Source organism: Pinus tabuliformis, chromosome 7, assembly GCF_031772625.1.
Source record: "Pinus tabuliformis cultivar Carrire ecotype Pingquan chromosome 7, CPIR1, whole genome shotgun sequence".
Taxonomy (NCBI): Eukaryota; Viridiplantae; Streptophyta; class Pinopsida; order Pinales; family Pinaceae; genus Pinus; species Pinus tabuliformis.
This window is the reverse complement of record NC_142293.1, coordinates 1689115206-1689259384: the sequence shown is the minus strand read 5'-3', so window position 1 is coordinate 1689259384 and position 144179 is coordinate 1689115206. Positions and strand designations below refer to the sequence as shown.

The 144179-nt window shown below is 40.1% G+C and overlaps 1 protein-coding gene across 1 annotated transcript; it reads left to right on the top strand.

The window, feature by feature from the left end:
* The first annotated feature begins 75649 nt into the window (after positions 1–75649).
* On the top strand, positions 75650–122107 carry LOC149255003 (putative LRR receptor-like serine/threonine-protein kinase At5g48740). Its single transcript, XM_089454913.1, has 8 exons — positions 75650–75763; positions 95369–95915; positions 120289–120428; positions 120534–120660; positions 120751–120819; positions 120952–121141; positions 121378–121510; positions 121617–122107. Exons 1-8 carry the CDS (start codon positions 75650–75652, stop codon positions 121953–121955), a joined length of 1659 nt encoding a protein of 552 aa, XP_089311039.1. The 3' UTR covers positions 121956–122107.
* Positions 122108–144179: the final 22072 nt, after the last annotated feature.

Below are 144179 nucleotides of genomic sequence, written 5' to 3'. Positions count from 1 at the left end.
CTAGAAAAGGAATGGGAAAATTTTAATGAGTTAATCAACATTGAGGAACAAAGCGCAGAGCCACTAACAAAACTAGGAGAGACAGCCACAGAAATGGTGGTAGAAGGGGCTACCAATACTCAAGAGATAGAGCATATTCCTATTGCTCCATCATCCGAAATTTTACTGAAAATAGAGGAGATTCCTCCTCTGGATGTATTTTATAGCCTGCAACATAAGGCTATCATCATGAGACAAAGGAAGAAAATAGAAATAGATGCCATACTCTCTCCAGAAGGTGAATCTCTCGATGTTCTTTGGAAAGACCCAACTATAGACCCATCAAAAAACCTAATTAGGCTCTCTCAAATCGCAGGGGCATATGCTTCTGCAATAATTGATAAAGCAACTAAAGTTCAATTGCTATTAAAAGAAAAGGAGGATAAGATTCTGTTTTTGTAACAACACCTACAACAGGCTAGCATCAGTTAAGAAGCAGAGATACAATTGGTAAAACTCTAGTAGGAATTATAGCAAATGCAATTGGATTATCAAAGCAGTCTGGCCAATAAAGAAGAACAGTTACAGACCATGATAGGACTGCATAAGGATGATCCTAAGATTGAAGAATTTATCACAAAAGCACTCGCTCTTAATGCCCAACTCTTGCAATAGGAAGAAACACTCTGCCAAAATATCTCGCAATGGAATTCCCATTACGAGAAGAGTGATAACATTACAAATTAAGTCGTGGATTTATGACTTGATTATGATTCAATTTTTAAGAAGGTTTTTGACTTTTTGAGCTGGCAGAGATCAAAGGAAGGAAAAAGAGTGGAATTTCCCAGAATCGATGAATCTCATAAAGAAATGTTATTTGCAAAATGGGATTCCCAACTTAAAGAAGCAGAGCAGGTGATGGAGGAATCAACGATAACAGCAAACAATGTCATCGAGTGCATCAATGAAAATCTGCACAAGGCAAATTTGATATCAAAGACCGCTCTAGGATTCCTCCCAAAGGCACAATAGCTTCAAACAAAGTGGAAACAAATAGTAGAGGAAAAGGCTGAGTCAATTAAACAGGTAAATAGGTTAAACTGGGACACATACTAGCAGTACCTGGTAAAGCCACATAGCCAATGGATGACCCTGAAATGCCTCATAACCTCTGCCGAGAAGATAGTGCCAACTCTTGCCAACACCATTTTCGTAGGACAGTTAAAATTTGAAGTCGGCCAACCAACACTTTTGAAACCGATGCTGGATATTTGCAATTTAAAGGAGCAGATGTAGGATTTATCATAGATACAGTTTAGTTTTATTTTTAGTTCATTTTTGCTTAAAATGAGGTAGGTCATTTAAACCTCCTCATCTATTTTTGTAATATTTATTTTTAGATTTCATAGAGTAGTATTTAACCCCTCTCATTGCATTTAGAGAGGGGTCCAGAATTTTATCAAAAACAATTCTTCAGAACGTGCAGTTTGCCCCCCACTGAGGAGGTTTTGATAAAATGAATGGAACGAGATTTATTTTTATATGAGTTTGATGTCTGCTACTGAAATGCACTTTTGTACTCTTAGTGGATGTTGAGTTATTTGAAGATAAATCTATATCGTTGAAGCTCATGAGTAGAACCTATTACCAATGGTATTTTTATCTCCTAATACTTTTTACTTATGTGCCAAGTGATAAATTATTTTCAGTTATTGATATATGAAAGTCTGAATGTTCAGTTGTCATTATTGCACTTTTGTATGGTGATAACTATTCTTTTTATGTTGAGTATATGAATAACTCTTATGCGATATGTTTCTCATAATTGTTTCGGCTAACTTTTTATACGAAACAATCATTTTTAATGGATTCCTTTCTCGTAGTGATTGAATGATTTTTATTATCAATTGCTGTTGGAAATTATTTTAGATCGCATAAGTAAAACGTTACTCCTGGGATAGTTTAAAGTTAGATGTTTTCTTTCATTAGAATAAATTGGACATGCTAGTTAAAATATAGATTAGATTTAGAATAAGCATTCACCCCATAAACCTTAAAAAGAAAAAACACCATCCCGTTAGTGCACCATCATAAACAGATTGGGAAACTGGTCCCATCATCCCGAGTTGGAGCCACTATTCCAAACGGAAAAGGAGATGATTTCAAGGTCTGGACCGAGAGGTTATCCCTCTTGTTGTAGACCCGCTTTTCGGGCCTTCAACAAGTCCAAATATGGTTGTAAGACTCTTAGTAGGCTAATCATAGTGCTCATGGTAGCACGCTACTACGCAAGCCATCTTGCACAATATCTGGTTGATACAGCCAGACACACCAATAGTATGTCCCTGTAGTCTCATAGAAAGTTGGTCGACCCTAGTCTCTTATATTCCGTGAGTCAACCCCTCCATGTGATGCTCAACCTTTGCAAGGGTCTCGACCACATTGAGATCATGTAGTACCTCTCGTCCTACTGCAACAACATGTACTACTGCTAGTGCCTGTTGTGGGTGTCCTTCACATTGAAGATAAGAAGAACCCACAAGTCGACTGAGTCTAGTATCTGCATGTATAAACCAATAGTTTAGCCCCAGATACATAAAAAATTACAAAAAATTGTAAATATTAATATCCAAAATGATCAAAATGTTTCATGGTTTACTTATGGCACCCCATCACTCGCCATCAGGAAGCACGTTCTTCGAGTCTCTACAAAAATCCACCCTTGCATATGGATAGTGCTCTATCATAATGAGCTCCATGCGCATCCATTTGAAGAATACTGGCGTGAAACTCATCGATGATGGACCTGCATGTATGGACATGAGATCCACCCACCTCCTCATCTGTGGGACTCTTGGATATGAGGGCTTGCATGAGATATATTGTGGCCTAAGCAATGGTATCCACTTTAAGGAAAAATAAATCAAGAACGAACCATAGCCAAAGTTCTTCAACCATCCATTCCTTTCCTTGGTCATCTGCTCCTTCATGTTTGCTAGTAATACCTCGCCCTAGTTGAATACTGTCAGTGCCATACACTCTAGAGCATACTACATATCAGACTTATTAGCCAACGTAGAGTGGAACTATCGGCTAATCTGGCAATGATAAACATGATCATCCTTAGAGGCAAACATACCACATCCTTGATCTCGATCTTCCCATCGTTGGTCCGTTGAGATCTCAGTCTACAATGTGCACTGATGTAATTCTTGATTGTCTTTGCACCCATTCTCGCACTAGATAAAGATATGGGGGCACCTCCCCTCAATAGACCTATCAAGAAGTATATATCTTCCACCTATATCTAAAGCATATGTGCACCAAGTTTGAATGCCTATGCCTGAACATCCCAGCTCCAATAAGATATGCCCACAAGTCCATCTGTTTCTTGATCCCAGGAAGGCAAAAAAAATTCAAGAGCGACTTGCTGCCATTAATAGGTGGGGTACCCTGTTTTCCCAATTTCCCTAACCATTTTTGTCCTGTACTTCATTATTTTTTAAAGTCTTGAGGGGAATAACATATGGTCGATTTGTAAGTTCATCCTTCAGATGGATCCCTTTATGTATTTTTAACAAACCATGAGAAGGAGTGGTTCGGTTTCTGTCATGTTCGATGAGTCCATCTTTGTTTTATGTTTTGACGAGTCCAGAGAAGTGGTAACTCAATTCCTTTTTCATGTTTAGAGAGTTTCAAAAATAGGTGAAAAGAAAACTCTAAAGGTTCCTTTTCATAAATAATCTCGAGTCTGAAAAGGCAGAAAAAATTGTTATACGGAATTTACGACTGCGGACAGAAGTATCTTCTCTATACCTAGTGGACTGGTCTAGAACAACAAAAGGAAAACAATATAAAGTTTCCCTTAGAGAAATTGAAGAATGGAAAGAGGCTTACTTGGAATCCATTGCAAGCTTTTCTCTCCTCTCGGCTTGTAAACTCCAATCATAGCTCTGATTACTGTGATTAGAACATGCACATACACTTAATAGAAGCCAAATATCTAGGACATCTATGTAGCATTATCCAGTTACTCTATTCAATGGATCAACAAGGCATTGAGATATATGAATGTAAACATAACATAACACATATAGGAAAACAATGTACACTTTGTATTAATATGAATAGGAGAGAGTTTACAACCAAGAATAATAGTTGATATTGTAGAGATCTCCCCAAGTTGACTTGTCCTTCCTTGTCACAAAGCACACCTCAATGTCATCCTAATGCATGAAGATGATGACTCTCTTAGATTCAAGGCAACAACATGAGGGTATGATCATTCTTCAAAATCCCACCATGATGTTGTATATGGCAATAAATTTATAGGAGAGGGATGGTAGTTTAGGAATTCTTATCCATTTACCAATCTAGGCTTGAGATCCACTTAAGATGGGAGGATGAGCTGAAGGGATAAGAGGTGAAATATCCAAGGTAGGATCATATAGGATTCAAGCTTCTTATTCAAGGTAAATGGTTAAAAAAACCCCTCAAATCTTTTGGAAGAGGAAGCTTCGATATTCTTTTTAATTTTCTTGAATTTCTAGAATTAGTGCAACCCCAACAAGGAGCAAGTTGTTGCTGATCAATGCTAGTGTAGAAAGGAGCAACCTACTGCTGAATGTAGGTCTCTAAAGGGGCAGGGTTCACTAGGAATTAAAAGCTCTAATTTTTGGTAGTTAGACCTAGAAACTCAGTTATATGGAAAGGTCATTCTTAGGGCTTTATGTAGGGATAGTGATAACATGTTGACGAATGATAATTGATCCAGTTTGCAGGCCTATTGACCAGATGCAACAAAATGGCCTATAATAGATTGCCCCCTAAAGTGAAAAGTTAGAGACAGTGGCTGGTGACTGAAGTGCTTTACCCTGTGACAATTTCGGATCAAGAAAACTTGGTCAAAATCATTTTCTGTTAAATACATTTTCATCATAATATCTTTGCTGATGGAGGCATACCCATTCTCATCACATAAACTAACGTTACATGTACAATAATCAAGAAGACACATCCACTGATGAAAATGTGTGGATCCATGATTGGATGAATATATGTATGATCATAGCCGTGATGATTTGTAATATTTCATTAATCCTGAAAGCATAACATGGATGGATGGAACTAGATCCTGGGTCCTCTATATCGTTCACTCGATCATCCAACATACGAGTCTAACCATGTGAATAAAGGATTTGGAGTCAAACATGGCAGACACCATCTGATTAACGACCAATGAAGGAAGTCATTAACAAATGCAAGAGAAACCATCGATAATGTTAATGGATCTCAATGTACAACAATACAATCTATATGGTGTGAATGAATGAGTTGAAGTTGAACATCATAGAAAAATTTTCGGTGGAAGGCCAATGATGAAAACCTATCGCCAAGAGTGAGGAAACTTTCCATTGATGTATGCAAGCCCCAAGGTATTGAAATGAGAGTTTTTAAGTCAACTTCCTGGATAATGAGCTAATGTTGACAAGAAGTGACCCGACATAGGAGGGCCTTGATGTATCCCCCATCAACAACACAAAACATGTATCACAATTTGAGACATAATGATGCTAATGTGGACTTGGTTTAGGAATGACAAACATGGAATGAAGGCTTAAGAGTATCATAGAAAATATCAACTAAATGACTTATCTTGAATATATCAACGACATTGAATGAATTTGGTAGCATTAACCCAAAATTGAATACAAAGGCTTTTGATATGATATGATGAACCAAAAAGACAAGTATATTTCCCAAATCAATAGTCGTAGAGATGAAGTGGAAGAGTGTCATGTTCAAGAGCGATTTTCTGCCATTAATAGGTGGAGTACCCTATTTTCCCAATTTCCCCAACCATTTCTAGTCAATACCTCTTTATTTTTGACAAGCTTGAGGAGGATAACATATTCTTAATCTGTAAGTTCATCCTTAAGATTAATCCCTCTAAGTATTTTTAATGAATCCTAATACAGAGTGTTTCAATTCCCGTCATGCTTGACAAGTCCATCATTGTTTGATGTTTTTACGAGTCCAACAAAGGTGTAACTCGACTCTTTTTTCATGTTTAGAGAGTTTGAAAAAGAGGCGAAAAAGAAAACTCTAAAGGTTCCTTTTCGTAAATAGTCTCATGATTCCGAAAAAGTAGAAAACAATACTTAGGAGAACCTCTTAGCCATGTTCGACTAAGTTATTCCTTTTTCATAGATAGTCTATCATAGCCTGGAAAAGGGTTAAACTTATACTGTGTAGACATCTTTTCATTTACTTTAATAAGTTTGAAAAGGCAAGTGCTTGATGATATTTTCATATTTTGGGAGTATAAAAAGAGCTGAAAGAGGACTTCTCCTAGAGGAATGAGTGGTATAAAGGGTAACAATTGGTTTTGGTCATGATGGAACTACTCAAAACATGTAGAGGTCGAGAGGCTGACTTATAATACCACTCATCATAGTGGTTCCTCAAGAAGGGGTAAAACAACCAAGTGAAATCATATGATCAGCCAAGCAGATGATGACGATGGAAAGAGGAAACCAAGGCGAAATAGGTTGATAAAAAATTTCAATCACGCGGGATAAAATGAAAATGGTTTCATTTTTACACAAGCTTGAAACACAGGAAATTATGCTTGAAATTGGTTTCATTTTTTAACAAGCTTGAAACATGAGAAAAAATATGCTTGAGAGTGGTTTCATTTTTACACAAGCTTGAAACAAAGGAAAACTATGCTTGAAATAAGTTTGCATGCCCTGAGCATAATGACTCAATTCTAGGCACATGCCCCCCAAGCTTCATTTCATTCACCTAAGTAGACTACTGGTTACTAACAGGTGGATGGAATGAAAGTTCATTTATGATATCAAGTTAAAGACATGACTTGGAAGGGGGTTTGTTTCATTTTTTAATGAGCTTGACACAGGAAAAGAACTATGCTCAAGGTACCTTGTTTCATTTCTTAATGAGCTTGACACAAGAAAAAGAAACTCTACTCCGGGTATCTTGATCATGACCTCCAAGAGACCATGGATTCCAATAGATTCACATCAGATGGAAGAAAAATGCTCTAGAAGGTTTCAAAGGATCCAATGGAAAGATCAGATTCTAATGCCCCCCGTAAATGATGCACTACATCACCGACTAGATCATTAGTTGACGCGGGCATGGAACAAGTGGCCACATAATTAATCTATGGCGGGGAATATACCACTTGTATATAAGGAACATTTAGAAAAGTTGGTTGATTTGGATTAAAATTAGGACCAATTAATGAAAGTTGTTCAATGGTCATGATTCTTCCTTCATGCGGGAAACATATCACATGAAAGAGTGAAGAGACAAGAGCTTTTGATGAATCTTTTCCTTAATAATATAGTCTTAATATAGGTAATTTATTTGTTTAATTAAATTATTTATTAAATATAATTAATATTATATTAATAATATAGTCTTGATATTAATATATTAATAATATTAGTAGTCAAATTATTATTTAGTAATTTAATATTATTATTATTTCTAATATTATTATTATTTATGGAAATAAGTTAAATTAGGTAAAAATATATAGATAAATAAAATACTTTTAATGGTTAGTTTTAAAAACTTTAATTTAATTTATTTATTTATTACTAATTATTTATATATATATATATATATATATATATATATATATATATTAAAGTTATAATATTAGGTTATTAAAATAAAAGTTAGGATTAAAAAATAATAAATAAAATACTTTTAGTGGTTAGTTTAAAAAGATAATTTACTTATTTATTTAAATTGTTTAATAATTATTGTTAATATTATATATATATATATATATATATATATATATTAAATAAAATTATAATAATAGGTTGTTAGGGACGAGAATAAAAGTAATTTATTTATTTATTTATTAATAATCTCACACATATATATTTTAATTAAAATCATAAAGTTAGGGTTAAAAATATATAAATGAATAAAATTATTTAAATGGTTAGTTAGAAAAGGTAATTTATTTAATTTAATTTAATTATTTATTATTATATATTAATAATATAGTCTTAATATAGCTAATAATATAGTCATAAGCAAGATGATGATGTTGTCGTCCTGCGAGAATGTCTGATCTCCGTGCTGCAAAATCAGGCCCGTGGGTCTCCTCTTCAACTGATACGTGATGGTTCGAAGGTCGATGAAGGAGGAAGGGCGGTCTCTCCGTCGCTGGATCGCCTCAGGTTTCCAAGTGGAGTAGACCGGCTGGTCTATCTAATGCCCACGGTCCAGGTTCGCCGTTCTGCAATAATTATTTTAACAATAATGGGGACAGTGTTGGTAATAGGATTGTCTCTTGTAGTTTGAATAGAGTTATTAATAACGTTAATAACGTTATTATCAACAATAAAAATAAAAATTTATATTATTCTAATAATTTTAATAAGAATAATAATAATAATTATTATTATTATTATAATAACATTAAAGCTCATAACACTATTATTAATAATAAAAATCTATTTAATTCTAATAATTTTCTTAATAATGAGAATAATATTAATACCAAGAACATTATTATTAATAATAATAATATTTATAATTCTGATAATAATGAGGGTAATAATATTATTACAGAGAATAATTTTTTTAATAATAATAATGATTATTATAATAATAAACATAACATTTCATGTAGTATTAATAATAATATTTTATATCACAATGAAACAGAATCTCCGAGCAATAACATTGATGATAACCAGGGCAATAAGGTTTTGAATGTGGACCAGGTTATTTCCCGCAATTCTAAGGTAGTTAATCTTTCTAGCTTTTCTTTTTCCCCTTCGGTTTTCAGTGTTTTAGGCAAAGGTCTAAACTTTGCCCTTGCCCCTAGAAAAATCCCAGTGGAAGACATTATTTGCGACGTGGAATACGGGATTAGGGATCTTCCGGATAATATCAAGGACACTATACGCCAAGATTGTGCTGTCGTCCTTAGAAAGGCTAAGCCCCCTCGGAGGAACCTCAACAATGAGGAATTCGCTGCCCTAAAATCCTTAAATCAGAACAATGATATTGTCGTTCTAAAGGTGGACAAAGGAGGAGCTACAGTCATCCTTAACAAGGATGATTACCGGAGGAAGATGCTAGATCATCTCCACAATAGTGGCAGTTATAAAAAACTGCCTAAGAACCCTCTGAAGAAGATCTCGAGGACAGTGGCTCTAGCCATCAAATCTAATAATTCAGTGAATTCCCTGTGCCACAAGCTCATTGAAAGCAGTCCCATTGCTCCTAGGATCTATGGGTTACCGAAGATTCACAAGGAAGGGGCCCCTATGAGGCCTATTGTCAACACCATTGGCGGCCCTACCTATCTTCTGGCTAAGTTCCTTGCCCTTAAACTCAAGCCCCTGGTTGGCCGCACTGAGTCCTTCATGAAAGACTCTGCATCCTTCATTAAGGAGCTTAAGGAAATTAAGCTTAGCCCCGAGGACATTCTCGTCAGCTTTGATGTGGTCTCCCTTTATACCTGCATCCCTACAAAGGAGGCCTTGGAAGTGATCTATCGCCTAACAGATCCCGATACCGCACATCTCGTGGAGATCTGTCTCACTTCCACGTTCTTCTGTTTCGAGGGTGAGTTCTTTGAACAGACTTGTGGTGTTGCCATGGGTTCCCCTCTTTCCCCTATTTTTGCGAATCTTTTTATGGAAGATTTTGAAGCCAAAGCTTTATCCTCAGCTCGTCTTCTTCCAAAGCTTTGGAAGAGGTATGTGGATGACACTAATGTCATCTGGCCCCATGGCCCTGAGGAGCTTGATCATTTCTTTAATCACCTCAACAGCCGGTCCTCTGCCATTAAGTTCACCATGGAAAAAGAGGTCAATGGTTGCCTCCCTTTCCTGGATATTCTTATATCTCGGAGTAAGGATGGATATCTCTCCCACTCTGTGTTCCGAAAGAAGACGCATACTGAGCAGTATCTTCATGCCGATTCCCATCATTTCCCTGCTCAGAAGTTGGGTGTTCTTAACACCCTCGCTACTCGTGCCCTTAGGATCTCTGATTGTGAGAGCTTTGATAAGGAGAGATCCCATCTCCTTAATGTCTTTGTGGAGAATGGATATAGTAGGCGCCTAGGTCAGAAGGCTTTCCGTAAAGCCTCTAAAAATGCGTTAATTAAGAAAGAGCCAAAAGAGCGTCGTCTAGGTGTCCATCTTCCCTATGTCCAAGGAACCACGGACAAGATTGCTCGGATCCTTAAAAGGTATGATATTCCCTCAACCTTTAGGCCCCTCAGCACCATTCGCAATTCCCTCCGATCGGTGAAGGATCTCGTTAACCCTAAGGACATGAAGGGTGTCTACTTGATCCCTTGTTCATGTGGGACCCCCTATATTGGGGAAACAGGGCGCTCCATCCATCAAAGGATCTGCGAACATGCGGCTGACCTAAGACATGGGAGATCCAAGTCTTCAGCATTGGCAGAGCATGTGGAAAAGACCAAGCATCAGGTGTGTATTGAGGAGGCCAAGGTTGTTGCCAAAGTTGCTCAGTTCCATCATCGTAAATTTAGGGAAGCTATTGAGATTGAAAAGAGGCCGAGCAATCTCAATAGAGATGATGGCTGGAAAATCAGTAGGTGTTGGATTCCAGCACTCTCTTCTTAGTCGGTTTTTCTGCCTCCTCCTTGTTTTTGAACTCTTATTATATATATATATATAGATATACATATATATATATATATAATTTTTATTTTATTATTTATTTATTTATTTATGTATTTTTTTTTTAAAGACTAATTTCTATTAATATATATAATATATTACTAATATTATTAATATATTAATATGAAGACTATATTATTAATATATAATAATAAATAATTTAATTAATTAAATAAATTACCTTTCTAACTAACCATTTAAATTATTTTATTCATTTATATATTTTAACCCTAACTTTATGATTTTAATTAATATATATATATATATATATATATATATATATATATATATATATATATATATATATATATATATATATATATATGATGATGATGATGATGATGATGATGATGATGGTTAACGTCCGCTAAGACACAATAATATTAACAATTTAACAATAATTATTAAACAATTTAAATAAATAAGTAAATTATCTTTTTAAACTAACCACTAAAAGTATTTTATTTATTATTTTTTAATCCTAACTTTTATCTTAATAACCTAATATTATAACTTTAATATATATATATATATATATATATATATATTATATATATATATATATATATATATATATATATATATACATATACACATACACACACACACACACATATATATATATATATTAATAATTAGTAATAAATAATTTAAATAAATAAATTAAATTAAAGTTTTTAAAACTAACCATTAAAAGTATTTTATTTATCTATATATTTTTACCTACTTTAACTTATTTCCATAAATAATAATAATAATAATATTAGAAATAATAATAATATTAAATTAATAAATAATAATTTGACTACTAATATTATTAATATATTAATATCAAGACTATATTATTAATATAATATTAATTATATTTAATAAATAATTTAATTAAACAAATAAATTACCTATATTAAGACTATATTAATTTTTTTTTTCTCGGTAAAAGACTATCTATTATATTATATGGTATTTACATGTGAACTTTACGTACTGAGAGACAGAACCAGGGCCAACTATGGCGCCTGGGAGAGCATGTTTTGACATGAAATACTCCCTCGCAGGGGCGTCTACAGGACTCGCCAAACATACTGACACAAAAGACCAAAAGAACATGACTGTAAGCTAACATAGAGCAGCAAAGAGTTAGACAGTGACAACATGTCCGTCACAGGGGCTTCCCTCCATCAAACTTGCAGCGAAACTTGTCCCAACGAGAGAAAGACAATTACATGACAAAACAACGAGAGAAAGACAGTGACATGACAAAATGAAGAACTGCAGATGGACATAAACAGTAGTAGACAAAGTAATAAACAGAATGCAAATACCCGCTGAAACTATTGGATAAAACCGATGCCGAGAGAGAAGGGAGTATTCCGGAGGACGCGTCTGGGAATTAGTCCTCGGGCTCTGCCTCGTAGATGTAGCTCCAGCCTTGGCCTTCCGGCATCCCTGCCCACAGATCCATTGGATGCTTAGCAACGTTCGGGGGGGCCTGTTCTGGAGGGATGGGAGGGGATTGCTGGATTTCTTTTCCTGAGGTGCTGGCTTCGATAGGTGACTGCAGCACTGGACCGTCCTCCCCTTTGCCTGCTTGAGGTAGCTCAGCCTTCTCTGGCTGCTTCCCTCCGTCACTTCCTTCAGGAGCCTTGGTGAAGAGCACCAAGATATGGGCATTGATGCCTGCATTCTCCCTCGAACCTCCCAAGGTGAAGACGACAGAGCCAAAGGCTGGAAGCCCTGACTCTCCCTCACTCGAGCTGCCAACCTCCAAGAATTGCCCGACCTGGATTGGTGTTGCTTTCACCCTCCGTTGGCAGTAGCAACAGCAACAATGATGATGCTCCTCTTCTGCTGGGCATCTTGAGGACGTTCCTCTCCCTGGACCTCTCCTGCTCGTCTGCCGCTCTCGTAGCTTGGCCATGGAGCCCCCACCGCGTTCTTCTTGTTCCCAGACCGCTGTCGAAGAAATGAGGACCCCGTAGAGCCCGGTGAGGGTGTGCTGTAACTGAATTGTGACAGAAGAACAATCACCAAGTGGATTTTGCCACAGACCTCGCTCAGGAGACCACAGACCACGAATGTTGCAAGACTCTGCCACAGACCAGGCCCAAAAAAACCATCTTGCTTCGAATTTATCCTGGTTGTGCACAGCGTGCCTTTCCCCCTCGAGACATTCCCCTGAGTAGCAGCTACAGAGTGTTGAGACTGCCCTGCAAGATGGTTGATCGTCCACCCAATCCAATTCCTTCTGAATCTGCAACATTCCCTGCTCACCATTCTCATGAAATTGTAATGCGTTGGCTTCCCTTTGAGGAGGCGCTGCAAAACCTCGAAGCGAGCCCGCCTTAACTGCTCTCTGTCCCTCCATCGATTCACCCTGTTCGGCATTGAATGCCCAGAGCTTGGGCATCCTAACCTTATTTCCTGACGGCGTATATCCATCAAACTTCAATGCTGGCACGGGGCGGCACATGCTGGGCATGTGGCTCGTCCCTCTGTGACATGCCCTCACCCACATCCGGGGTATTAAGACTATATTATTAATATATAATAATAAATAAATTAATTTAATTAAATAAATTATCTTTTCTAACTAACCATTTAAATTATTTTATTTATTTATATTTTTAACCCTAACTTTATGATTTTAATTAATATATATATATATATATATTTTAACCCTAACTTTTATATATATATATATATATATATATATATATATATATATATATATAAAGCTGACCTTCCTAGCCTTTTACAATGCCACAATTATAGTGAGCTCGGGAGGCTTCTCTCCAAGCTTTTTGAGCATAGGAATAAAATCTTAAATCAAAATAAATAATTTTTTAGGTCCGACAGATCATTATTTGGTCTCAGCAGACGTTAACCACCATCATCATCATCATCATCATATATATATATGTGTGTGTGTGTGTGTGATTATTAACAAATAAATAAATAAATTACTTTTTAAGCTAACCATTGAAATCATTCTCGTCCTTAACAACCTTTTTTTAATCCTAACTTTTATCTTAATAATCTAATATTATAACTTATATATATATATATATATATATATATATATATATATATATATATATATATATATATATATATATATATATATATATATATATATATTTATATTTATATTTATATTAATAATTATTAATAAATTAATTAATTAATTTTTAAAACTAACCATTAAAAATATTTTATGTATTAATATTAAAAATTATAATAATATTAAATTAATGAATAATAATTTGACCTAGGTCCTAAGGTCAAAATTAGCCGTTGGTCGATTTAGCTGTTGGAGTCTCTGCTCAAACTATTTAACATACTAAGCTAGATCTATTTCTTCAACTTGTCCTAACGATGAACCACACTTGTTGGTTCGAAACGTGTCGACAAATGTCTATCTACATGTGATTTACGCCGAAGTTATTCTTTCAACTATTATGGATCACAGAAGCCTCAATTCAACTAACAATGTGTATGTCTGACAAGATGCTTACTCTCTTAGAATGATGCTACTTCCAACCGTTGAGATGGAAAACTGACATATGCACGGTGATGAACCTAAAGTACAGCTTCCACATGATTGTCTCGAGAGACGATACTTTATCAAGTATCGTATCACTTTCCCCAACTCTGCTCTCACAGATGCTGTAACTTGCTCTTCTCCCTGCATGGCTGCTTGTAACTCCTTAGCCATGCGCTCATTCTTAGATATCAAGAATCTAACACTTGAGCTAGTGGCTTTGGCATATGCCTTGGTAGCATCGGGAAATGTGGCTGGATGCTTGTGCACATCGGACATGATCACTCCTTCAAATTGTGCAAGAGATACATGGACATCCGAGTTGGAACTCTACGTGATTGCACAACTTTGTGTTGTGAATCATCGAAAGATATGTTGTGCACATCTGCTTATGAATTCTCCTCAAGGATTTTAGTGTCTCCTTGATCACTTGGGACTTGCTATACTCCCAGATTTGGTGAAGCCAGTGGGGTGACCTCTTAGTTTTAAGGAATGAGGTCAATATCCTGATCTAACTCTGGCTGAACCACATCTATGTCCATTTACTCTAGCATCTGTTCAATCTCCTGAGCAAAGTCCTGCTCCTACGACTACTCACCCTGTCTGCTATGTGCCAACTTCTCGGGTGAATTAATAACTTGTATGGTCACAGTTTCATCAAAGTGGACATGTTGCACCTCCTATTTTTCTTGTTCCTGCTGCACTTGCTTCTCTCCTCTACGCAACTCTTGTTCTTCCCTTAACTGTTGCTTCAACTCTTGTAAATCCTTTTCTGCTTCCTCCAAGTTCTTCTTCTCCCTCTGTCTTTGTGCAATCCTCCTGTTGCAATGTCACCTCTTTTCCTCAATATCCAAATATACTCTTAACACAAGTGGATCTGCTTTGAACTTGTAGCTTTGCTCCACCTCTGCACTATCCTCCCTATTGCCTTTGTCAAGCGTAGGTCTGTTGTGCTCTTCTGCTACTAATGATGCTGCTCTCTGAGATGTTACTTCCTTTTACACTACTAAAGACTCTAAAACTATCATGACTAGTTCACTGAGCCTTGAGAAGTTATATCAGTATTTCCAAGGGTCTTCCTCAGGATAATGACATGCCCCGTGGATCCAAGGATGATACACTTTCGCACAGTGGTCCTTCATTAAGCAATGCGAGTCATATGGATTGAAACTTCTAATGCCAAAGGTGAGCCTCTTGAATTCCTCTATCTCGAATTCAACATGCTCGAGATTATGAATCTCATACAACCCAATCCGTAAAGGAAGAGCGAGCTAAGGTGCCTTCTTCTTCCTATGCAGTCTCGCTGACAACCCTGTCAAGATGTGATATGCGACTTCTTGCATGACCAGCTTATCCATGGAAAACTTTGGTAAAACATGTGGAGCCTCGTTCACATTGTACATCTGGATGAAGGTGCCAAGGGGTGAGGCATACCAATATGCTATGTCAACCAATGCCTCCATTGCTACCTTCAACATGCAAGGTGGATCCTGCTCAAAGATCATCCTATACAATGGGGTGACGAAGTGGTCTCATAGCTGTATTATAAATCCACGGAAGCTACATTTGGAGAACAACTTGCAATAGGTGTGCACACAGGTTTATGAAGTTGTCCATGCTCAACCTAAGCCTAAGAACTGCTGACAGGCATAGATTGCTTCAAGTATGTAAGGAGACATGAAACATTTTTCTTGCTAACCCTTGCGTAGATGTCAGGCTTCTATTAATTGTCCCTTCAATTGGAGAGCTAACATGTCAGACCAGTTGAAAACTCTTCCTTCATTTGCTAGCTGATCCAACACAATCACCCAACTCTACGGGAATGTTTATGTACCTCTCTTGGCCGTATAAGCGACATGCGAAGATGACCAAGAGATGATAAGCCTTATGCAGTATCCTTGTCTTGTACACTTGGTTGGGTGTTGTCCTGAACTTAGATGGCTCTTTCACCTAGCTATTCAAGATGTCTCTTGAGTTTGCACCGCTACTAGCCCTGGTGAAGGGTGCATTCATTGTGACCATTGACTGTGGTAAGTGATACATCACCTAAAAGTCCTATGCCCTGAAGGTAGAAATTTGTGTTCCACTAACACTGCTCAAAACCATTGTCTCTAGATCAGTATGCGAGACAATCCAGTGGATCATGTCCATACATGGAAACGTGGGATACCTGCATGCAATCTGGTACAAGCCAGACTTGTGTATGTTGACATAGAATCTGTGGTCCTCTAGCTTCTCCTCAAAGGTGTCTAAAAAGAATTCTTTGATGTCCATCCATTTCATCTTGGTTTCCTTGTCTATGAACAACTTAGTGTCTTCATATATGGACAAGCTCATAGACACTTGCACGACCGCATCTCCAGTTGCACTCTCAATGGTGTCCTTTGACCCTGATCTCTTGAAAGCCATTGCACCTGTACTGTAGAGATACTGTTGAACACTTATGATACCTGGAGACATAGCAACACTCATAGCAAGAAAATCGTCAATTGAAAACCAAAAGAAACTTGAGGACTAACATGAAAGACACCCAGTTGACTAACTCGAATATTTGCGCAATTTTCACCAAGAGCGTGGGACATTGACTGCCAGAACTACACAGAACAAAGTCTGGACTGTCAATGGGCTAACTAATTGCTGAAACTGCGCAGAGCATAGTCCAGCTTGCCCTGCTGAGGACTGAAATTGTAGAATGTGTAGTTTCATTCAACATGGTTGTAACTTGGTAACATTGCATTGTGCAATTCCGAGGACCAACGGTGCACTGCCCCTCAGAATTGCGTAGAGAAAGCTTGGGAGGCTAGTCTAAGGCAAGCTCCGCATAATTCCTGGGAGGAAGGTGGAGCCTTCACTCTTAGAAATCCGTAGTGGAAGCTGGGCAAGGCAAGGTTCAAGCCAAGGCATTCCAAACCCATCGACGGGCAACTGAAAACATGTAAAGATTGAATGTATGTGCGAAGTTGGGTGCAAACATGAGTGAATGAAAATACATGAAATCAGTAAGTGTAGGATTTAGTAAACGGGAAAGCATGTAAGTGTGTGAAGCAAGTCACCGCAACGACGACCATTAGTGCATAAACAATGTCATGCATGTGACAACAGTGGGATGCAATGGAAAAATCAAAACAATGCTTCTACAAGCTAACTTGCATTAAAACGAGAGAAAGCATTCAACAAAACCAAGCAAACTTACCCTAAAAAGTTGAATTGAGTGTGTTGAATGCTCCTAGATGTGATGGGGGATGCCAGAGCTCCAAGATCAAAGTGGAGAATGGGTTCTGAAGCATCGAATAAATAGTTTTGATAGGATCAAGGTTTATGACACACATTTAGAAATCTAGGAAAAAGTGACACTTGGTGTGAGGATTCTAAAACGAATTTTGCATGTAACCCCCGGGTGCTAAAAATAAATCCCTAGAATATAGGGATGATTTTTTCTTTTTTCTTGATGATTTTTCGAGAAAAAAGACCCCATGCATGCAAACCAAGATTGCTCAGTCCCGGAGGGAACTGGTCAACTTGGGAGCACATGCAACGGACTGCAAGCCCTGGAGTGAATTCTGCACAATTTCTGGGCTGAGTGGCTCTAGATGACCCTCAGGCTTTGTGCAATTTCAAGACTGAAGCCAAGGCTATCAGCCAGATCTGCACAAATTTTCAGAGCAAGCCCAGTGATCAGCTACTCTACGCAATTTTTAGAGGGAAGGTTGTCTGCTTGCTCTATGCATTTATGGAGAGCAGTAGTCTACCTTGATGTTATGTGCAATTCTAGAGAGCAAGGCTGGTTTCCCTCCAGTTTTGCGCAATTCTGCAAGTGACGAAAACAACTGAATAATGACCAAGTCACAGGATGTCAGCTTCCAAGCGGAAGGCAAACAAGCTAGCAAACACAAGCTTATAAGCCATAAAATCTCAACTGAAGCATAAGTACATGTCGGTGCAAGACATGCTGCTAAGGATGGTTGTGTTATACAGAATTTATACCTACAGATAAGTAAATCTTCCCTAAGTGGGTAGTTACACTTAGAACAATAGAAGTAAAGATGTTTAACCTTTTCCTACAATAGACAAATAAGATAAAGGAACCTATTTGTGATCGTTTGCTTTCTTTGATCTCCTTTGAATTGCTCCCGTCACTTCCGCTCAAACTGAATTCACTCAATTGGTACCTATCAACATAAACAAAAGACGCCAACAATCAAATCATATGATCTATCTATTGTAAACGAATGGAATCAACAACATTTGAACATACATTCATCATAGGTATAGACAAAAGTATTGGAAAAGGAACAAACAACTTTATTGATTGATAGAAGGATAAGTTACATCCAATGTGGTTCGATCTTGTGTCACTGATCTAGCTTAGTCCAAACCCTCATCACACCAATAACACATCAATCCAGTAGTATAACATTACTTGACAATGATTTCAAGTCTCAAACCAACAGAATTTCTCTATAATATCCAAGTTCTAGACTCAGATCACTACGATGAGTGGTCAATTTATAGGGAAATGCAAGTGGTTTTGTCATAAATAGGGAATTGGATGGTTTTCCATAATTGGATAGTTAATTTCCATGGAGAAAGGGATGAGAGGATAGAGTGTTAAATGATCCATAGCCTATCCAAAATCGAGCTCATGGAATGAGATAAGAGTTGGGCATCCTTCTAGAATGCTCTAGAATCCAGGAATATTCCCAGAATCCTATGTCAATCTCGCTCATCCTGGCTCAGCGTAAGCTAAAGTGGGCGTAAGTGCTATGCAACACAGGTCTGAATGGGCCTACCAGCTATGCAGATTAGTTTCCCCTGACCAAGTCTGCGTTGATCTCCCAAAGAGGCATTTCAGTAGGGTTTCAAACTAGGAAACTTTCATGTATGAAAACATTCAATATGATGACTTGTCTAGGGTATGTAGCAAATAAAATTAGGGTTTGACGAGCCCTATTTGTACTGATATAATTGTCAGGAGAGATGTACCCAAATAGACCTGTAACAACTGCCCCCTAAAGCATGAAGTCGAAAATGATAATGTTGAGTGATATGCTTTATGATGTGATGAGGAGGATCTGAAGCGGATGGTGACCTGCATCAATTACAATACATAATATCATGATATCTTTGAATTTTTCATGAATTGTTGAGGGAAGGCATACCCATACTTAGCATATAAACTTTTCATTACATGTACATAAATTAGATAGTCATCTAGAGATATAGACCCATGATAGGATGACCATCTGTGTAAAGCCATTGTACAGATGATTTACTACTCTCCTGAAATCGCAGCCTAAATGGATGAAACTAGATCTGGGGTCTTCTATCTTGTCCAATCCTTCACTCAAGTACAATTCTAACCATGTGAAAATGTGATCTGAAGTCGAACATGGGAAGACATTGTCTGATTACCAGCGAATGATGTAAGCTGTTAACAGACGTGAGATAAAACGCCAATAATGATAATGATTCTCAAGGTACTATAGTAAATTCTACATGGTGTGAATAGATGTTTTGATGTCAAACACAATACAAAGTCTTTCAATCAAAGGCCTATGATGTCAACCCATCGCCGGAAGCGGGAAACTTGCCATTGATGTATGCAAGCCTCAAGGTACTTGAAGGGTGTTTCTAAGTCAAATTCCTAGATAATGTACTGATGTCGACAAGAAGCGACTTGTCGCAGGAGGGCCTTGATGTATCCCCCATCAACGACATGAGAAAAGTGTAATGATTTTGAAGATAGAATGTGACTGATGACACAATGTTCAGGAATGGCGGTCATGAAAATGAAGGTTTATGAGTATTGCAAAGGATGAAGTTTACTGAGTGACTTCTCTTGAACATGTCGGCGAAATTGAATGAATTGGCAGCATTGACCCAAAACCAAAGTGATGGATGGTGTGATATACCATAGGTATGATAACCATCAAGCAGATAACCCTACCCAAATAGCCACAGAGATGAAGTGAAAGTGTCATGTTCAAGAACGACTTGCTACCATAAAGTGATTTATCCCTTTTCCCATTTTCTCGAGTCATTGCTGACCAGTACCTCTTTATTTTTTTAAACAAGCTTGAGGAGGATAACATATGATTGTAGTATAATTCCACCCTTCGGGTGAATCCATCACTATTGTTGGGTAGCGAAGGTCCCGCGTAACAGTTCTGGGTCTGATAGCCTAGAAATTAGGATAAAAATATTGTAAACCTCTGAAATATGTGGAGCGCGAAATGTAAAAGACTGAGTCAAAGGGTTGTCCCCCCGAAAAATAATATAAATTAATAGGAAGTAAGTCGGTCTATGGACCATAGATAGGTATAAATAGAGCGCAGCTCTATGAGGGAAAGGCAGTTATTTTTGGGGTATGATTTTGGAGATTTGTTATGTAATGGGTTTCTGAGAAGAGCATTTTGAAAACGTCTGTAAGTCCAAGTCGGGGGTTTGGGTACAGGATAGAGGTTCTGCAGCTATGTGCGCAGAGGCTTGGAAGAGTCCACAGCTATGTGCACGGACCCCTGCAGCTGAGTGCGCAGGGTGGATCTGGATGTACTAGTGTTGAGTGGAAATAAAGATAAGTTCATTCTGAAAATTATTTGTGATCTCTGACTTATCGTGAATCTGGCATTTTGTATGGTTAATAAGGTTGTTTTTGTCTATGCGCATTGATTATTGAATACTTGTGAATCGGGTTTAATCTTAATACACGAACTAAATGAAAGTGATAAATGTTTTCTTAAAGACCACTTTAAAGGAAGATCTAAGTTGCAATACTTCATCCACTAGATTAGATCTGTAGACTGCGCGAGGAATTCAGGATCCACGCGAATATGGCACACCGCAAAGCTGTAAAACAAAGCGTGAACCCTCCAAACTGCATCCAGACATCCCAAGGGTGTGGAAGCCTAGTTCCAGCACCCTCCCCTGCTACCTCGGGTGAGACCTTAGTCTGCGCTCTACGGGTTGTTACCGAAAGGGATGGTAGCTGCGGGATTTGCTCGGCTACATAATTCTTCCAAACCTGGGTCAGGCCCATATAAGCCAAAAAATGGTTCTCTTGCTGGGACCAGGATCTAACTAAGGGGTGTCTGGTGTGAAATGTATAGAGAAGAATGTCAAAGGATCGAAGGGATCAGGAACGGTAGTAGATCAAGGGTAACTATGGTGAGCATGATTCAGTTGCCGATATTCAAAGGAGCAAGAGGAAAAGACCCCGAACAATTCTGGTTTGTGCTAACATCAGTATGGAACGCGCAACAAATTGTGGATGATAATATTAGAAAAGCTACCTTAGTCAGCATGCTGCAGGACCAAGCACTGACATGGTACATAAAATATTCAAGCAAGCACCCAACGACGGGGACCGCGGAAATTCAGACTGAATTGAAGAAGGAGTTTAGCCGGCCAAGGTTAGAAACAAATTCGATTATAGGGTTCAAAAAAATCGTGATGATGCCTGGAGAAACCTCATGGGACTTGGACCAAAGACTGAAAAGTACTATTCGCGAGGCTAACATGACCTTGACGGACGCACAACACTACGCTTGGTTTATGGCATCCTTAACACCACATCTAAGGGCAGCTCTATCACAACAGAAGATCTCAACCCAGGCTAAAGCACTAGAGACAACAATGAGGTTACACAAAACTCCATTGTAAGACCCGGGGTTGGGAGTTCAGCAAATCCAAGCGTAGATCCAAGATTTGTGTGTTGAATGAAGAAGATAAAACAAGAACAGATACTGCGAGCCGAAGTTCAGGAGGAAGTATGGTGTATAAAGTGTAGAAGCCAGGGATACGATAAAGATTAATGCCTGGTCGTAGTAAATTTGGTGGCAGCGGGGGACCAACGCTATTGTGACCAGAGGCACAAACAGGACCGAGCACCGCAGCCTCGCTCTGGTGTGCAATTTGTCAAGTGGCAGGAAAGCACAACACTGATAACTATCACCTGTTACCTAAATACAACCAGACCCCCCCAGCAGTTATTTTGCAACTTTTGCATGTGAGTGGGCCACGAGGAAAGAGACTGTCGTAGCTACCAATTGTTAATGGACCAGTCCCCTGCTTACAGAATGCAGTCTGAGGTGCGAGGCCAGGATCCATCCATGGTGATCATGCGTGGTGAGTTCCAAGGCCGTGGATGAGGATGGGGTGGAATGGGGCCAGGAAGGGGTCACGGGCAACTAATATTCTACAACTGCGGAGGACCCAGACATTACGCGTGGGATTGTACCAACCCAACAAGAATTTCATGCAGTTATTGTGAGCAGTTTGATCATGAGCTAATAGATTGTCCTACACTGATAGTGCAAATTCGTGAAAGAAGAGCAGCACAACCAACAACGACCCAGAATGTGCAGATGATGAGGTCCGAACCCCGCGAGGAAGATCCTAAGGTCAATATGGTGCTGAGGAGTGGCACGGCCACAGGAGCGGATGGACAAAACTCAAGGGGCAATAAGGAGACATATCGGGAAGCTCGGGAGAGCTTCGCGGAGGTCTCTACCCTAGGTAATAGGGATCAGCCTGGGTCAGACAAGGATCCCTCGATGATTACTACCTTTTTAGAGACATGTATAAAATTGCTTCACGACAACAGGGTGGTTAAAGGTTTATAGGAGGTGATAAAGAGATGCGCAGGATGGAGTGAACTGCGCGTCATTCGAAAGTTGGGAAGACATGCATCACAAACCGGAAGGGAAATGTTGTTAACAACGCAGATCAACGATTATGAGATGGAGCAGGTCATTCTGGATCTAGGCTCAGATGCCAACATATTGCCAAAAAAGACGTGGGAATGCATGGGTAAGCCTACACTACAATGGTCCCCTATCCAACTACAGATGGCAAATCAACAGAAGGTGCTGCCCATGGGAAGGTTGCAAGGAGTTACGATAGACCTTGATGGCATAAGTACCTGCACAGACTTTGAAGTTATTGAGCTCATGGATGACAGTACGCCCTATCCTACATTGTTAGGAATGGATTGGGCCATTGACATGAATGGAGTTATTAATCTAAAAAAATGGACAATGATATTTGAAACGAAGGCACTCCACGTCATCATTCCGCTAGATCCAGCTGAAGGACCATGCTACATTGAACCAATGCAGGACAAAGAACGTGATGACGACATAAATTGTAGCTATAGAATGTTTTCCCAAGAGTGAGGATGGGTCAAGACATCGGGGGATGGAAGAATATCATGGGGTGATGAAGAATTCTACACTTTTGATTCAGATGAGGAAGACGAGTGGTGGCGCAATAGGTTGAATAGAGTAACCACGCTACACTACAACATGGTGACAAAATCATTGTACTGCGTAAGGGCCCAAGAGCGTGAATTACCAAAGTATGATGGGTTCACGATGGTAGATGAATTCCTGACCAAGTTCGAAATCGCAGTACCAGAGCACCAATAGTTTGATGCGATGAGATGGGCGCTGCACGAGACGCCTACATGATGGTGGGGCACACATGAAGGGATTTCGCAGATTGGCGCGCCTGCAGGCGCATGATGAAGATCAGATTTGGGAAACTAGAACTCCGTGTAGTGGAGAAATATGATGGACGTGATGATCCGCACATGCACCTTACCAGGTGGATCAAAGCACACAAAGAGGAACCTCAACCAGAATGGGTGCACTTGTTTTATCACACCCTAGACGTAATTCCCAGAAATTGGTACACAGAAGCGGAGCTCCGACACGACACAGGCAAGTGGGATATCTTTCTCGCAGGGTTTTTGTCAACATTCCTATTTGAAGATCAATGGATGGATCCCGTGGACGAAGCATCACAGCTGGTAAAAACCGCCATATTCAAGACACCGTTAGAGCCAGAGGAAACGGTGCATCTCGACTAGTAGATGATGATGGGATGATCCGTGAAACGTCAATACTCCAGAATCAGAGGGGAGCCCGGAGGTGCACGACCCCAAAATCAAAGACCCCAATATCATGGCAACATTAAAAATGAAACAAGTGAATATTGGAACCGAAGAAGAGCCGTAGTATCCAACGCTTGGGGACTATTCGGACGACGCCATGGTGGAGAAGGTCGTCGAGTTGTTATGAGAATATCAAGATTTGTTCCCAACCAAGATTATGGATTTAAAAGGGATTATAGGAGACTTAGGAATGATGAAGATAACATTGAAGCTAGACACGAAACCGGTGAAGCGGCGGCCCTACCGATTGAATCCAAAATATAAAGCAAAGGTCTGCGAAGAACTGGACAAGATGTTGGCAACAAGAATCATTGAACCAGTTGAGGAGTCCGATTGGGTGAGTCCAATGGTTGTTCAAGAGAAGAAACAGAAGGGTGAGATTTTCATCTGCATGGATCTGTTGAGGGCCCTGAAATCGGGTCAACAACAAGGGGGATACCCACCCGGTCGGGAACCTGGTTGGCGGCTCCGTGCCCGTTTGGTGTAGCGGGTCCGACTGGGGATAACGGGACCAGCTTCCCGATGCAAGGGGTGTGTGTGTGTGTAAGTTTTGATTTATGCTGTTTCTAGAGAGCTTTTGAGAACTAATTTTAATCTAACTCATCATTTGGCTATAAGTTGCTAAAATCAGAATAAAAATAACATATACAACCTACGCTAACCCGGGAGATATCCTTTCCATCATGCGATCTAAAAAGATTTCATATAATAACTGGTAATGAAGATTATTCAGCTACTATAGGAATATAAACCATTTAAGATAAACCATTCTACATAAGAAGTTAAACAGGACAGTTGTGGACTGCATATCACATGATAAATCATTCATATGTCAAACATAAACAGATGATTCCACCGTACAAAAGTGCCAAATGGTAACCATAAATCTATACATTAACATACAAATAACATCAGCTGTATATCACTTTAAGCAAATCAGCAAAAATTCGTCAAGAGATAAAAGTACCATTTATGACTAATTTTCTACTCACAAACTTCAAGCAATAATGATCTACTTCTACTTACTTTGAACGCCTACTAAGAGTACAGAAATGCAACATCAGTAGCAGACATTAAAATGCAAGCATAAATAAATCCGATCCTTCCATTCATCAAACCCTCCTCTGAGGTGCAGAAGTGCATGTTCTGAGGACAAGTTTTTGACAAATTTCTAGACCCTTCTCCAATGCAATGAGAAGGGTTGAAATACTACTACCTAATCTTAATAATAGTATGTTTACAAAATTGAGGATACAGTTCTCAAATGACCGCCCTTTTTCTAATTTAGTTAAAAAGGAAAAAACAACATTCTAAATGAAACTACTTCTAAATTTGGTCTCTGAAGTTGCAGCTGTCAAGCATAGGCTTGAGAAGAGTAGGCTAGCTGATTTATGTGCTTAGATGGGCTGCGAAAACGACATCCATAAGAGTTGGCGCTACCTTCTCAGCTGCGTTCATGATGCATCTTACTGTCATGCATTGGCTGTGCGGCTTAACTAAGTAAGTCCAGTAACTTTCCCAATTTAGTCTAGCCAATGCCTGGATTGTTTTCCCGTTTGCCTGCGTTCTCTGTCTCCATTCTGCCTCCAGTTGCAACGTGCTCGGTAGGTACCCCGGGGTGGTTTCGGAAATCAAATTAGCCCTATGTAAATTTTCATTTACACAGTCAATAAGGATGCTCGCTTGTGTCGCCGCTGTCTCTGCTGCTTGCTCCGCCTGTGTGATTTGTTCGTCCCATTTGTTAAAGAGCAGCTCCTTATGATTTTCATTAATCTTGGGTGCTCCTGCTCTTTTCCCTTCCTCGTCATTTTGCCAAGTTAGATATTCTGTTACTCTTTTGTTGGCCTGGTCATAGTCGTTCCACAATTCCACCACCTGGCTGGTGATCTTGTCGCTTAGTTCACAAAAATGCCTCCACTGTGATAGTTGTTCGTTCAAGCCGATGGACTCTGAAATGAACTCTGACAGCTTAGGTTCATCTTTATGCATTTCTTGCACCGTCTGCAGCTGCTTTTCTTTTTCTTCAAGACTTCTTTGATAGCTTACCTGCATCTGGCGAAGGTCTTCTTGTAGCTTTTCGAGCTGTCTGGAGGCTTCAGTGTTCGCATTGGCTTGCTGCAACTGTTGTTGTAGCAGTTGTATTTGATTTTCATGTTCTTTCAGAAGTTGCTAGACTTCAAAGGCCTTGTCGATAGTTGCAAAAGCATATGCTCCTACAATCTGAGACAGTTTCGTGAGATTCTCGGTTGGATTACTATTTGGGTCTTTCCATAAGACATCTAGATGTTCAGCATCTTGAGATAGTGCATTCTCAAGTTTTCTCTTCTTTCTTTGTCTTCTTACAACTGCTTTGTGCTGGGGTCTGTAGAATACGTCCAGTGGAGGAATTTCTTCTACATTGAGTAGAAGTTCTGGGGATGGAGCGATAGGGAGATGCTCCGTTTCTGCGGCACTACTGACTATGGTTGAGACGACCTCTTGCACCACCTATGTATTGCTCACAGGTGTCTTTGGGGTTCGACCTTCAAGATTAATTAATTCATTGAAGGTGTCCCATTCTTTATCCAACTCTACTGTGACAAGAGGTGTTTCGACGACAGGAGGGGGAACCTCTCTTGGTGGCGAGGCGATAACTTGCTACTGAGCCATCATACTTGACTGAGCTGTGTCTTTGATTGTTTCTTCGTTCTGTTCTTTGTTATGCACAAACTCTTCAGGATGTTCAGATATTTCTTTTGCGGCGCTGGACTTAGATTTGGAAGCGCTGGAGTTTCCGCTGAGGCTGATGCTCGGAGTTAGTTCTCTAGTAGCTACTCGCAGTCCTTCCAGTGGAATACTAGTCAGTCTTCTCTCTCTGTACAACGTGAATTTCTGAAGGTCGTCTGGAGACAATCTTGACTGAGCTTTTTGCAAAACTTCCTTGAGCGAGTTCTTGTTTAGGAAGAGATCATCAAACAGATCTTTCTTCCCAGAGAATACCCTTCTCTTGACGTTGGTTGTAAATTCCTGGGCCACTTTATTTGGGTCGAATGGTCTTGATGAGACTTAAATAATTGAAGACACGTCACATTCCCCACCTCATCAAAAGCGTGTCCCACATCGAACAAAGAGAAGGCCCCACAAGTGACGGGAAATGGAGGCAAAATGGCCTTCTTTTTGTCCTTTAGTTCCTTAGTTAAGCCACCTTCAGAACAAGTTTGATAAGCGATTTCCCGGGCCAACAATTTATCAGGAACATACAAGGGTAGGACATGCGGAGGTACAGTGCTTCCAAAAACTCGAATATAGGTAAACCATTCTTCCCCAAACCATCTTACGATGGGGAGGATGTCAATTTGGGCCTCGGGAGAGCACCTTGGGGGGTCCTTATCATATATCATTCTATGTATGGGCAATATGAGCCCATGGCAAATCTGGTAAAAATGAGGGGCAAACTGGGAATCCCATAAGACTTTATGATAGACATGAATGGGCAATGGGTCTTGGGTAGTCCATTTCCAACCCATAGTAGGGAATTTCGATACAAGACAGACAAAGTCCATTATATAGGCAGATAGATAAAAAGGAGGATAGGCCCTTTGGGAGAAGGATCTCTTAGAACGGTAGTGGAGAACCGCCGTGTATAGAGTGTCAGAAAGGATTTTGGCCCAATCCACTATCTCAGAACTAGTCACGGCATCAATTAACGGTAGCCATTCAGATGAGAACTTATTGATATCGGGCTTACCAAAAAGCCTACAGAGCATGGCTGCAGCAAAACAATATGGAGAGGTAAGGGAACCAGTGCTATACATACTGTTCTTATCTCTTTTCAACGGCTCATCTCTTCTTGACCATTCCTTAGTGGTGTCTGATAGGTCCGGATTCTCCACTGTGAACTTCCTAACAAACTTTGCATTATAGGTGGCTTGTGGTTCAGGAAGATGATACATGAGCTTCAGGTCTGAGGCAGCAAACGATCCCACGAGCCCATGTCCCTGGACTTTGAACTGTCTATGATGCAACTCCGCGTCATCTAAAATCCACTTGATCATGTCTGTATACGGTAGAATCTTCAGCCTTGCCACTATTCTATGGAGGAAAGAACATGCTAGGTCTTCCAGCGATGCCTCTGAAGGACGTGATGCACCCGCGACAGCGGCAGTTACCTTGACTATTCTAGGGTTCTCTTCTTCTAACAGCCTATACATGCCTTCCCATGTTGAGATACCTGCATCTTTATTGCATGCAGTATCTGTGTACAGGGGTGCCATCTCCTTGGTCTTCTCTCTTGTTTCTGAGCTTTGAGCTTTGTTCTTCTTCCCCATTCCGCTTAGCGTTTCTATCTGATTTTGCCTTCACACTTTGCTCCTGCAGGTTATGAGTAAAATGGAAAGATTGATCAGAAAGGTGATGGGAGAGTTTTAAATGCAATAGATAAATCAGATACGCCACCTTATGTGAAGCAAATCCGCATTAAGGCACGCGTCTTTATTTCACTTAATAACTGACAACCGATTTATTACTATCATTAAAAGCGCATAATTCCAAGTCAGGTTATAGTAAGTGGCTTTTCTTTGGGTGGCGCGCCCGAGGGATTCGTACTAAGGTGCTTTTATGAATTGCCAACGTACCCTTGCATGTCGCGCGATTGCAAACAACAGCGATCGCAACATCGCAGATCGCCATATCGCAGATCGCAATAATTCAATGTTTGCTAATCTTTGCCTGTCTCATCTCTGTGATATGCGATCGCGCGATCGCAATATCGCAGAACGACGGGTTTGTAAGCTTTTCTTTATGGGTACTAGCATGTTGCGATGCGATGTTGTTATTAACACTGAGGCGGTGCGGATATTGGTCTTTAGAAGGGAAATGAAGGTGTTTCTCATTCTTTTGTGATGCAACCTTAAAGATTTGCTTTCATGAACACAGGTTTAGGCTTAAGTCATTCAAGAAACCTTTTCTAAGTGTATGTTTGTACTTTAGAATGAAATCTTTGCTTTTCCAAAAATTAACTAAGGGTCCCCATTCATTCTAGCATCGTGGCTGATACTAGATTGAACGAAAGGGGGGGTTGTTGCTGGCCACAACAATTGGTGATTCACTTGGGAGAACCAGTTATCTCTGTTATTTTTCTATTGACGTCTTCAGACTCCTAAAAAAGATTTTCTCGGGAATTTTGAACTTTATTATAAAAAGATAAAAACAAATGATACTTCAAAGCGTCAATGATGTTTTGTTTCAGCCCCATTTTATTTCAATTATTTGCATTCCCAGATTGTTTTCGAATTCAGGTCAGTCATTACTTGGTCTTGTAAAAACATAAAAATAAAGTGTTCTCTATGTATCAACCCTTTTTTAAGAATGCTCCTTTGTCGCAAGTAGAGTCACTGCTTCCAGCAGGCGTCCATAGCCTCGACAGGGTTACCTATTATCCAGGAATGATCCTTTATCTTGCTTAAGGTTATTTACAACTTCTTTTAGAAAAAATCCCTTTCTTGATGCTTTTTCCTTTTTTTTATTCTCTAAAGAACAATGTCTTGGTTTGGTGGCCAAATTATGACACAGTCATTCACTTGATTTACACTTTTCCTGAACAAGCTGGCTCGTGATGAGACCCCTTGTCTTTTGATTGCAACAATCCTGAGTCATTGCCCTGTTTTGGTAGACAGTTTTGGCAAAGTCAGCAAGTTATAATATCTGTGATCATGATAAGTCGGCTCGTGATGAGACCTCTTATTCCTTGAGATATAGCATCCTTTTAGGTCGTTCTTCTGAATGTCGCGTTTTCCTTCAGCAGGGAGGAAATCAAATTCTCTTTCCTTAAGAAAGTTTTGGACGACAATGATAGGGCTGCTTTTGGTAGTGGCTGTTTTCACAGAGAATCTTTATTTTAATATTGATACCTTTCATTGTGCTGACCTAAAACGAATTCTTTACTGAGATAGCTTTTTTAATTTTTTGGAGCTGAAACTATCATCATTTCTGGGTTAAAGTTCTATTGATAATAAAGATCAAATTCTCAAAAGACTTGCTGTTCATAGGAGCCGAAGTTCAAAATCTTCAACAGAGACGAGGCGTCTTTAGTAAATGTCAAATACTGTTTAGTCAGAACAAACTTTATTTGAGAGAGGAAAACATTCTCTAGGGTCATGTAGAGAATATAACTAAATTTGCCTATCAATTATTGAAAGCAAAACTAATAACCTAGCTAAATTACTCCTACTCCTATTCTAATTATATACAAGAAATAACTAAGTAAAATGATATTTCCAATGGAACCAACGATTCATTATTATCCCTAGTCATATGAATTTCCCAAGCATTGGTAAAAAGAATCGAATTTCTCTTGGATTGAATTTGTTGGCTAAGGAATAAGAACTTACAAACTCAATTGGAATTCTGTCTGATTTTATTTTCTCATGAGAGGTCTTTTCCAACTGAATACCTATTGGATCATAAAAATCGGGATGGATTTCTTTAGTGATTTGGTGATCTTTCAATAGGAGGGATAACAAGTCAAATTGTGAAATGGGTTTTTCAGTTTCGATGGCTTGTAACCCGTTGCTTGTTGACGTTGAGTTTTTAGCGATTTCGTTTGAAATAAAAGTCCTTATATGTAAATCGCTGAAATCTAATCTATCAAAAATTTGAAAATTTAAAAAGGAATTCGATTTTGTACAGAATGAACGCAAGTGAGAAAGAAATGATTCGGTATTTATACAAATAGTGGTATCGCACAACTGGGAGTTATTTGTGACTCTTTTCTTTTCACAAGAACTGGCCAAGTTTTGTGAATCAGGAACTAAGTTATGATTGCGAATAGGGATGGAGCTTTCCTCTTGATATGAATCATAGATCGGAGTATCGTCTTGGACAGTAAAATTATTCAGATGAGCTTTTGCTTTGAGGTGAGGGTCAGTTGGTATAATTTTGGATCTAAGATGTTTTTTATTATCTGACCCTAGTTGAGTTACTTGTGATAACTCAACATCATTACAATCGGCAAAGCAACTATCGCGATAGACTTTACAGTGTCCCCTAGGTTCCTCTTTTTCGTTATATGTTTTCAGACAATGGAGGTGGGGCAGCTCTTGTTTAATATGGATCAAAGGTTGTGTTAAAGTGGTCTCTTTATTTTGAAAACCCAACGACGGTTCGTTTGAATAACCCTCTGTGTCCATTGAAATATGCTTAACATTATGAGGGGGAAATTCATCGTCACTAAAAACATTGGGGTAAAGAGAAAAATGTAAATCTGGAACAATGCATTTAACAACATCAAATAAATCTCGTTCATCAGATTCACCATAAGCATCGGGTTTTAGATCATACCTTTTTGTGCTGATACTTTTTGAAAGAGAAGAAGTAGGTGGATCTAACCTTGGCATCAGCATTTGTTGATCTGAAATGATATTGTCTGACTCGATGTCGAAGTCATCTTCTGGTGCTAAGGTATTTTCCCTTTCAGTACTTTCGCCTTTGTTTTCTGGTGTTATAGCATGCAATACTCCTAGGCTGAATTCTGTTTGGTCAGGTACATGAGGTAGGGAATACTCATCATAATCTGAAGATTCTTCATCTGTGAGCTCATTCTCGAGGTCATATTGTAGACACTTAAGATGAAATCGCATATTGAAATCCCTTACGGGTTCGTCTTCTTTCCGCAGATAGTCGATTTCATCATATACCTGGTCGTATTCATAACAATCAAATTCTAAGATGAAAGTCCTAACGAATTGGTCCCAGCTGTGAACTGATGCAACTGGGAGGCTTCTGCACCATTTTCTAGCTTCCGCTGTGAATGTAAGAGTAAAAATCCTGCACAAAACGCCTTCGTCAATTTTTTGAATGTCAGAACTCAAAACTCTTTGAATGAATTGCAGGGCATGATGAAATGCAGAAGAATTATTCTTACCATTGAATTTTACCAGAGACAATAGCCTTACCACATCTGGTGGAGTGTTGGAAGAGGCAGGAACATGGATGCAACTCCAAATAGGAATTCTGTGAGTAGCCATCCTGTTTCAAGATTTATAATTCGAAAAACATTCCAACAGGTACTATGCTCAGGCCCTCCTTCTAGCGCCAAATATGTTGAGGGCCCTGAAATCGGGTCAACAACAAGGGGGATACCCACCCAGTCGGGAACCTGGTTGGCGGCTCCATGCCCGTTTGGTGTAGCGGGTCCGACTGGGGATAACGGGACCAGCTTCCCGATGCAAGGGGTGTGTGTGTGTGTGTAAGTTTTGATTTATGCTATTTCTAGAAAGCTTTTGAGAACTAATTTTAATCTAACTCATCATTTGGCTATAAGCTGCTAAAATCAGAATAAAAATAACATATACAACCTACGCTAACCCGGGATATATCCTTTCCATCATGCGATCTAAAAAGATTTCATATAATAACTGGTAATGAATATTATTCAGCTACTATAGGAATATAAACCATTTAAGATAAACCATTCTGCATAAGAAGTTAAACAGGACAGTTGTGGACTGCATATCACATGATAAATCATTCATATGTCAAACATAAACAGATGATTCCACCGTACAAAAGTGCCAAATGGTAACCATAAATCTATACATTAACATACAAATAACATCAGCTGTATATCACTTTAAGCAAATCAGTAGAAATTCGTCAAGAGATAAAAGTACCATTTATGACTAATTTCTACTCACAAACTTCAAGCAATAATGATCTACTTCTACTTACTTTGAACGCCTACTAAGAGTACAGAAATGCAACATCAGTAGCAGACATTGAAATGCAAGCATAAATAAATCCGATCCTTCCATTCATCAAACCCTCCTCTGAGGTGCAGAAGTGCATGTTCTGAGGACAAGTTTTTGACAAATTTCTCGACCCTTCTCCAATGCAATGAGAAGGGTTGAAATACTACTACCTAATCTTAATAATAGTATGTTTACAAAATTGAGGATATGGTTCTCAAATGACCGCCCTTTTTCTAATTTAGTTAAAAAGGAAAAAGCAACATTCTAAATGAAACTACTTCTGAATTTGGTCTCTGAAGTTGCAGCTGTCAAGCATAGGCTTGAGAAGAGTAGGCTGGCTGATTTCTGTGCTTAGCTGGGCTGCGAAAACGGCATCCATAAGAGTTGGCGCTACCTTCTCAGCTGCGTTCATGATGCATCTTACTGTCATGCATTGGCTATGCGACTTAACTAAGTAAGTCCAGTAACTTTCCCAATTTAGTCTAGCCAATGCCTGGATTGTTTTCCCGTTTGCCTGCGTTCTCTGTCTCCATTCTGCCTCCAGTTGCAACGTGCTTGGTAGGTACCTCGGGGTGGTTTCTGAAATCAAATTAGCCCTATGTAAATTTTCATTTACACAGTCAATAAGGATGCTCGCTTGTGTCGCCGCTGTCTCTGCTGCTTGCTCCGCCTGTGTGATTTGTTCATCCCATTTGTTAAAGAGCAGCTCCTTATGATTTTCATTAATCTTGGGTGCTCCTACTCTTTTCCCTTCCTCGTCATTTTGCCAAGTTAGATATTCTATTACTCTTTTGTTGGCCTGGTCATAGTCGTTCCACAATTCCACCACCTGGCTGGTGATCTTGTCGCTTAGTTCACAAAAATGCCTCCACTGTGATATTCTACGTACCATATCTTCCTGTTGTTGTGATAGTTGGTCGTTCAAGCCGATGGACTCTGAAATGAACTCTGACAGCTTAGGTTCATCTTTATGCATTTCTTGCACCGTCTGCAGCTGATTTTCTTTTTCTTCAAGACTTCTTTGATAGCTTACCCGCATCTGGCGAAGGTCTTCTTGTAGCTTTTCGAGCTGTCTAGAGGCTTCAGTGTTCGCATTGGCTTGCTGCAACTATTGTTGTAGCAGTTTTATTTGATTTTCATGTTCTTTCAGAAGTTGCTGGACTTCAAAGGCCTTGTCGATAGTTGCAGAAGCATATGCTCCTGCAATCTGAGATAGTTTCATGACATTCTCGGTTGCATTACTATTTGGGTCTTTCCACAAGACATCTAGATGTTCAGCATCTTGAGATAGTGCATTCTCAAGTTTTCTCTTCTTTCTTTGTCTTCCTACAATTGCTTTGTGCTGGGGGCTATAGAATACGTCCAGTGGAGGAATTTCTTCTACATTGAGTAGAAGTTCTGGGGATGGAGCGATAGGGAGATGCTTCATTTCTGTGGCACTACTGACTATGGTTGAGACGACCTCTTGCACCACCTGTGTATTGCTCACAGGTGTCTTTGGGGTTCGACCTTCAAGATTAATTAATTCATTGAAGGTGTCCCATTCTTTATCCAACTCTACTGTGACAAGAGGTGTTTCGACGATAGGAGGGGGAACCTCTCTTGGTGCCGAGGCGATAACTTGCTGCTGAGCCATCGTACTTGACTGAGCTGTGTCTTTGATTGTTTCTTCGTTCTGTTCTTTGTTATGCACAGACTCTTCAGGCTGTTCAGATATTTCTTTTGCGGCGCTGGACTTAGATTTGGAAGCGCTGGAGTTTCCGCTGAGGCTGATGCTCGGAGTTGGTTCTCTAGTAGCTACTTGCAGTCCTTCCAGTGGAATACTAGCCAGTCTTCTCTCTCTGTACAACGTGAATTTCCGAAGGTTGTCTAGAGACAATCTTGACTGAGCTTTTTGCAAAACTTCCTTGAGCGAGTTCTTGTTCAGGAAGAGATCATCAAACAAATATTACTTCCTAGAGAATACCCTTATCTTGACGTTGGTTGTAAATTCCTGGGCCACTTTATTTGGGTCGAATGGTCTTGATGAGAACTTAAATAATTGAAGACACGTCACATTCCCCACCTCATCAAAAGCGTGTCCCACATCGAACAAAGAGAAGGCCCCACAAGTGACGGGAAATGGAGGCCAAATGGCCTTCTTTTTGTCCTTTAGTTCCTTAGCTAAGCCGCCTTCAGAACAAGTTTGATAAGCGATTTCCCGGGCCAACAATTTATCAGGAACATACAAGGGTAGGACATGCGAAGGTACAGTGCTTCCAAAAACTCAAATATAGGTAAACCATTCTTCCCCAAACCATCTTGCGATGGGGAGGATGTCAATTTGGGCCTCGGGAGAGCACCTTGGGGGGTCCTTATCATATATCATTCTATGTATGGGCAATATGAGCCCATGGAAAATCTGGTAAAAATGAGGGGCAAACTGGGAATCCCATAAGACTTTATGATAGACATGAATGGGCAATGGGTCTTGGGTAGTCCATTTCCAACCCATAGTAGGGAATTTCGATACAAGACAGACAGAGTCCATTATATAGGCAGACAGATAAAAAGGAGGATAGGCCCTTTGGGAGAAGGATCTCTTAGAACGGTAGTGGAGAACCGCCGTGTATAGAGTGTCAGAAAGGATTTTGGCCCAATCCACTATCTCAGAACTAGTCGCGGCATCAATTAACGGTAGCCATTCAGACGAGAACTTATTGATATCGGGCTTACCAAAAAGCCTACAGAGCATGGCTGCAGCAAAACAATATGGAGAGGTAAGGGAACCAGTGCTATACATACCGTTCTTATCTTTTTTCAACGGCTCATCTCTTCTTGACCATTCCTTAGTGGTGTCTGATAGGTCCGGATTCTCCACTGCGAACTTCCTAACAAACTCTGCATTATAGGTGGCTTGTGGTTCAGGAAGATGATACATGAGCTTCAGGTCTGAGGCAGCAAACGATCCCACGAGCCCATGTCCCTGGACTTTGAACTGTCTATGACGCAACTCCGCGTCATCTAAAATCCACTTGATCATGTCTGTATACGGTAGAATCTTCGGTCTTGCCGCTATTCTATGGAGGAAAGAACACGCTAGGTCTTCCAGGGATGCCTCTGAAGGACGTGATGCACCCGCGACAACGGCAGTTACCTTGACTATTCTAGGGTTCTCTTCTTCTAACAGCCTATACATGCCTTCCCATGTTGAGATACCTGCATCTTTATTGCATGCAGTATCTGTGTACAGGGGCGCCATCTCCTTGGTCTTCTCTCTTGTTTCTGAGCTTTGAGCTTTGTTCTTCTTCCCCATTTCGCTTAGCGTTTCTATCTGATTTTGCCTTCACACTTTGCTCCTGCAGGTTATGAGTAAAATGGAAAGATTGATCAGAAAGGTGATGGGAGAGTTTTAAATGCAAGAGATAAATCAGATACGCCACCTTACGTGAAGCAAATCCGCATTAAGGCACGCGTCTTTATTCCACTTAATAACTGACAACCGATTTATTACTATCATTAAAAGTGCATAATTCCAAGTCAGGTTATAGTAAGTGGCTTTTCTTTGGGTGGCGCGCCCAAGGGATTCGTACTAAGGTGCTTTTATGAATTGCCAACGTACCCTTGCATGTCACGCGATTGCAAACAATAGCGATCGCAACATCGCAGATCGCCATATCGCAGATCACAATAATTCAATGTTTGCTAATATTTGCCTGTCTCATCTCTGTGATATGCGATCGCGCGATCGCAATATCGCAGATCGGTGGGTTTGTAAGCTTTTCTTTATGGGTACTAGCATGTTGCGATGCGATGTTGTTATTAACACTAAGGCGGTGCGCATATTGGTCTTTAGAAGGGAAATGAAGGTGTTTCTCATTCTTTTGTGATGCAACCTTAAAGATTTGCTTTCATGAACATAGGTTTAGGCTTAAGTCATTCAAGAAACCTTTTCTAAGTGTATGTTTGTACTTTAGAATGAAATCTTTGCTTTTCCAAAAATTAACTAAGGGTCCCCATTCATTCTAGCATCGTCGCTGATACTAGATTGAACGAAAGGGGGGGGTTGTTGCTGGCCACAACAGGATCTCAAGAAGTTCAATGATGCCCGCATCAATGATCCCTTTCCAACACCGTTTATAGATGAAGTGTTGGAAAATGTGGGGGGACAGGAAGCCTACTCCTTCATGGATGGGTTCTCAGGATATCACCAGATCAAGATCACGCCAGAGGACAGGAGTAAGACAACATTCACTACTAAATGGGGTTGCTTTCAGTACACAGTGATGCCCTTCAGACTGAAGAATGCGCTGGCAATATTTTCACGAATAGTAGTCGTGACATTCAAAGAATTTATCCACAAGTTCTTAGAAGTTTATCTGGATGACTGGACTATGTTTGGATTGGTCAAGAAGCACGTAACAAGCTTACGGTTGATGTTGGATACTTGCCACTGACATCAGTTTGCGTTAAACTTGAAGAAGTGTACTTTCCTTGTCCCATTCGGGAACTTGTTGGGCCATGTGGTCTGTAAGCAAGGCCTAATGATGGACCTGGAAAAGATCGCCGTCATACTCAATCTCCAAGTGCCGCGAAGTGTCAAGAAATTACACGCCACATTAGGACACACGGGCTACTATCGAAAGTTCATCAAAAGCTACACCCAAATCACGGCTCCGATGGAACTTTTGCTGAAGAAGGACACTACGTATTGTTGGAATGAGGAATGTAACAAAAGTCTAGAGACACTTAAGGAAAAGATGGCCTCGGCCCTATACTGGTCTTTCCGAAATGGGACGTCAAATTTCATGTGCATGTCAACGCGTCATATATCGCATTGGGGGCGGTACTTACTCAACCAGGAGCGGAGGGAATAGACCACCCGATTGCGTTCACAAGTCGTCGGTTGTCAAAATCTGAGAAAAATTATTCCACTACTGAGCGCGAGGGGTTACGATGGTATACGTGCTTCAGAAATTCCGCCACTATCTGCTTGGAGGTCACTTTAAAATGTATACCAATCAATCAGCGTTAAAATACCTAGTGAATAAGCCTGTGTTGCGGGGGCGTGTTTGTAGATGGTTGTTGTTGTTCTAGGAGTACGACTTTGAGGTCATTGTCAAACTTGGACATCTAAATGCAGGTCCAATTCACCTGTCCCGAATTGAGACTGGCGAAGAACCCACCAATCTCGAGCAAGGACTTCTGGATGATCAGCTATATGCAGTGCATGTCGCGGATGGTCACTTTGAAGGTATAATACATTTCTTAACTATAGGAATTGTACCACCGGGATATTCCATTCAATTGAAGAAGGAATTGGTAATACGCGTGACAGACTTCACCGTGATTGTAGGCCAACTCTACAAAATGGTCAACGACGAGATATTGTGTCGATATGTCCCAGAGTTCGAACGAGGACAGGTCTTGGCCGAAGCACATGGGGGGCTTGCTGGCGGACAATTATGCGGGTCCCGCCACAGCTCAGAAGATCCTTCGCGTAGGATTATGGTGGCCTACTCTGCATCAGGATTCGAAAGCACATTGTCGAGCTTGCGACGTATGTCAACAGATGGGGAAACCATCACGGAGAGATGAAATGCTGCTCCAGCCACAGATGATGCTACAACCCTTAGAGAAATGGGCAATCGATTTTGTAGGACCTATCGAGCCACGAGGGAAAACGAGTGCGCGCTATATCATCACCGTGACAGAATATTTGACCTGATTGGCTGAGGCACAACCAGTTAAGGATTGCACGGCTGCAACAACTGCGAAGTTTTTGTTCGAGAATGTACTAACAAGGTTTGGATGTCCCAAAATTCTAATGAGCGATCAGGGAACACATTTTTTGAATGAAACAATCAGCGCGCTCACTGAAGAATTCTAGATATACCACCAACAAAGTATGCCATACCACCCACAAGCGAATGGGACCGTTGAAGCATTCAACAAAATCTTGGAGACTGCATTGACCAAGGTCTGTAATGCGCGATGAAATGACTGGGACTTGCACATCCCTGTTGTGCTATGGGCATATTGCACCACATGCAAGAAGTTGATGGGCCAGACACCTTTTCGGTTAGTTTATGGCCAGGAGGCCATTATGCCTATGGAATATATTATGCCTAGTCTGCGGATAGCTGCAATCACCGGTATGGTGGACCACAGGGCATTGGAGGAGAGGCTTGTGTAGCTCAAAGAACTGGAAGAGGAATGGTTTTTGGCTGGATTCCATCAGCAAGTACAGAAACAACGCGAAAAAGCGTGGCATGATCATCATATCAAGGTGCGCACTTTCAAGGAGAATGATCTAGTATTGCTATACGACAGTAAATTTGAGAAATTCCCTGGGAAACTCTAAATGCATTAGTTGGGACCCTATGTCGTCAAAGAAGTTATCAATGGGGGCGCGGTTCAACTTGCCAAACTCAATGGGGACCCCTTCCCAGGCTGAGTGAATGGCAGTTGCCTGAAGCTCTATACGAGGGGGTTGACCACCTAACTAATTGTTTGAGGGACAGTCTCACCGCTCCGGTGAGTTGAAAGAGAGCACCAGGCAAGCTACACTTCTGCAAAGCATATGCTAAGTATTGATATGGAGCTAGTTAGTATCTCTGCACAAGGAATAAGCCCGAGGGTGGTGGTATGGCCAATGGAGCAGCAGGACCATCTAAGGAGCATGGTGTTGACAGCCGTGGGCGTTCCGCAACCTATTGCCTCAGTAGTAAGGGATGTACTGGAAAAGGGGAGACACGAAGTAGAATTGGTCCAGATGTCGTCGTCCCGACCGTGGGCAGGCCGGCAAACCATGACGATGTAGCACAAGAATGGAGAAACGAAGACTATGGGAGAAACCAAAGTTACTAAGGCATCTCTAAAAGACCTTAAGGAGTGGGATCTCACGGACAGCAGCAACAGTCTTGCAAAATTGAAACAAAAGCTACAATAGACAGGGCAAAGAGCGGATATGAAGGTTGGAAGTGGTTGCAGTGGTAGAAGGAGGTTCTGTACGCGGCTCCCCCGCTCAAGATAAAATCCGATGAGGGGGTGTTCCGTGTTAATTGAGCAGAGCAGAATGAGCAGCATCGGTTGCAAGAAGTGGTAGAAACACTGAAGTAGGAGTCGGACGAAGCGTGGTACGAGACAACGAAGAAGCAGTTGGACGATGAGCGTCACTCAGAGGGAGGTGAACCATGAAGCCATCGTAGCACGTCTCGCCGCACCAACGAGTGACTTAGGACAAGTCACGATGATTGTGTTGGCGGACTGTTGGGTAGCGGAGGTCCCGCGTAATAGTTCTGGGTCTGATATCCTAGAAATTAGGATAAAAATATTGTAAACCTCTGAAATATGCGAAGCACGAAATGTAAAAGACTGAGTCAAAGGGTTGCCCCCCAAAAAAATAATATAAATTAATAGGAAGTAAGTCAGTCCGTGGACCATAGATAGGTATAAATAGAGCGTGACTCTATGAGGGAAAGGCAGTTCTTTTCGGGGTATGATTTTGGTGATCTGTTATGTAATGGGTTTTTGAGAAGAGCATTCTGAAAGCGTCTGTAAGTCTAAGTTAGGGGTTTGGGTAGAGGATAGAGGCTCTACAGTTGTGTGTGAAAAGGCTTGGAAGAGTCCGCAGCTGTGTGTGCAGACCCCTGCAGCCGAGTGCACAGGGCAGATTTGGATGTACTGGTGTTGAGTGGAAATAAAGATAAGTTCATTCTGAAAATTATTTGTGATCTCTGACTTATCGCGAATATGGCATTTTGTATGGTTAATAAGGTTGTTTTTGTCTATGCGCATTGGTTATTGAATACTTGTGAATCGAGTTTAATATTAATACATGAACTGAATGAAAGTGATAAATGTTTTCTTAAAGACCACTTTAAAAGTAGATCTGAGTTGCAATACTTCATCCACTAGATTAGATCTGTAGATTGTGCGGGGTATTCAGGATCCGTGCGAATATAGCGCAGTGTGAAGCTATAAAACAGAGCGCGAACCCTCCAAACCACATCAAGACATCCCAAGGGTGTGGAAACCTGGTTCCAGAACCCTCCCCTGCTACCTTGGGTGAGACCTTAGTCCATGCTCCATGGGCTGTTGCCGAAAGGGCCGGTAGCAGCGGGATTTGCTTGGCTAAATAATTCTTCCGAACTTGGGTCAGGCCCATATAAGCCAACAGCTATGTGATTTTTTAATGAGTCTAGCGAACGTGAAACTCAGTCTTGTTATGATGGACAAGTTTGTCCATATTTGATGTTTAACGAGTTTAACGACAATGAGAACTCGGTCCTTTTCATGTTTAGAGAGTTTGAAAAGGGACAAAAAGAAAACTCAACAAGTTCTTTTTCGCAAATTTGTCTCTCAAGTCTGAAAAAACATAAAATAATACAAGAGAGAACCTATTGACCATGTTTGATCAATGTATTCCTTTTTCGTAAGTAATCTATCTCAGTCCAGAAAAGGGTTAAACTTATACTGAGTAGATGTCATTTCCAATCCGTTTACAAGCTAAAAAGGACAAGCGCTTGGCAATATTTTCATATTTCAAGACTTTGAAAAGAGCTTAAAGAGGACTCCAGGGGGGTTCCTTTTTCGATGTTTAACAGAGCTCAAAAAAGAGATAAAAGTATGCTCTGTGGTCAAAAGTACATTTTACGATCATGCAAGTCAAATTCACTATGTTAGCTATAAACTTGCTCAAAGAACCACCAAACAGATTAAACATACCTGTTTCATTGGTAGAAATAGGTAAAAACTATAGTTTATTCATTTAATGAATATGAAATAACAATAAAACAAGAATTTACCAAGTCATTTTACCATTTGACATTTACCATTCAGTTTTGTGCTTAGAACCGATTTTTACCTCAAACTTTAGCAGTTGATCGCGGGAGCTTCTGTGGATCATTCTTTGTGTCACCAGGACCAGGTAGGAGATCTACCTCTTCTCTTTCATTTAAGGTCATTCTTTTTCAATTTCAGGAAAATGTCTTAGGGTTTTGGGGTCCCTAGGGTAAATATACCATGCCCTGGGATCAACACACTCCAATGCATCAAAAACTGCCCTGCAGTGCAGTTAAGCAGAAGGGGAACTGCTTTGCAGCACACTGCCTCAAGACCAGGGGTACGCTGGGTGAAGTTTAGAAATTTGTTTCATCATTTCTACTCAAAATCTCTTTAGTTTTTTGCATGAAATGGATCCTAACTAAGCCTATGGCGTGATTTTAGAATTTGATTGGATCAGAATGGCTATCACTTGGCATGAAATAGAACATGAAGAACATGATGTTGTTTCCCTAAATCATCTTCGTACTATTGAGGCCCTCATAGATTGTGGGTTCCTCAAATATTTCAGGTTATCCGGGATGAGGCAACATTTAGAACTATTGTAGTTCTTGATTCATTCATGGGATCCAACAGACAAAGTGCTCCCTATATTAATCAATGATATTTACTTTCTCACAGGATTGTCGATATGTGGTGCCCCTATTTCTCTTTCAGGTTCTTCCTATGGGGGTGAATCAGTGAGGGACTGCATTTGACAATTCTGTTGGCCAGGTACACAGCCTAGCAAAGATGGAAAGATAAACATCAAGGATGTTCGTGATATGCCCTTGGGAACAATCGTCTTTAGTATCGTAAAGTTGTCGGGTAGCGGGAAAATTCATGTTGCGAATAGATCATACATGCAGTATGCACTCGAGTGTCTCGAACCAACTATGTTCAACTGGTGTGAGGCAGTATTCTCTTTGATGAAAGACAAGCTGACTAAAGTATAGAGCAGTAAGATGAAAAATTTCAGCTATGGATCGATCTTAATCGCTTTTACTTTGGAGGGAATTCCATTGATGCAACCTCAGCATGTGACACTAATTTTAGCTGGTCCTAGAGATCCACGAATTCAGAGATGGGTAGAGTTGATGGCTAGACATTGTGGTCAGTCATCATTCTCATTTTCTACCACATTCTTCAGTTGGCTCCGTCGACAACATATTGTCATAGAGGAGGATCCATATCCAGGGATGGATTTTCGCGGAGATCCAGATTTGAGATTACCAGTGGGTGCTCAATGGGGTGCTATAGGTAAATTGTTTTGACCATGTATTTTTTATTTTTTTGAGTTTTTACATGTTTTTGTGTTTTTTGATATTTCCAAGACTAAACTAAAAATGTTCTCATGTATACAGATATTGGCATTGTTCAACCAATGGGTCATCAATAGGAGGCGGGTGAACCAGTGAGGAGAAATGTCGGAAGAGCAGTTCTCCAAGATTTGGATCTAACTGAGACACTGGCGAAGTTGCAGGATCATATAGAGGAGTTAACTCTCGTCATACCCGATGTTCGAATCGACGAGTTACCGATGAGACTACAACGCCATACTATTGGTGTACCTAGCCATTGGATGAGGCTATTGCGCATGATAGCTAAGGAAATGACCTGTTATCATGAGCATCTTTAGATCTACTGATCATTTACTATATGCATTTTGAGGTTTTGAGGTCAGATGACCAACATGTCATGGACACAAATTTTTGTAAAAAATTTGAACATCTATCTATTTTACTTTTAGTGTTTTTGTATGGTTATGTGTAATCCTATTCAACTGTTGATGTGAATTGAAAATTTACTCTTTACATATGTCGTAAATGTCTGTTTAACACATAATTTGCTAAATAATCAGTCAATGTGTTAAAGTTTCTAGAAATGTGTTGATATTGAATGTAATCAAAATGTCTTTCCAAGAGACGATGTATAAGGAAAATACGATAAATAGTTGGATTTTGGACGTATAAAAATTCGTAAGTTGTAGTACGACAAGTTGTGAGTCTAGCCTAATGATGATTCGGCAAATGCCAAGCGAAATGGCATCAGAGAGGAGTTTGATCAATGCACTATACTCAACGATATTTTTCGTAGAAAAACTGATACAAATCCATTGAAAACTCACTATCTCACCACTTGGAGCGAATATGGCCAATGTTGCAGAAGATAGGTTCTGCGTAACACAACTAGCACCATCGACATAACCAAAAAATGGTTCCAAAGATTCTGACATCTGCAACAAATGCAAAGCAGATTACTAACCACATAAAAACTCTAAAAGTCACACTGTGACACACACATGCAATAAAAGCATATATACAGTGTTTTTACTACGCATAATCAAGCATAGTAACATTTAAGATACAACCCGTTTCAGGGCTGCGACAATGGAATTCCATCATAATCAACCAAATCATGACCGCCTTTTTCCAAAACATGATTGACAATGTAGGGGCCCATCCATAGTGGTTCAAATTTTCCTACACCTAATTTATTGGCTTCCTGATCATAAAGAAAGATTAGGTCTCCTTCTGAGAATATGCGAGGCTTGACATTGCAATCATATTGCACCTTAATTCATTTCTTATATGCTTCGTTGGCCAATGTGACTTCACGATGTGTTTCATCTAGATGGATGAGTTCTAAGAAATGTTCTTCCTCATCAGAAGTGTTAGGTAACAATTCAATTACAAGTTTTAGTGATGAAATTTCACATTGTATTGGCAAGATAGCCTCCAGACCATACACCAATTGGAAAGGTGTGAATCCAGTTGTGTTTCTTATCGAGGTTCGGTAAGCCCACAAAGCTGAGTACAGGATCAAATGCAAGTTTTGTTTGTGAACTCCTATCATTCATTGAAGCATTCACTTAAGGATTTTGTTGATGGCTTCAACTTGTCCATTAGCCTGTGGATAATAAGGAGTAGAACTATCATGTGAAAGTCCTAACTTGGCAGTTAATTCAGTCATCATGTGATTGCGAAAATGTGAACCATGAAAAAATTTGTAGTTGTCTCACCACTATTGTTTAATGTAGGCATCACCTCAGCCCATTTCATAAAATAGTCAACGGTGACAATAATATACCCATGACCCCTGGCCAAGTAAGGGTTACATGTCATGAAATCAATGCCTCATTTTGCAAATGGTCCAACAACGACAACAAAATGTAGTGGTGCAAGTGGTAATCGAGTTTTGTTGGGTGTGGAGCATGATTATTTAGAGGTCTTTGTTTCAGCCGGATGTATACCCCAGGAAGTTTGTACACCCCTCCACGCGGGGGGGTGCGGGGTGACTTGTCCCCCCCATGGGGGTTCACGGGAGCCGATCCCCCCCCAACTAGGGGGTCTAGGGGCCAGTGGTCCCCCGGTGGGGGTTTCGGGGACAACGCCCCCGAAGCTAAAAACAAATGTAAAATTGCCTTGTAAAAGTATAGTAATTTCTAGTCAATCTGGGCCGTTCATTAGGCGGATGATCTGACAGTAGAACTTATGTTTAGTTTAGGGTTTTTTGCCCTAGAAGGAAACCCTTCTCTTTGTATGAGGGCATTTTATTGAGGCTGTGTAATAGATGTGTATTCTTCGAGCGAGAAACAGAGAGGTGAGACTGTGAGAGAATACAAAGGATATTACAGTGGATCTGTTGTAGTTTGTGTCTCTTCATTTTGCTAGATAATAGAAAGGAAGGACTGGTTGTTCGTGGTGGACGTAGCCCAAACTGGGTGAACCACGTATATCTGTGTCTCTCTAGTTTTATGCATTTTCTGTGTTTATATTTATGCAATATTCTATGTGTTCCAATGTTTTGTAATATATAATTTTCTAACAACTGGTATCAAAGCCGAAGGTCTATTTGGCTGACAAACTCACAAGAGAGAAGGGTTCCTAGTTTGAGTGGGAGCAAAGGCGGAAGATGGTAAGTTTAGGGTCGAGAAATTTAATGGCCAAAACTTCTCGCTGTGGAAGATGCAGATGGAAGATTATTTTTATCAGAAAGATCTGTACCTACCATTGGGTAGAAAAACAAAGATGCCGAGGGGTATGACAGATGAAGAATGGAACCTTCTCGATAGAAAGGCACTCGGAATAGTACGTTTGTGCCTCGCAGCATTGGTCGCCTTCAAAATTTCGAAGGATACAATGATAGAGGGTTTGATTAAGGCATTGGCGAAACTATATGAAAAACCCTCGGCCTCAAACAAGGTATTTCTTATGAAACGGTTATTTAATATGAAGATGTCGGAAGGTGGATCTGTTGCAGACCATTTAAATGAATTTAATACTGTTACAAGTCAGTTAAGTTCTGTAGGGGTAAACTTTGATGATGAAGTTAGATATCTATTATTCTTGTGCTCATTTCCAGAAAGTTTGAATGTTTTAGTAATGGCCATTAGTAACTCTGTTTCTGGATCTAGTACTTTAAAGTTTGATGATGTTGTTGGTGCTATCCTTAGTGAGGAAATGCGACGGAAAAGCTCCAGTGAGACATTAGGTAATGCTTTGAGTGCAGAGTCTAGAGGAAGAAAAATGGAAAGAGGAAAGAGCTCAGGATATCGCAGTAAATCAAGGAAAGGCATATCCAAGTCCAGATCTCGGATAGTGTGTTGGAAATGCGGAAAGAAAGGACACCTAAAGAAATACTGTAGGTCTCAGAAGGGAAAAGAAGGAGATGCACAGCAAGAAAACAATCATGAAGCAAATATGACAGGTGAGGTGTTACAAGATGCTTTGATTCTTTATTTCAAAAATATTACTGATTCCTGGGTGGTAGATTTAGGGGCCTCATTCCGTGCCACACCTGATAAGAAACATTTTCATGACTATGTTTAAGGAGATTTTGGACAAGTCCGTTTGGGTGATGATAAACCCTGTAAAATTGTTGGAATGGGTAAGGTTCTTGTAAAACAACAGAATGGAAACCAATGGCTAATAAAGGAGGTAAGGCATGTTCCAGATCTGAAGAAACATTTGATTTCAACAGGGCAGTTAGGTGGTGAAGGTTGTGTGACAACTTTCACAGATAAAGCTTGGAAGGTCACCAAAGGAGCCTTGGTAATAGAAAAAGGTGAAAAGGTTGGCACATTGTATTTATGCAATGGTATTTCTAACTCTGTTAATGCTTTAACTTCCAAAGGAGCAGATGCAGCATTATGGCATCATAGGCTTGGACACATGAGTGAGAAGGGGATGAAGATTCTTCACTCAAGGAATTTGTTTCCGAGTTGAAGAATGCTGATTTGGACTTCTATGAGAATTGCACTTATGGAAAACAAAAGAGAGTCAGATTTCTTAGAGTTGGGAAAGAAAAGAAGAGCGTTAGAGCTTGTGCATACAGATGTATGGGGACCTGATCAGGTATCATCTCTTGGTGGCTCTCGTTATTAAGTTACTTTTATTGATGATGCAACTATAAAAACTTGGATTTATTGTATTACGAATAAATTTGATGTATTTGATACTTTCAAGAAATGGAAAGCTTTGGTCGAGATTGAGACAGGAAGGAAATTGAAGTGTCTCAGATCAGACAATGGAGGTGAATATTGCAGCAAAGAGTTTGATAGGTATTGTTCAGAGCATGGAATTCACAGAGAGAAGACAGTTCCAAGAACACCACAAGAAAATGGTGTGTCAGAAAGGATGAACATAACAATCATGGAGCATGCAAGGTGCATGAGATTGCATGCAGGATTGCCTTTACAATTTTGGGCAAATGTTGTAGATACTGTTGTTTATCTAATAAACAAAGGGCCTTCAAGTTCCTTGGATGGTGGTGTTCTAGAGGAAACACGGACAGTTAAAAAGGTAAACTATTCTTTTTTAACGCCTTTTGGTTGTGAGGCCTTTGTCCATATTAATAAAGAAAATAGAACAAAGCTTGAGGCAAAATCAAAGAAATGTACCTTTATTGGATATTGTGTTATTAATTTTGGTTATTGCTTATATGATTATGAAAATCACAAAATCATTAGGAGTAGAGATGTAATATTTAATGAAAAGGTCTTGTATAAGAATCAATTGCAGGAAAAGAAATAGGAAAAAGAAACAAGGAATACATAGTTCTTGATGAGATCACTGAAAAAATAAAGGTGCCTGAAAATAATAATAATCAACAACTACAACAACAACCACCACCACAACAACAACAGGGACCCAAAACACCTGAAAGTGGTGTTACAAGATCTACCAGGATAAGTATACCCCCTGAACGATACTCTCCTTCATTATATTATTTATTATTGACTGATTCTGGTGAACCTGAATGTTATGAAGAAGTAATGCAGGTTGAAAGCAGAAAGAAGTGGGAGCTAGCCATGGAAGAAGAGATGGACTCCTAAATGCATAACTAGACTTGTGACTTAGTTAGGTTGCCTGCAGGAAAAAATACATTGAAGAGTAAATGGGTTTATAGGTTGAAGGAAAAAGATGGAGGAAAACAAAGGTATAAAGCTAGACTTGTGGTGAAGGGGTTTGCACAGAAGAAAGGTATTGATTTTGATGAAATATTTTCTCTTGTTGTTAAAATGACTTCAATTAGAACTATTTTAAGTCTAGTAGCAGTCGAAGATTTGCATCTTGAGCAGTTAGAGAAAGGTATTGATTTTGATGAAATATTTTCTCTTGTTGTTAAAATGACTTCAATTAGAACTATTTTAAGTCTAGTAGCAGTCGAAGATTTGCATCTTGAGCAATTAGATGTAAAGACAACCTTTCTCCATGGGGATTTGGAAGAAGAGATATATATGTAGTAGCCATAAGGATATGAGGTGAAAGGGAAGGAGAAACTAGTGTGCAGGTTGAAGAAGAGCTTGTATGGCTTAAAACAGGCTCCAAGGCAGTGGTATCTAAAATTTGACAAGTTTATGTCAGAACAAGGTTATACTAGATGTCACTCTGATCATTGTGTTTATCTGAAAAAGCAAAATGATGGCAGCTATATTATATTGTTATTGTATGTGGATGAAATGCTTGTTGCAGGGTCTAACATGCAGGAAATAAATGTGCTCAAAAGAAAATTGGCAAATTCATTTGCAATGAAGGATTTGGGAGCTACAAAACAAATCCTTGGTATGAGAATAACTAGAGACAGGAAAAATCACAAAATAACATTGTCTCAGAATGAGTACATACAAAAGGTGTTGAAAAGATTTAATATGCACAATGCAAAACCAGTTAGTACACCTTTTTCTGGCCATTTCAAACTTAGTAAGGAAATGTGCCCAAAGACCCAAGAAGACATGGATTATATGTCTAAAGTTCCATATGCATCAGCAGTTGGAAGCTTAATGTATGCAATGGTCTGCACAAGGCCTGATATTGCACATGCAGTGGGAATTGTAAGCAGGTACATGAAAAATCCAGGAAAGGAACATAGGATCGCAGTGAAATGGATTCTCAGATATTTGAAAGGTACCACAAATCAAGCATTATGCTTTGGTGGTTCAAACATTTCTCTACAGGGATATGTTGATGCAGATATGGCAGGTGACAGAGATAATAGGAGGAGCACTACATGATATGTATTTACTGTAGGTGGAATAGCTGTCAATTAGGTTTCAAAAATCCAAAGTGTTGTTGCACTTTCAACAACAGAAGCAGAGTATGTTGCTGCTACAGAGGCTAGTAAAGAAATGTTTTGGTTACAAAGTTTTATGGGTGAATTGGGTAAGAAGCATGATATGGGCACGTTATATAGTGATAGCCAAAGTGCCATTCATCTTGCAAATAACTCAGCATTTCATTCCAGGACTAAACACATATAGCTCAAGTACCATTTCATACGATTAGTGTTGGAAGATGGAGAGTTGAAGCTGGAAAAGATACACACTAGACAGAATTTTGCAGATATGCTAACAAAAGTTGTAACCAGGAAGAAACTAAGAATATGCTCAATTTCAATTGGTCTTCAAGGATGAATATGAAGATGAGAAATAGCCAAGTCCAAAGAGGAGTCATTGTCCAGCAAATGAAGCAGCGGTGGAGTTGCTACAATCATTCTCCAAGTGGGAGATTGTTGGGTGTGGAGCATGATTATTTAGAGGTCTTTGTTTCAGTCGGATGCATACCCCAGGAAGATTGTACTCCCCTCCATGGAGGGGGGTGTGGGGGGGACTTGTCCCCCCCATGGGGGTTTGGGGGGGCCGACCCCCCCTTGATGGGGGGTCCGGGGACTAGCGGTCCCCCGGCGGGGGTTTCGGGGGTAGCGCCCCCGAAGCTAAAAACAGATGTAAAATTGCCTTGTAAAAGTATAGTAATTTCTAGTCAATCTGGGCTGTTCATTAGGCGGATGATCTGACGGTAGAACTTATGTTTAGTTTAGGGTTTTTTTCCCTGGAAGGAAACCCTTCCATTTGTATGAGGGCATTGTATTGAGGCAGGGTAATAGATGTGTATTCTTCGAGCGAGAAAGAGAGAGGTGAGACTGTGAGAGAAAATAGAGGATATTACAACTTATCTACTGTAGGTTGTGTCTCTTCATTTTGCTGGATAATATAAAGGAAGGACTGGTTGTTCATGGTGGACGTAGCCAAAACTAGGTGAACCACATATATCTGTGTCTCTCTAGTTTTATGCATTTTCTGTGTTTATATTTATGCAATATTCTATGTGTTCCATTGCTCTGTAATATATAATTTTCTAACAAGTTTTACGGTAAAAAATCTGGCATGAATGACAACTTATGACAGAAGTAATGCAATCATTAAATATGGTAGGAAAGAAGTAACCAACACGGAGAATCTTCTGTGTGGTAGCATAACCAGATAAATTTCCACCACAAGCACTAGAATGGAAATCATTTAGAACTTTCTCAGCTTCCTCATGTGTGAGGCACCTCTGTAAAATCGTATTGATACCGCGATAGTAAATGGTGTCTCTAATGATCAGGTAACCTTTGGCTTGATATCGAATATGTCATTGTTGTGAACGAGAGGTATCGGGCCATAAAGTTTGGGTTTGGATATAGATGATTATATATCCATACCACGGGTCAGATGACGAGATCAGAAATAGAGACTCATTCAAAATTGATGGTTCCGTTGTTGAGTCGATGGCGGTAGAGGGAAGGTCGCAAAGAAGCTCGACAAAAACTAGAGATTTCTTTGAATTGGATTTGATGAATTCCAAATCAAATTTCTGCAAAATGATGATCCATTTTGAATATTCCCCCCCAGCAATTGACGTGACAAGATGTATGTCATAGGGTTGCAATCTGAAATGATAGTGGTCTTTTAGAGCAAGATATAATGGCGAAATCTCTGTACAACTTGAACGGTAGACAAAGCTAGCTTCTCAACGTAAGAATACTTAACTTTCATATCATTGAGATTACGACTCAAATAATAGATCAGATGTTCAATCCCATCTTCTTCTTGGACTAAAACCATAGCAATGGTTGTATCTACAACGGTGAGATACAAGAAATAGTCATTTTGATAATTAGGGGAATACATTAGTGATGCTCCGATCAGGGTATCTTTGAGAGCATCAAATGAAGCTTGCGCAACCTGGTCCCAATGGAAGGGAATTCCATTTTTCAAAAGACATGTGAATCCTTTAGTCATTTCGGCATAGTTGGGAATGAATCTCCTTAGAAAGTTAGCCTTCCCTTGGAGTCTCTGTAACTCAAGTAAGTTGGAAGGTGGAGGTAGATCAAGAATTGCCTTAACCTTAAAGGGGTTGAGTCAAATTCCTTCTTTAGACACTAAGAGACCAAGAAAATGACCAGAACCAACACAAAACACGTATTTATGTGGATTGAGTCAAATTTTGTAGTGTCAGCACCATAAAAAGATGGCTCTCAAATGTTGTGGTTGATCAGTTCGTTTTTGTGAATGAGAAGGTAAATCATCTAGATAGGGTTCAACAATGTGTTTGATGTCGTGGAAGTCATAACTCATTTCCATCTAAAAAGTTGCCCCAACATTCTTCAAACCAAAAGGGAGTTTCCTATATGCAAATGTGCCCCAGGGAAAAATAAAGGCAGTTTTATATTGTTCTTATAGGTGGATATTGATTTGATTATAGCCAGAAAATCCATCCATAAATGAAAATATTTCACATCCAGCACATTCATCAATTATTTGGTCGATAAAGGATGTGGGATAGTTGCCTTTTGGAAAAGCATGATTAACATCCCTATAATCAACACACACTCGTATTGTTCCTTATTTCTTCATGACAGGAACAATATTGGAAACCCAATCGGTAAGAGGAATGGGGTATATGAAACTAGCACGCAAAATTTTTTCAATTTCTGCTTTTATGGCAGCAACCTGTTGGCATTTTGGCACAGGTGTGGCGCTACGGTACAGGTGTTGTCCTTGATGGCAACTCTCTTTGATGACAGATCTCAGTCCAGACTACAAGAATGAAGAGAAATTTCATATACGCAGGTTCATTAAGCCCAAGTTGCGTATACACGCATGTACGCTGTATACTAAGTCGCGGATACGCAGGTTTGATATATACGAAGTCGCGTATACACGCAGTTTCATGAACAGAAAAGAGCGTACATGTCGAGAAGCTTCCCTTTGGTCCGTGGTAGTTAGTCCTCGGTACTTGAGCCTATGTCTTTGGACCAAGGTATCTCGACAGACGTGTTGATCCCTAGTTTTGAAGTTGATGGTATTAGATTTCTATAGTTTTGGCCTGTGGTATTGAGCAAGGCCTAAGGCTATATAAGGAGAAGAAGATCATTAGGCAATGGTATGAAAAAGACTTGAATATCTGTGAAAGAAAGAGATCTGGTATGCAGGTTCTGGGTTGCTTGATCCAAGCTAAGGAGAGATCACACCGGTTGATGGAAGACTAGATCTAAGGACGGATCGGGATCAAATGGTTTGAAATGCACTATTGTGATATGGTTGATTATGCGTATTTCTAGATCTGCATACTGATGCAATGTTATGTTCTGGGTATGACTAATGTCTGGTACAACTGCAAGTTATGAGAAATTATTTTTAGATCTGTACGCAGGTTGTCTTCGGTAAAAGCGTGTGTATACGCGGGTTGCTTTCATTGAAGTATCGTATACCTTTTGAAGCTTGACTTTTGGAGTTGCAGTTGGGTCTGACTGTTATTGCAGAGTTCTATAGTCTGCTCTGTGTTCTGGTGACTGGGTTTGACAGGGTTTCAGTGGTTCAGTGATTCAAAGTTTAATGCTGCTAGTATTGGTTGTTTTGTGCTTCAATGATCTGTTATGAAAAGTGAATGAACTGTGGTCTTCAGATTGTAATGTTGTGCTTCAGGAATATCCAGTCTGAAAATGTATGAAAAGTGGTACCTGAAAGAAAGAAGATTGTAGGCCAGCACCTACGTACTAGTATCTTAGCTAGTACAAGAGCAAAGGGGGTTGGAGCTCCCTTCCAGGAGAGTCTGGAGAACGAGAGAAGGTTGAAGCCTTTTGCAGGTTGTAGCCTGTGTACTGGTATAAGGCTGCACCAGTACAAAAGATTGTAAACTGGTGTTTCTTATTAAAGAAAGATAGAGACGACTTGCAGCAGGTGGTTTTCACCCACATTGGGTTTCCACCTTATATCATGGTGTTCATGTGTGTGGTTTTTGTGTGATGATCTGTTCTGTTATACTGCACCTGTTTTACTGTTAATAATGTCCTGATGCATTTACTGAAGATAAGCTAACTGAATCATAAGTTTTCTGGTTATACGCTGGTTGCTTTAGACACAGTAGCGTGTACACGCTGTTACACTTAACTGAAGTAGCGTATATGTTTCTGAGCATGAAATTGAAATTTTTTTTCTGATAATACTGATTCACCCCCCCTCTCAGTATTATTTCCAACAATTGGTATCAGAGCAGGTCCTTCAGAGAAGCTTGATCGCTTGAAGGTAGATCGTTCATCATGAGCAACTACGAGAGAGAAGCATCAATCAGACCACCGGTTTTTGATGGGACAAACTTCAATTATTGGAAGGTAAGAGTTACTGCCTATCTTCAATCTCTTGGTACAAAAGTTTGGGACATCGTAGAGACAGGCTACACTTTTCCTTCAGCTACTCCCACAGATGCAGACGAGAAAAAGAAATATGAAACGAATGCGAAAGCAGTCAGTACTCTATTGGGATGTATATCCCAATCGGAATTCATGAAGGTAATGCACTATAAATCTGCAAAAGAAATATGGGACAAAATTGTCACGAGCTATGAAGGAGACAAACAGGTAAAGCGTGCTAAACTTCAAACTCTCAGGATTAAGTATGAGACTCTCAGAATGTATAATGATGAAAGTGTGGCTAACTATTTCCTTAGAGTTGATGAGATTGTTAATTGCATGAAAAACTTGGGTGAAGAAATAAAAGAGGCTATTGTGGTTGAAAAGGTTCTAAGATCATTGTCCCCCAAATTTGAATCTAAAGTGTCTGCAATAGAAGAAAAGGAAAATCTACAAATTCTTACTATGTCTCAGCTTCACGGAATTCTAACTGCTTATGAAATGAGAAAGGGAGGTTCATCAGACAGAAGAGAAGCTGCTTTCAAGGCTTCAGGCAAAGAAGATTATTATGAAGCAAGTCACGTGCCAGAAGATGAAGAAGAAGAATCAAATTTTGTCAGAAATCTTCAAAGGGGTTCTGGAAGGTTCAGAGGTAAGTTACCTTTTAAATGCTTTGCTTGTGGAAGAGTAGGTCATTATGCTGCCATATGTCCTCACAAAGATAAGAATGACAAGGGAAAGGAACCTGTTAAATGGAACAAGAAACATAATGAAAAGAAGAAAAGCTATTACACTCATGAAGATAGTGATGGTCTTTCAAATAGTGATGAAGATGAATAAGGTAATAGATATAAACTTTTAATGGCTTTTGAAGATGATGACTACATGGATGCTATAGATGTAGAAGGATTTTGTGAAGAAATGAAAGATCTCAAAGTTTGCTTAGAAGAGAAAAGTGCCATTATTGATTCTCTACAATGTCAACTAGCTGAAAAAGAAAAACATCTTGAAAAATTGGAATGTGAGATTGTTTGTCTTAGAAAGGAGATTGAGAAAACTAAAGCGATTAATCTTAAATTTGTTAAAGGATCTGAAACCTTGGATGAGATTATCAATGTGCAGCGATCTCCTCTGATCAAGACAGGTCTGGGATATAATGGATAAACATCTCAAGCCTCTACCTCTAAAAGTTATCTTGATGCAGCAAGAAGAAGCGAGCAAAGGCTAAATAAAAGTCATCAGGTGAATCAGGGACAGTTTACCTCAAGAACAAATAAAGACTATCAAGAAATTCAGGGACAAGCTGCCTTAAGGACAAACAGAAGCTACAATCAGCCACAGGTAAAATATTCCCAATTTGCTCCAAGAATGAATGTGAATAGAAGCTACAATCGGTTGAATGATAGATCTGATTATTGCAGAATTTTCTTTAATGGCCAATGCTTTTCTTGCCATAACTTCGGTCACAAAGCAGCTCAATGTGTTGCCTACAAGACAATCATGACTAGGGAAGCTCAAAAGCAAAGGAGTATGACTGGAACCATGAAAAGGACTTATAACAACTTTTCGGTTCTTGAAAATGAAGTTGAATGCTCTATTTGTAATAAATTTGGTCATGAAGACTCTGAATGCAGGAGCAGGTTCCGGAAGACAACTCAAAAGGAACAAACCTCAAATGTCAGAACATGGAGAATAAAGGAACCGCAACCAGAAAGATGCGGGATAGCCTTTTATGCAGAAGGTCAAGAAAGTCTATGGTACATTGACAGTGGATGTTCGAAGCATATGACAGGGGACAAAGAAAAGCTTGAGTCATATACCGCATTAGAAAAGGCGAAGAAAGTTTCTTTTGGAAACGATATCTCTGCAGCCATAAAAGGAAAAGGCGTTGCTCCATTGAAAGAGAAGGTCAAAGCTGGAAATGTTTTGTATGTTGATGGATTGAAGCATAATCTTTTGAGTGTCAGTCAAATGTGCGATCAAGGAACAGAAGTAATATTTAGATCAAATGGATGTTGTGTTCGTGATCTTGATACAGGTAAAACAGTGATCAAAGGAAGAAGGACTCCAAATAATCTATACATATTTGAAGAAAGACCACAACAATGCTATTTGAGCAAGGATGATGAACACTGGCTATGGCATCGGAGGTTAGGGCATCTAAGCTTTCCACAAATAAGGAAAGCATGCAAATATCAGGCAATTTGTGATCTTCCAGATATCAAAATTCCAGACAACACCATATGCAAATCATGTCAGTTTGGAAAGCAGACCAGAACTAATTTTCCTGAGAAGGAAGGATCAGCTAGCATGCCTCTTGATCTAGTTCATACAGATACATGTGGTCCATTCAGAAAAAGAACACCTCGAGGAGAAGAATATTTGATATTATTCATTGACGATTTCTCTAGGTTTGTCTGGTTAGTACTTATGAAGCACAAAGATGAAGCATTTGAAAAATTCAAATCCTTCAAAGCCTTGGCTGAAAATGAATCAGGACACAAAATTAAGTGCCTTAGATCTGACAGAGGTGGGGAGTTTACCTCAAATGAATTTTTCAATTTTTGTGAAGAACATGGGATAAGAAGAGAATTCTCTATAGCTAGAACTCCTCAGCAAAATGGAGTTGTGGAAAGAATGAATAGAACAGTCCAACAAATGGCTCGTGCTATGCTTGATGAATCTGGTACTCCTACTACCTTCTGGGGTGAAGCTGCACATGCTGCAGTCATTATTCTCAACAAAACAAATGTCCGAGTAAACAACACTCAAAACCCTCATGAGCTCTGGTGTGGTAAGACTCCTTCGTGAAGCACTTCAAAATCTTTGGGAGCAAATGTTATATTAAGAATACTGATGAGAAACTTGGCAAACTTGAACCAAGTGCAGATGAAGGCATTCTTCTTGGTTATTCTCCACATAGCAAAGCATACAAGTGCTACAATAAAGGACTTGGCAGAATTGTTGACAACATTGATATAGTGGTTGATGAGAAGGGATACATTCCTAGGCAAGTTCATCATGAAGACATTGAAGAAGATGAAGGCTACCCTCAAAGGCGGAATGATGAAGAAGAAGAACCTCAAGAAGAACCAGAGGAGCAGAGAAGAATAGAAGAGAAGACTCCATCCAAATATGTTCAAAAGAATCATCCAGAATCTCAGATTATGGGGCAGAAAGAAGCAGGAGTACAAACAAGAAGAAAAATTGCAGAAGCTTCAAGCTATTTGGCATTACTCTCTTCCACTGAACCACAAAATGTGAAAGAGGCATGCAAAGATGAATGTTGGGTCAAAGCAATGGATGTGTCACACGTAATCAGTCAATAGTGCGGACACAACCGACCTTCCTAGAAGTCTAAGACATTCTAATGACAAACAAAACAAACGAGAGCAATCCTTCTCTAAATATGTATTGCAATATGAGAAATCAAGTGTGTGGCTCTTACCTCTAACCAAACGCTATTGTAGTAGCTCAGCTTCGTTGATCCGGATGAGCTCCTCCTTTTCTCCAAAACCTGCATTCACCAACAGTCAAACCATTAAATAGCACCTGATTATAACATAAAACAAAGCATATTCAACATATAGACCAAGGAGTACATGAAATAACTCATAAATAACAAGTTATTGAGAAGAATGGACTCATTTGCATTAATAGGTAACAAAAGGAACAATTACAACCTGAGCCTTGGTGTTGTGCAAGTTCCTCCCAGGGTCCTTCAAGAGTTCTCCTTTACTTTGACAAAGCTCACCCACTTCCAAATAGAACAAGCAAAGATGGCAATCTCTCCTCACAAGCTTCTAAATGGGAGTCCTAATTCCTGCAGCATCTACCCTTAGAAATGTTTAGCTTTCAACCTCCCCTCCTTCTGGCCCAATGCCTGTATTTATAGTGTTCAAGAGGAAGTTAATCAGGTCCACCATCAATGGGATAATCCCCTCTTTGGATGGGATAGCTCCTCTCTTGATGGGATAAGTTCCTCTTTGGTAGGGGTACATGAACCATCTGGAGGCGCTCAATACTCATCAAACAACCTTCTAGAATGCTCTAGAAATGACCACAAGTAACTTTTTAAAGATGAAACTTGCGCATTTTGACCTTTACAGGAGGACGCACCTGCCCCTTTACATACAGAGCGTCCAAGGACGCAGTTATTGTGAACATTAGGTGCGTACCCGCAGGCAAGGTAGAGAGAACCTGCGTACCCAGAGATAAACACTTTTATAAAGACTTTCTCTCTTTTTGGAGTTTGACATGGAGAGCAGAGGCTTAAGACTTGCCCAGGAGGATAGCATGACTGTTGATAGAGCCATACTAACTGTACTTAGCCATGGTGACATTTTTTAGTGTAACAGGATGAAGAACTTGAGCAGATCGAAAAGAACAACACTTGGGAATTGGTTCCTAGACCAAAAGATAAGAATGTCATAGGGAAAAAATGGGTCTTCAAAAATAAATTGAATGAAAATGGAGAAGTAATTAGAAACAAGGCCAGACTTGTTTGTAAAGGGTATGCGCAGCAAGAAGGAATAGATTTTGAAGAGACCTTTGCTCCTGTTGCAAGACTTGAGGCCATCTGAATGTTCCTTGCTCTCTCAAGCTTTCAAAACTTCAAAGTATTTCAAATGGACGTGAAATCAGCCTTTCTGAATGGAGACTTAGAAGAAGAAGTATATATTGAGCAGCCAGATGGTTTCATTCTTGGGAATGATCCAAACCTTGTATGCAGATTGAAAAAGGCTCTCTATGGCCTCAAACAAGCTCCAAGGGCTTGGTACTATCATTTAGATAAATATCTTCACCAACAAGGTTTTTCAAAAGGATCAGCAGATAGCAATCTCTATATAAAAGTTGAAAATAACAAATTGCTAATACTTTTTGTTTATGTAGATGATATTATCTTTGGCAGCAATGAAGAGACTATGAGTCAAAACTTTGCCTTGGTTATGCAGAAAGAATTCGAAATGTCATTACTTGGAGAATTGACATACTTTCTTGGATTGCAAATCCAACAAAATGAAGGAGGTATCTTTTTGTCTCAAACCAAGTACCTCAAGCAGATCTTGAAGAAGTATGGCATGGAAGATTCAAAGCCAGTATGTACCCCCATGGTTACAAGATGCAGCCTCAGTGCAAATGATCAATCAGTAGCAGTTCATCAACCAACTTATAGATCCATGATTGGGAGTTTGCTTTATTTGACAGGTACCCGACCAGATATTATGCATGCAGTAGGAATTGTTGGAAGATTTCAAGCCAACCCAAAGGAAAATCATCTTCAGGCAGTCAAGAGAATCTTCAAGTATCTTCAAGGAACTCAAAACTATGGCTTATGGTATCCTAGAGATACAGATCTCACTCTTCATGCTTACATTGATGCAGATTGGGCCGGAAGTGTGGATGACAGGAAAAGCACAAGTGGTGGTGCTTTCTTCATGGGTTCCAGATTAGTATCTTGGTTCAGCAAGAAACAGAGTTCGATTGCCTTATCTACAGCTGAAGTAGAATATGTGGTTGTGGCATCTTGTTGCACACAACTTCTTTGGATGATGCAGAACTTGTAGGATTTTCAAATTACTTGCACTCCACCAGTCTCTATCTTATGTGATAATACAAGTGCAATCAGCATTTCAAAGAATCCAGTCATGCATTCAAAGACCAAGCACATACCAATCAAGTATCACTTCCTCTAGGAACAAGTGCTTGAGCAGAAGGTCAAGTTGGAGTATGTTCCTTCTAAGGATCAAGTTGCTGACATTCTCACAAAACCACTGCCCAGGGAAATTTTTGAGTATCTCAGACAAAAGCTGGGAGTAGTTGATGCTTCATCCTGCTGTTGAAGCTTGTCTGTTCTAAAGAAAAGTTGGTGTACGCATGTTGTATAAAGGATATCCGCGTACATATGTTGTTTTATTCAGGGAATGTCGCGTATACGAGTGTTGTATAAGGGATATCCGTGTACATATGTTGTTTTATGCAGGAGAAGTCGCGTATATGGAGTTCTGAACAGCAAGGACAGACTCTGGTTGGAGAAGGTCTGAGATGGGTATGCCAGAATTCTTCAGGCACAGTTCAGGGGGTGCAACAGGCACAGGTTCAGGGGGAGCAGCTTAAAGTCTAATAAAAAGCATTGTTGGCATTTAGATGCTTTTGATTCTAGTTCACAACTGTTGTTGGTTTCAGGAGAAGGAGCACAGAAGGAAATCTTGGTTGCTGATCGAAAAGATGATTATCAGATGCTGCTGGTGACTTTCATAAGTCTTGATCTAGATTTTTCGTCTCTATGTCATGTATCTCTTTTGTGATATCTCTTTTATGGTGTCAAGGTCATGTAACGGCCTATGTTGGTTTCCCCACTATGCCTGGGATGAATGATGTAATATAATTGGTTGTTATATGTAAATTTCTGATGTATCCCCTCTTGGTTGGGAGTATGGATGTATGTATTGAGTCTTTTGGTGATAGGAAGGTCCTTTATGGTGTATAAGTCTTGGTTCTTTTTGAAGAACACCTTTTGCAGATCTTGCCTACAGTCAGGGGGAGCATGTTCAGCACAGCAGAGCAGAGATATCAGCATGTACTCAGGGGGAGCACAACCCTTTGCCCTTGATGACAAAGGGGGAGAATGATTCTAAGGATCTTGGGGTTGCCATCAAGTCCAAAGGGGGAGATTGTTGGCATTTTGGCACAGGTGTGGCGCTACGGTACAGGTGTTGTCCTTGATGGCAATTCTCTTTGATGACAGATCTCAGTCCAGACTACAAGAATGAAGAGAAATTTCATATACGCAGGTTCATTAAGCCCAAGTTGCGTATACACACATGTACGATGTATACTAAGTCGCGGATACGCAGGTTTGATATATACGAAGTCGCGTATACACGCAGTTTCATGAACAGAAAAGAGCGTACATGTCGAGAAGCTTCCCTTTGGTCCATGGTAGTTAGTCCTCGGTACTTGAGCCTATGTCTTTGGACCAAGGTATCTCGACAGACGTGATGATCCCTAGTTTTGAAGTTGATGGTATTATATTTCTATAGTTTTGGCCCGTGGTATTGAGCTAGGCCTAAGGCTATATAAGGAGAAGAAGATCATTAGGCAATGGTATGAAAAAGATTTGAATATCTGTGAAAGAAAGAGATCTGGTATGCAGGTTCTGGGTTGCTTGATCCAAGCTAAGGAGAGATCACACCGGTTGATGGAAGACTAGATCTAAGGACGGATCAGGATCAAATGGTTTGAAATGCACTATTGTGATATGGTTGATTATGCGTATTTCTAGATCTGCATATTGACGCAATGTTATGTTCTGGGTATGACTAATGTCTGGTACAACTACAAGTTATGAGAAATTATTTTTAGATCTGTACGCAGGTTGTCTTCCGTAAAAGCGCGTGTATACGCGGGTTGCTTTCATTGAAGTAGCGTATACCTTTTGAAGCTTTATTTTTGGAGTTGCAGTTGGGTCTAACTGTTATTGCAGAGTTCTGTAGTCTGCTCTGTGACTGGGTTTGACAGGGTTTCAGTGGTTCAGTGATTCAAAGTTTAATGATGCTAGTATTGGTTGTTTTGTGCTTCAATGATCTGTTATGAAAAGTGAATGAACTGTGGTCTTCAGATTGTAATGTTGTGCTTCAGGAATATCCAGTCTGAAAATGTATGAAAAGTGGTACCTGAAAGAAAGAAGATTGTAGGCCAGCACCTACGTACTAGTATCTTAGCTAGTACAAGAGCAAAGGGGGTTGGAGCTCCCTTCCAGGAGAGTTTGGAGAACGAGAGAAGGTTGAAGCCTTCTGCAGGTGTTAGCCTATGTACTGGTATAAGGCTGCAACAGTACAAAAGATTGTAAACTGAAGTTTCTTATTAAAGAAAGATAGAGACGACTTGCAGCAGGTGGTTTTCACCCACATTGGGTTTCCACCTTATATCATGGTGTTCATGTGTGTGGTTTTGTGTGATGATCTGTTCTGTTATACTACACCTGTTTTAGTGCTAATAATGTCCTCATGCATTTACTGAAGATAAGCTAACTGAATCATAAGTTTTCTGGTTATACGCGGGTTGCTTTAGACACAGTAGCGTGTACACGCTGTTACACTTAACTGAAGTAGCGTATATGTTTCTGAGCATGAAATTGAAATTTTTTTTCTGATAATACTGATTCACCCCCCCTCTCAGTATTATTTCCAACACAACCTTCTTCAGATGAACCAGACGGAGGCGTTGTCATACCAGCTTGACATCAGGATACATTCTAATGTCGTGTTTAACTATACTAGAATCAATACCGAGCATTTCCTCATATGACCAAGCAAATATATCATGAAATTCATGAAAAAGAGCATGATAAGTTTCAAGTTCCAATGGAGAAAAAGATTTTCCAACATGGACATTTTCTAGAATTCTAAGTTTGGTCGAAATATCGATAGAAATGGTTTCTTCGATATTTGATAAGTTTCGTTTGGAATCGACTGTGTCTATAAATACAAAATTCGAAAGGAAATCAACGATTGAAGGGTGATTTAGTTCATTTGGAATATCTTCTATGTGATCTAGAAGATGGGATTGATGATGATAATCTGCCCATGGTTCTTCTTCTATCATCATCGATTGGACGATTCCTTCATCAGTACAAAATGTACGTGAAAAAGGATGAGAGGAAGTACCATATTCTAACGAACGATCAACCCATACAATTGGTGATGATGGATTTGGATTTGTCGTGCAAGCCAAAAAGATTGATTGCTATGCGAGCTCAATTGGGCTTAGCGGCATGGTTTCATTACGCATATCAACTTCAAAATTATTGGAAATATTCCATGAGTCAGATGAAGTGGAAGATATCATGTTACAAGTCTCAACTTTTGCAACTTCCGCCATTTGTGATGGTGATGGTAGTGAAAAGGTGCCCATTAGGGAAGAATCTTTGAAGAGACCTACTCCAATGTTTTGAAGAGATAGCGAAGGTCCATGAACTAATGAAATTCTTCCAGTTTCCTATGAACTAGAGGCAAAGAAGGGGAGTTGATCAATTACTGCGATTCCGCCTTTATGAGGGAAAGCGATCATACAAAAGCATGTCGAAACCACAACAGTTGTAGCATAAACCCACATTCTTCCTAGTAAAATATTGTAGTCAAGTGGTCTGTCAATGACCTCAACTTCAACAATTATAGTTTTATCCGCTAGTTCTATATGTAGGTTACTTAAAATTCCACAAGGTGTATAAATGTGACCGTCAAAAGCTTTTAACATCATAGGTGATCATGACAAAGGCAGTGAGCCAAGTGTTTTCTAGCAATTCATTGACATGATACAAGTAGATGCACCCTCATCAATAATGGTTCGGTGAATGATTTTATTCAAAGCATTTACTTGGATCAAGAATACTAACTATGTTGGTAATTGTGGCGTATAACCCACATGGTTAAAAACCACGAGATTGGAATCCATTGGATCAATTCCACCAATTGCTGACAATAAAGCATGCTTTTGGGAGGGAAAATTTTGAAGAACCTCAAGCATCGACATAGCAGAAGGTGACTAAGTTAAATATTCTACTATGTTATAATTTTGCGCTACTCGAGCTCGAGGGTTGAATGTAGATTTATGAACAATTCCCTTAGGCAGTTTTATTGTTAACTCTGGTGCAATGGGTGGTGGAATGGAATCAGATGAAGTCAAAGTCAAATTATTTGGTTGATCTATAGCCTGGTTATTCGATGATGATGGTGGATTACCATAATCTTTACTTCGTGTAGTCACCAAAAAATTAGTCTTAGGCTTAGTGGCAGATAGCATAAGCACTTGTGAAGTGGAAGCATGATCTACAGCAAACAAATGAGTCTCTGGGTTTGGAAAAGGGTCTGTTAATAGAATGAATGTACTTGAAGTCTTAAGAAGTTTTGAGACTTCAAAGCAGTGAGGTTAGTCTCATGTAAAGTGCTCATCATTACAAATTAAACATGGGTAGCGACGTTTCCTAGCCGAAGAAGAGGAATCAAATGATTTCTCTTTAGGGGGAGAATTTTGTTTCTTTTTGGTTTTTCCCTTTTTCTTGCTTCTAGGTTTATTTTCATTTTTACCTTTGTCAGATGAGACGACATTTATTTCGGAAGCAAGTGTATTATCAGGTGCATTAGAAGTTTGATTTGAAATAGCCAGTGTTTGACTAGATGGTCTACTTGCTATTTGAGTGCTTGAAGAACCTATCACACCATCACCGACATGAGAGTCCTTACTGGATGGAGGTGGTGGAACAGTAAAAGATGGTCTAGGTGCATTTGGAATCTTATCATAGAGCATGCAAGACTGGGTGTAAATCAAGTCTAAGTATTGGGCACGAGCAATTACTTGCTCTTTGGTAACAACTCCTCCTTTAGCCACATCCTCCGTGATAAATGGAAACAAGGATTTAATAAACCACTCAGCTAAAAGCTGATCAGGAATAAAAGTTTTGACCATTTGACGACGATGACACCACTCATGAATATGATCAGAAATGTGAGTAGCAGTGGTCTATTTAAAGTTGGTCAACAGTTTCGTTCTAGTTTCATATATGATGGGTAGCTAAAATTGGGTTAAAAATGTAGTGGCTAAGTCTGTGAAGTTGTCAAATGAGGCTCGTGGTAATTCAATATACCACTTTGTAGTTGGACCAATGAGTGTTCGCTGGAAAAGATGTAGTCTTACTGAATCATCATTTAAGGAGTTGGATGAACACCATAAATGAAAAGTCATAACATGATTGGACAGATCTTCTCCAGGGTTTCCATTGAACTTAGGAATATCAGAAGGCAATTTGTGTGGAATCACTGACTATTAAGGTGCATAAAGAATGGGATCATTGGTAAGCCAATTTAAATCTGGTAATTCAAGTGTTGCAACAAAAGGTAATTGTCGGTTTAGGTCAGGTTGAGCGTAACCAGGGTAAGATGGAATTGCCTGGTCAATAGGCCTTTGCATACCAGCATAAGGAATCTGTTGTTGGTAACCTTGATAGGGGTAGGTTTGTTGAGCATATCCAGTATAAGGTGGTTGTTGGGAACCAGGATAAATTTGTTGTTGTCCAAACCCAACATAGCCTTGTTGACTGGGACCTGGGTAAGCTTGCTATTGATCAAACCCAACATAGGCTTGTTGACCAAGTCAAGGATAAGTTTGGTACTGTTGGAATTTCTATTGTTGATATTGTGGCTGCCACAGTTGTTGATGCAACGGTTGTTGCCCACCAATATAAGTTTGACCAGGATGTGAATAAATTAGACAAGTATAAGTCTGAGTCATCCTAGTTAATAGTAAACTAGCCTAAGGTTGTTGGATTCCCAACACAAACGATTGTTGTAAAATGGCTTGAGAAGACTGAGTTTGTAGACCTGAAACTTGAGGGTAAGAAGTTGAAGGACTAGCTTGCAAAGGTTGAGATTCAATCAACTAAGTTTGCGACTGTGGTAAAGTCGTAACAATAGTCGTAGTAGATATGGATGAAATAGGTTGCATTGGTTGTGATGGATAAATAAGACTTGGTTGAACGGGCATTCTAAGCTGCCATTAACAAACAATCATTCCATTATAAGTTGGACCTAAAGATGATGGTATACTGCCATATGATGGCCACCCAGAAAATGGAGGATAAGTAGATTGGGCATATTTTTCTCCATATGGAGCTAATCCAATGTAAAGTGGATACATTAGACGGTAACCAGGTGGACCAACTTGATATTGACTTGATGGATCAAACCGTTTAGTATCTGTAAGTGAAGAACCATGTAAAATTCCTGTGGATGACAAGGGTGAAGACCATGGACTAGAAGAAACATCGGAGTGAGTTCCAGATAATGATTTCTAACCTAGTGGGATGGACGGACCACCATACAGATGTGACTCAGGTGTTGTGGTAAACATCGAAGAAGTAGCAACAGTGGATTCTGTTATAGCTGTAATAGATGATACAGTCTAGGATGTTGTTTCAACCATAGTCAAATGACCCAATTGTTGGGCATGGAATCCCCCCAAGGCATGTTTCAAGTTTTGATCAAGTCCTTTGTAAAGGCTCCGTGATTTGTGGGAGGTGAGCGAGAAGTCATAATAGAGTCACAGGGTTGTCTGCCCCTGTTCTTATAATGTAATGTTGTTGGGTAGCGAAGGCCCTGCGTAATGGTTTTGGGGCTCAAAGCCCGCAATTTTGGGGTAAAAGTATGGTAAAGACTCCGTGAGATGCGTAGAGTGCAAAGTGTAATGAGTTAAGTCAAAAGGTTGTACGCCCAAAAATAATGTAAAATGAGTCGACCTGTCCATGGTCCGCGGACCATGGAAATGTATAAATAGAGCAAGGCTCTATGGTTAGAAGTCATCTTTTTAAGTAACTTTTTTTGATCTAGAATGTAAGGGGTTTATGAAGAAATAAGTCTGGAGCGTCTGTGAGTCAAAGTCAAGGGTGTTGGTAGATAGATAGAGGCTCTATAGCTGTGTGTGTAGACGCCTGGTAGAGTCTGCAGCTGTGTGCGCGGACCCCTGCAGCTGAGTGCGCAGGGTGGATCTGGTTGTACTGAGGAGAAGATCAATAAAGATAAGAATTTTTGAATCACTGTGTGTTTTCTTGTGGATCTGTTTAGTGCTTATGTTTTGAATTTATGCAGTATCTATTATAATTACGCGCACGGGGTTTTACGTTTAAATTTTTTCTTAAAGACTGTAATAAAAAGCTCAGATTTGTAATAATTTTATTAATAAGAAAGTGCGTTTGTGCAGATCTACACGAAAGCTCGATAGCGATACAGAGTGGCACAAGGCTGCATACGGGTTGCAACCCCTCCATACCACATCCAGAAATCCCAAGGGTGTGGAAACCTAGTTCCAACACCCTCCCATACTACCTCGGGTGAGACCTCAGTCCGCACTCTGCAGACTGTTGCCGAAAGGGTCGGTAGTGCAGGATTTTTTTGGCTAATACACTTCTAAAACCTGGGTCAGGCCCCTATAAGCCAACAAATGGTTCTGTTGATGGGATTGAGATCTGCCTAAGGGATGTCTCATGTCGAGACGCTGGAACCCTACGAAAAAAGAACTTGAAGATTGGTTGGATCATAAGATTCACAAGTTCGTGGTTCAGGAAAACAGAAATCCGCAGATATCAGAGGAAAGGTGGCTGGATCATTACATATACACAGAGATCCACGAGATCCTCTTCGCTTCATTCTTGACAAATTTGTATGAGTGGATTCCGTGGCTAGTTGACAGTGTGGGAAGGTGCAAACTAGATCAACCCGTTGTGTGGACTCCAGAGTTAATGCACAGGATAGAAGCATCTAAAGATGAAATCACACGTGTAGTAGATTGCTGGTTGGATCGAATAATAGGAGGGTTTGTCACTGAGTTTGCAATAGACACAACTGTGAGTTATAGTGAAGTAGAAAGGTGCTTTATCTAAGGACCACGGGGTAGGTACATTAAATCGTTGAATACTTGGATTAAAATGTTGTTATGTGAAAAATGGATTATGTGCATTCATTAATGTCTGGCATAATGCAAAGCGGAAAACGCTACCAAGGAACCGAAGGATTAGAGAACAACCCTCTAATTTCTATTTCGCGAGAAAGCAAGGAAGAACTCGCAGGGTTCTCTCCAAGAACCCCAGTCCGGTTGATTAAGCAACGCATTCCACTTATACCACCACCGTCCACATCATCACCTACTTCACCTACATCAAATCCATCTTCACCAACCCCACCTCCGCCACTACCAAAGGTTGGGATGGCGAGTGCATTCAAGTTGCCAGTATTTAGAGGCGTAGGAAATGAGGAACCAAGTCAGTTTTGGTTTGTGGTGGAGGCTTTATGGGAAGCCCAAGGCGTAACAGATGATAACATCAAAAAGGCTACTCTAGCTAGTGCACTGCAGGATCGTGCATTGACATGGTATATAAAGTACTTGAGCGATCACCCGAATGCGGGAATAGCGGCGATCCAGGACGCATTGAACAAAGAATTTAGTTGGCCAAAATCAGAGACGCAGTCAATCATTGGGTTAAAGGAGATCGCAATGTTACTTGGTGAAACTCCATGGCATCTGGTTCATATATTGAAAAGTACAATCCACGAAATTATCATGACGCTGACAGATGCGCAACACTGCACGTGGTTTGTGGCATCTCTGACACCACATCTGAGGATGGCTCTATCATAGCAAAAGATCTCAACCCAAGCCAAAGCATTAGAGAAACCAATGAGGTTGCATGAAACTCCAATACAGGATCTCGAGTTGGGAGTTCAGCAAATCCACGCGCAACTACAAAACCTATGCTTAGAAATGAAAAGCTTGAAGCAGGAAAGGGCACCCCGACCGAAGGTGCATATAGAGGTAGGGTGCATTAAATGAAAAAGTCAAGGACATGACAAGGACCACTGCCCCGTCTTCGCGAACTATCTAGCGGGAGGGGGCCCGATGCCATTAAAGCTGGAGGTACAAGCAGGGCCAAGTGTGGCACCTACGCTCTGGTGCGCAATTTTTCAAGTAGGGGGAAAGCACGCAACAAACAACTGCCACCTGTTGCAGAAGTATACCTAGACCCCGCAGTAGTTGTATTGCAACTTTTGTAGATCGGTGGGTCACGACAAGCGAACATGTCGAAGTTACGATTTAATGATGGAAAGGACCCTAGCCTATTGAGTGCAAACTGAAGCATCAGGTTTTGACCAAGCCGTAGGGCTATGCGGGGGATTTCAAGGACACAAACAAGGCAAAGGAATGGGGCCTAGACAAGGGCGCGAACAGCTGATCTATTATAACTACGAAGGGCCGGGGCACTATGCTCGTGACTGTAATAATCCAATGAGGATATCTTGTCCATACTGTGAGTAGTTTGACCATGAAATGGTAGACTGTCCTATGCTTATTGCCCAGATGCATGAAAAGCGGGTATTGCAGCCCACTCTGACTCAAAATTTCCAAATGATGAGGTCAGAACCACGCGAAGAGGACCCCAACGTAAACATGGTACTAAGGAGTGACACAACCACAGGAGGAGATGCAAGGAAACAACCTGCAGATAATGGGAAGGGTCATGATGCTTCTACAAGGGAACCTGACTTGGGGATAGAACAGGTGAAAAGGACGTCTAAAGAGGCTCATAAGAGCTTCACGGAAGTCTCTACTCTAGGTAATAGGGATCCAATTGACCTGGGAATGGATCCCTCTATGCTTACCACCTTTTTAGAGACATGTATGAAGTTGCTACGCGACAATAGAGCTGTTAAAGGACTGCAAGAGTTGATCACTAGGTGCGTGGGGTTAGGGGAACCGCGCGTAGTATGGAAACTGGGGAAACATGCCTTGCACACCAGGCGGGAGATACGAAAGATGGCACAAATCGGTGAGTACGAGATGGACCAAGTCATTCTGGATCTAAGGTCAAACACAAATGTGTTACCTAAGAAAACGTGGGAATGCATGGGTAGGCCCGATCTACAGTGGTCTCCTATTCAACTACGAATGGCCAACCAGCAAAAGATCTTATCGATGGGTCGACTGCAAGGTGTGACAATGAACCTGTTGGAAATAATACTGAGAGGGGGGGTGAATCAGTATTATCAGATCAATAAAACGTTTCAAATTTCATGCTCAGAAACATATACGCTACTTCAGTTAGGTGAACCAGCGTGTACATGCTACTGTGTCTAAAGCAACTAGCGTATATCTAGAAATCTTATGATTCAGTTATCTTATCTTCAGTAAATGCATCAGAACAGTATTAACCACATTGACAGTAAATAGGTGTAGTATAACAGAACAGATCATCACATAAAAGCCACACACATGAACACCATGATATAAGGTGGAAACCCAATGTGGGTGAAAACCACCTGTTGCAAGTCTTCTCTTTCTTTCTTTAATAAGAATCTTCAGTTTACAATCTTTTGTACTGGTGCAGCCTTATACCAGTACGCAGGCTACAACCTGCAGAGGGCTACAACCCTCTCTCGTTTTCCAACTACTTTTGGAAGGGATCTACAACCCCATCAGCTCTTGTACTAGCCGATCCATTTACTAGTATGTAGGTGCTGACCCTACAGAAGGCTACAACCTTCTTTCCTACAGGGACCACGTTTCATCAATTTTCAGACTGGATCCATGAGTATAAAACAAACACTGCTGCAATACAATCATCAACTTATACTTGCATCACAATTCTTTAGATCACCCAATACTGAATCACTGAAACCCTGTCATCAAGAACACAGAACACAAAACAGAGCCCAAAACTTTGCAACAACCACCAGAATCAACAGCAACCTGAAATATCAAATCTTACTATGCATACGCTACTTCGATATACCAATAACTGTGTGTATATGGACTTTCTCCAAAGGCAACCCGCGTGCAGATCTAGAAATAAACACTTATACCTTCGCTGTCAGATCCGACCCTTGCCAAGCGTCCCGAACAGATAACCAGCAATACCAGATCTTCTCACTTCATCAGACACACATTGCTTACACATCTTTGCCTAATGATCTTCTCCTTATATAGCCTTAGGCACTTCACAATACCACGGACCAAAACCATAGTAACACAATACCATCAACTTCAAAACTAGGGATCGACACGCCCGTCGAGACACCATGGTCCAAAACCATAGGCACAACTTCCAAGGACTAACCGCCACGGACCAAAGGTACTTTTCACATGTACGCGCTTTTCCTGAAGCCAACCTGCGTGTACACGCTGGTTTTCCTTAATGAACCTGCGTATATCTCTTTCTTGTCTTGCTGTACTGAGATCTGTCCTCTGATCAAGTTGCCATCACTTGTACCTGTCTCTGCGTGAGTTGCCATCAAGGACAACACTTGTATCATAATGCCAAAAATCTCCCCCTTTGGACTTGATGGCAACCACCACACCAAGTCACTCTCCCCCTTTGACATCAAGGGCAAAGGGCGGACCAAGATATTCTCTTCTTTGGTATACCTTCTGCTGTCCATACTCCCCCTGAGTACCTGCTGAAATCTCCAAATGTGCTCCCCCTTTGTGTAGGCCAAAGTGTACCAATCTATCCATGCTCCCCTTGAGTGGCTGCAAGTTCTAAGACCAGCAATAACTAACATTTATCATATATGATCTGTACCATACGCATAAGCCTGCAATACCATTCCTTTTATCAAACAACAAGATGTATCATTTAGTTTCATCAGTAACTTCCAACCATAATGCCAACAATGAATAATTTGAAGTATATGCTCCCCCTGAGCGTGAGCCAACCATGACTGAACCATTTCCTGAGTCTGTTCTGCTGCCCTTTATGCTCCCCCTGAGCCTGAGCCAACCATGACTGAACCATTTCCTGGGTCTGTTCTGCTGCCCTTTCTACATATACACAACTTTGCAGCCTGTAACTCGCGTATATACGTGACTTGTCTTCATTATATCAGCATATGCAAGATGGAATACTGAAATTCATTGCTTTCAGATTCCCCTGTGTCTATTATGTCAGCTGTCTGAGTTATGCCACACCTTTCTGTCTCTGTCTTCTTCAATTCCTGGAACTGTGATGATGTATGGTCCTCTTGTTTTGAATTTTGAAATCTGCTCCTGCATTCCCTTGCTTTATGCCCATAGTTGTTGCATGTATAACATCTTACATATTTCATGTGATTTTCTGCACATTCTCCTTTTCTTCTATGGCAGATACTTTAGAATCAAATTTAGCAGACAGAGATCTCAAAACCTTTTCAACTAAGACAACTTCCTCAAATTCTTCACCCAGATCCCTCATACAATTTACAATCTCATCCATACGCAGGAAATAATTAGTTATGCTTTCATTACTATGCATCTTAAGAGTTTCATACCGGATTCTGAGAGTTTGAAGCTTTGCTCTTTTTACCTGATCATCTCCTTCGTAGCTTGTAATGATTTTGTCCCATATTTCCTTAGCTAATTTGAAATGCATGATCTTCATAAATTTTGATTGTGTCAAACTACTCAATAGAACAGTAACAGCTTTGGCATTAAGCTCATATTGCTTTTTCTCTGCTGGATCTGTAGGAGTTGCTGATGGGAATTTGTATCCTCCTTCTACGATTCCCCAAACTTCTGCTCCAAGTGATTGTAGATATGCAGTGGTTCTTATCTTCCAGTGGGTAAAATTGTTACCGTCAAAGACTGGTGGCCTGATGTGTGCCTCTCTTTCTAGATTAGCCATTCTGATGGATCTTTTCCTTCAAGCGATCAAGCTTCCTCTGAAGGACCTGCTCCGATACCAATTGTTGGAAATAATACTGAGAGGGGGGGGGGGGTGAATCAGTATTATCAGATCAATAAAACTTTTCAAATTTCATGCTCAGAAACATATACGCTACTTCAGTTAGGTGAACCAGCGTGTACACGCTACTGTGTCTAAAGCAACTAGCATATATCCAGAAATCTTATGATTCAGTTAGCTTATCTTCAGTAAATGCATCAGAACATTATTAACCACATTGACAGTAAAAAGGTGCAGTATAACAGAACAGATCATCACATAAAAGCCACACACATGAACACGATGATATAAGGTGGAAACCCAATGTGGGTGAAAACCACCTGCTGCAAGTCGTCTCTTTCTTTCTTTAATAAGAATCTTCAGTTTACAATCTTTTGTACTGGTGCAGCCTTATACCAGTACGCAGGCTACAACCTGCAGAGGGCTACAACCCTCTCTCGTTTTCCAACTACTTTTGGAAGGGAGCTACAACCCCCTCAGCTCTTGTACTAGCCGATCCATTTACTAGTACGTAGGTGCTGACCCTACAGAAGGCTACAACCTTCTTTCCTACAGGGACCACGTTTCATCACTTTTCAGACTGGATCCATGAGTATAAAACAAACACTGCTGCAATACAATCATCAACTTATACTTGCATCACAATTCTTTAGATCACCCAATACTGAATCACTGAAACCCTGTCATCAAGAACACAGAACACAGACCAGAGCCCAGAACTCTGCAACAACCACTAGAATCAATAGCAACCTAAAATATCAGATCTTATTATGCATACGCTACTTCGATATACCAATAACCGCGTGTATACACACTTTCTCCAAAGGCAACCCGCGTGCAGATCTAGAAATAAACACTTATACCTTCGCTGTCAGATCTGACCCTTGCCAAGCGTCCCGAACAGATAACCAACAATACCAGATCTCCTCACTTCATCAGACACACATTGCTTACACCTCTTTGTCTAATGATCTTCTCCTTATATAGCCTTAGGCACTTCACAATACCACGGACCAAAACCATAGTAACACAATACCATCAACTTCAAAACTAGGGATCGACACGCCCATCGAGACACCATGGTCCAAAACCATAGGCACAACTTCCAAGGACTAACCGCCACAGACCAAAGGTACTTTTCACATGTACGCGCTTTTACTGAAGCCAACCTGCATGTACACACTGGTTTTCCTTAATGAACCTGCGTATATCTCTTTCTTGTCTTGTTGTACTGAGATCTGTCCTCTGATCAAGTTGCCATCACTTGTACCTGTATCTGAGTGAGTTGCCATCAAGGACAACACTTGTATCATAATGCCAACAAGACCTTGAAGGAGTAAGTACGCAGACCGACTTTGAGGTAATAGAAATTGTTGATGATAGTAATCCATACCCTGCATTGCTAGGGATAGATTGGGCCACAGACATGAATGGGGTCATCAACTTAAAAAGACAGAAAATGACATTCAAGAAAAATTCACTCCGTGTCATAATTCCACTGGACCGAGCTGAAGGAGTGTGCTACACCGAACCAGTGCACGACAAGGATAGTGACGATGAACTAGACTACATCTACCAGATAAAAGCGCAAGACCAGGATCGGGTGAATCCCTCAGCGGACGAAAGACTCTCATGGGAGCACGATAGTTCCTACACATCAGATTCAGATGAGGAGATTGAAAGATGGTAGAACCATTTGTATGAAGTCACAACACTCAACTGTAATATGATGATTAGATCATTGCGACACGTAACCACTGAAGTAAGACAACGGCCAGTAGATAACAGGGCCACAAATGAGGAGCAGTTCGTCAACCCTGGCACTTCAATCATAGAGCAGAGGTGGCATAGTGTGCCGCACGCACTAGGGTGGTGTGCACAGAGGAAGTTGAGGAGGAAGGAGCACAGAGGTAGAAGGTCGTTCCAGGTACAAATTGGAGGATGTGCGCGGCGACCGCAGCTAGGGCAGCCATGGTGGATTAGGGAAGCCACCCATCTATGTCTGAGGGCACAGTTGTATGCTGCACAACCATCAACCCAAGTGAATTTGTGTGTCACAAGGGTACATTGGGTTGACAAGACCGTAAACAAAGCAGAAGGTGCCAAGGGAACTCTATCAACGGTCAGACGGGCCACTGCCCCTGCAGTTCGATCTGAGTAAGAAGACTTGGATGAAGGGATCCGACAGTAATGGAAATCCATTTGGCGTAGCAACATGAGACTTCACGAGCTAGAGGAAGCAAGGCCCAGGCTAAGGAGGAAAAGTGCAAGGCTGGATGAATAAATTGAAAAAATAAAATTAGGAGTCACACAAACGGGCCACGTGAAAAAGACATTGAGGGGACCGGACCTGGTCGGCCCCCCTATGCTACTAGAACAAGTCGTGACCCTATTATCATGGTTGTGACTACACCCTACGGAAAAAGGGAGCACAGACTGCAATGTGCTACCGGACTCAACGGAACGCGAAGGGTGCCCCTAGCCCAGGCCAGTAGGGAAGAGGACGGCTCGCACGAGGGGTGCGACCACCTAACTATCTGTAGGAGGCCCAGTCTTAGTGCTCCACAAAGTTGAAAGAGGGCGCGGGACTATAAAACAATCTGCAAGAAGGTTGCACGATTCGTCCATGGCGTGCAGGGCCAGTAGAAAGCATACTACGCACCCACGTACGAGGGGTTATGCTGCTGCGTGGGGTGGATGGTAGGTGACCGTTGCAGTTACTGTTCATGATAAGATGTCCCATTTAAGACATCAAGGAGCAGGTGGCGGGCAATTAAGACATAGGGGTAACTGCCAAAATCGCATTAATGAGCCGCGAGGAGGGAAAAAGGCCAAATTTGAATTCGAAATAGTATATAAAAAACGAGTGAAGTGTCACAAAACAAAGCTTGAGCATTTGAAGAATAAAACGCCCTGGGTTCAAACCGAGAGGAGCACGATGAATAAAAAACTGATGAACGAAAGTCCGTGGTTTCAGGAATTGCCGAAGGAATTGCGAGTCATTACTCAGGTCGATAGCCACCACCAAGGACGTTACACAGAATCCTACGCTGCAGGTAGCCGAAGTTCCTAAATCCTCCAGGACGCGTAGCAGGACCAGTCCGGACGTCCCCGCGAAATCCATGATTCGGTAAATTAACGATGGAAGAAAAAGGAAAAACCATTACAATTGAGAGCGATGAAGAGGTTGAGGATCCTCCGACCTATATCGAAGAAGTCGAATGCAGCGAAAAAAGGGAAGAAGACCCCCAACCAGTAAGATGCCCTAAATATGTGCCTCCCAGGAAAGGGAAGGCCAAGATCCCTAACGATTTGGATGCCGTGAACAACATACTCATTACCCTGTCTCTTCCGAAAGGGGTTCCACTTGAAGGCAGGGTGACTGGCCGCATCTCGACGATGAAATTTGAAGATTGGGACCTTGCAGATACATAAAAATTTCCCCATTTGGCGACTAGCGAATTGATGGAGCAAAGTGTGGAAGGGACGGTTACAACACTTCAGCCAAAGGAATGGCTGTGAAAGATGGAGGAGGCCAGGTTGCTTTGTCTCCTGTCCATTCCCCACTTTCTCCAGCCCCCTATTACAATATTGGTCATCAGACAGCTACTATGTCTAGTACACGATGGATACTTATGGATAGACAAACACGTCCACATCATGGCACAACTCATTCATAGGATCTCGCAGCTTCCTTGTGAAGGAAGAGACCCCATGGAAATCGTTGATAAGAGTGGTGATGTGACGATGACAGAAACCCTGAAAAGGAAATACAAGCTGGAGAAAGGGCAGCAAGGATATGCTATTGACAGTATTCCAGACAAAGCGGTACGCGTTTCTACCTAGTTGTTGGCAGGAAAAGTGATGCGAAAATGTCGCGGCAACGAGGTTCCAGCGATAGTCGTCAGCCTAGCTGAGTAATGCGCAGCAGTGGAATGGTTCAATTGGGCGTAGTTCCTCTGTGATGAATTCCTGACCAACTGTAGGGAGGTCTAAGAGGAGGGCAAGACCTTCCACTACGCGTGGCTGTTGTTTTCCATCGTGCTGGTTACCAGTGAATTACCGGAAGACCGCCAGTTTCCCTCCTTGGACCAGGATTGGCCAGAAGCCACCAAATATGCGTCACTCTGGGCGACCAAGGATGTCACCAGAATATGGGACATCAAGATTTTTTGGATACTCATGGACGCGAACATCCTCTAATGGATCAACCAGCAACCCCGTTTGTCCACCGCGGTATATGACAATGTAAGAACGTAGCCAAATTTAAGGCTGATAAGCACTTTTTCTACATTCGGGCACGCAAGGACCCCGAACAAACGTGGACCACACTTCCTTTCATTGCAATTGACGAAGCTATCTATGAAGTATTGGATACCTGGCCACCGGAATGGCACGGACCAGATGCGGTGGGGCGTGATGAGGCTACTATCCAAAAATAGAAGGCTAAAGCTAAGTGCACAACACAGCAAAAGCAAAACGAACAACACGCTGCAGAAGTACGGGTGACCCGAGAGGTGGAGTAGACTTCGACAGGCAAGGCACTAGCAGGAGGGGCTACAACAATAAAGGATGGAAGTAGTCCGAAAGGGGCTACAACAACAAACGGAGGGAACAATGCCAACCACCATGGGGTCGCCCTTAAAACAACAGGGTTGATAGAATGAACGAAGTAGCAAAAGAAGGCCAAGGCATCTAAATGGGACAGGGAACTTATTACATTGACCAAGGGCGATCTCGGTGACATAGGGGATACCATTCGTGAAGTCACCCGGGAGGCACTTGACGAAGCCATGTGGGAGCAACAGACTGTGTTGGGGGCGCTCCGCATGCAACTGCAAGAACTCGGGATGCGGGTCTTGCAACTAGGCACCATTGCTACCCATGGAGCTCTGGGTCTGTCAACCACTGAGTAGTTGCTACAGGCCAAATTGGCTAACACTATCCCACTTCTGGTAGGAGAAGTGACAATAGAAAATGCGGAAGACAGAGCTGTGGTGGGTTGGCTTGAGGGACTTCGATTAAATTTGGCTGCCCTCCCTCGCGAAAGCTTGTACTAGCTCCAGGAAAGCACAATGAGGGAGCTCCGTGCCAGGGAAGGACGTGCGGTACAGGTACTCAGTGAGTAGCACATTAATATAGAACAATTGAGCCTCCAACGAGACGAAGTTGTAGCACAAAATCAATAATTGGAACAAGTTGTAGGAGAAGCATGTGCTCGTGCCCCTAAGCTGGAAATTGCAGTCAAGTTACCTGTCGGCATACAAATCCACAAGTTGGCTAGTGGGTTTCACGAAGCAAAGGAAGAAGCCGCGAGGGTTCAGTTGGCCCTCAACTTACAGTTTGCAGAGCTGAAATTGCAAGTACAACCTTCGACACCACTAGAGGTTACCAAGCAGTGTAGAGGCATCATTCAATTTGAGCGGGAAACGATCACACTTGCCATGAGGGAGTGCGCCGAATTTTTTGATTAGTCGCTTATTACGCTCACTACACTCCAGGAAGATCCAACCTTACAACGATTGGAAACAGAGGCAAGGGAGCTCCAACAAGCCTATGATAATGTCAGAGGGACTGCACAGACAGTTGCTATTACATAGCGCTTGGCCAAGATGAGGGAGGCCCAGGCCCTGAAGATACAAGCTGACGCTACCCAATAGAAGGAAGCAGTGATTAAAGAACATCTCCAACCATGGCTTGATGAGGCATTTACAGTTTCCACCACCATTGAGCGTAAGGTGGCACACATGCAGGTAGAATATGCACTCAGTAAAGCAGCTGAAACAGATATTGATGTGTCGGTGGCTCATGTAGAACAAGTACAGAGGATGGCGGAAGAGTTTGCTGCAAGTACAAGAAAAGCACAGAAGTTGTTGACCAACCTCCACGCGAAGATTTTTGCACCAGCCGAGTGACTCGGGACGAGTCACGATGATTGTGTTTGGGGCCTGTTGGGTAGCGGAGGCCTCGCGTAATGGTTTTGGGGCTCAAATCCCACACTTTTGGGGTAAAATTATGGTGAAGACTATGCAAGATGCGTGGAGCGCGAAGTGTAATGAGTCAATTCAAAGGGTTTTCCACCCAAAAATAATGTAAAATGAGTTGGCCTGCCCATGGTCTGTGGACCATGGAAATGTATAAATAGAGCAAGGCTCTATGGTTACAAGTCAGTTTTTTAAGTAAGTTTTTTTGATCTAGAATGTAAGGGGTTTATGAAGAAAGAAGTCTGGGAGCATGTGTGAGCCAAAGTCAAGGGTGTTGGTAGATAGATAGAGGCTCTGTAGCTATGTGCGTAGAGGCCTGGTAGAGTTCACAGCTGTGTGCACGGACTCGTGCAGCTGAGTGCGCAGGGTGGATCTGGTTGTACTGAGGAGAAGATCAATAAAGATAATAATTTCTAAATCACTGTGTGTTTTCTTGAGGATCTGTTTAGTGCTTATGTTCTGAATTTATGCATTATCTATTATAATTACGCGCACGGGGTTTTAAGTTTAAATGTTTGCTTAAAGACTGTAATAAAAAGCTCAGATCTGTAATAATATTATTAATAAGAAAGTGCATCTGCGTGGATCTACGCGAAAGCCCGATAGCAATACAGAGGGGCACGAGGCCACATACGGATCGCGACCCCTTTAGACCACATCTAGAGACATCCCAAGGGTGCAAAAACCTAGTTCCAGCACCCTCCCATACTACCTCGGGTGAGACCTCAGTTCGCGCTCCGCAGATTGTTGCTGAAAGGGCCGGTAGTGCGAGATTTGTTCGGCCAATACACTTCTAAAACCTGGGTTAGGCCCCTATAAGCCAACAAATGTCAGCTTGATAGACCTACCCATGGTCCACGGACCATGGGATTTTATAAATAGAGTGAGGCTCTAAGTGTGGAAAACATCAATGGAAGAAATAAAGTAGAATCATGATGAGTTTAAGAGATTGAGTCGAAGTGTAAAGTGTGTATTTGGGTCGTAGAGTAAGAGAAGGCTCTGCAGCTGAGTGCATAGAGGCCTAATAGTCCGCAATTGAGTGCGCAAAGCCCTGCAGCTCAGTGCATAGGGCAGGTCAAGTTTGTAACCACGGGAATAATTAATAAAGAGAAGTTTTACCATATTTCTATGTATCTTTTCTTGTTTTATGTATTATTGGGTATAAATTCCAAGTGTACTGTTTATTTGTCGTGCAAACTCATATGAATGTGCTGTATAAATAAATATAACATAAGGCATCCAATTACGTGAAGATAACTAATTGGTGTAGGAAGATAAGTAAATAGTGAAGAGCATTGCTCCAGAAATGCGGAGGCCCCACAACCCCTGCTTAGGCCTACGCGAAGGTAAGTATATCAGGGCGCGAGGGACAGGGAAGTGCGCGAAGGGATTAACAATTGAACCCACTCAACCCTCTCAGACATCTGAAGGGTGCAAAAGCCTGGTTCCAACACCCCCCAATACTACTTCGAGTGAGACCTCAGTTTGCGCTTCACGGACTGTTGCCGAAAGGGCCAGTAGTACATGAATTTGTTTGGATATTTAGCTCCGAACCTGGGTCAGGCCCCAACAAGCCAACAAATGGTTTCGTTGTCGGGATTGGATCTACATAGAGATGTCTGATGTCGTATCTGTAGGTTTTAACCCTATATAGAAATTACCCGCATATGAATTCTAAAACACAAAAAATAAATAATGCGATAGCATAACACATAAAACACATATACACAGAAATTTTCCCTTGGATCCCAAAACAAGGACTACCAACTTGATTTTTCATTATGTTCCTTTCAATGTTACAATACATATTTATGCATTCCGAAGCATCCAATACCATGGACCGAAAACCATCGTGTCCAAAACCATGGACCGAAAACCATCGCGTCCAAAAAGATGTGCGAAAATCATGCACAAAACCATAGGTAGGTCTGCCAAACCTAATATAGGGTCCAAAAAACAAAATTTTCCAAGGCGCTACCCTGGACCCCATAGAGGGGGGTTACCTACACCCCTTAAACCCCCTGTGACACCCTCACTATGCAATCGGTGCAACGAAGGGGATGCTCCCCCCCCCCAACCCCCCGGTTAACTACGTGGTCTAGTCATGGAAAGAATACAACCCAACAGTATCACTAGAATCCAACTAAGAAAGGAATTGAGGATTGGTTGGATAAGGAAGATTTACGAGTTCGCGGCGTAGGAGAATAGGAATCCGTGACTATCAAAAGAAGAGTGGTTAGACTACTAATACATAGATATCCATGAAATTTTCTTCGCATCCTTCCCTACTGAGCTATACAAGTGGATCACGAAGCTGGCAGATAGCCAAGGAAGGTGTAATCTCAATAGATCTATTGTGTTGACTCCATAATTAGTGCACAAATTGGAAGCATCGAAGGATAAGATCGCGCGCGCTGTTGATCACTGGCTCGATCGAATTATAGGAGGATTCATCACTGAGTTTTTTGTAGATACTTGAGTTAGCTATAGCGAGGCAGAGTGACGCTTCCTCAAAGGACCGCGAGGTAAGTACATTAAGTCTTTGAACACTTGGATTAAAATGCTACTATGTGAAATTCAGGTTATGCGAATAGATTGATGTGTGGGGCTACGTGAAGTGGGAGAATCTATAGAAATGAAGGTAGTGCAGAACTAGAAACTAGCCACTTGATTTCACCTCTGTGAGGGGACGAGGGAGAGCTCATGAAGGTCTCACCAAGAAATGTGATCAATTTGATAAGGTAGAGGATTCCGCGCATACCACCCGCACCCACACCACCGCCACTTTCACCATCTTCACCTCCATCTTTTCCCATACCACCTTCGCCACAACCGCGAGTCAATATGGCAAGCGCGATAAAGTTTCAAGTGTTTAAGGGAATAGGAAGTAAAGATCCAAACCAGTTTTGGTTCATGATAAAGGCTGTATGGGAAGCACAGGGAGTCATGGATGAAAATATAAAGAAGGCAACATTGGTCAGCACTCTGCAGGATCGTGCACTAGCTTGGTACATTAAGCATTCCAATGACAATTCAAATGCAGGGATCGCAGATATCCAAGCTACCCTCAAAAAATAATTTAGCAGACCGAAGTCAGAGGCGCAGTCGATCATTGGGTTTAAGAAAATCACAATGCTACGAGGCATGACCCCTTGGGAGCTGGATCAGAGACTGAAGTGCACAATTCGTGAAGCTAACATGACGTTGATGAATCGACAACACTGCAAATCGTTTATAGCATCATTAACACCGCATCTAAGGAACGCGATGTCACAACAGAAGCTAACGACTCAGGCCGAGGCCTTGGAGGTCACGACGAGACTGCATGAGACCCTAATACAGGATCCAAACCTAGGAGTTCAGTAGCTTCATGCGCAGTTGAAGAACTTGTGCCTTGAGATGCAGAGTCTGAAGCAAGATAGAACAACTCAACCAGAAGCGCGCAATGAGGTATAGTGCATAAAGTGCAAGGGTCAGGGACACGACAAGGATAATTGCTTGGTGTTTGTGAATTACCTCGTGGGAGGATGACCAATGCCATTGAGACCAGAGGCACAAGCAGGACCGAGCGCGATTCTTGCATTATGGTGCGCGTTTTTTCATATAGGAGGAAAGTATGCTATAGATAACTGCCATTTATTATAGAAGTACACACAGAATTCACAACTGTTGTTCTGTAATTTTTGTAGATCAGTGAGGCATGATGATCACACCTGTAGAAGTTATGAGCTGATGACGGATCGAACTCTTACCTATAGAGTTCAGGTCGAAATGAGGTCCCTTGACCAGAATGCAGGGATGGTACGAACTAGATTTTAGGGGCACGGACGAGGCTGAGGTGGAGGAGGGCTTGGGAGAGGTTGCGGATAGCTGATATGTTACAATTGCGGAGGGCCAGGACATTATGCCCATGATTGTACAAATACAATGAGGCCATCATGCTTGTATTGTACATTGCTTAATCATGAGAGGGAGGATTGTCCCAAATTGATAGTGAGGCTACGTGATAAAGGAGTGCTCAAACCTCCCCTGACTTAGAACCTACAAATGATGAGGTCTGAGCCGCGTGAGGAAGACCCTAATGTGAATATTGTCCTCTGAAGTGGAATTACGATAGGGGATGACAAAGGCAAGTAGCCTAAAGAAAGTACTTGGGTTTGCAAGGCTCCAACGAAGGAACAAGAGTTTGACTTGGAGCACGCTAAGGAAACCTTCATGGAAGCCAAGAAGAGATTCGTTGATGCCTCCACTTCAGGAAGTAAAGACAAACCAGAGCTGAAAATGGACCCATCGATGCTCACAATGTTCCTGGAAACATGCATGAAGCTGCTGCACGACAGCAAGGCTGTAAAGGGGCTACAAGAACTCATAAATAGATACGGTGGGACCATGGCAGGAGAACCATGTGTAGTCTGGAAGCTCAGAAAGCACACGACACGAACGGGAATGGAAATGAGATTGACCGTGCAGATTGGAGAATATGAGATGGACTAAGTGATTCTGGACCTAGGATCAGACGCGAACGTTCTTCCGAAGCAAACATGGGAGCACATGGGCAGGCCTACACTACAATGGTCTCCTATCTAACTACGAATGGCGAACTAGCAAAAGATCCTACCTATGGGGAGATTGCAGGGAATCATAGTGGATATCGAAGGAGCAAGCACGCTAGCCGATTTTGAAGTAATAGAGATTGTTGATGACAACAATCCCTACCTCATGATATTAGGAATAGATTGGGCCACTGACATGAATGGGGTGATAACTCTGAAGAAGTGCAAGATGATTTTTGAGAAAACGTCTCTGCATGTAGTTGTGCCTTTGGACCCTGCACAACGATCACACAACACGGAGCCAGTGCGCAACTACGGCAGTGATGATGATTTGGACTGCATCTACAAGATAACTGCATGAGAACAAGACTAGGTGAATCCAATCGCAAATGGATGAATCTCATAGGAGTGTGAAAGCTCCTGCACCTCGGATTCTGACAAAGAGATAGAACAATGCAGAATTGGTTACACGAGGTAACCACACTGAACTCTAACATGATGACAAGATTGTGACGCTGTGTATTGACGGAGGTGAGGGATCTGCCTACATATGAAGGGTTAAGTGAGGTGGATGACTTCCTGAACAAATTTGAAAGAGAAGTGCTGGAAACAATGTTTCGAAGCTTTTAAATGGGTACTATGCACTACGCCCACGAGGTGGTGGGGTATGCACCAAAGAAGCTTTGGGGATTAGCGCGAATGTAGGAGAGCAATGTGCATACGATTTGGGAAGCCTCATATACAATTAACAGAAAAGATTGCCAGATGAAATGGTCCACGCACTCACCTATCTAGATGGATACAGGCACATGGTACTAAACCTGCATAGATGCACACAGTCTTCGCTTTAGAAGACACAATCAATAAGCATGTGCGGCAAGGCAATGGTGCGAACGACCCCTCTGGTTGGAACCACGGAGTATGGAAAGGCCAAGTGCGTAGAAGGTTATCCACGCAGAAGCCTTTAACGAAGTATGCGAAGCACTGAACAAGATACACAATGTACAACAAACTGATTGGGACTTGTGCGTACCAGCGGTTCTATGGGCCCATGTGCAAGAAATTGACGATGCAAGCACCTCCAAGGTTGGAGTATGAAGCAAACGTTGTAATCCCCATGGACCATAAAATTTCTAGTCCATGTATAGCAGCACTGACAGATACGACAGTTCATGGAACCTTGAAAGAAGGGGTTGTGTAGTTGAATGAAGCAGAACACTTGGGACCTAATGTGGAAATCCGATAGGGTGACCTTAGGCTCTAAGAACTTATGAATGTTAGGGTGCAATTAAGGGAGAAAAGCACTCTGGTGGAAGCAGAAGTCAAGAAGCTGGAGGACAGGATCAAGAAGGATTTTCTCGATAAAGAGACCAGGGTGATAAAGTAAGGTGCACACAATCACGATGATAAATTTGGGGACTACCGCCCCAAATTGATCAGCCTGATGCCTTGGATTGGACCACATATTACTAAATAGATCAACCATGGTGACGTGTTGTAGATGATAAGATGCGCGATGCAGCCAGTAACGATACAAAGTGAGTATGTTCTAGGAAAAGTGATGGATGACCAGATGAAACCCTATATAGGTGGCGCAACCACCTGACTAACTGTAGGAGGTACAGTCTTAGCACTCCAGGTAGTTGAAAGGAGGCCCAGGACTATAAACTACTCTACCCAGGGGCTACGCGATGTTGGAGATGCGTGCAGAAGCAAAGAGTCACAAGGTCCGTGACTGCGCAAGGGGGGTTGCGCTGCCATGCGTGTTGGTTGGAAAGTGACTGTTGGAGTCACTATTCATGATGTGATGCTCGACTTGAGGCCAAATGGAGTGGGCAGCAGGCATTTAAGGCACACTTTATGGGCAAGATTTGGGAAAATATGCCACCAAGGGAGCATTAATGAACTGGACTTGGGGGTAACGGTCGAATTCAAATTCAAAAGGTGCTATAAATTACAAAGGGATGCCCAGCAAACAACACTTGGTCATTTGTGAATTGAGCTATTGTGTACCCTGCATATTTTGACCAGAGCCCTGTTTGACCTGTGCAAAGCGTTGATTGAGCCCCTGATTATGTGAGTGACATATTTTTGGACGGATAAGATGGCAGCATCTGGGGAAGTTATGGAAATTGTAGAGATGACCGCTGAGGAGGCCGCGCAGGCCCTGATTGTTGGGGATGTCCTTGAAGGCGCTGAGATTGTGGTAGAAATCCATAAATCACTGCACATGCTGAGGCCAAATAAAGACAAATAGCCGATGGTTCTCCTATGTGTGTCCCTGCGAAACCTGCTGCACATCAGGTTAATGATGTAGGAGAAAGGGAAAGTCATTATCTTGGAAACGGATGAGGAGGAGGAAGACCTGGAGGACCTTATCATTGAAGAGGACAAGGATGAAGGCATGGTGGTAGAAACTAAGCCTATGCACCCACCAACAAAGTTGCCTACCTATATCCCCCCACAGAAGGGGAAGGAAAAAGTGCCCAAGGATCTCGACGAGAGCAAGAGCTCTCTCCAGACCTTGCTCCTCCTGGAAGACATCATTTTTGAGGGCATGCACCTAGGACGAGTGCCTAGACTGAAATTTGAAGATTGGGATCTTGCTGACCACGAGAAGTTCCCTCACCTAAAGACTGCATAGCTCATGAAGCCCAAGTAGAACACCGCGGCAGGGGTTATCGAATTGAATCCATGAAAGTGGTTGCACGGAGTGGAAAAAGCAGGGTTACTAAACCTGCTCTGGGTGCCTCATTTCCACCACACCCCAATAACAATTTTCATCATCAGGCAGCTGCTCTGCCTAGTGCATGGTGGGTGTTTGTGGTTGGAGGAGCCCATCCCCATCACGGACCACTTAATTCATCGCATTACCCGGCTTCCCTGCAAAGGAGAGGACCCCGCAGACATCTCAGAGGGGAAGAGAAGTGACTTGGCCATCGTGGAGTCCATGAAGAAGAAATACAAATTGGAAAAGAAGAAAAGGGGCTACGCCATATCCAACATCAACAACAAAGCAGTTAAAGTGGCGACCAAAATACTAGAGAGTAAATTTATGCACAAGTGTCGTGCAGATGAGGTACCCATGCCCGTGGTAGCACATGCTAAGCAGTGTGCAGAGGGGGAATATTAACTGGTTCGAGTTCCTCTGTAAGGAGTTCCTGGAAGATTTCTGCAAGGCCCAGGAACAAGGTAAAACATTCCACTATGCATGGAATTTGCTGTCCATAGTGCTCGTGGTAGGGGAATTGCCTGAGGACAGTCAGTCCCCATAATTGACAGGGATCTGTTAGAGATCGTGAAGTATGCTTCGCTCTGGGCCATAAAGGACACGAACCAGATTCACGATAGTAAGATATTATGGGTGTTCATGGAAATGAACATCAGAATGGGGATTAACTGCAAGCCGCGATTATCACCCACTATCTACAATGGCCTGCAATGTTTTGCAGACCTTAAAGCAAACCTCCACAGCATATACATCAGAGCGCGCAAGGACCCAGCTAGGAAATGGAGCGAGCTCCCCTTCATAGCCATAGACGATGTAATTTTCGATGTACTGGAGACATGGTTGCCGGAGTGGCTCACCCCAGACAAGGCAGCAAAGAAGAAGAAAGACGAGGCCAAACTGCGCATGGTGCAGTTGGCAAAAAAGAGAAGGCAAGAAACAACAACAACAAAAGTGCAGGAGGAGGGGATGCTGCATAGACAGTAGCATAATAGAAAAATACTGCAGCAGTAGAAGCAACACAAGAGGCAGCTGAGAAGGCACATGTTGGACACAGATTGCCATTGATGTCAATATGGAAATATTCGAGGAGCAAAAGGAGCCAAGAGGAGAAGAACAAAGGACACAGACAACCATCGCAACAACAGAGTAACAATCAAAGCTATAAGGAAGCAGACAAGCCATCAGAGGAGCAATGGGTGCATTTATATTATCGGGAGCTATCGGGCCACAAAAGAATTATATGCATGAAGATACAGGTGGAGGAGCATATATCATACATATGTTTTTTTACACTATCGGAGGCATAGAACCTTATATATATATATATATATATATATAGTTATATATATATATATTTATATATATATATATATATATATATATATATATAGATACATATATATATATATATATATATATATATATATATATATATATATAGATATATATATATATACATACATTTATACTATCGGGCCCGTAAAACCCATGTATGCATGCTTTAACACTATCAGCGGACAGAAAGCCCATATACATAGGCTTAACACTATCGGAGGTGGAAGACTTGGCTCTAGGGAAAATACACTATCGGAGGTGGATTGCGGACTTAAAACTCTATACATGGGAGTGTTGAGTTGTATTGGGTCCGGGACATCGCATCGCTATGAGGGGTCTATGTTAACATCGAGCCCTGACCCTGTGCGACTTTCAGTCACCGATAGCGAGTATTGCATTGACACTTCGAAAGTGGGAGCTACAATATGTCAAGTGGTCCATTGAAATCACCGATAGCGATATCGCATCGGACCTCGGCCAAGGGCAACTCCTGACTGTGATGCATATCCACACGGACCTGCCACATTACAAATATGACTTAATCTATGATCACATCCATCACATATCGCAAGCCGTAAAGTCTTTCCACATTGGTAGAACTGACTGTGATAGGTTGTGGACCCGACGGGCATATGAACTATGGTTTAATACCATATCGCATCCAGTCCATCGGAGTAGTGGAGGATTGGCCGTCGGCCATCGGCGGAGTCATGGGTCCGATATATAAAGGACCCCCGGGAGTCACGAATCGCTGATTGCGATTTAAGCGCGAACTCGATACAGGAATAAGTGCGATTGTAATATTTCCTGAAGTCCGCCTTTTAGTCTGTTTGACTATTTTTTCTCATATTCTCTGTGTAATGGAATGTCTGGCTTGTGTGGGGTGTTTTAAGCCGAAAGGCTTATGATGGTTGTTCCGACGGTTCAAAAGGCTGAACGTCAGTGAAAAAGGGGAAAATCATGGCAATTATGATTGCGATCAGGAAAAAACATCTCCATTTAATTGAAAGAACTCTATGTATGCCGCAATCATTGCCAAAAGGAGCACTGTTACGGTAAACCGGGAGGATGTGTTCTTTGTGGATCATTTGGACCAGTCTAATGAATCTATGTATCCCCAGGAAGTTAATGAACCTACATAACATAGAGGAAGCCGCAACGACCAAGGAGGAAGCCTAAGAGGCGGTGTAAGTGGAAACAAATGGATAGAGGCATGGGAATGTATAAAATAGTAAAAGCAGAGAACTATTGGCAGTTGTTGTTGTGGTGAAGAACCAGAGTGTGAGGTAGCAGAAGCAGAAGAGGCAGCAGAAGCAGCGGAGGCTATAGAGGCAGCAGAAGTAGTAGAGGCAGGAGAGTAGGAGTGAGAGAACCTCAGCTGAATAGAGTGTAGCAGCATGCCAGTTTATACCAAGGTTGGGTTGGAGCCCAAGAGGTTGGAGCCTCAGAACTAAACAGGATTGAAGTCATTGGGGGTAGGTGGTCCTAAGTGTAGAACCATTGAAAAACAGAGTTGGTGCTCTGGAGGTTGGAGCCTCACTGAAGTCCAAGTTGAAGCTTGACAATTATTCACAATCAGATATATACTTATATTGTATTTATTTCATTGCACTGTCTTGAGTTTTAATAAAAGCATTAATTCTAGCTATTGATTTCTGTGTTCCGTGTATACATATACATATCTATATATGCTTTTGGCAATCACTAGAACAATTAAAAAAAAAAATTAAGAAATACTGATTCACCCCACTCTCAGTGTTTCCAACAATTGGTACCAAAGTCGGCTTCTTCATACTAGCCTAATAGCTTGAAGAAGGATCCGCAGCCATGATGAGAAATCACAAAGCATCAGGAAGACATCCTTTGTTAGATGGCACTAATTTTGGTTTCTGTAAGAGAAGAATAACCTACTACTTAATGTCTCTTGGACTTGAAGTCTGGCATTTTGTTCAAAATGAATACCAAATGACTTCCACTCTTCCAACAGACCCAGATGAGACGAAAGCCTACATCACAAATGCAAAGGCCTTGAACTCCATCACTAGTGGAATCACTGATTCCGAGTTTACAGAAGTCATGCCTTGCACCTTTGCCAAAGAAATGTGGGAGAAGCTAGTTGGCTTGTACGATGGAGACTCAAAAGTCAAAAAGGAAAAGCTTCAAACTCACAGAAGACAATTTGAAAGTTTGAGGATGGAAGATGAAGAAGATATTGTAGCATACCTCCTCCGAATAGCTGAAGTGGTAAATTCCTTGAAAGGATTGGACGAAAAAATTGAAGAAAGTACCATTGTTCAAAAGGTATTAAGGTCTCTTCCAGACAGATTTGACTCCAAAATAATCACTGTAGAAGAAGCAAAGGATCTAGATACCCTAAAAATGGATGAACTTCATGGAATTCTCACTACCTATGAAATGAGGAAAGGTGGCCCAAGCTCCAAAGATGCATCATTCAAGGCCTCAAAGTCAAAGAAGGGGAAAAAAAGGAATGACTGTAGTGATGAGTCAGATGTGGAATCTGAATTGGCTCAATTTGTACGAAAGCTAAAGAGAAGATCTAAGCTTAAAGGTAAGTATCCTCTTATCTGTTTTAAATGTGGTAAAATAGGTCATTATGCAGCAATATGTCCTCATAAACATGACAGTGATGATGAAGGAAATTCTAAAAGAATGGCACACAAAAAGAAAGGGTTCAATAAGAAAAACTTCTTCTCCAAGCAAGATGAGTCTGATGAGGATGAGTTTATGGTCATCAAAAAGAAATCAGATGAGGAAAGTGATCATGATGAAAGCCAAGAAACATTATTCATGGCACTCGTAGATGATGATGACTCAAGGCTAGAAGGAAATGTAGAGGAACTGTTAATAAGAGCCATGGAAGAAAATGAGAAACTATGAAACAAAATCATTTCTCTCAAAGTGGAAAAAGAGGAAATAAGAAGGAGAGAAGATCTCTTGGAAGCAAAGCTTAAAGAAAAAGAAGAGACTTGTGAAGAACGTGAGGCTGAAATAGTGTCTCTGAGAAAGGAGTTGGAGCAAATTAAAAAGTGGTGTAAAAGCTCTTAAATACTTGAGACTATTCTGAAAAATCAAAAACCTCAGCATGACAAGTCTGGAATAGGTTTCAAAGGAGAATCCTCAAGCACTAAGAATAGTGTGAAAAGCTATGCCGATGCACTTTCCTGCAATCCAAAAGATGAAAAAGTATGTTATCAAAAGTGCATCCCAAATCCCAAGAATGAAGAGAGAATTACTCCAACGAAGAATGTGGAGTCAAATCATGGACACTACAACAAATACAAACCTGTACTCCACCAAGGGCCCATCGCAAATCCAAAGAACAAAGGAGGAGTAATTCCTAGGAAGGAAATCGACTCAAACCGTGGTTGCTTCAACAGGTACAAAACCATCTTTCTTGGACATTTCTTTCATTGTAAAAACTTCGATCATCAAGCCAGACATTGTATGGCTCACAGAAGTGAAAAGTAAAGCTAAAGGACCAAATAATCAACTCATATGCCCCCAAAAGGTAGGGACAAATCAAAACCTTCAATTCATTTGATACCTTGACCAAATTTGATTTGATTTGCTCTTTCCGCTACAATAATGGACACTATGAACAAGACTACATACTCAAAGGAAGAAGGATGAGTAGCAAGAACTCCAGCATGGATAAATGCAGCCTGGCTCTATATGCTCAAAATAATGGAAACCATTGGTTTTTTGATAGTGATGCTCCGACACATGACAGGAGACAGAAGAAAGTTTGTCTCATTGAGCAAAAAGGCAGGGAATGTGTCCTTTGGAAGCAGATCTAGCAGAATTGCAAGGAAAGGAACAGTGACTCTGATCAATGGAAAAGGAAAAGCTCAAGATGCTCCGCTAGTTGACGGAATCAAACACAACCTCCTGAGTGTCAGCCAAATCTGTGATCAAGGACATAAGGTTGTTTTCAGCACCAAAGACTATGAAATAAGGAACTCTGCCTTAGGGGAACTTGTGGCAAAAGGGGTGAGAACATCATATAACACTTACATTCTGAACAAGATTCAAGAAAATAAATGCTACTTGAGTCAAACAGATGAGAGTTGGTTGTGGCACAAGCATCTTGGACATACAAGCTTCGGAAATCTGATCAATATCAACAATATCAAAGTTGTACGAGACATCCCAAGGCTGTTCAAACCAAATCAAGGAGTATGTGGTCCATGTCAACATGGAAAGCAGACTAGAACCTGCCACAAGACAAAGGAGCTCTCTACATCAAAGCCCTTGGAGATCATCCATGCTGATGTGTGTGGGCCAACTAGAAATCAGGGACTCCAAGGAGAAAATTACTTTGTGTTATTTGTTGACGATTATACTAGAATGATGTGGATATATTTTATAAAGTTTAAATCTGAAACTTTTGAGTGTTTTAAGAATCTAAAAGCCCTTGTAGAAAAAGAAAAAGATTAAAAAATTAAGTGCCTCAGAACAGACCGAGGGGGAGAATTCACATCAAACGAATTTAGTGACTTCTGTAATATTCATGGAATTAAAAGGGAATTCTCTGCTACCAGAAAACCTCAGAAAAATGGGGTAGTTGAAAGAAGAAATTGAACAGTCCAAGAAATGGCAAGAACAATGCTATTAGCAGCAGACTTACAGCCTAGATTCTGGAGATAAGCAGTAGGGGCAGCTGTCTATACATTGAATCGAACTCAATTAAGACCAAATTGTGAAAAAACTCCTTATGAGCTATGGAAAGGAAGACCTACTTCGGTAAGTACTTCAACATCCTTGGAAGCAAGTGCTTCATAAAAATAAATGATGGCTCACCCAGGAAGTTTGATTCTTGGGTTGATGAAGGGATATTTCTTGGATACTCTACACGGAGCAAGGCTTACAAGTGCTATAATTATTGAATGAAGAAAATAGTGGAAAGCATTGATGTAAAGGTTGATGAAGATCTTCCACAAAAGGAAATTGAAGAACATGAAGATGACTTTGTCAGTGAAGAAGAAGAACATAAAGAAGAAGAAATAGATGAGGAAGAAGAAGAAGAAGAAGAGGAAAGAGAACCACCTAATACGCCTTCAAAGATGAAGTATGTCAAAAGACATCATCCAGAAGAGCAGATCATTGGCGATAGAGATGAAGGTGTGCAGACCCGAAGAAGGATAACAATCACACCCAAGAGAAAAGTCTTTGCCCTCCTATCTATGATAGAACCAGAAGCATTTGTAGAAGCAATTAAGGATCCTCATTGGGTAAAAGCCACGGAAGAAGAAATGTCCCAAATTGAGAAGAACGAGACATGGGAGTTGGTACCTCGTCCAGAGGACAAAAACATAATAGGAACCAAATGGGTGTTCAAGAATAAAATGAATGAGGAAGGATAGGTTATCAGAAACAAGGAAAGACTTGTCTGCAAAGGCTATTCACAAATTGAAGGAATTGATTTCGAAGAGACATTTGCAACAGTGGCCCATATGGAAGCTATCAGGATGTTCTTGGCATTTTCTTGCTCAAAAGGATTCAAAATCTATCAAATGGACATGAAATCAACATTTCTAAATGGGGAACTCAAGGAGGAAGTCCACATGGAGCAGCCAAAAGGTTTTGATCTAACAGCAGGAAAGGACTTAGTCTGTAACTTGAAAAAAGATTTATATGGGTTGAAACAAGCTCCTAGAGCTTGGTATGCAAGGTTGGATCACTACCTACAACAACAAGGCTTCAAAAAGGGAGTGGCTGGAAATAATCTATACATAAAGATAGATGAAGGTAAGTTACTAGTTGCTCTTGTTTATGTCGATGATCTAATTTTTGCTAGTAATAATGATGAAATGAGCCGTGAATTTTCTCGAAGCATGTCAAAAGAGTTTGAGATGTCAATGATAGGAGAGCTGTCCCACTTCCTTGGACTTCAAGTATCTCAAACCAGAGCAAGATTGTGTATATCTAAAACCAAATAGCTAAAAGACATGCTCAAAAAATATGGAATGGAGGAGTGTGCACCCATGAGCACACCTATGACCACAAACTGCAAACTGAGCAAAGATGATGACTCCCCTCTAGTAGATGAAACTCATTACAGGTCAATGATTGGAGCCCTTCTATAATTAACAGCTACAAGACTAGACATAATGCAGGCAATAGGAATGGTGGGAAGATTTCAATTTTCTCCCAAACAATCCCACTTATTAGCTGTAAAAAGAATTCTCAGATACCATAAAGGAACTTCTGATTTCGGTCTTTGTTACCCAAAGAGCTCAACACTGACTGTCACTGCATACACCAATGTTGATTGGGCTGGAAGTATAGATGATCGGAAAAGTACTAGTGGAAATGCATTCTTCCTAGGAGACTGTTTAGTATCCTGGCTCAGCAAAAAACAGTCATCCATATCATTATCCACAGTCGAAGTCGAGTATATTGCTACATAAGACTATTGTACTTAGATACTATGGATGAAGGAAGCTCTAAAAGATGTCAACATCTATACAGATCAATCGATTACCATCTATTGTGACAACACAAGTGCTATCAGTCTCAGCAAAAATCCAGTGATGCACTCAAGAACCAAACACATACCAATCAAGTATCATTTCCTCCATGAGCAAGTAGCTGAACAAAACATCGTCCTGGAATATATCAGTACTAAGGAGCAGATAGCTGATATTTTCACAAAACCTCTTCCTCAAGAAGCATTTGAACAACTGCGTCAAAAGATGGGGGTTATTTCTTTATCATCACTCAAGTTCATTCATAAAGATGTAGCAGGAGAGGGGGAGCAGTTTGACAAGGGAAGTCCATATGCATTCCTTTGCCATTGATGTCAAAGGGGGAGAGCAGAAGAATATTGACATCAATAACAAAGGGGGAGATTGTTGGACACAGATTGTCATTGATGTCAATATGGAAATATTCAAGGAGCAAAAGGAGCCAAGAGGAGTAGAATAAAGGAAGAAAACAGAGCCATTGGAGGAGCAATGGGTGCATTTATATTATTGGGAGCTATCGGGCCACAAAAGAATTATATACATGAAGATACAAGCAGAGGAGCATATATCATACATATGTGTTTTTACACTATTGGAGACACGGAACCTTATATATATACATTTATACTGTTGGGCCTATAAAACCCATGTATGCATTATTTAACACTATCGGCGGACAGAAAGCCCATATACATAGGCTTAACACTATAGGAGATGGATTGCAGACTTGAAACCCTATACATGGGAGTGTTGAGTTGTATCAGGTCTGGCACATTGCATCGCTATGAGTGGTCTATGTTAATGTCGAGCCCTGACCCTGTGTGACTTTCAATCGTTGATAGCGAGTATCGCATCGGCACTTCGGAAGTGGGAGCTACAATATGTCAAGTGGTCCATTGCTATCGCCGATAGCAATATCGCGTCGGACCTCCGCTAGGGGCAACTCCCGAATGCATTGCATATCCACACGGACCCACCGCACATTACAAATATAACTTAATCTATGATCGCATCTGTCGCATATTGCAAGCCGTAAAGGCTTGCCACATTGGAAGCACTGACTGCGATAGGCTGTGGACCTAACAGGCATATTAACTATGGTTTAATACCATATTGCATCCAGTCCATCAGAGCAGTGGAGGATCAACCGTTGGCCATCGACAGAGTCATGGGTCCGATATATAAAGTACCCCTGGGAGTCACGAATCGTCGATTTCCATTTAAGCACGGACGTGATACAGGAATAGGTGTGATTGTAATATTTCCTGAAGTCTGCCTTTTAGTCTGTTTGAATGTTTTTCTCATATTCTTTGTGTAATGGAATGTCTGGCTTGCGCGGGGTGTTTTAAGCCGAAAGGCTTATGATGGCTATTCCAATGGTTCAGAAGGCTGAACGTTACTGAAAAAGGGGAGAATCATGGCAATTGTGATTGCGATCAAGACAAAACATCTCTGTTTAATTGAAAGAACTCTATGTATGCCGCAATCATTGCCAAAAGGAGCATTGTTACAGTAACCTCGGAGGATGTGTTCTCCGTGGATCATTTGGACCAGTCTAATGAATCTACGTATCCCCAGAAAGTCAATGAACCTACACAGCGCAGAGGAAGCTGCAACAACCAAGGAGGAAGCCTAAGAGGCGGTGTAAGTGGAAATGAATGGACAAAGGCACGGGAATGTATAAAACAGTAAAAATAGAGAACTATTGGCAGCTGTTGTTGTGGTGAAGAACCAGAGTGTGAGGTAGCAGAAGCAGAAGAGGCAGAAGAGGCAGCAGAAGCAGTAGAGGCAGCAGAATCAACAGAGGCAGGAAAGTAGGAGTGAGAGAACCTCAGATGAATAGAGTGTAGTAGCATACCAGCTTATACCAAGGTTGGGCTGGAGCCCAAGAGGTTGGAGCCTCAGAATTGAACATGATTGAAGTCATTGGGGGTAGGTGCTCCTAAGTGTAGAATCACTGCAAAACAGAGTTGGTGCTCTGGAGGTTGGAGCCTCACTAAAGTCCAAGTTGGAGCTTGGCAAATATTCACAATCAGATATATACTTATATTGTATTTATTTCATTGCACTGTCTTGAGTTTTAATAAAAGCATTAATTCCAGCTGTTGATTTTTGTGTTCTGTGTATACATATAGATATCTATATATGCTTTTGGCAATCACTAGAACAAATAAAAAAATATAATAATAAGAAATATTGATTCATCCCCCCTCTCAATATTTTCAACAGTGCGCGAGGACCAAAAGTCGCCTTCGCATGCCCAAGAAACAAAGGAAGAGGAAAGCAGCGTGGACACACAAAACGCGTCAACAAAACTGAAGTTCCAACACCCAAGTGAGTAGACGGGGCTGCGCAAGAAGGTCAAGGCATCAAAGTTGTCTATTGCCTCGATCACCCTTGCTGAGGGTGATCTGCATGACATCGGCGAGACGGTGCGTGATGTCACCTCCAAGGCCCTCCAAAACTTCACACAAGAGAGCCAGATCGTGTTGGGGGCCCTCAGAGCGCAGCTACAGGAGTTTCAGGTGGGCACTCCTCAGGCTGGTACCCTCTCGACCAGCCTCGCAGTAGGGACGATTACAACAAAGAAGATGTTGTGTGTCCGGACAACAAACACCATTGTGCTGCCTGAAGGGGCACTGGTCACCACAAATGAGGCTGACAGGCCTACGATTAGTGCACTTAAAGGTATCAGGATCAACATGGCTGTGCTCCCACGGGAGACACTATATGTTTTGGAGGATGGGATTACTGCAGAACTGCGGGCTAGGGAGAGCCACGCACTGCAAGTACTAAGTGAGCAAAAGATCAACATGGAGCAGTTGAGCTTGCAACGTGACGAAGTGGTGTCGCAAAACAAGCAGATGGTACAGGTACTGGAAGAAGCCTGTCAGATGGTCCCTGAACTAGACATCCCAGTAGGCGCACCAGCAGAGGCGCATATCCACTGACTAGTAGCAGGGGTGCGCAAGGCACGGGAAGAAATGACTAAGGTTCAAGTGGAGCTAAACCTTCAGATAGCAGAGCTGTAGTTGAAGGCACAACCGTCCACCCCTCTGGAAGTAAGAGAACAACATGCCAACACTATTACATCAGGGCTAGAAGAGATCGACAGTGCAATAAGGGACTGCATCAGAATGTTGGAGGACTATTTTGAGGTCCTCATAAATCTGTAAGGGGACCCTAACATCTAGCGCTTAGAGACAGAAGTGCGTGAGCTCCAGCAGCAGTATGACAGTGCCAAAGGGATTGCGTAGATGGTGGCCCTAACTCAGAGGCTCGCACGAATGTAACACACTAAAGCGCTGAAAGAGCAAGTGGACATTGCACAACACCCATAAGCAATTCTGAAGGCGCACGTTCAGCCTAGGATAGAAGATGCCTTCACCATTACCGCAACAATTGAAGGCAAGATCACACAAATGCAGGGGATGCAGGAACAGATGCAAGGAAGCAGTTTCGACACCGCGGTCTCGTAACAGTGGATGCAGGAGATTCAGCAGGCAGTCGCTCAGTGCGCTGCCGACCTTGAAGTGGTTTGAGAAGAGTTGGAGGGGCTCCACATGAAGATCTCTGCACCGACAGGGTAACTCAACGGTGAGTCACGATGTTTGTGTTGGGGGCCTGTTGGGCATGGAATCCCCCCAAGGCATGTTTTGGGGCTTAAAGCCCAAGTTTTGACCAAATCCTTTGTAAAGGCTCTGCGATTTGAGGGCGCAAAGCGCGAAGTCATAATAGAGTCATAGGGTTGTCTGCCCTTGTTCTTGTAATGTAATTTCTGCTTGATAGACCTACCCATGATCCGCGGACCATGGGATTATATAAATAGAGCGAGGCTCTAAGTGTAGAAAACATCAATGGAAGAAATAGAGTAGAAGCAAGATGAGTTTAAGAGATTGAGTCAAAGTGTAAAGTGTGTTTTTGGGTTATAAAGTAGGAAAAGGCTCTGAAGTTGAGTGCGCAAAGGCCTAGTAGTCCACAGCTGTGTGCGCGGACCCCTGCAACTGAGTGCATAGGGCAGGTCGAGTCTGTAACCGTGGGAAGAATTAATAAAGAGAAGTTTTACCATATTTTTGTGTATCTTTTCCTGTTTTATGTATTAATGGGTATAAATTGCAAGTGTATTGTTTATATGCTGTGCGAACTCATATGGATGTGCTATATAAATAAATATAACATAAGGCATCCCATTACACGAAGATAACTAACTGGTGTAGGAAGATAAGTAAATAGTGCAGAGCACTGCTCTAGCAGCATGGAGGCCCCACAACCCCTGGTTAGGGCTGCGCGAAGGTAAGTATATCAGGGCGCGAGGGACAGGGAAGTGCATGAAGTAACCTACATGAAGGGATTAACAGTTGGACCCACTCAAACCTCTCAGACATCACAAGGGTATGGAAACCTTGTTCCAGCACCCCCCCATACTACTTCGGGTGAGACCTCAGTTCGTGCTCCACAGACTGTTGCTGAAAGGGAAAGTAGTACAAGGATTTGTTTGGCTATTTAACTCTGAACTTGGGTCAGGCCCCAACAAGCCAACACCAAGAAATGTCCTAATGAGTCTATGGGAGTTTGAAAGTAAACAGGATCAAAAGGAGCAGTTAACTAAGGATAAAAGGACAAAGATAAAGCCTTGGTACAAAATGAGTTGGAGTTTTGGGTGAAGTTTCTTCTTCAGATTCCTCTTCAATAGCAATTAAACTGGCTGGAAGGATTCCATCATTAGGTCCGTAATAAATTTCCGGTGTTTGATTATGTGGCAAAGGAGAAGTCTCAACAATTACAAATGTTTCTGGTTGATTGTCTTCCGGTATGGGAATAACTTCTAATTGTTCAACTTCAGGATCCAAGTGTTCTAGTAAAAGAACAACGGGTTCAGGATGAATTTCTTGAATGACTTCTGGTTCAAAAGTAACTTCTGTTTGAACTATGATAGGTTCGAGATCAACTTCCGGTTGAAGAGATTCAAGTTCATAAGTAATTTATTGTTGAACAAATTTAGGTTGAGGATCAACTTCTTGTTGGACAACTTCAGTTACTATTTCACTAAGTTCACTTTTAGTGTCCTCAGGTAATTGTAAAGGTTCCACTTCAGTAGCAGATAAACCAATAATAGTAGGAGTAACTGGAATCACAGTACGTACCTGTATAGGTGACTCTGGTAAATCAGATGAAGAACCAAAATGTTGTGATGTACTGGACTCAGTTAAACGAGACTACTTTTTTCGACTAGGTGTAGCTTCAGGAGATAAAGTCAGTTTACTCACTATCCTATGCGAATGACAGGGTAAAGGTTGATTTTCCTCCACGATTGCTGATTGATTTTATTACAAAAAGAAATAAACAAAAAGAGGGTAATCTAGGCAAAAGGATTACCAAGTAACTGTGAACTGCAATATATTGCCTCAGAGAAGCCAAGGACTTAACATACATGTAGGTAATCTCCCCGAATGTTGTTTTCAGTGTATCACAGTACACAAGGCGGCTGAATCGGTTACCTATGGATGGATATCAACCTAATGTAGTCCTCCCAAATATACCCAGAAGTACGTGGAGGCCCAATCTGTGTTAGCATTATCTAATGCGAAACCACACAGTGAGAGCATTCCTTTATACTTTTTGTACTATAACACCGCTCAATATACCTGAAAGTACGTTAACGAGCTACGATATACTTACGTACATGGAATGAGGTATCACAATCAGAATGTATCACAGACCATTAGTGACAGCTGCTATGTTTAACGATACTAGAACATGTCTCTAGCCTAGACCTCTAAATGTTATGAGTTAAGTTACAATGCTCCATTAGGTTAATTTAGATAAATTTTAGTTGACCTTGTTTAAAAGTTTGCCTTTCAGGTTCACCGTGTGATGTTTCTGAAACTCCTAGAATGCAACTATGATAAGAAACATTCTTTTCATTTGAATTAAACAATGAAAGCCATAACTAAAAGGGATAGAGCAATCAGAATCTTTAAACAAAGAGAATAGAGTACATCTAATGCAAATTTCCCTATACCATTCCTACAAGAACACACAAACTTCTAAATGCATTATGCATGTTTTTCTTTTCATTCGTTTAATGTTTAGATGAACATAAAGAAACTAAATTCACAAATGATCAATCAATTCTTTTCACAAGAAACGAAGACTTTACGACCGTTTCTTTTTCAAAGAAATGAAGACTTTACGACAATTATTTTCAGAAAAGTAAAGACTAATCAATGTAAGCTAACTTTGACAATGAATTGATAATGGTAAATAAATCTCTTAAGAAAAACTAAACAATCAAGGTCAAAGTAGGGCTAGGAAAGGAAATGTAAACTGATTTTAGAGCCATAGAAAACATTGATCTTTCAGCAAACAACATCAGAAGCAACTTTGGAAAAATCAAGCAAAAGATGGGGTTTTTGGCTTGATAGGGATTAGCGCAGCCCTGAGTGGGAGACAGTGCATTGCAGAGCACTGTCTCTAAGCTAAGGATGCTTTGCAGCACACTATGTCAAGAACAACACTGCGCTCATGATAGAGAGCACAATGAGCAAACATTTAAGCACACTTTTTTGACCAAAAAAAATTCAAAATGACTGAAAAGGGATTAATGAAGTCATGTAAAGTATACTAGGATGTAATATGATAAGGGTAAACTACCAGGAATGATGGTTGTTCCCCAGTATGGTCACCAATTTGTTATACATAATTTATACCTATGGATAAGTACATCTTCCCTAAGTAGGTAGCTACACATAGAACAACAAAATTAAAGATGTTTAACCTTTTCCTACAATAGACAAATAAGATAAAGGAACCTACTTGTGATCCTTTGCTTCATTTGATCTCCTTTGAATTGCTCTCATCGCTCCCGATCAAACTAAATTCACTCAATTGGTACTTGTCAACATAAACAGAAGACGACAACAATCAAAGCATATGATCTATATACTGTAAACAAATGGAATCGACAACATTTGAACATACATTCATCATATGTATAGACAAAAGTATTAGAAAAGGAACAAACAACTTTATTGATTGATAGAAGGAGAGTTACACCCATTGTGGTTTGATCCCATGTCACTCATCTAGCTTAGTACAAACCCTCATCACACCAATAACACATCAATCCAGCAGCATAACATTACTTGACAATGATTTCAAGTCTCAAACCAACAATATTTCTCTATAATATCCAAGTTCTAGCCTCCAGATCACTATGATGAGTGGTCAATTTATAGGGAAATGCAAGTGGTTTTGTCATAAAGAGGGCATTGAATGGTTTTCCATAATTGGATAGTTAGTTCCCATGGAGAAAGGGATGAGAGGATAGAGGGTTGGATGATCCAGAGCCTATCCAAAATCAAGCTCATAGGATGAGATAAGAGTTGGGCATCATTCTAGAATGCTCTAGAATAAAGGAATATTCCTAGAATCCTATGTCAATTTTGTTCATCCTCGCCCAGCGCAGGCTAAAGTGGGCCTAAGTGATCTGCAATGCAAGTCTGAATAGGCCTACCTATTGTGTAGAGCATTTCCCCTGACCAAGGTTGCGTTGGTGTCCCAAAGAGGCATTTCAGTAGGGTTTCAAACTAGGAAACTTTCATGGATGAAAACATTCAATATGATGACTTGTGTAGGGTATGTAGCAATTGAAACTAGGGTTTGATGAGCCCTATTTGTACTGATCTGATCATCAGGAGTGATGTGCCCAAATAGATCTGTAATAGGTTGGTAGGGAGGATCCAAAACAAAGCTAAGACAAACTTTTGGAGGAGTGTTGTAGCCGCTACAACACGAGGAAAATTCACTTTAATGAACTCAAAGACTAAAGACCATCCACTCCATGCATTTCTATTTCTATTGAACGCTCTTTGAGTTTGCATTTTTATTTCTATTGAACGTTCTTTGAGTTTGCATTTTTATTTCTATTGAACGTTCTTTGATTTTGATATGTTGATAGGTATTTTAGAGTAATAAATTTATTTTTGTATTTAAATATATAATCTAAACTATAAAATATAACAAACTGATTTTATTAAAAGTATAATTAAATTATAAACTATGGGTATATTTTTTTATTTTATATTTAATAATTAATAAGTTATATAGAGTTCCAAAGGTGGCGAGTTCATTCTTTATCTTATTATCTTCATGTGGGAGCCACAAAGAGGGTAACATTCTATTATACCAACTATTTAATCATTCTATGAAAAGATCACTATATTTTTACACTTACATATATCCATGTAAAAGTATATATTCATACAATGGTTAAATTAAACTCTACATTATTCATAATAGGCATATTGATTAATTAATAACATATATACATAAATACAACAGTCAAAATAAACTATATCATATTTTATTAGGTTTATTGTTTTCTTCGAGTTTATTATTTCCTTTGGTTTATTAATGTAAGGTTCCATATTCCTAGGGTTTATTATTATTTCCTTGGATTTTTATAATCCTTTGGGTTTTTAGTATTAATCCCTTGGGCTTATAATATCAATCATGGTCAACCATGGTCCAACGTTGTATTGTGACAAGCATTGTCTCAATATGAAAACCAACCATGGTCAACCATGGTTCAATGTCTCATTGTGACAAAGATTGTCTCAATATGAAAATCAATCACGCTTAAGCATGGTCCAATGTCACATTGTGACATTGATTATTTCAATATTAAAATCATCCATGGTCAACCATGTTTATTTTAGGGTTTATAATATTTATCCTAGCATTTATATACCTTGGGTTTATAATATATATCCCTTGGGTTTGTAATGCCTTGGGGTTTTAGTATTAATCCCTTGGGTTTATTATTCTTTTAGGTTTATAATATCAAACACTTGGATTTATTAATCTAAGGATTCAACCAGGTTGAGCATGGTTCAACATCACATTGTGACAAAGATTGTCTCAATATGAAAATCAATCATGGTCGACCATAGTCAATCATGGTCATTCATGGTCAGCCATGGTTAATCACAGTCAATATGAAAATCAACCATGGTCAACCATGGCTAATCATGGTCAATATGAAAATTAACCATGGTTAATTATGGTCACATTGTGACAAACATTGTCTCAATATGAAGATCAACCATGGTCAACGATGGTCCAACGTTGCATTGTGAATATTGTCTCAATATGAAAACCATCCATGTTTATTTTAGGGTTTATAATATTTATCTTGGGGTTAATATATCTTGGGTTTATAATATTAATCCCTTGGGTTTAATACTATTCCCTTGGATTCATAATCCCTTGGGGTTTTAGTATTAATCCCTTGGGTTTATTATTCTCTTGGGTTTATATTATTGCCTTGGGTTTATAATCCCTTGTGGTTTTAGTATTAAACCCAAGGGATTGATATTTTAAACCCAAGTATTAATACTAAAACCCCAAGGTATTAAAAACCCTAGGGACTAATATTATAAATCCAAGGTATTTAAACCCTTACATGACTATGATTTATAATGAACCTAAAAGATTAATATTATACACCTATGAATAATATTATACCCTAGAAATATGCATCCTTAGATTAATATACCTAAGGGATTGTTATTATTATCCATTGGGTTTATAATATTAAATAATTATTATTATATAGAAATCATTATTATTATTTGTAATGATAATCGTAATATTTTTATTGTAATAGTTTTTTTGTGCTTTTATTTTTATTGTTACATATTTATTAATTATAGATACAAATGAGTTGTTGGACTATATTAACTACATTGATATTTGTAATATGGTTATGCAAATTAATAATACATATACATATAATAGTCAAATTAAACTATACATTATTTATAATAGGTAAATTAATTAATTAATAATATATATACATACAACAGTCAAATTTAACTATATTAATTAATTAATTTGTAAAAGATAATTCTAGATTTTTACTAAAAAAAGATTAAGAAGAATAAACTAATTCCAAAAGTATTTAAGAAATAAAGCTATCCATTGCCACGGTAAAAGTCGAACCTAAACCACAAAGCGTATTTCTTAGTTTTATATAAATCCTTTTACCGCATCAATCTTTTTTGTGAAGCACGTTTTTGACTTCTAAAATAATGTCGCCGGTGGATAGGAGTACGGTAATATCCATCCACAACCACAGAGAATCTTCATTACTTTTCTAATTAAGACGTGGAGTACGGTAATATCCATCCACAACCACAGAAACTGTCCGAGAAAAAGGCAGGGATGGAATGGAATTTGGCTCTTTGAGTGATACAACCCATTACCTACCATGAACTTTTATTGCATCTTGACCAATTATTGGGTCTGGCGATGCGTTGGTGCACGTCTCTCCATGGAAAAAGGTTGCTCAATGAGCACTATTATCCTTCAGCAATTCTTTGTTTGTCAATATGACAATTCTGCAAAATCAAAGATGAAAACCCCCTTCATATGCCTTAGTAATTGTTGTAAAATAATATTCCTCTTTTCCGGGAATTCATGCTCTACTCCTGAACTGGTTTGTTGACATTATTTTGGTCGGTTGACATTATTTATACGGCATGGCTAATTTATCATCTTTGTGTAAAGGAGTTGTTTTTAGTGAGACTTTTTGGAAGTTTCTCTGGTAGGTTTTTCCGGTCTAATTTCTCTAAAATAATCTGGCAAGAATTTATTGAAATCACAAGCTTGATAGATAACTTTGCAAAATTAAAGTGTCCTAGGGTTTTTAGGGTGCTGAATCCATATATCCAATCAAAAAACGAGTTTAAATAACACAAATCAAGATTTCACTTCAAATTTTGCCATCAAATTTAAGCACCAAAAAACCTAAAAAATCGCACTAAAAATAACTCCAAAATAAAAGTGTCACCGAGTCAATTTCAAACCTCTCTTGTGCTTCAAAGATGCCGTTGAGAGGTTAGAAAAATAGACATATGATTAAAGATGCCATTGAGAGGTTAGGTAGATTTTCTATTTGATTTTATTTTTAATTTTATATGTTAGATGATTATGATTTATAAAAAGAAAATTGTATATTTCATGTTATAGTTGGTATATTCATTTTATTGTTTTTGGAGCTTATCACATAGAGGTTTGATATACTTAGGTAAAATCATCCCTCATTTCTTTATTTCACGACAAGAATCATTTGGTTCCTTGGAATATGTTTTTCTATATAAATGTCTGCGGGCACAACATAGACTGGGCGTAGATTAAGTGGAGGTTAAATTTTTGGTGATCGCAAGTCAGGTGATTTTTTCTCTGAACTGCATTTTGAAATGGGTTTACTTCAGAATCTGCAAGTTTTTGTTATAAAATTGGTTTGCTGGTTTGGATGGCTATTACCGTACTCCACTTTGGTTGGGATGGCTATGGCAAGTTTTTGTTATAAAATTGGTTTGTAGCTTGCTCTGTGCCTATAAGTACTGTAGTGGTTGATGATCACTATGGAATATTATATCCTTTCCCATCGGGTAATGTTTCCACTTCTTCAAAACTTGCGCCAAGCCATAGAGCTCCTTGTCATAGGTGGGGTAGTTCAAAATCTCCCCATGAAATAATTCAAAATGGTATCATATAGGCCTTCCTCGCTGAGTTAAGACCACTCCCATAACATACTCACTTTGAATGCTTGTTCCAAGTTTAGTAAGAACAGAATCAAGACTTGGATGATCTTCTCAAAGGCCTTCCACTACCTCTTTCCCCATGGCAAACTCTTTCCACTCATTATTAGGGTGTAGAGTGGTGCTACCACTGCTAAAAATGACATTATTGATTTCCTCAAGTGCTATGTTGCCCCAATGAAATTCTTGACCATAGAAACATTAGTAAGCACCAACCACTTCATGATGGCCTACTTCTTGGTAGGGTCTATGTTTAGCTCTCCTCTACTTATCACACACCCCATATACACTAAATATTGCTGCGAAAACTCACACTTCTTGAGATTTGTCTGTAGTTGGTGCTTCTTTAATATCTCTAGCACTTGCATCAAATGTAAGATAGGTTCCTCCTAGGTAGCACTATATATAGATATAACATCCAAATAGATAATAATACACGAATCGATAAAAGGAAATAATATGTCATTCATTAACCTCATAAACATAGATGGTGCATTTCATATGAGAAAAAACATGACTAACCACTCATACAAACCTTGCTTGGTTTTCCATGTATCTTCTTCTTTGATATGAACTTGGTGATATCCTGAATTTAAGTCTAGCTTGGTGAAGTATTTGGATTTTTGCAACTGTTCCAATAAATTATCTATCCTGGGCATGGGGTACCTCTTCTTGAGTGATTTTATTTAATGCCCTATAATCAATGCACATCCACCAAGTCCCATCGTTCTTTGGCACCATGATTATAACACACCCCCTATCACCCTAATAAGGAGAGGTGGTTATTGTGAAGAATTGGTTCCCAATGTTTTTCCTCTGGAATGGGATGTAAGGGTTTTGTTAATATTATTTCCTTAAGTCATTTTGAAAAACAAAATTTACTTAGTATTATTTTAATAGAGTCCAACACAAGGTAACATTTCTGCAATTTTTTTTTTTTAACTTACACCCAAATCTTATGGAATCTAATATAGAAGTAAATCTACTGTTGTATTTGTTTCTAAAATCATATCTCATAATTCAATAACAAAATGTAGCTTTTGGATTTTCTATTCTCTCTAATATGCTTTCTAATTTCAAAAGGATTACGTTTTAATTATGTATTATGACATTCTAATATGTTCCCAGTCTCATTCATTAACCATGAACCATGATGTAAATGTATTCACTAAAGCGCTTTCTAGATACTAGAATTAATATCGGTCCTCAAATTTGTATATCAAATTTGGCAAGTCAAAATAATAGTTTGAGTCTTGAAACCATGTATTACAGATAATATCACTAAAGTTCATAGTTCCTACAGATCAACATTGGATCTGTTATCTCCTAAGAAAGGATGTAACTATATTTTATTATTTGTAATTTAACCAGAATTTGAACGTGGAATTTTCATTAACATGCACAAACCCAAATGGTCCTACATGTAGAAAGACAAGAGTTTAAACTTGACAATAATTCAAACATTATCTAATAAATATCAACAATAATTAGAAATTAGCATGGAAGTGGAAAAACCACAACTCCTATGCATGCATTTCTAGGCTTGAAAGGTCCCATCCCCTTTTTCTCTTAGGGGATTTCCCTGCACCAATAATTTTTTATCTTAGGACTTCTTCTTTCTTCAAGAAGTTGTCCAATGGCATGAGCATTCCCCATTAAGACATTATACCCTCTTGGATGGCCACAGGTGGTGCATATAAATTATAAAATGACTATCCCTACCTCATTTGAGTTGCATATTTGAAAATCCTCATTAGACCATTTTACATCTTGCCACTTCAAAATATAGGAAATGTGAGCTTTTCCATAACTACACAAGCAAGTAAGTTGAAACTAAATAGATATTAATATACTTGAGCAACAAAACCAACAATAGAATTGTAGACAAGGTACAGGTGAAAATTAAGATGAGGGGGTGCATAATGCATCTCCTGTACAAGAAGATAATATAATTGTGAGAAATTTTTGAATACATTTCACCAAATGCAACAATTAAGAACCAGAGTGACTCAATTCTCCTTTTCAAATGTTTTAGTTGCTTATGGTAGCTTGCTAGCTCTTGAACATGGTAAGTGGGTCCATGGCTAGATCGTCAATATTGGAATGCCCTTAAGCTCTTTGAAAAAAGGCTATCAAATTCCACGAAGCCAAATAATATTACATTTATTGGTGTTCTCTTTACTTGGATCCATGTTGGTCTCATTAATGTAGGCCACCATTATTTTGGGTCCATGATTCATGATCATTATATTCAATCAAAATCACACCACTGTGCATGCATGAATGAATTTCTTGGTTATGCTAGGAAATTTGGTGATGTAGAGGAAATTATTGACAACTTGTCATTTAAGCCTATAAATTATCTACGTGCCTGCCTAATTTCCTGTGTGGTAATTTAAGATAAATGTTCCTAATGTTGCTTCTTGTACTGGTTAAATCCTTCCATTGATCTCAACAATCTCACGGTTGGCTTACTTGACCCACTTTACACGTGCAAGAGACTTAGAGTATGTTTGCATTTTTGTATATTATCATATTAGATGTGTAAATATGTAGGCACTTAGGATATTGCCATAATACCTAGCATTCTTCCCAATAAAGATTAGCTTCCAAGTCTACATACATGATGTATTATTTTCCCTCGTATAGTATTCACTTTCCTTGTTTAAATTTCAGATATACGTTCAATAAAAAATCATGAAACCACCCGCCACTCAAGGACTATAATGCATCCTTGAGGCTCCCACATAGTTGCAACTAATCTATGATTGTGAACAACATACCTTTGGCAGGGTAAACATGGTATGTATAAATTACACTATACATATTTATGTAATGTAGGCCCAAACAATTATCCTAAGTGCCAAGACTATAATTTTTTTTCTTTTGTTGTAATTAATCCAGAATCAATATCCTGCACAAGGTTCAAGATCTCTTCTCTCAGGTTTATGTAGTATGTTTCTAATGGAGCAAGGTCATATTGATTACTTGGAATACAACTTATTATTGGAAATTTCCATCTCAACATTTGAAGTTATGGTTCAACAAATTATGATAATGATACAATTATAGGTTGAGTATTAGTTTTAAGACCAATTTTGTGACATGAACCTCATTACACACAAAATATACAACAATGTAGTATTAAACCAACCAGATAAACATTCATATTCCTTACATTCCATAGCATTATATGGACTAAAATATTATATTTATACACTATCAAGAGCATGCTTTAGAGAGGGTTGTATATTATGGCCTTCAAGGTAGGTCGACAACTCAACATTACAAATGAAACCAGAGTAATCACATCAATAACCTAATATTGGTCAAATTAGCATCAATTTGGCTACATAAATGAAACCATGTTCTAAGTACATCATTAATAGAACATCAAGCTAATTAACATGAACATGAGGAAACCATGCTCAAGGACTTAGGAATAAAAAAAACTATATTTTATAACATGAATTTTCATGGAATATACTAAATGGACTAGATACTTTTCTAAAAGCATGATTTGGCAACTGAGTCTATGACTTTGATTTTCTACCCAACCTTAGATCATGCAGTATTTTAGTTTTTCTTGAAGCCGAATAACCCCTTACCCATATTCTATAGCATGGAGGGAAAATTATTAACAGATTAAACTAATGTTACTTAGATGAAACATAGGCTCCAAAGGTTCACTCACTTCTACCCACCAACTAAAAACAACACTTAGCTCTACACAAGGGCCTTTAACGATTTACAAATTCCACCAATAGCTACCAATAAATTCGATGGATCCTATGTGCCCAACCCTTTTAGCCCTTTGGTTCCTACCTAAAATGACAAGATTCCTACAATAAACACAATTGAATATGTTGGTATAGCCTTATTAAATGGAAAATCAAATGGTTGTATTAAATTATTGTCATATTAGTTTTGACTCATTTTTCTCATGTGAAATATTTGTGTACAATTTATCATCCAAAAGTTCCAACCCTTAGCTTTCATCTATGTTAGAGATGACATGCTTCTTCCTCTAGGCCTGATTTGTGATGACCATGATCAAATACTCATAGTTTGCTAATTCCAAATTGGGATCCATTCCACTCTGATGAATTAAGAATGAATATGCTTCTTCAAAACCATTGGATAAAATAATTCCCTCATGAAGATGAGCATAAGTACCATAAAAAGGCTTAATCCCTTCTTCTTTCATTATATCGAAGAACTAAAGTGTGCCTCCAAGCTTACTTGTATTGGAAGATGAATTAATCATTATATCATATGTAAATGCAATTGGATGGTAGCACTATAAATCAATGCTCTCAAAAACTTTGACTACCTCTACGAATCGTTTTCTATGACAAAGATTACTAAAACTGTGGTCATATAGGTCATTGAATCATGAGGGAAACTTGTGATCTCCATCATCTCAAATAGGACATGTACCTTATGCATCTGGTCATTTAGACAAAAAAATGTTATAAGTGAATGCTCTCAGACCACTATTCACACTTACCCTTTTTTTCCAATATGAATAAAGTTGCGTTGGCATGATTCTCTTCACAAAGAGTTGCAATAATATTTCATGAGCATATCGTCTAGGAAAAATCTCCAAATTATCAATCATTTCAATGAATTTATTCATCATATCCAAATCATCATTCCAGGTTGTGGTATAGGAAAATGTTTTCACAGAATAATTGCGACAAGCAAGTAACATCTCTCTCAAACTCTTATGTAGGGTTCAATGTCCTTAGAGAAACTGAGAACATGCCCATTATGGGTTAAAGTGTTATGTATGTATCTTATTTGTAGTTTGGCCTATTGGAAAAACCTCAAGGCCAAGCTTGGGGAAGTTGTTTTATTCAATACCAGCGTTACCAATTCTTCATAAATTTGAATGGAAAATTTAGTTAAAGTTTCTTCCATGTCTTCTTCACCCTTTCTTTTAATACTTTGCATATTTCTCTTGCGGATTCCTCCAACTTCCATTTCTCTTTTCCTTGGGATTTTCTATCCTAAATTTGTTAAATTCATGCAAGGCATCTTCTTCTTCTTCATTGTTTTCATCCTCTGTCAAGGCCTTCGTGAAAGTTCCTCCTATGGTTTTTTTCCAATCTAGATCAAATCTTCTAAGCCAATAGGAGTTGATCCACATGTATCTTTGTCCCCTGATTATTTTTTTGCTTCTTTTCCTTATCATACCCAATTTGTTTAGTGTCTTCCGACTCGAATCCTACAGGCCAATCACCATAGTGCCACTTAACCCTCTATATATTGCTTTCACACCTGTTAGTTTCTATGTCTTCCACCAAACAAGTCAACATCCCAAGCAGTTTCCCCCCTAAGATCTAGAATTCATGTCCCCACAATCAACCAATACATAATTAATTTAATTTACAATAAATGGTAATAGTAGCCAGGGTTGTCATAATGACGATGGTGACCCACATGGTGAGGTAGTTGGTCGAATGACACCTTGTTCCAATAGTTTTTACAATTGCTTCTATAATATACCACCTATACAACCCAATATTTGATAGTAGAGAGTCAGGAAATAAATGGATATCATGCACCACTTCCCTCTTTGGTGGTATTTGTTATCACCTAGATCGAACCTCAGGCTGAAGGAAGGAAATGCTAGGGTAACCACAAACCATGATTAGCCAAGTAGCTAGCCCTACTAGGCTGGGAGAGGGCTCTCTCCGTAAGGATCTTAGCCAAGATGACTGGATCAAGAAAAGGATATTAGGCTAGGTATAGTAGCAGAAGGTTTGATTTGATTTTGAAGGGGTTTTGTTGCATTAGGAGGAGCCAGACAGTTAGGGCTAGGGAATTAGGTCAAAATTGCAGGGTGTTCAATGGGGCAAGGTAGGCATAAGGTTTAGCACTCTAGGGCTTGATGGGTGAGGTTTTTTAAGAATGGTGAGAAGCTAGGAAGAGCATGTGATTACCATGGATCCTTCCTAGACTGTATAAAACATATAATGGTGAATATTTCCCCAAAGCAGAGCAGTGATGTTATGAATTATGCCTATCAACTTGAAAACATTCACTTAGAAGAAATGAAATGATTAATGAAGTACACAAAACATTCTCTCATATCATCACAAGAGAAGAATACTGAAATAAACTTCATACCACATGGATCCCAAAGAAATAGCGGCAATTTTTATTAATCTCTTGCTAAATTGCTACAAAATGACGTACAATCAAGGCATAAGCATCCAGCTAAGTCCAACCCTTTACAATGAGAAACAAGAAGAAGAAGATATAGGCATTGATTCAACCTCCTCCCATCCTTAGGGTTCGAATCCCTAAGATGAGGAGCTAATCTCACCGACACTGAACAAGAAACTAGAATCTAGGCATCCTAACAACTTGCCTCTAAAAGTGATGAAACTTATTCATTTGTGCTCAAAATGACTTTTAATCTAATGAATCTACCTTCTACTACTAATTATCCATCATATTTACAAGCCAAGTCATCATTTACATTAGTAAAACATCCTCCTTGAGAGAAAATCCATGATCACAGTCAAAACACAGTGAAATGGCAATCCTGTGCAAAACTTGTCCTACGCGTAGCGCCACTTTCAGGTCCCTTTTGGAGGCTTTCCTGGCATCCAAATTGAGTTCATGATAGCTCATTGGAAATATCTTCAAGTCGACTTTGCAAAAAATCTAGAATTTCTTCATTTCAAGCTCATTTGACCCCTCAAAATTTATTTCTCCCAAGACTGCTTCTGTGTGTCCAAAAAGTGGCAGAAATGTCATTTTTGGGGTGTTTTTTGACCTTTTGGTAGACCTGTTCTGCTCCAAACTCTTAGAAAATGCATAGGGTGCATGTAATCATCACTCTGAATCCACAAATTCAAGCTATTTGTCCGTTGGGTGTCCCTAGGAAAAGTGCAGTGCCAGTGCCGTTGCGCGTTGAGCCAGATTTTTTGTATTTAGAATTTTCAAAATTTGCAAAAAGAAGCTCCTCCAAAATTGACCAAAATTGGTGAGCAGCACCATCATAAAGTATATTGATGAGCCAAGGAAGATTCAGCAAGCAACCTAAGCCTATCCTCCTCTTTTTTACCTTTTAGAGCCCGTCTTAGCCTTGCTTTCATTTATTTGACCCTCATGTTGCAAACTTTGTTCCGGGTCCCGTAGTGGTAGGCCATGTGCCTGATGATCTAGTTATCCCTATTTGTTTTCAACATCTTCTCTAAGTGAAAATTGACTCTTTCAATCCAAATCTCTCTATCACCCTCAATTTCTTTCTCAATTGGAGTCAAAGTGACCGATGTCTCTTCCTCTTGCATTGCTAATTTACCCTTGTCACCTTGTCTTTTTATTTTGAGAAGTTTTGGCTCCATGAGGACCTACTTTTCATTTAGCTGCTTGTTCTCTTGTTCCAAATATGTGATGACATCCTTGGCTCTTGCCAAGTTGTCCATCAATGCTTGGACTTGAGCCTCCTTTTCCTGTATGATGGTGTCTTTTACTGTTGCTTCATCATAAGCCTCCAAGTCAATTTTCTCCATGACATAATGAATATAATGCTGCTCTGACTCATCATGCTCTGTCAAATCAAAGTCTCTTTCTTCCTCCTCATCATCAAGATCTTGCACCTACATCTTTCATTTCCCTTTGTGCAGCTGTTGCACCTGTTCCCTACTGTGTTGATGAAGAAGGCAAATCCCCTTCCACATCCTGTGGAGCAAGCATTTGCCTATGAGTTGATGAAGAAGGCAAGGTCTCTTCCACATCCTATGGAGAAAACACTTGCCTATCAGCTGCAAACAATCTTCTTGTGCCCCTCTGGTATGTCATGTAGGTCTCGGGCACCTCAATAGCTCTAATCTCTTTGGCCTTCTCATCTGTCTTCACCTGAGCACTGCTAGAAGGTCCTCTTGATTCTTGGGACACTGGTGGAGGAATTTGAGGACCCCTAAAGATGTCATGAGCAATAAATGTCTCCCAGGAGATGTTGAGGAGGTTAAGATGATGAAGCACAATTATCTTGATCAGGAAATAATGATAAAGACTACTCATCTGCTGAGGGTATTGATTTTTCTGCACAAAGTGGGCCATCTTATCAATATTCCTGAATAAGAAATAGGGGAGGTTTAACATCCTCACCCTGGTAAAATGCATGATAAGCCTGATGTGATAGGTGTACAGTTTGGAAAATCTGCCCTCACAAGTGAAATATTTCATGATGATTTTCATCATGGGGGCATACTTGTCTTCAAGGAACCTGAAAGGAAAAAGCATTTTTGCTTCATTTCTTTACCTGGGTTTGATGTAAGGCTCATTATAGTGTTCATCCAGGTCTTATGCCTTGTACCATTTCTCCCCTACATTTGGAATCCTGGTTGCATCTGTAATAATGGAGGGTGAAACTGTAAATGTCACCCCAACAAGAGTCACCTTGTTGTTCCGAAGATTGGCTACAAAAAGCCTGGTGAGCTCAGGGTGGTTTTTAACTCTCTCTGCCTGATCACAGAACTCATAGCACCCTAGATGCCTGAAACAAGCGATAGTAAAATGAGAAGCCTGCAACTCTTTGAGGTTTGATGGCTCTTCCCTGATATTACTGCCTCCCTTGGGTGGTTTTCTCTAATGCCTAGGTCTATCTGTTGAATTGTCACTACCAGTGTTTGCCTCCTCCTCATAGTCTTTGTCTTCTCTATCCATGTTTGCAAATTTTGAGGCTGTTCACTCCTATAAAGGGATGAAGGGAGTGAGCAAGAGTGATTAGGAATAATGGAATGGAAGATGACCTTGTGAGGTTTTTGGTGGGCTAGGAAATGAATGGGAGGGTATGAATCATGAAAATGAGGGAGAGGGGCTTGGGTCCTTTTTCTAAGTATAGCTTATGGGATGAAGGACAAAGGAATATAAAATGTTATGAAGTGATATAGGGGAGGGGTTAAGGGCTTTAGTGATAGGTGATGAGAGAAATAACGGGGGTTAGGGTTTCTAGGGTATAATTAAGGAAGAATATAGGGTTTCACTTATTCCATTGTAAATTACCTTTAAAAACTTCAATTGCAAACCAATGATGAAGTATAGTGAGGAAACTTACTTGCTTGAGGGAAGAGAGGGTGATTTTTGATGTTTCTAGGTAGCTGGAGGCTTTTTGGCCCTTGCTGGCTCAACGCACAATGCCTGCTACAGGCACGGAGTGCCCTCCTGAACGCACAGTGTAGTGGTTTTTTACACTTCCAGAATCGCCCTACGCGCAGCGCTCAGCATGCACGTGTAGCGCTCTGACCTGAACACGTAGCGCCACCTCCACTACCCCAAACGCGCAACGCCAACCTCCCTAAGCACAATGCCACTTCTCCTTGGCCCAAAACTCACTCAACTTCTCCTATTTTCTTCACCATTTGACTCCTTCTTTTCGAAAATAGAATGATGAGTTTGAAAATGAAATGTGACACCTTATATAGGAGTAGATTTTGATTTTTTCATTAGAAAAACCCACTTTCTAATGTTTCCTGACCTTTTTCAAATCTTTGTTTTAATGCCTTTTCTTCATTGTTCCTTTTCAGGTGGATGATGCTCAATTTTAATTGATTTTTGTAGTCGTTCATTGTCTTGTAGCAAGGAGAGATGCCTTGGTGCAGCCAGGATCATTTATTACATAAAGTGACTTAAATTACATAAAAATATAAATTAACTCAAAATACTCTGTTTTCACCTCAAAAACATGTTTTTTGAGGTGAAAATTACATTAGTTAAAAAGATAATTGTATAGTGACTATGACTTACTAGCAATCATTCTTGATTTATTTATCATCCTCATCCCCTTTCTGCCCTTTATTTACACCTTTAAATCATGCCTTTGACCTTGGAAATCAAACCCTAAGACCTAATGAAAACATGCCCTAAGACCTAATAAAAACATTATTGCATTTTGACCATGAAACCATGACTGAATACAACCTGAAGATGGGTCAAAAAGTGTACTTTATGAGGGAGAAATTACATTTTCTAAGGAGAAAACAACTATCAGTGAATCAATTTGACACAACCTAATGAAATGATGTAAAAATTTCAGTATGGGACCCCTAAAATGAAAATGCAAAGAGCAAATTTGATCCGCGATGGAAGTATGCAGATACTGACACTAACAATATCCCTTTGGGATCTTGGACCACACTGTTAATTGCCTGTATAAACTTCTATATCTATATCTATATATATCTATATATATATATATATATATATATATATATATATATATATATATATATATATATATATATATATTCATATTTATATATATATATATTACGTAGCACCCCTTTAGTGATGACTTATCTCTCATCGACTCTTCTACTGACTTTCCTTAAAAATAACAAAACACATTTCCTACTAGAAATGATCAACATTTTGGTCTGATTAGCACTTACTAGTGAGGTCTTTGACTTTCATGCATGTTGATGAAGAATGATTTTTTGTCTTTCATAAAGTGTTTCTAGTTGGATATTGGCATCAAGATTACATCCTACATGTAAATATAGGGAGTCCCAAATGCAACACCACATAGATCTAATAAAACTACATCCAATTTTATTTCTTCAATAAATTCAACTAATAACTTTGATTTTGCCTCCTTATTTAACTATCCCAATGGATATGGGCTAGTATGGCAATGAGTCTCCAGTCCTTGTTTCTTGGCTAGATCTAATACTATGATATTTTATTGTGATCTTGAGTGAAATAGAGCATCATTTTTTGTCTTCTTGAGCTGTATCTTTATATGGAAGAGTTTGGTAATTTCATTCTCTTCATGTTGCTGAAGCCTAATTAGATTCACCTCATTCTATATTGATATACATAAAATATTCTCATCTATGTCCAAGTTGCTTTCCACTTGGTTCCTCGAATCTATGGCCATGATATTTTTGTTCTTAAGTTCCTTTTTTTTGTTCTTTAGGTTTAGCATTGGATGAAATTTCCAACGCTTCTCCTTTGTATGCCCATTAATGTGATACTGGTTGCAGTGGTTGCTGTGATATTTTCATTGGTGTTTCGTGAGTGTTGTATTTTTGTCTTTCCCCCTTTCCAATTATTCTTCCCCTCACTGAAAGCTTCATAGTCTATTATGAAACCAGCTCACAAAAATATAGAAAATATAGATCAACGACTTAGAAATCAACCTCTTCGAGGGGTCAACCTCCTTTACATTACACAAATGAACAATTCTTGGATGATGCAAATGACAATAACTCCTTCCTACATATAGGGGTCTAAGGGGTCCCAATACAATCAGAGCCTACATAACAATAATATTGTAGGGGCACAACAATAACAATAATGAGCTTCTATGGGACATAATAATAACAACATGGGGACTATATGGGCCCAATAATACAATAAGTGGGTTGCACTAATAACAATAGGGGGTTACACTAGTAGCATAGGGACCTAACATGCCCCTCACCTTCAAAAAGTGTTGTCCTCAATGCTTGAGTAGCTTTGGATGCTTCTATATAAAATTCTCATCCTCCGGTGTGGAATCTTCAATGGGTAAGTTCTTCCACTTGATGAGATATTCTAAAAGTGATCGATTTCGTAGCTATCGATTTCTTTCTTTTTTTGCGACTGCTTCTGGTTCCAATATGATTTTTCCTTCCTCTTCAATTTCTGGAAATATTATTTGAATGATATCTTCTCACCTATAACCTTCTTTAAGTGTGAAACATGGAAAACTGGGTGCACTCAACAAGATGCATGAAGCTCCAATTTGTATGCCATAGTACCAATATTTTGCAACACCTTGTATGGACCATAATACTTTGGTGATAATTAATTATCATTCTTAAGTTGCTTGAGGGACATTTGTTTGTACGGTTGTAGTCGAAGAAATACCCAGTCGTCTACATCAAAACTTCTTTCACTGCGATGTTGATCTACCTATTGTTTCATTCCATTCTGCACCAAAGTGGGGTTATCCTTTAAAAGTTGGAGAACTTGTTGTTCATGCTCGATGTGATCTTTCACTGCTTGAACCTTTTTCTTCTTGATATGTCCTTCTATATTGAGAGTTTGAGGAGTGGTAATTCTTGCCAATGCATTACAAGATATGGTCAGATTCATTTCCTGATGCTCAACGTGATCTTTCACTTCTTGAACCTTTTTCTTCTTGATATGTTCTTCTATCTTAAGAGTTTGAGGAGTGGTAATTCTTGCCAATGCTTTACAATATATGGTTGGATTCACTTCTTCTTTATTTGGGGTTGGTTCCTGGTGTCTATCATCTTCCTTTGATGTTTCTTGATCCTTTTATTCCTCCTCTTCACAATCTATGTAAAATAATTTCTTCTCGGTACACTTATGACCTTTAGTGTATTTTCTATCACAATCATAACAAAAAAAAAATTCTCTTTTTTATTCCAAATGTTGTGGTGTAAACCTTGTAGGTTGTGGAAGGGTAGGAGCAAAAACACTTCCATATTTATAGTTGTGAGTGGTAGGATTCCTTGTTTCCATAATTCCACTTTCAAATTTTCTTGCCAACCTGAATGCCTTCTCCAATGAATCAAGCTCCCAAATATGAACCTCATGTTGAATGTTATCCTTTAAAGTCCCTATGAACACATCAATCCTTTTCTTCTCTAGAATATCATTTACCATTATATTCAATTTTTGGAATTCCTCAATGTGCTCTGCCATTGAACCCTTTTGTTTGAGATTTATCAATTGGCTAAAGAAGGTGTTGCTCTTTCTATCCTCATAACGTGCTATCATTTCCTCCGTGAAAATTGACTAGGTGACAAGTGGTTTACGAGAACAAAGTCCTATATACCATACAAACTGATTTTGTTCTAATTATAATGATGCAATATGTACCTTTTGTAACAATTGTACATAATGTAGATCAAAATATTGCTCCATCTGTAGTATCCAATTTACTGGATCCTTGCCATCAAACTTCCTCATATTTATTTTTCTTGATTTTAGGAGCTCGATATTGAAATGACTGTAACTTTGTAATTTCTGATCTCCAAGTTCTGAAATTGCGTCCTATGGTATCTCTCTGAGTCTTCTTTCCAAACCTGTAAGTTTGATCAATATTGGATTCTCCAAGGAAGAGTTATGCTAAATCTCCCAGGATGACCCGATTATAGAGTGGTTCAGTAGAGCAAACTTGTACGAAGTTCCAAGTGTCACTGTTTCAACCTTAAGAACTGCAACTAATACAAAGAAAACTATAGGCCATCCTATTTTTGTTACATATTACGAAATTTCAATATGATGAGTTTCCCAAGGTCACCCAGTTGGAATGTAATTTGGGAGTCTGCACAAACCCTAAATGTCTTGGACCATATCTCCGAAAATATAGAAAAACAATATCTGAAATTTGGGACTGGGCTTCACCATGAGTTCAGCTCAAATCGGTTTTAACTTCAGAGTCTGAACTTGCATACAAAAGAAATTAAAGCGAGAATTCCACGATGACCTGTTTGATATGGAATTCAGGATCTTGCAAAAACCCTAAATTCCTCATATCATATCTCCGAAAAGATAGTAGGAAAAGATTTGAAATTCAGACCCGAGGTTCAGAACGATTTCGTCTCAAATGGGTTTTGTTTTCTAGCTTCTAAAATGTCGTGGAGAAAACATTATAGTGCAAATTCCATGATGACATGTTTGGAGCAGCGAAACCCTAGAATCCAAAGCTCTGATACCAAATGTTATGAAACCAGCTTACAAAAAGATAGAAAATATAGATTAATGACTTAGAAATCAGCCTATTTGAGGGGGGAAACCTCCTTTACATTATACAAATGAACAATTCTTGGATGATACAAATGACAAGACCTCATTTATATAAGGGTCTAAGGGGTCCCAATATAATCAGAGCCTACATAACAATAATATTGTAGGGGCACAACAATAACAATAGTGGGCTTCTATGGGGCATAATAATAACAACATGGGGACTATATGGGAACTATAATGCAATAAGTGGGTTGCACTAATTACAATAAGGGGTTACACTAGTAGTATAGGGACCTAACATAGTCCTTCTTCTAATTTGACCCATTTGATTTCCCTTTCTGACGGCCTGCATGCTCTAGTCATTGTGCCTATACATAAGCTTCGTACACCAACTTAGGTTTACACAACATTACTTGATTTCACAAATAGTTTTGCAGACCCCCAAAAATACTTGAGGAGTGCATTTTCTTTCTTTAGGGAGATACATAGTATTATAGCTATCATTTTAAATTATGTGGTGTACTCCTATACACTATGCCCTTGAATTTACCTAAAGTAATGCCACTAGATCCAATGATCCCCTACATATCTAATAGCATAAAATTGTGACTTTATAAGAGCCTTCAAATTCTCTCCCTTAGTCACTGGAGGATTTCCTTTCAACCTTAATGTTTCCATGTGGATTTCCCACCAGGTTAGGGCATGGCCCTTTAATTTTAGATGAAAAAATGAAATATTATATTCTTCCTATATACGGTGAAAACTAAAATTAACTTCTAACTATTGTAACTAATGATTTAAATTCATTGGGTCAATGTAATCACCAATTTTGAATTTTCATCTTAGGAGGTAAGCCGGATCCTTGGGATGGTGCTAAGCATAACAAATTTTTTCAATTCAAGCATTGGAGAAAATTTTGATGTGGGAGACATGAGGACTCAAGAGAATAGGAGAAATTACAGCCTTAGTGGGATGTGGGGACCAAAAAAAGGAGGCATTGCAACCCCTAAAGTTAACTCACACTGATGGAGGAAGAGAGAGAAAGAAAGGAGTGTGATTTAGTGGAAAATGGGTCCACCAAGGGAGAGAGGATCAATTTCTATAAATTAGGTAGGGAGGCCACCATTTTGGTTCTTTTTTATAAGTTTACAACTAGGTGTTCTATTTGCTTGAGCTACTCATCCCAGTTAACACCTTGTTATTTAACACAAGGAGACTTCTGGGTGGAGAACTCACTCTTTCTTCAGTGGACCATGAGTACCACCATAGAAGAGAAATTGGGCATTTTGGAGCCATTCTGAAGCTGGGATAGGAATTAAATTCTTAGGTTTGCATGTGGCCAAGATGTTGGAGAAATTAGCACTAGTGGGAGAGATAAGTTATGGTGCAATAAAAATTCTAGGTAATTCAAAGAAGGTTGGGAAAGTCATTTGCTAGAGTTTTTGTGTCGTTTGTAGGTGTTGGGATCAGGATCCCCCAAGGGTAATTTTTGGGCTGAAAACCTGTGTTTAAGTCAATTTTTGTAATTACACCCTAAGGCGGAAACGACTCCCCTCTGGCATTACGTGTACATTTGTGCGCCTTTGATTTCTAATGTTAGACGATTAAAATAGTTTCAACCGTGCGATTAATTCTAATTACGACCATGCAATTAATTCCAATTAACCGTGCGATTAAGACTGGTAGCGGTAGCGCTTGCTCTGGACTATCCATTGTCTGGAACACTTCTTCTGCCAGAACGCTTCTGCTACCAACAACCATGCGATTAATTCCAATTAACAGATGATCTGTGATTGATATTTAATGACAGATGATCTGCATGAAATTGAGAAGAAGGTAGCCTATTAAACAAGCAATGATTTTTTGAATGGCACCATCCAGTTCACCATAAGTGACATGCCTATGGAACTTTTCTGCTTTCGTAGCAGCCACACACAGCTTTAGTCAGGAGATCGGACGAGGTGGATTTGGGTCGGTGTTTCTTGGTGAATTGCCACAAGGACAAGTTGTAGCTGTAAAAGTGCTCTCCTTGTTCTCACGACAAGGAATTAAGGAGTTCTTGAATGAGGTAATTCTCAGAGATATCTTGTAATACGGTCCAATTTGTATTCAATCTATGAATTTTTCTGCACCCTAGATATTTACATATGTATATATTTTTTCCCATGATCAGGTTGATCTTCTCTCTAAAATCAACCATAGGAACCTGGTATCTTTGTTGGGTTATTGTAACGAAACCAAAGAAGTAATGTTGATCTACGAGTACATGTCAGGGGGGTGCTTGAGAGACCACCTTCATGGTAAATATTGCTGGAAAATATGTCCTTATTTTGGTCGAAAGATTAGGCCAAGGTAACTGACACGCATTTGGTTCTTGTATTATTTTCCAGGTCCCACTGCAGAAAATTCCGAACTGAGTTGGAAAAGAAGGCTGAAAATAGCTTTAGATGCAGCGCAGGGTAACTCATTCTCTTCATTATTTTGATGTACAGTACATATATGTATGTTCTAGACAGTAACAGGATAGTAGATAAGACAAATGATGGGTAACCATATATCTCATGGGATCGACCTGCGATTTGTATGTGAAGGCCTGGAATACCTGCACGTGGGTTGCGCCCCAAAGATAATTCACAGGGACATCAAGACCGCCAACATACTTTTAGACAGCAATTTGAATGGAAAATTGGCTGATTTCGGTCTTTCAAGGATGGCTATTGATGGGGAGGCTACTCACATTACCACCGCAGTGAAAGGAACGTTTGGATACCTGGATCCAGAGTATGTGTAATTATTTTTTAAATATTTTATATTAAAAGAATTTAATATATTATTGAGATTTGAGTGGGTAGATTTTGAACTATTTTGGAAATCTTATGAACTCAACCTCTCTCTAGAATGGAGAATATTTTGAAATTCTGATAACCTTTTTTCAACACCTCTCTAGAATATTCTGAAATCTTATGACCTTTTTTTACCTTAATTGTCAGCTAATTCTTTCTAGCAAATTTTTACAGATATTTCAACACTCAAATGTTGACGGAGAAGAGTGACGTGTATAGTTTTGGAGTAGTTTTGTTAGAGATCATATGCGGGCGAGCACCCATAGATATAAAACTGGCTGAAGAAAAAGTAAACATTGTTCGATGGGTAATGAATCTTACCATCACTCATCCAAACTATAAACTTTATCAATAGAATAATTCGTACGGTATCTTCTGGTGGTTGCTAACAATAAGAATTGGCATATTTACAGGTGACACCATATCTGGTAGAGATGGGTGAAAATGGTGGCGAAATAATAGAAATCATAGACAAGAGGTTGGGTGGAAGTTACGACATGAAATCCATGACTCGTGTTGCCAAAGTAGCCATGAGATGTGTTCAAACTGTGCCGTCTTGTAGGCCGAGTGTGGTTGAGATAGTGGCAGAGCTCAAAGAGGCTCTTAGAGATGAGGATAAGGATTCTATTTCCATTACAGAGGATGTTGGCATCCACAATGGGGATTTGGTGGCAGGTAGCGCGATTTCGAATAAACGCGAAGGCATGGAGTGGAGTGATAACAGCTCCAACATTTCAAAAGTAGGAAGATAAGTGTTCGCAGGTTGTTGTGGATACGGATTGGACGAAATGGAGAACAAAACACTTGAACCACATTTTAACAAGAATGATAACTGGTTGTACCATATTTAAACTTCACGTGGTGCTTCCAATTGATGAATATTATAGTATCATGTTGGTATCCATTGTAATCCCTGAAAACAAAGGTGGGCAACACATGATATTGTCAATATTAACAATAATTACCAACTTCGAATTTGGATTCGAGTTCGTTATTATATGATAAAAATTGTATTTCTAAAAAATTTGGATAATATATCCGTAATATTTTCTATTCATTTTATTTTTTAAGCCGTAAGGCGTTTCTTTTTGAAGTGAATTGAACCAGCTGACACCGTGTCCTATTGTTAACCATTGATGTGTGGTGTTAGACGATTAAACAAAGTTTGATCGTTGATCGTGGGAAGCCGAAGATCGTGGGAAGCCTAACGATTAAAAGCAGTTTTCCTGTCATTCTCCTGGTTTACGCCGTAAGGCGTTTCCTTTTGAAGTGAATTGACCCAGCTGACACCGTGTCCTATTGTTAACCGTTAATTTGTGGTGTTAGACGATTAAACAAAGTTTGATCGTTGATCGTGGGAAGCCGAAGATCGCGATTAAAAGCAGTTTTCCTGTCATTCTCCCGATTGTATTCCTTTTGCCCTTGCGCGCTAGTTAGTTTATTCCTCACTAAGTTCATCATTTCGACCTTTTACGCACCATCTCATTCGCCCAATCTCAGGTTCTCGCTCACTAATTTTTGGTTCAAGGTTTTGTCAGAGCTTTCCACCGCTGTTTGCAGGGCATTTCAAGTTCTCAGGGCGGAATTCGACCTATCCGCTATACACCAGGTTGGCATTAACTAACCCTTTACCCACATTTTTCGGATCTATAAAAAGCCTGTTTAAATTTTTGTATTTCAGGCTATGAATTGATCACGGTAGAACAGATTCCTTCATTTTATATATTTAATCAGGCTTTACGGGGATTACTTCTGGGTTTATCGTTATTTTGTCTTAAATGCTAGTCTGGGTAAAAATATTTTATCGTTTAATTGCAATTTCTAGATGGATTTGAATCATTGGCCCTTATTTCCTTTCTTTGTGTTCAAATCATTCCAGCCTTTAGTTCGCTCGACCAGGATGCCTCAAATTCAGTACTCAGATAAATACACTGATGATACTTATGAATATAGGTCTGTAACTCAGAGCTTGCGCTATTTTTTTTGTTAAATAAAATATTTGTTTTGCTTTTTGGCTGGATGGTGGACTTTCAGATCCACTCAACGAACCGCATACTACATCTATCATTGACAACCTCCTATTGATTTAACCCTATACATACATACAATTGCAGTTGCCCTTCATTGCCACTGTAATTTGGAGCCTGGTTCTTTATTATTCAAAGAAAACGCTCTACCTGTAAACTCCTTCAATGCACTGTCATTCACTTGGCAGAACAAATTGCACGCTTCACATACCATCCTATTTTGAAGTCAATTTTTCTCTGGGTAGCCTATTAAACAAGCAATGATTTTTTGAATGGCACCATCCAGTTCACAATAAGTGACATGCCTATGGAACCTTTCTGCTTTCCCTGAATTTCATTTTCCAACATTTAGTCAAGACTTGTATGAACCCATATTCAATTTGTTGGAAAACATTGATAAATCCAACCACCAACATTAATACAGAACCTAGCGTCTTCTAGAGAAGTCGGCGCCTTCTGGAGAAGAAGTCTGAAGAGCTGGATATTCCAGAAATTTCCTCTGTGTATAAAAATCAGTTCAGTGATTGAATGAAGATAAGTGATTAAATGAAGATAAGTTACGAGGTTCTAAAGTTCTAAGTGTTTTAAGTTGTTGTGTTTATGAGTTTGAGTCTGCTCTCTCTAATTCAATTTTAGTACTCTGATTTAAAAAAGGATATAATCTTATATATTTTGACAGTGTCATTATGTGCAAGAAGCATATTGTGGGATACAATATAAAGCTCTGTTGCAGAATTGTAGGCTGTGAAATTTCCAAATCCGGGGGAACAACAACCTGGCGCATGAAGCCCCACATTGTAGCCTAGATAACAAGTGGTGAACAGTTCATTTATAGTTATACAGTACTTAACGTGGTCTCCAAAATATCGAAAGCATTCTTCTATAAATATGCCAGAGTCCTCCCTAGACCAAAAAGAAAATATATATCATAATTGGGATCTATTTTTATGTTTTAGAAGCATGCAACAGAATTATGGCGATGAATCTTACATGACTCTTTTGCTACGGAATCCCCCATACTCGTCTTCCAGAGTTTGTGGCATGTCCCAGTGAAACAGAGTCACAAAAGGCTCTATACCTGCATGAAAAATCATATTCGTGTGTAGGAAAGCCACATACATGTAAATCTCTGTGCAAGGCAAAAAATAATTTGAGTTTTAAATACCATTCTGAGAACAACTCATTGTTAAGATTATTATAATGAGAAATTCCATGTTCATCGACTCTGTTGTGTCTTGGAGAACCCTCTATAAATTTACAAATAATGGAAATGTGAGAATTATGGAATCCAACAGTTACTTAAAATACATTGGAGATTTATTTATAACGATATCACTGCTCGTTAATTCAACTTACTAGGAAATATACATTGCCAGGAAATAGAAAAATGATACACGCCCATTCCTGTTTATTTAAGAAGTTGAACATCTTCCTGCGTGCAGATTACAGACAAATTAATTTCATCTGTTCTCAAAGGAACCTCTCAATTCATCAAATCATTCAAATTTGTACCTTATAGATGGTATAGTTTGCTTGACCAGGATGCCTCAAATTCAGTACTCAGATAAATACACGGATGATACTTATGAATACAGGTTTGTAACTCAGAGCTTGCACTATTTTTTTTGTTAAATAAAATATTTGTTTTTCTTTTTTGCTAGATGGTGGACTTTCAGATCCACTCAACGAACCGCATACTACATCTATCATTGACAACCTCCTATTGATTTAACCCTATAGATACATACAATTGCAGTTTCCCTTCATTGCCACTGTAATTTGGAGCCTGGTTCTTTATCATTCAAAGAAAACGCTCTACGTGTAAACTCCTTCAATGCACTGTCATTCACTTGGCAGAACATATTTTCCCATTCATGGGGTTTGATGGCCCTGTTGCCAAGGCCTGGAGCTCGATCTTGGGACACAACATCCCTAGACTCTTTCCAATCCATGACATACGCAGACACCCTCCTTCGAAACTTAGCCTTGAATTCACTCCAAGCCTGGTACTTGTAGTGATTGATCACTCTTCTCTGGGCCTTCACATACACTGTTTTGTATGCCTTCTTCAACTAAAATAGGTGTATTACATTGAGCAACTTACGAGAGGCAGCTTCCAAAAGAAGTATGGATTTGTAGCGCTTCAGCTTCCTTTCCCTGCAACTTTGAATGATAAAGAACCAGGCTCCAAATTACAGTGGCAATGAAGGGAAACTGCAATTGTATGTATCTGTAGGGTTAAATCAATAGGAGGTTGTCAATGATAGATGTAGTATGCGGTTGGTTGAGTGGATCTGAAAGTCCACCATCTAGCCAAAAAGCAAAAAAAATATTTTCTTTAACAAAAAAAATAGCGCAAGCTTTGAGTTACAAACCTGTATTCATAAGTATCAACGGTGTATTTATCTGAGTACTGAATTTGAGGCATCCTGGTCAAGCGAACTAAAGGCTTGAATGATCTGAACCCAAAGAAAGGAAATAAGGGCCAATGATTCAAATCCATCCATAAATTTCAATTAAACGATACAGTGTTTTTATCCACATAACATAACGGAAAGGAAATAAGGGCCAATGAACACCATGGTGCAGGCACAGAGTAGTCTCATTTTCTGTGCATTATCTTGAGTACTACTTTTGCTTGAATGATGAGATGGTGGGATTTTATAATAAGCGACGGAAGGAATGGATTTCCCATGGATTCGAAGAGTGATTTCGGAGGCAATGAGCTGATAACGAACTCATTCATTGGGATGCTCGCGTCTAATGACTTCTTGTGCAGAGTGTGACCATAGTTTCAATGGTATTGTTGAATATGCAGCGTAGATATTTGGTTTCAATGTTGAGTCCTTGTCTATGGTTAATCCCTTTGGAAAATACAACAATATCCCTCTCTGTGGCCAAGCTCTCATATACCATATAATCCCATTTGATGGGTCTGGAATGATCAAAGTAACCCAATTTTGCTGTGATGATCTCTGGTAAATCTGAGCTATAATTAGTTGTGTCCACTACGGCCACTGATGTTGCAGACCAATGGGTTGCAGGGGGAGGAACCTGGCATCCGACTGCAGCTCGTGGTTGGATAGAATATCCAAATTGTAAATACTCGATGGCATTCACTGGTGTATGGATTTGTTGCGAGAATGAACAGCTGGGGGATGATTTGTGGGATATCAGATTGGAGTTTGCAGAAGACAGGCGTACTAAGAAGAGGACTTCCTGAGGAAGAAATGCTATGTCTTGGATGAAGGAACTCCTATTGGTTTGATTGGTTAGCAACAGGGGAAAACTCTTTGTGAATTTTGCAGCCTGTGGTTTATACAGATTGGGTTCTTTCTCCATTAAGCTTTCTTGCAGGCTTCCATATTGAAAAAAAAAACATTCCTCGACCATGTCTTGATATTAACCCGGTATGATTTAACTGCAGAGCCAAGAACAAAGTATCTATTAGCTACAAAATCCAGTCTGCTATTCAACATTTTACATACATCTATGCATCAAGAATTAATGCCCAGAAAAATGGGGCTCTGCAACAACCTTGTAAAAATGAGGGTAATAAGTTGTTTCCGGCGGTCTACATCAACATATGCAGCTTAACAAAGCCACCGAAATTCATATTTTACTTGTTTAGGATTGTACTGTATAGATCAACATTCAAGAAGATAGTAATTATATATACCTTGGAAGATGAGATTTGAGACGGTTGCGCCTGCAATGACGAAAATCGATAAATTGTGCATCGGCGGTGAGTAACTTGAGAAATCTGAGTGGAGCTGTGCCTGAAGTATCCAGAGACTAAAGTTAATCGGAAATCTTTTGTTGTCTGAAGTAGAATTTTCTTTTTCCTATTTTTAACCAAAATTCAATGATAAAATTTTGGATTTAAATTTATTTCAAATTTGATTGATAAACTGTTCTAAATATTTTATTAAAAAAATATATTAAATTTTATAATATTAAGAAATATTTCAATATATAGTTTTTAGGTGTAACATTAAAATTTGGAAAGATTGAAATTAAAAGAAAAATAAATCAATACATTATCTACCTAAAATGAAGATTAAATGTCACCTCGTCAACTTTATAAGCCGAGATTTTTGTTCTAGTGTCATTTTCTAAGCCAAAACCCAAAAAAGTCAATGAATTTTAAAAGGTACTAAAACTCATCTATTTTTTCATTTTTTTTTAATTAAAAAAAACAAAATAAATAATAAATTATTCACTAATATATATTTAAAATTTATCAAAATAAATAATAAATAATGCTGAATTAAAGTTCAATATAAATATAAATAAATTAAAAATATATTTTTTCAATATTAATATAAAAAATTAAATAAAAAAATTATATTAAAAAATAGCATTTCCCTTTGAAATGAATTGCCTCAATTGATGCCGTGTCCTATTGTTGACCGTAGATTTGTGGTGTTAGACTATTGAACGAAGTTTGATCGTTGATCGTTGAGCAAAATGATAGTTTCATCTCTTAGACACCTAGTTTCTATGGGGTTTGGTGCATTCTTCAAATATTGTAATACTTTTTCGTGTGTGGATTTAATGATGGGGTTAGTTTATGTTGCGAACATACAAAGGCTTGGTCATGTACTCACTTTCTGTCTTTTTCTATGGAATAGATGTATGCTTAATAATCAACACTATCAAACCGTGTTAGTGATGCCTGTCATGAATTTACATGTATTCTTAGTCGTAGAATAGGCCTTAAGCCAAGGGCAGACCCTGGATCCAATTTTGTGCTTTTCATTTTTTGTTGGACAAGCCTTTGTTTTTAGACCTGCTTGATTTCTGTCAAGTGAAAATAAGAACCTCACAGTCAGTATATAAAAGGATGTAATGTCAAATATCTTAATAAAATTGAAGGAATTGTTGCCCATGATATTTGGAATTTATTAAGAAATTTGCTTTTGCCGAGATAAAGGATCGACGACTGTTCCAATCTTGCAATCACATCTGTTAACTTCAAAATCTCCTTATAAGATGTATTTGAAATTCTTTGTCATCATGGCCCTCCACCCAAGACAACCTAATGATGTCTAGATTGAAGGTTTTCTATGAATTTATGTAGGTCCCTTTAAAGTTAAAATGCCAAGTAATTAAATAAATGCAGAGAAGGAGACGATGTGTCCACGTTGTTCTTACGTTGCAAATAATTTCTTGGAAGTTTGGACATATATTAAATAAATTCCTGATAACTGCTTTTGGTCAGTTACAATCAGATGCATATCAAAGTTTCTTTGAGATATTTATAGTTTTATCTTTGAGTGTGGGTATGCTTGATTGCTGGCTATCTAGGTGGTGAGTTGAATATCTATAATTAGGGTTTTATTTCACCCTAATGGATTATTTTGATGATTGGGCATTGTGTGTCATCTCCAGACATGTGGTTCTCCCTTCAGAAACTGCCATATTGCTTCCCAACAACCGACTTCTCAATGAAGTAAGCACCACATTTTTGTTCTCAAATGCTATTTTCAATGCAAATGCATCTGTTCTACCAACTTCCCAATGTGGTAATCAGCACCTAATTTGTTTTCAAATGCCATTTTTAATGCAAATGCATTTGTTTTTCCAACTTCCCAAGGTGTAATCAGCACCTAATTTCTTTTCAAATGCCATTTTTAATGCGACAGAGAACAAGCTTACTCCAAACACTTAAGCGATAAAAGAAACACAAGATTTCAAGTATTCAAACCATGTTAGTGATGCCTATCATGAATTACCATGTATTCTTAGTTGTGGAATAGGCCTTAAGCCAAGGGCAAACCCTGCATCCAATTTTGAGCTTTTCATTCTTTGTTGGACAAGCCTTTGGTTTTAGACCTGCTTGATTTCTGTCAAGTGAAAATAAGAACCTCACAGTGAGTATATAAAAGGATGTAATGTCAAATATCTTAATAAAATTGAAGGAATCGTCGCCCATGATATCTGGAATTTATTAAGAAATTTTCTTTTGCTAAACTGAAGGATCGACGATTGTTCCAATCCTGCAATCATATCTGTTAACTTCAAAATCTCCTTATAAGATGTATTCGAAATTCTTTGTCATCATGGCCCTCCACCCAAGACAACCTATTGATGTCTAGATTGAAGGTTTTCCATGAATTTATATAGGTCCCTTTAAAGTTAGAATGCTAGGTATTTAAATAAATGCATAGAAGGAGACGATGTGTCCATGTTGTTCTTACATTTCAAATCATTTCTTGGAAGTTTGGACATATATTAAATAAATGCCTGACCACTGCTTTTGGTCAGTTACAATCAGATGCATATCAAAGTTTCTTTGAGATATTTATAGTTTTATCTTTGAGTGTGGGTATGCTTGATTGCTGGTTGTCTAGGTGGTGAGTTGAATATATGTAATTAGGGTTTTATTTCACCCAAATGGATTATTTTGATGATTGGGCATTATGTGTCATCTCCTAACATGTGGTTCTCCCTCCGGACACTGCCAAATTGCTTCCCAAGAACTGACTTCTCAATGAGGTAAGCACCGCATTTTTTTCTCAAATGCTATTTTTAATGCAAATGCATCTGTTTTGCCAACTTCCCAATGTGGTAATCAACGCCTAATTTGTTTTCAAATGCCATTTTTAATGCGATAATCTGTTTGTTTGTTTTATTTTTTATTTTTATTATTATAAACATATTAATAATTTTAACCAAATTGATATTCTTTTTGGTCCAGAACGAATGGCAAGCATTGGAGTTCAGCAGTCTCGTGGATGGGTGCACTATGCCATTCGTCGTCCTCAACCTATGGATTTGGAAACCCAATGACTTTTATTGTAGGCAAAGCGAACTCGCCTGCCTGATGTGCTCAATTTTGAATGATTGATTGGATTTTATTATATAAATAATTGAGATAAACGAAGAATAATAATTTGTATAATTTTGATTAAGGATTTATTTTATTTTAGGCAATTTATTGACTAGGTTTAGTTTGAATGATTGAATTATTATAATATTTATTATTTTGAACCAAAATGCAATTCTTTCAATTTAACATTTTTATCGACCTCTCTTTGCATCTTTTGGGGCAATTGTTAGTTATATTAAATTAGTCTCCTACAATGTATTTTAGGTATCAGAGGAGGGAAATGGTTATTTCCACTGATTGAGGAATAATTTAGGCAATTTCAGTCTTGTAGAAAAGATTCGTGTTGGTTCATCTTGGGCTCGAAACTCTTTCGTTGTCATCTAATTAATGAATGTGTTAGATTGACCATAGCAAAATATTCATTTTCAGAGTACACATAACTAACTATTGCAATTGTAACTCATTATCATCCACCCTTGTTTTCAACAATGTCCATTCAAATGTCGCTATTCTTCCCCACTCTATGCCTTACGGCGTTTCCTTTGCAACATAAGGTGCAAATGCTAGTATAATTGTAAACACTCCACATTTAGTGGTCACGGAGCACGAAGGTGTTATGTGTCAAAAAGGGTAGTCCGCCCTTAGTTTTGTAATGTAAAGTCAGCTGTAAGAGATCTACCCATGGTTCGTAGACCATGGGATTGTATAAAAAGAGCTAAGCTCTAAGTAGTTTGAGAGACATATCATGACACACGATGGAATAGAGTCATAGTTTTGGAGCAAGAAGTCTAAGTTTTGGGTTGTAGCATAGGTAGAGGCTCTGCAGCTGAGTGTGGTGAGGCCTAGGGTAGAAGTCCGTAGTTGAGTGCGCGGACCCCTGCACCTGTGTGCATAGGGCAGACAGAGTTTGTAAACACTCGGAAGATACTAATAAAGAGATATATTCTGCAATTTCTATGTCCTTGTTCTATTGATGCATCTGGATATTTTATGTATGAATTTCCTTTATTATGCTTATCTGATGCGTGAACAAATGCAGTTACATTGAATAATTGAACGTAATTACAAATATCTGTTTACGCGGTTTTAACCTTAAGTATTTAATGAGATAATAAAATCACTTAGATTAATTGAGGAATCTACACGACATGTTGCCATAAGTAGCGCAAAAGTACCTGAGTAGTAGGTTATGGCTGCGTGAAGGTCAATCGTACCCTTTTGCGGAGGTATGGAATGATGGAATAGAGGGCTCATCTTGTAAGCCCTAGAGTGAAGCGACTTGCGCAAAGGCAGGAATAGAGGGAATCAAACGACATCACAACCATCTCAGGGTGTGGAAAGTTGGTTCCAACATCCCCCCATATGGCTTCGAGTGAGACCTCAGTCCGTACTCCGCAACTGATGCCGAAAGGGCCAGTATTGTAGGGATTTGTTTGGCTAATTAACGCTAAACCTAGGTCAGGCCCCATCAAGCCAACAAATGGTTCCGTTACCAGGACTAGAATGTGCATAAGAGATGTCTGATGTCGTATCACTGGAATCAAACTAAGAAAGAGATTGGAGACTGGTTGGATAGGAAGATCCATGAATTCGTAGTGAAAGAGAACAGAAACCCATGACTGACAAAGGAATAGTTGTTGGAAAGATACCTGTATATAGAGATCCATGAGATATTTTTCTGCTCCTTCCTTATTGAGCTATACGAGTGGATCACGAAGCTAGTAGAGAGCCAAGGAAGGTGGAAACTTGATGATCTTATTTTTTGGACCCCGTAGCTAATACATAAATTAGAAGTATCTAAGGACAAGATCACCCATGCTGTCGATCATTGGCTTGATCGCGTCACAGGAGGATTTGTGACTGAATTTGCGGTCGACACCTCAGTCAGCTACAGCGAGGCGAAGTGACACTTTCTCAAAGGACCGTGAGGTAAGTATGTGAAATCTTTGAATACTTGGATTAAAATGCTATTGTACAAAAAACGAGTTATGTAGCTATCTTGATGTGCATAACTAGACGAAGTGAAAAAAATTACATGAACAAAGTACAAAAGGGTTTAGAGTATAGTTCGTTGATTTCACCTCTGCAAGGTGACGAGGAAGGGATAGCGAAGGTTTCTTTGTGAAGTGCTACTCAGTTAATAAGACAAGGATTCCAACGAATACCACCTCCACCCACACCATCTCCAACTTCATCACCATCTCTGCCAACTTCACCTTACCACCTCCACATCCACCGCAGTTTAGCATGGAAAACATAGTGAAGCTGCCTTTGTTCAAAGGCTTGGGGAATGAGCACCCAAACCAATTCTGGTTCATTGTGAAAGCTATGTGGGAAGCTCAAGGTGTTACAGATGATCATATAAAGAAGGTGGCATTGGTTAGTACCCTGCAAAATCAAGCGCTAACCTGGAATATCAAGTACTCAAATGATAACCTGAATGCCGGAGTGACAGACATCCAGACAACACTGAATAGAGAGTTTAGTAGGCCTAAATCTGAGGCACAATCGACTGTGGGATTTAAAGAGATCGTGATGCAACCAAGTGAGACACCTTGGGAACTAGATCAGAGGTTAAAATGTACAATCCGTGAAGCCAACATGAACTTGATAGATGGAAAACATCGCGAGTGGTTTGTGGCTTCGCTACTGCCACTTTTAAGGGCCGCACTATCGCAGCAGAAGATAACAACTTAGGTGGAGGACTTGGAAATTTCAATGAGACTACATGAAACTCAGATGTAAGATCCAAACCTGGGAGTTCAGCAGATCCATGCGTAGTTGAAGAATCTATGCCTTGAGATGCAAAGTCTGAAGTAGGATAGGATGGTTCGACCAGAGGTGCGCGAGGAGGTGTGGTGCCTGAAATGCAAGAGTTAGGGTCATGATAAGGACCATTTCCCGGTCTTTGCAAACTATATTGTAGGAGGAAGGCCCATGCCTTTAAGGCCAAAAGCTCAAGTAGGACCTAGCGCGGGGCCTGCACTGTGGTGCGCAATCTGTTAGGTAGCAGGAAAACATGCAACAGATAACTATCATATGCTACAGAAGTTTGTATAGACACCATGATAACTGTTCTACAACTTTTGTAGGTCGGTAGGGCATGATGAGCGTAATTGCAGGAGTTATGAACTGATGATGGATAGAACTTCCACCTATAGGGTTCAGGCTGAAACGTAGCCCCTTGACCAAAGCGCAGAGATGGCTTGGATAGGATTTCAGGGGTCCGGGCGAGGCCGAGGCAGAGGAGGACCTAGCAGATGTCGAGGAAAGTTGATTTTCTACAATTGCGGAGGATCGGGACACTATGCTCATGATTGCACTAATCCAACATGTCCATCGTGCAAGTATTGCACGTTGTTTGATCATGAAGCAAAAGATTGTCCTACGCTGATAGTTGCGATATGTGACAAAGGAACTCTACCACCTCCGCTGACTTAGAGCCTGTAGATGATGAGGTCTAAGCCATGCGAAGAAGATCCAAACATAAATATAGTGCTCAGGAGTGGAATCGTGATAGGAGATGATAAAGGGGAACAACCAGAAGATAGTGTGTGGGTCCGCAAATCTCCCGTGAAGAAAGCGAAGTTCGATTTGGAGCGCACCTCTCAAAATTTCATGGAAGCTAAGAAGAGCTTCATTAAGCCCTCCACCTTAGGAAGCAAGAATAAGCCTGATCAGGAGATGGACCCCTCTATGCTCAGAACTTTCCTGGAGACATGTATGAAGTTACTCTGCGATAGTAAGGCCGTGAAAGGTTTACAAGAGCTCATCAATAGATGCGCTAGAACCATGCTAGGTGAGCCACGCGTAGTACGAAAGATTGGAAAGCATAAAATAAGGACAAGATGGGAGATGATACTGACCTCGCAGATAGGAGATTATGAGATGGATGAGGTCATTTTGAACTTGGGGTCAGATGTGAATGTCTTACCAAAGCATACTTGGGAATGGATGGGGAGGCCTGTACTGAAATGGTCTCCGATTCAGCTAAGGATGGCAAATCAGCAGAAGATCATCCCCATGGGATGAATGCAGGGGGTGACTGTGGATATCGAAGGTGCAAGCATGCTGGCTGACTTTGAAGTAATAGAGATATTTGACGACAACAATCCCTGTCCTGCGCTCCTAGGAATTGAATGGGATACTGATATGAACGGGGTAATCAATCTAGAGAAGCGGAAGATGATCTTTGAGAATAAATCACTGCACGTAATAATACCCCTAGATCCAGCTAAAGGATTGGGCTATACTGAACTAGTCTGCGATTATGAGAGTGATGATGATCTAGACTGTATCTATAAGATAACAACGAGAGACCAAGATTGGATAAATCCCATCATGGATGGACGAATTACATGGGATCATGAGAGTTCTTGCACTTCGGACTCCGATGAAGAGATAGAACGCACGCAGAATCGACTACATGAAGTAACTACATTGAATTGCAACATGATGACTCGATCGCTCCACTGTGTGTCCTCAGAGGTAAGAAACCTACCTACTTATGATGTCCTGAATGAGATAGATATCTTTTTGGATGCAATTGAAAGGGAGGTACCAGAAAAGCAACACTTCCAGGCATGGGACTGGGCATTGCATGTTATGCCCACAAGATGGTGAGTTACGCATAAAGGAAGCTTTGATGATTGGCGTGAATGTAGGAGGATGATGAGAACATGATTTCGAAAGCCTAAGATGCGAATGACAGACAAGTATGATGAGCAAGATGATCCGCATGTGCATTTGGCCAAATGAACCCAGGCTTGTGGGGAAAAGCCTCAACTGGAGTGGGTACACTTGTTCCCTCACACCCTAGATGTTGTCCCAATGAATTGGTACATAGAAACAGATCTCCTCCATGGTACAGGTGAGCGGGATGTTCTGCACAAGGGCTTTGTGATGAAATTTAGTTTTGAAGATGGGTTTGACTGTATTGGTGAGGCGCTACAAGAAGTGAAAGCAGCTATCTTTTGGATACCACAGGATCCTTTGGAACTGGTTCAGCCTGACTAGGCTACTCCTCTAAGTCGCGTGCATGAATGCTATAGCGTGACCGCTGAAGAAGAATATGAGGATCCATGGAAAATTAACATTCCAGAAATAGAAGGTCATCGCGAGGTTAAAGGACCATAGATTGAGAACCCTAATATAACTGTGCCATTGAAAACAAAACAAGTGAACATTGGTACGAAGGTAGAACCCAAATTCACAAAGATTGGAGACTACTAGGACAATGCGATGGTGGATAAGGTCACTGAATTGCTCCACGAATATCAAGACTTTTTCCCTACCATGTTTACGAATATAAAAGGGATAATCGAGGACCTGGGAATAATGAAGATTACATTGAAACCTGACGCAAATCTGGTTAAGCAAAGACCTTACTGTTTCAATCCAAAATATAAGGAAAAGGTCCACTTAGAGCTAGACAAGATGCTTGTGACCGATATCATTGAGACTGTGGAAGAATTTGACTAGGTAAGCCCAATGGTGGTGCAAGAGAAGAAGTAGGAGGATGAAATGAGGATATGCTTGGAACTGAGAAAGTTGAATGATGCTTGTGTGCATGATCCTTTTCCAGCTCCATTCACTGATGAAGTTTTGGACACTGTAGGTGGCCAGGAAGCATATTCCTTCACTGATGGGTTCTCTAGGTACCACTAAATAAAAATCATGCCAGAGGATAAGAGCAAGACAACCTTTGTGGTCGAGTGGGGTTGTTTTCAGTACATTGTCATGCCATTTGGATTAAAGAATGTGCCTGTGATCTTCTCACGCGTAGTTGTTATTGCGTTCAAGGAATTTATTCATAAGTTCCTGTAGGTATATTTTAATGATTGGACTATATTTGTGCTGGTTAAACACCATGTAGCGAGGTTGCGCCTAATACTGGATACCTACTGAAGATACCAAATTGCGCTCAATCTCAAGAAGCTTCTATTTTGTGTTCCATTTGGGAACCTGTTAGGGAATGTGGTTTGTAGACAGGGACTGATGGTAGATCCCACGAAGGTAGTGGTGATATTGAACTTGGAACAACCAAGGAGTGTGAAACAGTTGTGCGATACCCTGGGACATACAGTATACTACAGGAAGTTTATCAAAGGCTATGCCCAGATCACTGCGCCTGTGGAGAAATTGTCGAAGAAGGATGTCACATTTTGTTGGAGTGAAGATTGTAAGAAGAGGTCGGATATAATGAAAGAAAATATGGTCATCACGCCGATTCTAGTCTTACCGAACTAGATGAAAGAGTTTCATGTGCATGTCGATGTGTCATGTATATCATTGGGAGCAATACTGACACAGGCTGGTGAAGAAGGCTTGGACCATCCTATCACATTTGCAAGCTGAATATTACCCAAAGTGGAGAAGAATTATTCCACAATTGAGCATGAGGGGTTAGCTATGGTGTATGTGCTCTAGATGTATAGGCACTACTTGTTGGGAGATCACTTTAAGATGTATATGGATCACTCTGCACTAAAGTACCTAGTCAATAAGCCTGTGTTGGGGGGGGGGGGGGGGGGGGGGAATTTGCAAGTGGCTCTTGTTATTCTAGGAGTATGATTTTGAAGTTGTTGTGAAGCCTAGACGACTGAACATAGGACCAGACCATCTATCGCACATCGAAACAGGGGAGGAACCTACTAACTTGGAAGAAGGATTGCCAGACACGCAGCTATTTGCAATGCGCATCACGAATGGTCATTTCGAGGATATCATACACTTCCTAATGACAGGTACTACACTGGAAGGGTACGCTCCCCAATAAAATAAGGAATTAGTGGTGCACATGGCAGATTTCTTTGCCATTGTTGGGCATCTGTACAAGATGGGGACTAATGAGATATTGCAACAGTATGTACCTAAGTTCGAAAGAAGCAGAATTATCGCAGGCACTCATGGGGGTGCCACGGGAGGACATTATGCAAGAAGAGCAACTGCGTAGAAGATTCTACGCGCAGGGTTGTGGTGGCCAACCCTCCATCAAGACTCAAAAGCATATAGCAAGGCATGCGATGTGTGTCAAAGAACCATCAGACCATCGCAGAGGGATGAGATGACTTTGAATCCACAAATGACATTGCAACCCTTTGAGAAGTGGGCAATAGATTTTGTGGGACCTACTCAACCATAATGAAAGATAGGAGCAAGGTATATTATCACTACAACAGAGTATTTGACTCATTGGGTGGAGACACAGCCTATGAAGGATTGCACAGGCGCAATCACTTCAAAATTCCTCTTTGAGCATGTATTGACGTGATTTGGATGTCCGGAGATCTTGATGAGTGATCGCGGTACACACTTCCTAAATGAGATGATCAGTATGCTGATGGAGGAATTTCAAGTATACCACAAGAAGAGCGCACCTTATCACCCACAGGCTAACAGGAACATGGAGGCGTTCAACAAAGTGATCAATAGCACACTGACCAAGGTTTGCAATGCTCAAAGAAGTGATTGGGACCTACGCATACTTGTAGTATTATAGGCTTATTGAACGACATGCAAGAAGTTGACTGGACAAACCCCTTTTAGGCTCGTCTACGATGTTGAGGCGGTAATTCCTATGGAGTATATTGTGCCTAGTTTGCACATAGCAACGCTCATAGGTATGACGGATCGTGGAGCCCTAGAGGAGAGGCTCGCACAGCTGGATGAACTGGAGGAAGAGAGATTTTTAGTTGGATTTCATCAATAGGTCAAAAGCAGTAAGAGAAGGCATGGCATGATCAACATATTAAGTTGCGCACATTTAAGGTAAATGACTTGGTTTTTCTATATGATAGTAAGTTTGATAAATTTCTAGGAGAATTCAGGATGCACTGGTTAGGGCCCTATGTCATTAAGGAAATTACCAATGGAGGAGTGGTACAGCTGGTCAAATTAAGTGGAGAACCCTTCCCCAGAAAGGTGAATGGCAGTCGCCTGAAGCCATACACCAGCGGTCCGAGCATGTGAGTAGATGAAGGTGGCATAGTCTTAGCACTCCAAGAAGCTGAAAGGAGGCGTGGGACTATAAACTACATTGCATGGGTTGGGGAGCTATGCGATTGGAAGATGGTGAGAAGTAAGGAAGTGTCATTGGGTTTGTAGTAGCATGGAGGGAGTTGCGCTACCCAGGGAGAAATCACATAGGTTGGATGGAAAGTGACCGTTAAAGTCACTATTCATGAAAAGACATCAGAAGTGAGGCCAAATGGAGTGGGCGGCTGGCATTTAAGACTTAATTTATGGCTTAGATCCTTGAAAATATGCCACCAATCCGGCATTAATGAACCGATTTTGGGGGAAATGGTTGGATTTGAATTCAAAATTCCCTATAAATTACAAGTGGTTGTCCAACAAGAAACACTTAGAATTTTGAGTATTCAGCTATTGAGCTCTAAGGTGCCTATGGACCCAAATTTTTTCGAGGCTCTCACACAGACTCATGAATTTGCAAATTTGCCTGAGGCGTTGCGAGAACTGATAGAGAGTGTTATGTCATCACCCCCAGAAATTATCAATACACAGCAAGTAGTAGAAGAGTCGACACAAGAGATGGAGAAATAGGAAGAAGTAGCTGCTCCAGAAGTAGTTGCCCCAGAAGTAGCCAAAGTATTGCCGGAGGTCCCTAAATCTCAAGAACACTGAGATTGAAGCCAATCCCAACCAAAGAAACTGTAAAGGATAAGAAGGGCAAGCAGCTTGCCATACTGGTGCACACCTTGCCAAGTTGAAACTCACCAAAGCCCATTGCTAAGGAGAAAGGGAAGGCTATGAACCTAGAAGTAGAGGAGGAGGATATCAAAGACATCCCAATGGAAGATGAGGATGTGGGAGTGGAAATAGAGGAGGTTGAAGCCCAGGGTGCGGACCCTATTACACGGTTTCCATAGTATGTCCCTCTGTGCAAGCCTAAATCAAAGGTCCCAAAGGACATCGATGAGAGTAAGACTCCCCTACAAACCCCCCTGCTACCAGATGAAATTGCTTTCGACGGTCCATGTTTGGCATGACTACCGATAGTAATGCTAGAAGACTAGGACTTTGCAGACCACGAAAAGTTCCCACACTTGGTGACCAAGCAGTTGATGTGCCACATCATAGATACCAATACAGGAATGACATCATTGGAGGTGTGGCTCAGGGGAGTAGAGAAGGCAGGGTTGCTCAACCTACTCTAGGTGCCACACTATAACCACACCTCGGTGACAGTTCTGGTCATCAAGCAACTATTGTGCTTGGTACATGATGGGTGTCTGTGGCTGGAGGAGTCGATACCCATCACAGATATGTTGATTTAAAGAATAACGTGCCTGTTGTATATAGGCGAGAATCCAGCAATGATCTTTGGTGGCAAGGGTGGCGAGTAGGCTCTCATAGAATCAATGAAGGAGAAATTCAAGTTGGTGAAGAAGCCACGTGGGTACGCTATCTGGGGAACTACCAGGAATGATGGTTGTTCCCCAGTATGGTCGCCAATTTGTTATACAGAATTTATACCTATGGATAAGTACATCTTCCCTAAGTGGGTAGCTACACATGAAACAACAGACAAATAAGATAAAGGAACCTACTTGTGATCCTTTGCTTCATTTGATCTCCTTTGAATTGCTCTCGTCGCTCTCGCTCAAACTAAATTCTCTCAATTGGTACTTGTCAACATAAACAGAAGACGACAACAATCAAAGCATATGATCTATCTACTGTAAACAAATGGAATCGACAACATTTGAACATACATTCATCATAGGTATAGACAAAAGTATTGGAAAAGGAACAAACAACTTTATTGATTGATAGAAGGAGAAGTTACACCCAATGTGGTTCGATCCCATGTCACTCATCCAGCTTAGTCCAAACCCTCATCACACCAATAACACATCAATCCAGCAGCATAACATTACTTGACAATGATTTCAAGTCTCAAACCAACAATATTTCTCTATAATATCCAAGTTCTAGCCTCCAGATCACTATGATGAGTGGTCAATTTATAGGGAAGTGCAAGTGGTTTTGTCATATATAGGGCATTGAATGGTTTTCCATAATTGGATAGTTAGTTTCCATGGAGAAAGGGATGAGAGGATAGAGGGTTGGATGATCCAGAGCCTGTCCAAAATCAAGCTCATAGGATGAGATAAGAGTTGGGCATCATTCTAGAATGCTCTAGAATAAAGGAATATTCCTAGAATCCTATGTCAATTTCGTTCATCCTCGCCTAGCGTAGGCTAAAGTGGGCCTAAGTGATCTGCAACGCAGGTTTGAATAGGCCTACCTGCTGTGCAGAGCATTTCCCCTGACCAAGGCTACGTTGGTGTCCCAAAGAGGCATTTCAGTAGGGTTTCAAACTAGGAAACTTTCATGGATGAAAACATTCAATATGATGACTTGTATAGGGTATGTAGCAATTGAAACTAGGGTTTGATGAGCCCTATTTGTACTGATCTGATCGTCAGGAGTGATGTGCCCAAATAGATCTGTAATAGGTTGGTAGGGAGGATCCAAAACAAAGCTAAGACAAACTTTTGGAGGAGTGTTGTAGCCGCTACAACACGAGGAAAATTCACTTTAATGAATTCAAAGACTAAAGACCATCCACTCCATGCATTTCTATTTCTATTGAACGCTCTTTGAGTTTGCATTTTATTTCTATTGAACGTTCTTTGATTTTGATATGTTGATAGGTATTTTAGAGTAATAATTTTTTTTTTGTATTTAAATATATAATCTAAACTATCAAATATAACAAACTAATTTTACTAAAATTATAATTAAATTATAAACTATGGGTATATTTTTTTATTTTATATCTAATAATTAATAAGTTATATAGAGTTCCAAAGGTGGGGATCTTATTCTTTATCTTATTATCTTCATGTGGGAGCCACAAAGAGGGTACCATTCTATTGTACCAACTATTTAATCATTCTATGAAAAGATCACTATATTTTTACACTTACATATATCCATGTAAAAGTATATATTCATACAATGGTTAAATTAAACTCTACATTATTCATAATAGGCATATTGATTAATTAATAAGATATACATACATACAACAGTCAAATTAAACTATGCCATATTTTATTAGGTTTATTATTTTCTTCAAGTTTATTATTTCCTTTGGTTTATTAATGTAAGGTTCCATATTCCTAGGGTTTAATATTTTTTTTTTTATCGTTAAAAGACTAGCTAGGCTATTGTATTATATATACAAATAAACTTTACAAGCAGTGAAACTGTCTTTCCAAGGCCAGCAGTTGCACCTTGGATGTCTTAACTTGAAACCAAAAATATCCCTCGCAGGGGCAGCACCTACAGTACTTCTAAGATCTCTTTTCAGACTAACAGAGTCCCTCCAAAATCTATTGGTTTCTGGAGGCCCGAAAGGCGTGAGAATTAACATACTAAGGGGCCTCTTTGCACTGATCAGATCTGTAACTGCCCTCGCAGGGGCGTTCAACAAAAACTAACTGAACCCAGCAGTGAAGAAAATTAACACTAGACCCGACATACATAGACCAGACCGACAGACACATGGATATCCAACCAAAAGACGTGGTGAAATCCGGAGCCGACATACCCGCAAAAGCTTTAATCCTGATTTCCGGCTGGGTGAGGAGGACATGCGTTGAGCCCGGGTTCAGCGTTCTGGTCCTCGTAGAGGCTCGGGTCTTCCACCACATAGCTCCACCCCTGTCCCTCAGGGACTCCTGCCCACATCGCTTTCCACTTGTCTTCATCCATGCCCGGAGGTGCCGGTCCCAATGGCACAGGCTCCTTGCTCGAGTTGCCTGCCTCGTTCGGTGCCAACCCCTCAGGGCTACCCAGAACAGGGCTGTTATTGCCTGAATTATCCGGAGGCTTCTCCATTGCTTCCTTGCCCACGCCATCTGGAGGGTTCTCCACCGAGTCCAGAGGATTTCCGGCTCCAATTCCCTCCGGGATTTTTGTGAAGAGGACTGAGATATGGGCATTGAGTCCTGCATCTTCCGTTGGGCTGCCCAGAGTGAACACCACAGAGCCGAAAGCCAGGAGCAATGGCCCACCTTCTTTAGAACTGCCGACCTCCATGAATTGCCCAACTGGGAGCTGAGTGGCTCTAGCCCTCCTATGACAAAAACAGCAACAGCAGTGGTGATGTTCCTCTGCTGCAGGGGTTCTAGACGAGGATCCCCTCCTTGGTCCCCGTCTACTTGGCTGGCGTTCCCACAGTTTAACCATAATTCCTCCGCTGCCACCCACGAAGGCCTGAGAGAATTGGTAGAAATGAACAATGTACAGACTTCTCCCACCCACGATTTTTGAGCACCCTTCTCTTGCTCGAAAATTGATCTCGCTCGCCCCCAATTGAACCAGATATCCTTCGAATTGCCCTCCCTTCCTGCAGCCACAGCTTGAAATGCGGCAGTGGGAGGCTTCAGCATCCACCAACTCTCTGCCTCTCTGCTCTCGCACCCTTCGGCATTCAAATTGCCCATGCACTCCCATCCTGCCTTGATATTGCTTGCCAAACCTTCTCTGCAGTTGAGCATTAACTGCGTTTTGCGCCACCATTGAGAACTTCTGCTTAGCATTGAAGAGCCATCGTTTTGTTGCAGACGCATTAAACTTTGACGGCGATTTAATCCAACTCCCAAAGTCTTCCACGGGGCGGCACATGCTAAGCATGTGGCACGTCCTCCCTTGCCAAATCATCACCCGCATCCGGGGTTACAGCATCTCTGTGGAGTAGACTTTCACAGTCCTGTTTCTGTTGGTTTCTTAGAATGATGTCCAGTTTGCCTTCTAGGAGGGTCTGATCACATTCTACCCCAATGTTTGCCAGGAGATCAGCTACCTTATTACCCTCTCTTTTAGTATGATTGAAGGAAAGGGCATTGTGGTTGCGCAGTTCGAGAGCTATGCTACTTAGCCTAGCCTCGAGCCTCCAGCTATCAGCTACCTTTCTGGCTTAAGAGCCATTCTGAATTCGCGTTGCCATGTTTATAAGGATTTGAGAGTCGCCCTCCACCATCAGCAGTTGAAGATTGAGGCGTTTTGCTACCAGAAGCCCTTGCCACAATCCTTCGAACTCCGCTGAGTTGTTGGTATCCCAGCCTATATTGCCTACGTAGATCTGCAGGAGGGAGCCTTTGTGATTCCTTATGATGCCCCCAAATCCTGCTGGCCCAGGGTTTCCTTTCGAGGCTCCATCGAAGTTGATTTTGTACGAGTTGAAGGGTGGGGCAACCCAACCCTTAACCTCTTTGCTTTTGCTCTTCGTTGATTGATGCATGGCGAGCTCTTGGTGCAGCTGTAGCTTCCAGTTTTCTAGGATGTTTTTCTCGTTGTCTGTTGTGGGGAGATCTTCTTTAGTCCAGGTTCTCAGCAGCATGGTTTCTTGGAGGTTGCTGTGTATTCTGCTCCAGATGTTCTTAGTGGGCATACCTTGATTCTTGAATATGTGCCGATTCCTTTCCTTCCAAATGTTCCATAGTAGTATGCCCGGAATGATATTCCATAAGTGATTGAGAATCTCACAGTTGTAAGGTCTTTTTGGCCATTGGCGGATTGTGTCTATGATCCCTTCAGCTTCTCTGCATCGTCTTTGACATCTGAATTCTACCTTTTCCCATAGTTGTTTGGCGATTGTGCAGGTGTTCAGAAGATGCTGCAGTGTTTCCTCATCTTGGAAGCAGTTGTGGCATATTGACGATCCTTGAAAATGTCTTTTCCTTAATTTGTCCCAGGTGAGAATCTTTTTGTGCCCAACCAACCATAGAAAATGAGATATTTTAGGCCAGGCTTTGAGGCTCCATATCCTTTCCCATAGAGGATCCCGTCTAGTGGAGAAATTGCCTGACAGATTGTAGGCTTCTGAGGTAGAGTATGCGCCTTTTGGTAAGTAGCCCCATCTTAGTATGTCCTCCTTGTTGTCAACCCTGATTCTTCGTTTCTTTAACTCGTTCTCCAGCACTGCTATTTCCTGGAGGCTGGTGCTATTGTTTATTTGATTACTCGATTGCCATTTCCGAAATCCGTTCTCCACTTCCTGGTTCCAAAATTGATGCACCGTTTTCTGTTGCTGCTCCGGGCTACTTGGAATGATCATTGCTGGGAGAGCATTTGAG

Excerpts from the sequence above, each read along its gene's own strand:
- LOC149255003 (XM_089454913.1), top strand. The coding sequence starts at position 75,650 with ATGGAAATCGTTGATAAGAGTGGTGATGTGACGATGACAGAAACCCTG. Across the intron at positions 75,764-95,368 it reads ACAGTATTCCAGACAAAGCG|ACGGGGCTGCGCAAGAAGGT; the intron begins GTACGCGTTTCT and ends CCAAGTGAGTAG. Across the intron at positions 120,661-120,750 it reads CTTGAGAGACCACCTTCATG|GTCCCACTGCAGAAAATTCC; the intron begins GTAAATATTGCT and ends ATTATTTTCCAG.